The 142,686-nt window shown below is 41.3% G+C and overlaps 7 protein-coding genes, 1 long non-coding RNA gene and 1 pseudogene across 15 annotated transcripts; 6 read left to right on the top strand and 3 right to left on the bottom strand.

The window, feature by feature from the left end:
* The first annotated feature begins 18,807 nt into the window (after positions 1-18,807).
* Positions 18,808-19,512, top strand: LOC124324336 (MFS-type transporter clz9-like). Its single transcript, XM_046784374.1, has 2 exons — positions 18,808-18,945; positions 19,015-19,512. Exons 1-2 carry the CDS (start codon positions 18,808-18,810, stop codon positions 19,510-19,512), a joined length of 636 nt encoding a protein of 211 aa, XP_046640330.1.
* Positions 19,513-33,726: 14,214 nt separating this feature from the next.
* Positions 33,727-37,733, top strand: LOC124321299. Its single transcript, XM_046784220.1, has 8 exons — positions 33,727-34,679; positions 34,752-34,874; positions 34,948-35,054; positions 35,118-36,020; positions 36,083-36,348; positions 36,421-36,553; positions 36,639-36,965; positions 37,044-37,733. The coding sequence occupies exons 1-8, from the start codon at positions 34,025-34,027 to the stop codon at positions 37,323-37,325; spliced, it is 2,796 nt and encodes a 931-aa protein (XP_046640176.1). The 5' UTR covers positions 33,727-34,024; the 3' UTR covers positions 37,326-37,733.
* Positions 37,734-39,225: 1,492 nt separating this feature from the next.
* On the top strand, positions 39,226-61,947 carry LOC124338980 (regulator of G-protein signaling 7-like). 4 transcript variants are annotated; one of them, XM_046792856.1, is made up of 12 exons: positions 39,226-40,894; positions 41,009-41,125; positions 49,043-49,543; positions 53,512-53,608; positions 53,710-53,760; positions 53,881-53,990; positions 54,190-54,465; positions 55,272-55,612; positions 55,766-55,891; positions 57,277-57,463; positions 58,412-58,507; positions 60,556-61,947. In XM_046792856.1, the coding sequence occupies exons 3-12, from the start codon at positions 49,142-49,144 to the stop codon at positions 60,610-60,612; spliced, it is 1,743 nt and encodes a 580-aa protein (XP_046648812.1). In that variant the 5' UTR covers positions 39,226-40,894; positions 41,009-41,125; positions 49,043-49,141; the 3' UTR covers positions 60,613-61,947. The 4 variants fall into 4 exon arrangements, 3 of the variants coding, with proteins under 3 accessions (XP_046648812.1, XP_046648813.1, XP_046648815.1); XR_006917999.1 differs by having other exon boundaries at positions 39,226-41,125; positions 58,412-59,557; XM_046792857.1 differs by lacking the exon at positions 41,009-41,125.
* LOC124339021 (glycosylphosphatidylinositol anchor biosynthesis protein 11-like) lies at positions 61,857-63,391 on the bottom strand. Its single transcript, XM_046792860.1, has 5 exons — positions 62,819-63,391; positions 62,524-62,615; positions 62,358-62,459; positions 62,162-62,255; positions 61,857-62,036 (listed from the first exon to the last, which is right to left on the bottom strand). Exons 1-5 carry the CDS (start codon positions 63,047-63,049, stop codon positions 61,887-61,889), a joined length of 669 nt encoding a protein of 222 aa, XP_046648816.1. The 5' UTR covers positions 63,050-63,391; the 3' UTR covers positions 61,857-61,886.
* Positions 63,392-64,323: 932 nt separating this feature from the next.
* On the top strand, positions 64,324-77,058 carry LOC124338943 (putative polypeptide N-acetylgalactosaminyltransferase 9). Of its 3 annotated transcripts, none has more exons than XM_046792854.1 (12): positions 64,324-64,641; positions 68,397-68,829; positions 68,949-69,186; positions 70,195-70,364; positions 70,575-70,739; positions 72,817-72,959; positions 73,337-73,519; positions 73,609-73,794; positions 73,897-74,025; positions 74,341-74,451; positions 75,688-75,816; positions 75,902-77,058. In XM_046792854.1, exons 2-12 carry the CDS (start codon positions 68,574-68,576, stop codon positions 76,043-76,045), a joined length of 1,854 nt encoding a protein of 617 aa, XP_046648810.1. In that variant the 5' UTR covers positions 64,324-64,641; positions 68,397-68,573; the 3' UTR covers positions 76,046-77,058. The 3 variants fall into 3 exon arrangements, with proteins under 3 accessions (XP_046648810.1, XP_046648809.1, XP_046648811.1); XM_046792853.1 differs by lacking the exon at positions 72,817-72,959 and adding an exon at positions 71,391-71,536 and having other exon boundaries at positions 64,325-64,641; XM_046792855.1 differs by lacking the exons at positions 72,817-72,959; positions 74,341-74,451 and adding exons at positions 71,391-71,536; positions 75,252-75,356 and having other exon boundaries at positions 64,327-64,641.
* Positions 77,059-86,642: 9,584 nt separating this feature from the next.
* Positions 86,643-87,954, bottom strand: LOC124324352. Its single transcript, XM_046784375.1, has 4 exons — positions 87,862-87,954; positions 87,449-87,788; positions 86,826-87,386; positions 86,643-86,752 (listed from the first exon to the last, which is right to left on the bottom strand). The coding sequence occupies exons 2-4, from the start codon at positions 87,489-87,491 to the stop codon at positions 86,643-86,645; spliced, it is 714 nt and encodes a 237-aa protein (XP_046640331.1). The 5' UTR covers positions 87,492-87,788; positions 87,862-87,954.
* A 540-nt stretch (positions 87,955-88,494) lies between these two features.
* LOC124325452 lies at positions 88,495-90,777 on the top strand. 3 transcript variants are annotated; one of them, XR_006915426.1, is made up of 3 exons: positions 88,495-88,895; positions 88,957-89,130; positions 89,554-90,777. XR_006915426.1 is itself a non-coding variant. In XM_046784426.1 (2 exons), the coding sequence occupies exons 1-2, from the start codon at positions 88,568-88,570 to the stop codon at positions 89,739-89,741; spliced, it is 516 nt and encodes a 171-aa protein (XP_046640382.1). In that variant the 5' UTR covers positions 88,495-88,567; the 3' UTR covers positions 89,742-90,777. The 3 variants fall into 3 exon arrangements, 1 of the variants encoding a protein (XP_046640382.1); XR_006915425.1 differs by having other exon boundaries at positions 88,957-90,777; XM_046784426.1 differs by lacking the exon at positions 88,957-89,130.
* Positions 90,778-93,412: 2,635 nt separating this feature from the next.
* LOC124321242 lies at positions 93,413-97,153 on the top strand. Its single transcript, XR_006914225.1, has 7 exons — positions 93,413-93,668; positions 93,868-94,032; positions 94,245-94,412; positions 94,625-94,743; positions 96,466-96,588; positions 96,672-96,879; positions 96,955-97,153. It is a non-coding gene; the product is annotated as an uncharacterized LOC124321242 (long non-coding RNA).
* Positions 97,154-133,020: 35,867 nt separating this feature from the next.
* Positions 133,021-133,199, bottom strand: LOC124322352 (annotated as a pseudogene).
* Positions 133,200-142,686: the final 9,487 nt, after the last annotated feature.

Genomic DNA, 142,686 nt, shown 5'->3' on the forward strand with positions numbered 1-142,686 from the left:
AAGGGGCCTCAAAATTGCGCCAACGCACGTGTTTATCACTCCACTCCTCCACACTCCAACACTAACCAGCAACAAGACCATTCGAAATTCTTCATTCAGACATCAGCGAAGTCGACGGACGTCACTTTTTTATCATAGTCGACCAATTCAGTGGGTGTCTGGCAGTCACCACTTTTCCAGACCAACACACAACAGCGACACGCCTCATAAACTCATAACTTTTCAGGATTTCTTCTTAAGTCGTCGGAGCTAGGATAGGCAGCCAAGGGATCAGGACAAACTCGCAAAGACCATATTCTGTTTTTTAGGAATGCAATACGGTATGGAGGAGCCTCTCCTATCCAGTTATTATTCAAAAGACCTATTCGGGACAGCATACCGACCCATCGACGTTCATTCGCACCAGAGTGGCAAAGAGCAGCCAACCTCTTACAAAAACGCGTCTGACACGCACTGGAACTGTCAAGGTCCCAATACAATCAATCGACACCCACACCGGCGTCGTTTCCAGTAGGCACCCACATACTTGCTCAGCACCCAACAACAAAACGATGGGATACCCAGGCTATCGTAGTGGAACTGGGGCCTTAAAGGGATTACATCATCGGACGTTTACTTCAAATGAACAAATGACATTTCTTCGCAAGCTAGTGGCAGTTTTGCCAGCAACCAATCCGCCGGCTGCTCAGATCGCTTTGACACAGCCCATTTCATCAGTGGCCTAGCTTCAGCCTAATCCACCAGCGGAACCGGACATAAAACAAGAAACCGGCATACACAGCAAGGACGTCGGCGACGTCCCAGTGTATATGGCCAGGCGATTCTCCACTCCTGCGGGCTTGAGTCAAGCTGGAGGTATCCTCAATGCATCCGCTCTGCTTCCGCTTGCATCGGCAAAGTTAGCGGGGTATATATAAATACTAATTAAAGTCCTGAACAAGACGCAAGGAAAACGTAAGCGTATATAATTCTACTAGTAAGAATATTTGTAACTTACTCTCAAAATAAAATGTAAGAGATTGAGGAAAATCAGCAGTGCAGCAGAGAATGATCCCAAATTGAATGATGAGTCTGATTCTCAGCTTCCTGAAAAAGACAAATTAAAGGAAAAATGTAAACGTACATAACTTTACTAGTAAGAATATTTGTGACTTACTCTCAAAATAAAAGGTAATTATAAGATTAGATTAGAGAGATTAATGAAAATCAGCCCAAAAGCTGAGAACGATCTCGATAGCGACTCTGATTTTATTATTCCTGCTGAAGGTACTGGTAACAAAGTTGTGTATAATTTTAGCCGCAAGAATATTTGTATGACAAATATTGGATACACTACTAGGGAAAAAAGTTAACACAAATCAATCCCATTGTTGATAAACAAAAAACAACAAAATTTGCAGTTGTGAATTATGTGTAACTTACTTAACACTTATCGATAAGTTTTTTCTATATAATTTGTTTTTATTTGGGTCCAAAAGCATTTAACATTTGATCGAAATGAACTTAACAGGCTACAACTCAGTGTAGATGAAGAATTTCTTAAAAGTAAGATCTACCTGAGGAAAAATACAAAAACATCGCACAATGAAAGAATATCCTATAGCTTACCAAAATACGTCAGAGAATTGAAGAAGAATTTGTGGGAGAATTTTCTGCGAAATCACAAAATGTCATCTTCTGGGACCACATCGCACAGAAAAGCATTTACTAAAAAATAGTAGTTTCTTACAAATCAAGTTTAAATACCAATAATGTAAATACAAATAAATATGTACGGTAATGAAGGCGTTAGACGAAAATTTTCAAAACTAACTGGCCTAACTGCACTTAAAAATGATCTGAGAAAACAAGTTACAAAAAGTATTGGCAAGGATTTCAACAACAATCATTAAAAAATTTCAGTCATATGACTTCCTCTTCTCTGTGACAAGCGTTATCGTTTACGACTTGCGTCCATAATGGAATGCGGGTAGCTCTTAATTCAAAGCCTCTTCTAATTTTACAATGAATCTCGATAATAAAAGAAATCTTGAAAATAATCAATGTCAAAGATTTTTACTGATGAAATTTTCCATTAACTGTTGTGAAAAAAAGAAAATGGGTTTTATTCAAACTATCGAGTTTTTTGTCAAAATTGAAGAATGAAATTGTAATACCCTTAGTAAACTTAACTTTTAACTAAAGAAAGGTGCTATTGAAATTTGAAAAAATGAATCACAGTGTATTTATGACGACGAGAAATTTGATTACATTTTAAAACAAGTTGCTTTTGGCAATAAGATGACAAATGATTATGAAAAATGGGCCCATTAGATGCAATTATTAGAAGATGTAAGTAATCTGTATTAACTTAAAATCACGTTAAAATGCTAACAACTAAAATTTAAATCTAGCTAGACATTGTCATTTTACTTGAAGTTATTAAAAAAGAAAATGATGAAAAAAGCTATTTATTTATTTCAGTATGTTCTTTTTCAGAATTTTATTCAGCAGCTATCCATTTCTGCAGTTCTTCGGTGTGCGTGCATTTCGGATTAATCTAAGATAAAAAATAAAAAATTAAAAGATAATGAAATTTTCTATTTTTGTTTACCTCTATAATGGTGTCAGAATATGTGATACACTCCAATTTGTCTCCCTTCTTAACTAGCCGTACTCTTTTGAGTCCTATAATGGTCTGCATTTCTTCCAGTAGCATCTTTTGTTTGAACTGTTCTATTGCAGAGCACCCTACTTCCATCTTCATTTGAAATACAGTAAGCATTTAGAAAGTTAAAAATGCAACTAACGGCACTCACGTTTTTGCCGGTGTCGTCCAAAAGATTGTGCTTAAGTTTCCAAAAGTAGTGAACTTAAATCAATTGGAAACGAAGTATTAGAATGGGGTAGCAATTGTCTCTAAAGCGACACATTCCCTCGGTCTGACTATTGCGAACTAGTAGAGTTGACTGTTATTTTTTTTAGGGGCTCAGCTTTTCCATTCAGCTTCAGAAAACCTTGTATAACTGTTAAACGCATTCAAGTTTAAGACTTATTATTAATCATACAGTCTTTCGTGAAAGAGCATGTGCTAAAAACATCCCTTCTGTATTACTTCTTAGTGTTCTCGATGTAAAAGCTCGGTCCCGTTAGTTAATGTGTCACTTATCGTATTTTTATCTATTTTTTGTTAAGAATACAAATAAAAGGATGTAAAATTTTCCCTAGGTTATTTTCGTCCTCTACCCCTTTGAAAATTCTCAACTACTACTAGGTTTAGATGAAATTCTTCCACTTGATCTTTGGCTATCCAATAGTGGCTGATCTCCAACTGGTGGCTTATCTCCGGCTAGAATTGCCTGCTGTTGAGGGTGGCTGCGGTTGTGGTCACGTCAATTCTTTCGGGTATGGTCAAATGGCTTGCCCAAATGGCTTGTTCGTCTGTAGCCAAATAGGGCTATCCATGTTGATCCTCTGAAGCTCTACCCGTCATTTTCTCGCATTGCGTCAGAGCACAAAGGTTAAAAACAGATCCTTTCTCATTCCCTGCACCGGGAGTTTTGACCATGGATGTTACAGTGAAAATGTCTGTAGCAAAATTCTCCGATCACATTAAAGTAGAGGAAATAAAATCATTGGACGAAGGAAAAGTAATCAAGAATGCCAAGTTGCAGTTTCGATAAAGCCTGATCTACTTCAAGTTCCTTGAAAATCTTCCATACCTAAAACATTGAATTACGGACTCACTGGAAATATTTTCCGAAAGAATCAGTGATATCAGAAGGACAAAAAAAGAGGGAAATCCCATCGTCGTAAAAAGGATTTTTTATTTTACTATTGGTAGATGAGAAAATAAATCCCTGAACGTATCCCTGTTGATACATAAATAAAGAACAATTTTGTGATGTCGAGCGCCAAATATAATGGGATTTCAGCGAAATTACCTAACACTGTCGAAAAAACTTTTTGTTAAATCCTCAGCATCCCTTTGGGTAATCATGGATTTTTAAAAGGAGCTGTGAAATGGAAAAGTAACGAAATTTTACTTAAAAACTAATGGGTGAGCTAAAGGCAACAATAATTGTGAATATTCTTTAAATTTAATAAGATTTAATTTGTTGTAGCGAAAAGAAGGATTTAAACAAAGATTTAAAACATATTGATTAATCTAAAAAATTCAAAAATTTACTTGCTCTAAGGAGAAAAGTATAAAGTCTAAAGGATTGCAAAGTATCGGTTGTCACGAAACGCAGTAGTGGAATCAGAAATCAACAGGATATTTATATTTTATTAACTATTACAATGTACGACAAATGTAAAAAAAATCTTTTTTAACAAAAAATCATTTTCTGGGCAACCCAAATGTGTTACGTAACATTTCTATGGTAATTACTGCTGCAAATTGTGTAAACGTAGATGACGATAGACAACGTTGGAAACAAAGTTTTATAAAAAATGAATGGGTAGTCAGTTAAACATTTCACACCACATAGAAAAGATTAATGTGTTTCAATGACAGAAAAGGGATATCTGGGGTCCAAAAAAAATTGGGAAAAATAGGTCCAAATATCTTATTTCAAAGGATGGTCATTCTCCTCGGAATCTTTTCCTCCTTCAAATTTGAACTTAGTTCATTCCCTTTATATCTTTTTCTTTAAACTGCAACATGAGGAATGCAAGTTAATCATTCTTGACAAAATCAATAGCGGTGAAGACTTAGTATGACTCAGCAAAGGAAGATATCCCAAATGAAAATTAAATAAAAATTGTTGTTGCTGGCGGCCGGCTTCTACACAAAATCCCACGGAAAAAAATAATACTTTTTAAGTATTTATGAGCTTTATTACCAATTTTTATCAAACAAATATGGGAGAAACTACACTTAATTGTCTTTAATGGGGATATTAACGGGCCGTCCACTAAAGATGTGACACGTTATAAGCGCGGAAAAACTGTTAGCAGTGAAGTTATCTTTTCGAATTATATGAAGTTCGTCACAACCAATGAAAAATTTAATGCATAGCAAATTTCTGATCGAATTGGGAAAATACCTTCAATGGAAAGGATATACTGTATTACACAGTCAGAATGATGCTGATATATTGATATTTAAAACAATATTACACTTCGCGAAAACACAACAAACGGTTCTAGTGGGAAAAGACACTGATCTACTAGTGTTACTACTACACTACTATAATTAAAGAAAATGTACCTTAAATGTGAACCAAAAAATAGTAAAGCTGGCAAAATATGGAACATATAGAACAAATTCAACTATCGCTGGGCACTGCCTTCTGTAATGTGATACTTTTTGTCCGTGCTTTTCTCGAATGTGATACAACGTGTAAGCCTTTTAGAAAAGGTAGAATAAGTTCACTGAAGCTCTCAAATAATAATGTTGTTTACAAGACATTGTCTGTAACGTTTTTCCAGAGTAATTGTTAATAAAATGTGATTGATGTTGCTGGAGAAAATGCTATGATTATTGTATACTATGGACTACCTAGTGATACTTTAGATAGCCTACGATATCAGAATTTAAAGAAACATTTCTTAACATTTCCTTGACAACATCGATCCTGTGAATCCTGAAGATCTTGCTCCGAGATCAGCTGCTACAGAATTTCATAGTAAGACATATTTGCAAGTAAGTAACCTTGAAAAATATCGATGAGATGTCGATATGTATGTAATGATATTATATCTATAAACTTGGCTAGGTGGAAACCAGTACAAAAAGCTGACGAGTGGGTTTGGATGTTATCGGATGGAATTCACTTCCCTGTTACCACTTTGGCAGGCTACAACAAAATACCTTTTGGAAATTATTAAATTGGGCTGCAGTGGAAATTGTCATACAAGAAGATGAAGTTCCTGTCGTAAAATTGCCTATATAGAGTGCACAGTGGCATGTAAAAATTGCAAAGGAGTTAGTTTTCGTAATGCAACGAATGTGAATATTGAGGATTGTGGTAGTAAAATTATTGAATAAAACACAAATTCTTTCGGCATTGCGGAAAATTAACATTTCTTTCAACACCAATTCATTCTACCACTAATAAAACTTATATCTTGTATTGTTACTCGAGAACAGGTTATTCGACCATGGTTTAAAGCGATGACGACCTTTATATTTTATAGATAAAAGGTCTCCAGTACGATAATTTACTTCTTTAGGATAACCATTGGGTCAGTATTTTGGGTTTTTATTCTTTTACAAAAAAATGGCTTTCCAAAAATGAATTTGAATTCCCCAAAGTAAAAAAAAAACGGAATGTCCAAAGGCATCTCGCCACCCTATGAAGCATGAAGTGATCTGGGAAAACCGGGAACATATCTGGATGGTCTTTTAGATCTTTTGCCGAAGGAAAAGGCCTGGGGGACCTTGGTACTCAGAAAGGCAAATCTGAAAAAGGTGAGTCAAAAAAGGCAATCGCCTTTTTGGTCAGACCAGTTGCCTTTTTGGCATTGCGAGTTGCCTTTCTCTTTTTTCTTGGCTCTTATAAGAACCGAGTGGGCCGAAATCCAGGTGGGCCGAACTCCGAGTGGGCCGAAATCCAGGTGGGCCGAACTCCAGGTGGGCCGAACTCCAGGTGGGCCGAAATCCAGGTGGGCCGAAATCCAGGTGGGCCGAAATCCAGGTGGGCAAAAATCCAGGTGGTCCTGGCATTCAAGGCCATGTCTTGCATCTTCTTCCTGATCTTGGGCGGAGCTTTGACCAACAGACTGCCTTCGGTTGTCGCTTTGCCGAGGTCGTTAGTGGTCGTCACTTTGTAGAGACCAGCCTCGCTGTGGTCGACATCTAGTGGGTGAATAAACACATACCATGAAAATAATGAAACGGCATCAGAGTCAAATGAATTGTGTTTGCTTTTGCTCTGCACCTGCCATTACCAGCTTCTTTTTAAATCGGACTGAAGAGAGTTGCTCCACCAAGAACTGGATGTCTGCAGCTGGGTCAACATATAAGATGGGAGGGGTCGAGCTGTGGTATGTGGTAGCTAGGTGAGCATCATTACCTTCATCCAATGCGGATGCCTGAGCTTTCTGCAACCTGAAAAATTAATAAAAACAAGTTAGCTTTCCAAAAAAAGAATGAAGCACGTATGAAAAGATCAAAAATTACATTTCCTGGAAGAAGGGAACAGAGGGTGGTACGTTGACAATAGACTCAATCAGGCTTTGGTTGAAGGAGCGAACTGACAGTTAGGTTTGAACTGTGCTGGAAGTGAACTTCTGCCACAATTATTAGGGAGAATTTGACATGAAGAGGACATCCTAGGCAAAATTGCTAGCCAAACTAGCCAAGAGACTTGCCTTGCCAATCTCACAGAAGTTGCTATTTAGTGGGGTTAAAATCATTAAATTATTTAGTACCTTGGATTGCATGAAAAATATGAAATATTGTGAGACAGACGCAATCTACCTTAAAATAGGCCCTCCACGTGAAGAATTGTGAGCGTTAATTAATTCTGTAATACACTTTGACTCAGTCATCACTCATCAGCGTCTCGGAAGCGTCATCCTCAGAACGGCACTCGCGTCACCTGGTGGCTGGGGAACTTCCTCGTGGTGCTGTGGTTTTTCCCGGATTGACTCTTATGTCTCAAGACGAGCTTCTTGAGTACAATACGCACCTTCAGTACAATCTGACTCGTCTGTTAAAAGAACTAGAGGTCACTCCAGAGGTTGTGAAACCCTGGGGCCTCTTGTCCCAAAGACCAACGCGCAAGGGCTTTTTGAGGGCGTGTTTTCGTGTAACAATGACACCTTTTTAGGACTTAGATCCTGTGTGTGCAGAAGGCTTTCTGTCATTCCTTGTCGGGATGTGCATGAGGAAAGTGTTGTGATCTCTTTTGTCTTAAGATATACCCTTGAGACTTCTGGTCATCGGACCATTCTTGTGCGCCCTGATCCTATTTTGGAAAGGGGGGGGGTGCGGCTTCGAGATTCCTCCGATGTGCCTTTAAGTCGGACTTCTTTCGGAATCCTGATGCTTTTAGTCCTGGAGTGCTTTTCTAAAAACTGTTTGATTTGCTAGCCATCTCTTGGCGCTTCTGAACGATCCTTTAATTTTCCAGGGAATGAGTCATGTTTTGAAAGCCCACCTCATTCAAGCATTAGAAAACCAAGTGCTTTGGGAGATTTGTCAAAGTAAAAGGTGGGATAAGATCGTCGAACTGATTCCTGGAGAGATGCCCGAGGGGGACTTTTCAACCCTACAAAGGGCTTTGAGTCATTTTCAGGAATGCTTCCTGCCCCTCAGCCAACAGCGCCAGGAGATTTGTCTTTTCTCCCGTTGGGTTTTTCAGCATAGTCTCTCTGTGGAACGTCTTATTAGGGGAAAATCAGTCGTAGAAACTTCTGAGACTAAAGTTTTCCAGACGCTGCTGGATGATAATGATGAGAAAGCTGTGGCCTTCGGGCAGCAAAGTTTTGAGGCAAACAGAGAATTTTTTCGCGCGATTTTGGCACAAATACCATTGTTCTTCAAGAAGAAGGCCATCCACGCCTTCAGATTTTGGGGACGCTGGAATCACGTCTCATTCAAACGGAGGTCTTGATTTTAGGGGGTCTTAATGAAGGTGTTTGGCCTGAAGAGGGGAGGAGACCCGTTGCTCAGCCGTCTCGTGCGGGGGGCAGTTAACAGGCCTTCTCTTGAGCGGCGGGTTGGGTTGATGGCTCAAGATTTTTTTCAAACTTTTGCAGGTGAAAATCTTTTTCTGACCCGAAGCACCCGTCTTCAGGGGGTACCGACACTGCCTTCACGCCTCTTGCTATGCCTTGAAGCAGCTCTTGAGGCCTCTGGTCAAACGCAACGTGAATCCCTCCATTGGCGTCAGTGGGCTCATCAAATGGAAATCCCTAATATTTCTTTCTCCCGAGAGTCCGCTGGCTCCAAGTCCGCATTTAGACGCCAGGAAGGAGTCTTGGTCGGCAAGGACGGTCACCTTTGGCTCGGTCTCTGTCCGTCACACAAGTGGAATTTTGGCGCCGTGAGCCCTATGCTTCGTATGCTCGTCATTTCTTTGAAGCTGCGTCCTTTAGATCCCCTCGATCAAGAGTCTTTAGCCTCTCTTTTGGGCCTGCTGATTCATCATCATAATTAATCATTCATCATGCATATTCCGGAAGGAGGGGCTTGAAATCTTTTTGATGAAAGGCGAACGTCTTTTAGGTCCCTATCACAATCGTTTTGGCATTCTTTCCTTTTGATGGCCGTGGTTTGGTCAAATCGCTTCTTCTTTTGTGGAGACGAAGAAAAACGCCGCTTTGAAAATCGTCCCTTACAAATCTTGATGGAGGATGTGGGAAAGCTTGTGATTCCTTATGATGCAGGAGAATTTTTCCTGACGGCTCGGGCTGACAGAATTGATCTGTTTTCCTGCTCAGAAGCAAAAATCATTGATTATAAAAAGGGGCACATTCCCACAGATATTAAGATTAAAGGGAGTTTTGCACGGCATTGACAAGATATCTGACGAAGAATCTTGCATTTGCTACAACTTTCAGAATAATCCCCTTTATAGGAGGAATGGCCACTTGTTTCCACAAGAGGGGCTGCATGGGTATTGTGTCCAATTCTGGCACGGAAAGCGATGAAGAGGGCCCCGCATAAAATGAAATTAATTTAATCAGAAGAATTTCTTTTTTGTCATCTCATTCTTAATTTTGCCAAAAAAGGTAAAATTAAGTTTCCCATTTTACAAATGAAATCAAGTGTTTTATTTTTAAGAGGAAAGAGCTTCCCGAAAGAACAACTTGTTTTGATCACTATCAAATACTTGTTGCCCGAAATTAGTTTGAAACTGTTGCAAAGGAGGGGAGGGATTTTAAGCTTTCGAATATTCTAGGGGAGAGGAAGGCAGTTTCCAAATTTTTTGGAAAGAAGGTGACAGACGCCATAAAATGAACATGGCGGGAAAACACCTAAAGGCCACGAGGGTAAGGAAATAGTCCTAAGGAATTTGAAAGGGTTCCTCACATCATTGGCCAAAGGATGCGGGTACAGTATCCAAAATAAGCTTAAAAAGCGTATTGAGTGGCGATAAAAGGCGGTCTATAAAGCGTTGCGATAAAAGCGACAAAAACCGTCGTGGCAAGACCAGAGGCAAAATGTTCTTACCCTATCAAAAAAATTAGCAGCGGGATTTGGTATCCCACGTAAGCCTGCTGAGTCATCAAAAGGCAACAAAAGGATCCGAAGACTAATGGCGATGTGAAGGCTGTTCAGAAGTCCTTTTGTGACTAAAAGCTTCTGAAATTCCTCCCAAAATCATTGCGGTTTTGCCTAAATACTTTGCAATTTCTGCTATTTATGTTCTGCTATAGCCTTGGGACAGAAGAAAGGGAATCTTCATGACATGCAAGATGGTGTCTTCAAGCTCGTAAAATAAAATAAATCCTAAAATCACCCAATTCTTTTGATATTAAAAAAGACCGAGTCCAAAACAATTTTAAAAGAACTGTGAGGCCCAGGGGACAGCGGTTTTTCTTCAGCATTTGATGCTGCAGAAAATGCACTCTTTTTGGTTCAGAACTGAGTTGGTAAATTTAAGACCAGGTAAGAAAAGAAGAAAGATAGAGAGCTCCATCCCTTGAAACCAAAAGCCCTAGACAAAACCCAAAACAAATCGTAGAGGCCATAGTGCCGCGGCCCGCGGGCTTCTTTGGAAGTGATCTCGACACGATAGTCCTCAAGGACCAAGTCTTGAGCGGCAGCACTAAAAAGAAACACAAAAAGCTATCGTGGCTGTTAACCATAGATGTTGTTGTGGGTGCATCATGCCGAGTCCTAGAAGGAAGAGCATGAACTGGCGAGGGCGCAATTGCGTATTTATTCTAAGCGATTTGTGAGATAAGGAAGGTAAGACGAGTCAATCCAGGGGCTCCTAAAAAAGTTCAATGCATAAGGCAAGGTGACCAACACAAAAAGACCAATAGTGGTCCGCCACCAGTTAATCACTAAAGGTCCGTTACCATTGCTTCCATAAGCCAGGCAATTAAGGTAGTAAGGGTTAAGAGGAAAGTCAGTCCACTGGATAACTCCAGTAGGAAAAAAATAATAGATTGCTTGGATAGCCTGGGGATTTTAAAATTCCACATCAATATTGGTCTCTTTTAAGAAACGCCTCCAAAATTTCTTTATTTTACCCCTGCTTTCATTTCCCAACAATTCGATGGGAAAATAAGGGAATAAAGCTTAAAAGTGCTTGAGTATGGCACCCTAGCAAAAACCTACTCCAAAGGCCTCAAGGAGCACTCGGTTTTCGTGACTAAGGGAATCAAAGCAGAAAGTTTCATTTGTATGGATTTTCATTTTGAGAGACCCTTCCTGCCTTTGAATAATGCCATAACTCATGGAAAGTCCTAATCAGACGTCTTCTTGATTTCCTTTTCTGGAATAGAAGGGATCGAAAATTTTTCCCTGAATTTCTGAGGGAATGCCAAGCCCATTATCCAGAAAGGAAAGGACGGCTTCTCCCTCTTCTTTCAAAACTAAAATCAGCACCCACGGAATAGCTTTTGAGGCTCATTTTCTTCTTCTTTAAAAAGCGTGATCATGGCTTCAAAACTGTTACTCGCAATTTTTTTGATCTGTCATCAATTGATTATCCATGACAAGGCTTCCAAAGGGAATAGGAAAATTTTTGAGATTTTTCTTGAAGTATTAGTGTTTAAGGGTTTTATCCAAAAAATGAGGATTCACATAACTGAGGAACCAGTTATTAGTCTCTCCTCAAATAGAAAAACTGCGCCATCCCGTATTGGAACTAATTTCAAGGATTGAAAATTCGAGGTCATGAGATTTTTGGATCCAAAAAGGGTCCACCCGAGGTGGGAAATAAAACAAAGGAAAGAAAAATTGTAAATTGCGAGGCATAAAGCTAATAAAGTTAATGAAGGGAAAGAGTCTAAAAAGGAGATTCATCTTTTTAGGCATCCGTTCCATGAGTTGGGTAGTGAAAAAAGCATCCATCGTCACTGGATAGATTTTGATTAACGATCTCAAGATGTAAAAGGCCCTTACCCTTCCCTTCTTTCATTTTTTTTGGAAGAACGTCAATTGAAGCATAGTATTTGTTGGTGCTCACCAGCGGAAGTGGAAAAAAAAGTGGGTTTCAGAGTTTAGGGGCTCAGGGAAATCATTTCCAGAAAATTAATACTTTCGGAAATATCGAAGAGGGAGAAGCTTAAATGGATCGTTTGAGCTTTTAATTCTGTATAGAGTTATTGAATTTGTTTCTTTGTACTGTAGGAGCAAGATGCTTTCAAACATGAAAAGCACAGCAAAAAAAAGACTAGAAAAACAGTACTTTTGAAAATATAAGCGCGTCTAAGGTGGATCGTACAGCTTATTTTGAGAGAGGTAAATTTCATCCACAAAAAAATCTGTTTTATGAATCTTTAGAAAGGTCGGAAGGAAGTTGCTGAAAATCTCTTAGATTATCCTTAAGCTACTGAAAAGTTTTGGGAATGGTGGAAGAGGATGTTTGATAAAGGTCTTCAAAAACGAAGAGCATTTTTGATTGTCCGCTGACAGAAGCTGAGAAAGTGTTTCATCGTTTTTGGTTTGATAAAGAGCGATTGCTAAAGATTCGATTTAGTCAATATCGCTATTTTTTTCTTTCTCACAATTTTTTCCAGCAAAGGAATCACCTCTTTTCAGGTTTTATTCTCCATCAGCAAAGAGGCCCTCCGGAGAAGCTGAGAGGGGGGGGGGGGGGGTTGTGCCATCTTCAGGAATGAAGGAAAGGGCCTCGTTGAAAATACCAATTTGTTTAAGGGCCTTTGATTGGAGAAGATACACCTCTTTTTCTCCAACTTTTTCTGGAGGTATCTTGTTGTCGTATTTTTTTAAAAGATCTAAAAGTTTTTGGGGTTGCTCTTTCGCAAGAGAAGCTTCAGCAACCATTAAAATATCATCGGGAGGAGTAACTTTTTGTTGGGACAAAATTTTAAAAATTTAAAGTTTTAGAGTCTTTCAGGAGATCGTGACTTACGAGGTCGTGGGTGAGCGTTGAGAGGATCTCAAATTTATCTTGAAACTTCATAAAAAAGGCTTACTCAAAACGTCTGAAAATGGCAAACCAAGTGTAAAAAGGAAGATCAGGGGACAAGATCGCTTCATGATAAAGCGCGAGGGCTTTGAATTCAATTTCAGAGCAATCGGGATCTTCTTAAAAACGTTGGAGAAAGCGGGTGTAGCTATCTAGACCTTTGATAATTGGCCATTTTTTTCATACGGTTCTCCTATAAATTTCAGTACTTGAGATTCAAATAGGGGGCTATGCGATTCCCATTGAAGCTTTTCAATTTTTTAAATGCCTCGGGCTGGCGTAAAACGACCTACGCAAAAGCCTGATAAAAACGTCTCAAAAACCGTTTGCAACTTGGCCTTACGGCACAACCATTCACGTTATTTTTTTTCAAATCTGGCTCTTGTGTTGTGGCAGGAGGACCTGACACAAGAGGCTCAAACACCGGCTGCTGAACAAGGATTTTCGCATATTTTTGCTGTTCTGGTGTAATCCCATTGGGGAGATGACGGAAAAGTTAAAGGGCTCGTTGGTATTGTCATTCGTAAATAGATCTTTGGGCTGCCAATAAAAGGAGATGTCCTTGCAACACGGGATATAATTTAGACAGCAAAGAGATATCTTCTTTAAGGGAGACAAGGGCTTATTTTCACAAATGGGTTTTTCACCGTTTTTAAGACGTGTTGCGTTAATTAAAGGATCTATCTCTTTTATCCAGAGAGTGTTCGACAATTCATAAAAGGTGGCAGGGAGTTGATTTCTGAAGAAAAAAGAGAACCCCATTGCCATTTAGAAGAGGCGCAGTTTTTTCAAATTCAGGATGATTCTGACCCAATAGGCTTAGTTGTGCTGATGCTTCACACATTTTACTAAAGGAGAGTTGCTTTTGGAGTTGTTTCCAGAGGGTGTCGGTAATCTGCATGACGCATGACGGTATTCTGCATGAATTCATGAATGACTGCTCAAAATTTTAAAAACGATTCATGCAGATTACCATCTTGCGATAGCTACCTATTTTATGTAATAATAACTCCTATTTCACGTTATTTAATAGAAATAAATAATTTAAATGACTACCGACTACCGTGTTGACAAATTAGAATGGCCGTTTTGGGCCTATTGGCAGCACACATAACGAGCTAGTAAAGCCGGTGCAACCCATGCTTAATACACAGGTGTCACACAAGCCCCCCCCCGTCTATCTTTAGTCATTACATTAACTCCGTAAGCTTTTGAGCGAGTTTTTAAGTAAAATTTGTCAAAATTTTAATGTTTTGAATTGAGTTTTCTAACTGACTTGAACGAGATTCGAACCTCGGTCCATTTGCATGGCAGACCATTATTGCTAACCATTAGACTGCCGTTGACATGTTTAGTAAAAGGAAATCCATGAGCCGTACGGTAGCTAGCCATCGATTAATGTAGCTAGACATTGAGTAATGTAATGCAACATGTGACAGCATGATATAGAAGTGACTGGTACAGTTGTCTTTATAAAATAAAATTTCATATTTTCCAATTTCTATTTTAACTTGTCCGAGATTCGAACCTCTGACTTTTAGCATAAAAGCCCGGGCTTCTGACCATTAGACCACGGTTGATATGGTGGTAAAGGGAGAAACATGGGCCCGTATAGTATGGCCCAGGTAAACCCTCCTTTCACTCACCCCTCTCCCAAGGGTGCGCGCAGTCCCCTCTGCCCGACCATTCGTGTAAATAGAACAAAAACATTAATAACTGGCGTCGCCTTTATCAGTTATGCAAAAACTGTTATGCAGTTTATCCTGTTATTAGGGCTGTCATGCAAGCAGATTCATGCATGAATTCATGCAGAATACCGTCATGCGTCATGCATCATGCAGATTACCGACACCCGTTTCAGACCTGAAATAAAACTAACGCAGGTCGATTTTTTGAAAAAAGTCGCGTTTCCCTAGCCCTAGCCGTTCAACTGGAGAAAAAGGCCAAAGTGGCCTAATTTGCATAAGGTCCTCTCGGCTTTCCAAAGACTTTTACAACCGACCAAAAGTACTTCAGGAAATGAAAAAAAAAAATCTGAAAAAAAAAACAGAGGTGTTTTCACTACCTATGGCTATTTACATACTAAATTTGAAAGCATTGGGTTAACCACTGTAGTACTAAGAGGACTGAAGCCCGGGGAAGCCTGGAAGCCCGAGAGGACCTTATGCAAAAACAGCGTTTTTGCATAAGGTCCTCTCGGGCTTCCAAAGACTTTCGGTAGGTACTGTAAAACTGTAGGTTTATGTTTTATCTATTTCTTTTAAAAGTTTCCAATCAGACCAAACTACACATTACCACAAATGTCAGGTATTTTATTTCTCATTTGTCCCAAATCTGTTATTGTCTAACCCTCCAGATCAAACGAAAATTGAAGATGATTTAAGAAGGATCATTGGGTTCTGGAAAAGTTATGGCAAAATAAAATTCCAAGAGCCGGAGATTTCTCTCATATCCGGAAAATATAAAATTGTTGGTTTAATGTTTTCTCTCTTTCTTTTAAAAGTTTCCAATCAGACCAAACTACACATTACCACAAATGTCAGGTATTTTATTGTTCGTGCGTCCCAAATCTGTTATTGTCTAACCCTCCAGTTCAAACGGAAATTGAAGATGATTTAAGAAGGATTATTGGGTTCTGGAAAAGTTATGGCAAATCAAAATTCCAAGAGCCGGAGATTTCTCTCATATTCGGAAAATATAAAATTGTAAGTTTAATGTTTTCTCTCTTTCTTACGAGATTTAAAGGAAATTTCGGTTTATTCGTTTGCACCATTTTAGCGAATTTCAGATGCCGCCAAAGTAAAATTGATTTATTTAAGAAACTTCACGGCTGTAAAAGTACTGCATTTTCACATTTATTTTTGCGCATAAATATTTATGAGTTATGTGAGTTTATTAATAAAATTTGCATCTCTTGGCAATTATAAAAGGTTCCTCCCAATAGTAACATTTGAGCTCCAAACCCGATCCGCCTAGTCCTTCTGTTGAAGTCGCTGGCGAAGAGCTAGCGACACAATAAAAAGTGAAGTTGGCTGACCCGGGTGTAGAAGCCGCAGCTGCAGAAGTTGAAAAACATATCTGCCTGCGCTCCTGTGGCTGTGAACTCCACCCATAGGAGCATTTTACATCATTTTCAAAGAAGAACTTGCTCGGCTTATAGCAGACTGAGAGAAAAATGAACAGAAAGTAGTATGCTATTTCTTTCAAATTCACCGCTGGCTGTGTTTTCGTAGCTGTTGCTAGCGGCGCGGAGGCAGCTCCAAGAGGAAATTTTGTTTTGATTCGTCCTTTGAAAGGTATCTTTGAACTTATTTCACATAAAAATTGATTTACTGCTATATTTATGTAATGCAAATCACATTTCTTGCAAGTTAAAGTGACTCCACTCCGTGTGTAACCTATGCGGTCTGCCCGTAATCCTGTGATACATAATTCTAACAACATCGATTCCCCCAAGAAACACAAAGACCAAATTAGAAATATTGCTTTCCAAAATTAGAAATAGGAGGGGGGGGGTCAAGATGTATACATGATAGCGACGCGGATGTGGAAGCCGTAGCTGCTGATATCGGCATGGTTGCAGCTCCTTTAAAGGAATGCGAAAGAAGATTTTTTTTAAGTAGTCGTTCAAAAAGTATTGTATCTTTGAACTTATTTTACATAATTATTGGTGTACTGTTATTTAATGCAATTCACATTTCTTGCCATTAATAATACAGATTTCAGCACGCATTGTTCCACTCATACGGTGTGTTTGTCACCTTCATGCCTATCGCCATCCTGCCTGTCGCCGTTCTGCCCATCGCAGTTCTTTCCGTCGCAATCTTCCCCGTTTTGATGTTATCCTCCATTCTACCGCCATGGAATCTGCCAGGTACCCAGAATATCCTCCATTTTCCCCAGTTTTCCCCAATACTGAGAAAGATTGAAGGCGTAAGGTAACACATAGATCTATTTAATTGCTAATTAATTAGATTGGTCTAACTGGTACCTTTGTTTTCTAAACAGGATGCCATTATATGCACGGGTTTCGCACGAGCATGAGTTTCAATTTTCATTTTCAATTCAAATTTGCACTATCTTACGTTGGCTACGTTTTTGCCAGCAATTTAGGTGTGGTGATTTGTCAGGCTTTTGACAATCATCTAATCTGATCACTGGTGTAAGTTTGCTGACTTATCCCTTTATCTTCTCATAGTCATAAACATATTAACATATTTGATGTGCAATAGGACGAAGAGCCCTACGGAAATGAGGTGTCAAGTTTAGAAAAAGGACCTGGACCATCAGCAGGCAAGTAGGGGAGACCGGACCCATCTTGGACAGTCGCGGTTTTTCCCGCATATCTCCCGATCCCCTTAGGCAAAAGAGTTTTTTTTTTGCTAAGGTCATTCTTTGGCCTTGCCCCCACCCCCTTGATTTTTTTAAATGTGTAACTTTAAAATTTAAGAATTTACATTGATTGCCATTTTTCGGTGTTTTTTACCGAGCCGGGGTGAAATTAGACAGGGGCCTGTACCAAGTTAGACGGGGTCCGAAAAGGTGGAAATTAATGTCTTTAAATTATTTTAAAAACATTGTATGATAGTTCTTCTAATAATAAATAATTTAAAAACATTTCCTTGGTGATTTAAATGTAAATCAAATATTTTTGTTATATATAAAGAAAATTATGTTGGTGAATAGGGAAGATATAGGGAGAGGTGGAGCTTAACATTAAATCGATTTTTAATAATTGATATAGACAAATAAGCGATAGTTCCCCTTCACTTTTTCGTGACGTGATGGCTGCTGTAGCTAACGAAAATCTACGTGCTAATTTGATATATGGTGAAATATATTTCGTTTCATTCGATTTCATGAGAGGTATTTATTTTAATATGTTGTTGCATCATTCCTACAAAAAATTTCTGAAACTAATGTAACGATAGAAATGTATATTTTCTAACATGAAAGAATGTTTCTCCATTTCCCATGCATTGAACCATGGAAGAATTAGTTTTATTTATGACATCTAATTCTTAAATCATTCTTTTATAGGTGAATATATGTTTTGGATTGCTGATTCAGTAACAGGGAGATATTTTAGAACATAAAAAGCTGAAACTATTAGTACAGAGTGGTACAGGTGTAACATCCCGTCTTCCTTCGATGAAGAATATTTTGATTGTCCACGTCTTTGCTAATCATTAAGCACCAATGTTGTTTGGTGTTATCATATGTATTTCTCATACAAATATTTCGTTTGCAAATCTAATATTCTTTCATATTTTAGATGCCACGCAATTATGATAGAAAAACTTGGAAGGATACAGATCACGAAGAAAAATTTAGAATTGCTGTTGGTGAAGTTTTAGCTGGTAGATGTAAGATTAGAAAAGCAGCTGAAAAAACTGGTTTGCCAAAATCTAATGTTGGGTTTTACACAAAAAGACACCACGCTTGTGGTTTGTTGCATCCACTTAAAGTGAAACGCCTCCAACACTCAACTCAAATATTGCCAGCGTCTGTTGAGAGTGAACTTGCTGATTATTTGAAGGATTACTCCCTCGTCAATCATGGCTTAAGCACAAAAGAAACACGGGAAATCGCCTACTCTTTTGCAGTCACGAACAACATCAAAGTTCCAAATAATTGGAAAAAATAAGAGAGAGCGTCCGAAGATTGGTGTTCAGGGTTCATTAAGCGCAACAAAACCATTTCAATTCGAAAACCAGAAGCAACAAGCCAAGCACGAGCTGCAGGTTTCAATAAGCCAGTAGTAATGAAGTTTTATGATAATTTGGCATCTTTGATGGCTAAACACAAATTCGAAGCCCACGATATTTGGAATCTCGATGAAACTAATGACCCGACTGTTAACCAGCCTCAAAAAGTAATCGCCCCCAAAGGAACTAAACAAGTAATAGAGTAGGCTACATGGTTTTCATTCTTTCATCTCGCAAATTTAAAGATTACACTTTTTTAACAGGTGCAGCAGACAGTTTCAGCCGAGCGAGGCATTAACGTTACGATGCTTGGTTTCATAAACGCAGGTGGTGGTAGCGCCCCTCCAGTATTTATTTTTCCGAGGAAAAAAGTTGCCCCGGTGATGTTTGAAAAAGGTCCATTAGGATGCATCGGATTACCACATGAATCCGGCTGGATGACTGCGACAAACTTCTTCAAGTCACTGCAACATTTCCACTCGTTTGTCAAGTGCTCGAAGGAAAAACCCGTCCTATTAATAATGGACAACCATATTAGCCACCTTGATTTTCAAGCAGTAACATTTGCCAAAGACAACGGCATAATCCTTTTAACAATACCACCTCATTGTTCACATGCGCTGCAACCGCTGGACGTAACTGTGTACGGCCCGTTAAAAAAACGCCTAGGTGCAAGTCAAAATGACTGGATGTTCGTAAATCCTGGCGTAAGGATTTCCATTAAAGAAATCGCAGTGTTTGCTTCTCACACACCGGAATGAAACTTCAGAGTCGCAATTAACTGGAGTCGAATGTATTTCGGCTCAGGGAAAAAACGGGAACACAAAATCGGGTTTAGGCGACGGGACGATAGTTGCCAGCTATACGTCCCCACGTTAAACACAGAGAAAAAACAGAATTTGGAAAGCGAAACTGAAACGTAAAGTGTGGAGCGTCGGCACACGTGCGCTCTACACCAGAAAAACTTTAAGGGAATAATCTTCTCGGTTTGGCTCCTCCCTTCTTGCCCGATTCCCTTACTCTCCTTACAGGCGTTGCCGGATTGATTTTCTTTGATTCGAGTGGGTCCGAAAAATTGACAGCTTTGGGAATCTTAGACTTTCCAACACGCAGAGTTATCGAAGTGTCCGTACGAAAATTCGTTTACGACTAAAAAGATCATCAAGGGATTCAAGAAAACCGGCAATTTTCCATTTAACAGATTTGCCATTCCGGATATTCGCTATGCTCCTTCATCTGTGACTGAAAGACCAGGTAATTGTGGTTTTTTTGTTACGTAAAAAATACGTCAAAACTAATAAAATTCTATCGTCTGCTCGTCGTCTGCTCGCCTGCGCCCTTAGTGGCTGCGGCGATTTCGGCTCTCGACTTTTTGTCTTGTTTATACGTGGAAAAGTGCTTCTAGTTTCGTGTGCTTTACATTTCTGGCGAGGTTAATTCGTTGTGATCCTGTTTTAATCTATCTGGCTGTGCTTCTGCCCCCCATCTTGCTAAATATTTCGGTATTTTGCTGGTGTTGTTGTTCCATACCCACTGTACCTGTCACTTACCTAAAGTGCCTGAGGCATTGACTCGGAGAAGCCTCTTCTCTCTTCGACCGTCCACTTCTAGTCAGATAAAACTCGATGATGCTATACTTAATATCATCCGCAATCTTGGCATCTCGCGTGAACCGGGTATGGGCCTGGCCTCAAACGTCCGGGTAAGCGCGGTGTCAGAGCTGGCAAGGCGGCGAGGAAGGCAAGAGCGGCGAAGAAATTCGTGCCCTTTGCTCTCGTTAACGCAAGATCCCTACTCAAGAGGGTTGACGTCATCACTCATCATCTTATTACTTATGATCTGGATCTGCTTGCCGTCACTGAGACCTGGCTCAACGAGCGCCACGATGACCTGCTGAACATCTGCCCCACTGGGTTCAGCGCCGTTCACTCCGCCAGACTGGGTGGAAGGAGAGGAGGAGGAGTAGCTCTCATCTACCGTGAATCTTATCGGACCCATGTTGTCTCCTTTGGATACACTGCCACATCATTTGAGTACTTGATGGTGCTTCTCCAGTGCAATTCTACCTGCATCCGTCTCGTTATCGTCTATCGTCCCCCTTTTCAGTCTACGAAATGCAGAGACGGCCAATTCCTGTCGGATTTCTCCGGTTTTCTTCAATTGCTCTTGGTATCCAGCGGCAAGTTGCTAATTGTTGGCAATTTTAACATTCACGTCGGCGGGAAACTCCACTGCCTGTAAGTTTCTCACCCTTCTTGACTCTTTTGGCCTCTCCCAACACATCCGAGGTATCACTCATCTTGATGTCCACACTCTCGATCTCGTTATCTCGCGTCTCTCCGACAACGTCGTCTGTGAATGCATGGTATCTGCTTTAATAGAAGATCACTTTACCATTCATACGCTCATTCGTGCTCATCGGCCTGTGCGCCCACAGAAAAGAATTGCGTATCGTGAGCTAGACCGCATTGATGCCGACTGCTTCATGTCTGATTTACTCAGTCTCTCTCTTTTTACTGATCCATCTGATGACCTCAACATACTGCTTGAACAATACAACACCGACCTTTCGCTGCTACTCGACAAACATGCGCCTGAGCGTTCGAAGGTGATAACTGTCCGGCCGGCAAATCCTTGTCTACAGATATCTTGGCTATCAGAAGAAAGTGCAGAGCTTCGGAGCGTCAATGGAGAAATCGGAAGAAAAAAGGGTCTAGCACTCGAGATTGACAGGTAGATCGTCCGTAACCTGTTAAAAGAAAAACGCCATCTGCTCAAGAAAGAGAAGTCGTCGTTCCTCAACGAAAAGATCGCGGAGGCTGAGGGAAAAAAGTCACTTTTCAATATCGTCAACTCGTTTCTTCTTAAGAAGCCGGGTCTTAAGCTTCCTCGCCACGACTCCCTTCCTGATCTTGTCAGCCGTTTCAGTGATCACTTTCTGAAGAAGGTGACCGATATCAGGGCCAGCCTTGATGACGTTGCTTCTTGCTCCTCTGCCACTGCCACTGCTGATGCTGATGTGTCCAGCGACGTCCCCTCTTTCTCTTCGTTTGAACGTGTTTCGGTGTGTGAAATTGCTGCTCTCATTAAAGAATGTCCTTCCAAATCCTCCTTTCGTGATCCGATTCCCACCTCTCTTCTAAAGAAATTTGCGGATGTACTTGCTGTTCCTATTGCCTCTATTGTGAATCTGTCGCTCTCCTTCGGTATTTTTCCTGATGAAATGAAACTTGCTTTTGTCTCTCCTCTCCTGAAGAAACCGAGCCTCTGTGTGGATGATCTTAATAACTATCAACCTGTATCTCTGCTCCCTTTTCTATCAAAACTTGTCGAGCGTGTGGTTGCCAAGCAACTATCAAGTCACTTATTTGCCGGTGACCTCTACTGAAATTTACAAACGCTTGACTCCGTCCACTGAACATTTGGAATCATCTTTCGTCGTGCCGATGACTCCGCTGATTCAGTCCTCTGAACAAATAGTTTCGGATTCTACATACGCAGAGATGACTCCACTGTCCCCGTCTACGGAGATGATGGATTCAGTTTCTCCCTCCGTTGAAATGATTCCACTACCTACGTTTAACGAACAGATTCTGTCAGATTCTACCAGTTTTGTATTACGTCATGTGTCTCCAAGGGAATTAAGACCACTGCCACAAGTTTCTCAGGAAACGCCAAGTGGTCCACGGCCAAAATCTAACAATCGGCTTGGAAGGACGAGGATCTTAACAGATACCCCCGAAAAATATCTGATCGAAGAAGACCACAAAAAAAAAGAGGAGAAAGAAAATAAACGAAAAGAAAGGGAAAACAAAAAGGAAGAAAAGGAAAAGAAAAAAACCAACCGCGAACTTATTCCTGAGAAGAAAAAGGTGGCTAAGAAAAGAAAGAAGAACGAAGAGAATGTGGATCCCGACTGTGATGGTGAGAAAGCATGTCAACCGCTTGTCCCTCAAACTACTAGAACAGGCCGTCTGATAAAGAAGAAAAAAATTACTGACTTGTAGGGTGTATCATTAATTCTTGTCCATTCATAATGTCCGTTTTGATGTCCGTTCTGTCGAAACATCCCGTTGCTCAGGTAGCTTGTCAGTTTTTTTTTCACGTGCTCTCTCAAATTAATAATGAAACCAAGTCAAATAACAAAGATATCCTGCCAAAAATCAAAAATTTCTCAAATGTTGCGAATTCTGAATTCATATGTATGTTTCCCAATTTAAAAAAATAAACAAGAATTACTTGGCTGAATAGATGCAATGATGAATAAATAGATTTATTATTTCGTGAATCCTATACGTAATAAAATAGTATACTTCCTTTGTGTTGATTCACAGCTTTTTTATAAAAAATAATTTATAACCTAAAAATAATTTTCTTACACACAATTGTATTAAAGGATATAAACAGTTTTACACACTGATGTGTTTAAAAAAAATTTTACTCAAACAAATTTGGAGCAAGATCAATAATTCGGGTGAAAATTTTGCAATAATTTATCGTGTTTTTTCTTCCTCCTATAACTCCCGTTCTACTGTCGGGAAATTAATTAAACTACACAGGATCTAGCATCATCACATCTAGAACAATTCGTGTGAAATCTAGAATTTTAAAGCAATTTTTACTATATTTTAAGACACTGTCCAACTTGGAACAGTGTCCAACATGGGTCCGGTCTCCCCTATTTCAAAAATAAGTTAAATACAAAAAACAAGAATTTTATTTAAAAATGGAAAATTTGTTGTAAAAGAAAGAGATTTAACCAAATGAAAGAAAATTTGAATTTTTTGTTGGATTTGCTTATAATTGCATTGGATATCTAGAATATAGAGAACACTTTCATGGGAAGCTTCATCAATTATTTGAATTTACATTTATTTATCTTGAATTTAACATGCAGAAAAAATAGATCGACTTTTATGGTATGTGTGGTCAATATGACTACTGTTGAACAGCCCTCTTGGCTCGGTATACCCCAAGGAAGTGGTAGACGACAACTGACTTACCAGGCCCCATTTCTCCAAGTACGCCCTCCAGTGTTAAACAAGGACAATGCACTGTGACATCTAGGAGTAAAATATAAACACACGATGGGAAATATAGAAGCTGCGGGAAATGCAAGTTTCAAAAATCGGTGATCTTCAGGGTTGTTAATATCGGTAGCGGAATCGATACCTATAGTATCTACGCTAGCGATACTCAGTATCGAGACAGTATCGGCGGTACTTCTTGGTACGCAACAATGTTTTTTCGGCGGCGAGGGTGTTATGGCTGTAATTTTTCCCATACCGTGAAAAGTACCCTTTCCATCAATCGTTCTCAAGTTATGATCTGCTTTGTCAGCCACGTATTGAACAACGGAATTTGGCTGAATGTTCAATTCTGTGTTGGTAGTAATAGCTGCACATCTTTCGAACATTAGCACTTCATCATATGAAGCACAAAATCCATGTTGATGAAGAATATTGATGAGATTTTTAGAAGAATACAAGTGATGGAGTTGTACTGCAAGGCCGAGCTGAAGTCAAATTGAAATCAAAAATTAAAAATACATAAATGTTATATTTCGTTCAATCACATTTTGGAATATTAATATGATTACCTGTAAAGGACATGTAATTTTTCTAGGAAAGGCAAGCTGCATTAGTGACTGAGCTACTGAGGGAATTTTTTTATATTCGTCTGGGAAGTAAATAGCGTCGAACAGAATATTTGCAGTGAAACTGGAACAAAGCATAGAGCTTCTTCATATGAACTTAGTTTTCCAAAAATATCGTAATGGTCTTTGTTTGTTTCTATTTTTCCAATATCATTTAACAGTATTTGGATGCTGTTTTTAGTATTTCAATTTTTTTCTTCGAAGTTTGCTGGACATTGTTGAATATAAAGTGTTTCAACAATATGTCGTATGGAACTTGAAAAAGATATTAAGTCTTCCTCGCCTGCTCTTGTAGTAATTGTGATTCCATTTCCATAACGCTCCATTCGTTTTTGTTTCATGTAAACCTTTGAATATGATTCTCCACAAAATGATGTCATGATTTTGCACATTTCACTAATTTTAAATAATTTGTTTTCGTTTTCTTCGTAAAACTTAAGTGTCTTATTAAACGCCGATAATAATTCTTCATTCACTGGATGTCCAACCCTTTTTCTTTTGATTCCTTTTCCATGCTCAACACTGATTGAAGTATAAATAAGTGGTTTTTGGTTTTTTTTTTTACGGAAATTAAGACTGCAATTGATGTGGTATTTCATTCCAGTTGCAAGACAGTCTACTATTCCTTCTATTTCACTCAATACTTCTGTAGCCCATTCGTCATTCATCTCATGGCAAATCTTTACTATACTTTCTTGAAAAGCCGTTTTTCAATCCTACAAATGTTTTCTTTGTCTTTTTTTAGTCTAAGTTTGAATCCGCAAAAAATACAATGTTGATTTGAAGTTATCCTTGACCGATCACTATCACAATCTGTTGTTGTAGTTGCTAATTGTTGTTGCTTTTCAAATTGAGCGATTTTATGCTTACTTACGTAGTTTTTTCAGCAATCGGCATGAACAAAGAATTCACCACAATTATTTAATTTTAAATTTTCTCCTCTTGCTTCACCTGAACTTTTGAGAGAATCACATCCTTTCTTGGTCAACTTGGTCAAATTTTCTTCACAATCACTCAAATTGCATTTGACACATTTAAAGATATCTGCTGCCATTTTTGAAGACGTTATTTTTCTATTTGTTTAAAGTAATTAGGTTTTACACTGTTTCACACGATGTTACACTGATTATACCGATTTTTACGCGATGTTTCTTAGAGCAGAATACGTTGACTTTTGAAGTTGGATATATGTAAACAAAACAGAACGCCACAGCGCTCACTGCGGGTGTGGCGTAAAATAGAAGGTGTAGTAAGAAAATTTTGGGAAAATCGGGTTTATATTTTATGAAATAACTTGAAAAGTAAAACTAGCTCCGGGAATCATATTTATTGGGGTGGTAAAGGATAAACCGCCGATTTAAATGAGACCTTAACGGATGAGGAGTCTAGTTCACTATCCGCAACGAGTTTTGTTTTCATGATTTTTCCATAAGAGCCGTGTAAAACACGGACGCGTTTTTAAGTGGGAAAAAAAGGAGGTGACCAGCTAAAAGTGGCTGTGAATTTTAAACTTTTAAAGTTATGTAAACAAACTTTATCCTGAATATAAATAAGGGAATAAATAACAAAGTTCATTTTTCAAAATTAATATTTTCTTTTATTTTAATACCTTTAATCGAATTACAAAAACACGTATATTTTCAAAATTAAAATAAGTGCACTAAATATTAATATTTTTCGGGAGCTTTTTATCAGGGCATACAAAAAAGGCATAAAAACAAAGCTCAAGAAAAAAACAACTGATGAAAATTTTTTGGGGGTTCAACATACACTTTGGGCTAGCCTGACCGGACTAAAAGGAGAAATCACGACAACACCGCGGGGTGGGATAGAAGGGGGAAATGGGCAAAAATTACAAATCTCATTTTCAATTTGAAATTCATTATATTAAATGAAACTCAAGAAATTTGAAAATGACAAATGTCATAGAACTAACAAAGCTCTTTATTTTGCACTTTTTGGCGTCTTTATAGGGTTACTAGTAATCTTGTGCCAGTTGTAAGCTAACGTAACGGAAACATAAGAATTTGGTACGTTAATGATTTTCCAAGGCAACGTGGATTCGTGTTTTTCGTAAGCGATTTGGACTTTTACTTTTCCCGTCGTTCAAGATAACTTCAAAAATAAACCCATAACTTATCCTAACTTGACCTTTTTATCGATTTTCACGGCTTCGCCGTGCTGATCCCGAATGTGATTTTCACGGCTCCGCCGACTGATCGCAAATCTAAATTAGCTGTACTAAATTCGCAATACAAAATTTGATGTTGTGGGTTTCCTCATTGCATCCGTTCCGCTTCCGCTTGTATCGGCATAGTTAGTGGCAGTTATTTTTTTTTTACAGAGTTGTCGATGTTGCAATTTTGGAGTTGCTGAATGTTTTTTTTTTTTCATTTTGATTGAATTATTTCCCCACCCAATTTACATCTTGCCTGTGAATGTTATCGTCTCCTTGTCATTCTCCTTTTGCCAGTTAAATTTCTTTTTGCTATAGACGGGGGACAGCCAAATAGAACCCTACGAAAAAGGACTACTTTTTATAAACATTCAAAGCGGCCCTGTTTCTTCGCCCAAGAAAGCCAATTATATTAGAACTTAACGGAAAAACCGTGACTCTTTATATACTTTGGCTAGCTCAAATCAACATGAGTGAAATTCACACATTGCCATTTGGTTAATTATAAGTTAGTTGGCCGATTCCACATTTATTATTTCATGAACATATTCCTCTTGGTTTTAACCATGAAGTTCATTTTTTATAAATTTCGTTTTCACTTCACAGCTGTCGTAAAATTAAAAAATTTCCGTGCTTGCTTCGCCATTTTTTAAATATTTTTCTCCCCTGTTGACATCTTGCCCGTCAATCTCATTGTTGCCTTGTTAGTTTTCTTCTTGCTAGACCTTTTTCGTTTTTTTGTCACTTTTTTCATTTATTCTTATTTATTTTATCATCGCAATTTGAAATAATTGCGATGATTTTTTATTTGCAATTGATTTGATTGATGTTTTATTTTGATTCAGAGTGATTTAAATTTTTTCCGCCTGTTGACATCTTGCCTGTCAAACTCATTGTCGCCTTGTTGCCAGTTAATTTTCTTCTTGCTAGACCATTTTCGTTTTTTGATCACTTTTTTTCTTTTATTCGTTTTAAGTTGTAAAGACTTTTTTATTGCAATTTATTTGAATTGCGTGATATCTTGATTAGCCTGTTCATTTCTTGTCCGTAGTTTATTTATTACTCAATATTCGTTACCTGCCCGTCGATTCGTCGCCTGATATCTGTCTGCCCCTCGCTTAATATTAGTGTTAGAGCTATTCGTCTTTTCCCCGAAATGTTTGTCTGTTTTAGTCGCGGATGCGTAATCAAACACAAACAGTTTAATTTAAGACTGGTATTATTGTCTTTTGATTAGTTACCCGTCACTCACGTTTTTCCGAAAATTAACGTAAGAAAAAAAGACAGAAGAACGAATTTGATGGTCAAACACAATGCAATTGAATCAATTGCAACGTTTTATTATGAATTTTAAGACTGGTATTGTTGTCTTTTGATTTGTTACCCGTCACTAACGTTTTTCCTAGTAGCAATTGAGTCAATTTCAATGTGTTTTGCAGTGAATGAAATTTTCGTTTTCTTCTGTCTTTTAGTTCTATTATCCGTTAATTCTAGGGTTTTTATCATTATCTATAGGAACACAATTTTCGAGATTCAGTAGAATAGTAACCGTAGTGTTAGACCCCGACCAAGAAGACCCGCTATAGAATATTAAAGCGATTTTCTTTCTCCTTGAAAACGTGCCTAAGCTCCCTTTTAATTCTAAGTTCTATAAAAATCTTTGAATTAAATCCTTTAAAATAAATTGATTCAATCACAACGTTTTCTCTGTGAGGAAGCGCAATTTTACATTTTGTGAGTTTCTGCCACTCTTTATATACTTTGCCGTAGCTCAAACAGTGGTGAGTGAAATTGACATACTGCCGTATCGTTATTTTTATGTTAGTAAGCCGATTTTAGTCTTTATTATTTGGTGAACACATTTCCCTTGGTGTTAATTATGAAGTTCATATTTTACAAACGTTATTTTCGCTTAACAACTATCGTAAGTAAAAAGAACGAACGAATTTCCGTGTTTCCTTCCCCATATTTTCTCCCCCAGCTCGATCCCCCCTTCAAGTGACTCAGCCTCCCCTGTTGCAACTCGAGGATTTTCCCTTGAGGGTAAAGAACCCAAAACAGGTAGAAACTCTGGGAGCCAATCACCGCGTGAGCACAAGTTTTTTTGCTCCGCCCAAGAGGCTTATTCTTTTATAGTATAGGATTTTTTCCCTATTTAGAGAGCAGCAAAGTAGCCACTTTTTTACGCTTCTACAGCGTGTGTCCAAACTTCTACATCCGTTTGTAGTTGCCCTCCCCTTAGATATAAAAATCTGAAAAACAATCAGGAAGTAGCCAATCATTATGGCTACTTAAAAAAAATTTCAATACCCTCCGTGAAAAACCTGATTTTTGGGAACGCGGCGAAAATTGGCTTTTTACATAAGCTTCTCTCGCGCGTTTCCAAACTTCTGGTAGGTACTGTACGTGCAAATCCATACTTGTGTTAAACCTATTGCGACCTTTTGATTGATCCTTCCCCCTTTTTTGGGCCCGTGGGTGAACAGGTGCGGCGTGTGAGCGCTCACCCGCGGGACTGACACTGGGAGCTTGGCTTATTTAATTAATTAAGCAACCTTCGAGCCTCAGTACTGTTGGTGACAATTCATCTGGTTGGAGTAAAGACGACGAAGACCGCCCAGCAAAGCCATCGTTTCTGTACTCCTTATTGCTGCCCATCGCCCTATTCTGCTAGGTTTTTATATGTACACTCTGGTATGCGGTCCCACGAACCCTAGTTCAGGCCCACACATATATAGCTTCATTCCCCCGAAGCACCAACCATTACGCAGGATTGAAGGCGTAACCGGGAACGGAAACGAAGGCGTGACCGGGAACGGAAACGAAGGCGTGACCGGGAACGGAAACGAAGGCGTGACCGGGAGCATAAACGAAGGCGTGACCGTGAGCGGGAACGAAGGCGCGACCGAGAGCGGGAACGAAGGCGCGACCGAGAGCGGGAACGAAGGCGCGACCGAGAGCGGGAACGAAGGCGCGACCGAGAGCGGGAACGAAGGCGCGACCGAGAGCGGGAACGAAGGCGCGGTGTCAAGCGAAAACGCGAACGTAGACTAGATTTCGAACGAGAGTAAGACCTAATACTAACGAAGACCACGAGACTCATGATCCTCCTCCATACCAATAACACTGAAAGATAACGGCAAATAAGCGACCGACACAGCACGCGAATCCAAGGAAGAGAACCGAGGCCGTGAAGAAAATAAAGCGCGCTCACGCAAAACTGATTCACTGTAACATACATATGACGATCTCACAAGACCGGAGCGAATGTGTGTTTGACTGATCTTTCATTTTGTTTTATGGCCTTGTTTCCTTACACTTTAAACCGTTTAAAATAAAAACGGGGCGAGATGTCTCTGGAGGGGGACAAAATCTTTCATTCTGAAAAATTAGATTTTTTTTTAAAGGTCCGGTTTGCCCAAAAACTGATGTCAAAAATCGGAAAAAACACTACAATTTCTGGGGGGTCCCTTAGTTTTTATTGAATCATTTAAAAACTATGCTAGCTAGAACATTGCGGATTTCACCATTGGGTTTTCCGTAAAATTCTGCACCAAATGGAAAATACGGGGACTGGCTGCGATGCCTTCGTCACCCTTTTCCAAACATTGTAAACCCCCAAAACCCCCAGTTTTGGCCTGATTGAGTGGTGGACTCAGTGTTAAATGTCATTCTGTTGGGTGTCCTCAAGTCAACCGTATTATTGATTCAAATTGATTCATAATCTATTGATTCAAATGAATTACTTTAGTTTGTGTCAAATTAATTATTTTTTTATCATTATTTTTTGTTTAACAAAAGAACCGTACGGTTACTTTTTGATAAATATAACAATTACGTATGATTTACGAACGGAAATACGGACGTTTTCTACTCTTTGTTGTCCCTGACTTAATTTTTTATTTTGAAACTAAAGTTAAACATCGTCGTAATGCATTTCTGCTATGCATGAGCTAAAAAATATATGCAGCGGTTATAACCATCTCTGGTTATAACCTACCACTCTCATCGTTTTTACTAAATGATTAAGGAAGATTTACTTAACAATGATTAGTGCCATAATTATATATTTTAAAATGTAATATTACGATGTAAAAAATAATAATAATAATAATGAAGGTGAGGTGTAAATTTACGGGATGTTCGAGGCGTGATTGGGTTGGCCATCCCCCCCCCCCTCAACCGGATCCGAGTTTACTAGCCTATATAGTTCAAAAACCCGCCCCGAAAAAATTGGGTTTCTTTACGAACCGCAGGTTGCCTCGATCAAAATTGATCGAGCACGAGCCCGAAATTTTCTTCAAATTAAATAAATTTCTCGAGAAAAACCGAAAAAAGAGTAGAAAGTTTAAGAAGAAGAAAAGGTTAGAAAGATTGAAAAATTTTGATAATTTTGAAATCTTGAAAATGTTACGACATTTATTTGAATAGTAGAATTTGAGAAATTTTAGTGAGAAAAAAATTCTCGGTTGCACCACGAAAAAGGCTGGGCAACTCCTTGGACACTGAGCTGCGTTCATGGCTGAGACGGATTCCGCTGCAGAGCTTCCGGAATCGGTTGGCAATCTAACCTAACCTAACGTGATTTTTCATAAGTCATAACAGGGCGATGTCGACTGAACTCAATCGACGCACTGATTTTCCAGGGTAAAGCACCATATCTCTATTATTATCTCTTTCCCTCATATTCATACGTATCGATACGTATATCTCTCCTTTCCAGATGGGGTGGCGAAAAATGGCGTGGTTGGTTTGGTAGTTGACCCGAGTTGACAGCACCAATCGCCACGAAAGCTGCGCGAGCAGAGTAGCCAATGATCGTGAACAATGACTTGGTTCGTTCCGTTATCCAAAAGAAGAATATAGGCCTACCTAACGACATCAACAGTTTTTAACTAATATCTGCATTTCCTATTAGCCTAGGTAGGAAACTATAAGAAATAGAAAAGAGAAAACTCAAAACATCGAGTTAACGTAGACATTCAATAAAAATACACAATGTTTCTAGCGTAAAAAACAAAACCGAATAAAACAAAAACAACAAGTTTAACAAAGAAATATTTGTATTAATCAAATCAGGTTTTTAGCAGATTCTGCGGTAGTTATAGTTTGTATGTCTCACTGGCGTTCATCAAGGAGCGTACCCATGAGGGGACTAAATCTACGGAGCAGAAGTTATAAAAAGATCGAAAACAAGATCTCATCCAAAGAAATGAAGTCGGTGGACGGTAATCCTCGCGTCGTAAGAGGGTCCGGGCTTTGAGACATGCACGCATTCTCTGCTTGTGACGCATCTCGTTGTATCGTGCGCATATCATGGACGGGATCTATGCCAATTTAATTTGCCCAAAAATGTATAATAAACGTAACAGCAGAGCTAAAATGAAAATGTCGTAAGTATAATCGATAGGCGGTGTTCGACGGGCACAAGCTATCATTCGTCCCAGTCCGGCTGCTTGCTGAAGACTATCCAACTGTTCGAGGAGGATTTGTCCAATGTAGTGCATGCCTTTAGCTTCTGATAAAGGCTGCCGAACTATGTCGAAGATATTTCCTTGGTAACGGTTGAATAAGTTGATTGAACCGAAACATGCTATCAACCAGGTTAGTGTAGAAGATATCCAGAAATAAGATAGAGAGAATAATCAGCAAATCAACGACAAAGATGAGCGCTTTGATCCCTTTAACAATTTCTTCTGGAGATGCAATCCAGGCCGGCACCATCTGAATTTTATCTGTTTCGATGCCAAGTTGTAACGGTAGGAACCAAACTTCGTTCAATGGAGTTTCTTCGTTGACTTTATTGTGCTCCTTTTCTTGCTCTTCTTCGGGTATGTATACACATTATCAAATTCAAGTGGACCACGATTGTAGCAAAGGATGTAACCAAATGGCCAGATTATCAAAATGATTAGGCCCATGTACTTGAGAACGTATGTCGTAATAAAGTCGTAAACTAACTCAATAAAATTTGAGCTGGTGTTTATGGCTGCCTTAAACGGTGCCCATGCGTTGACAAGTTCATCCTTAACGTAGTTTGTCGATTTCATCTCAAAAAGGATACCAACTACGCCCTTTTATTCCCAACAATGATTCGGTAATCCTGTCCTCAGAAAATATCCCGCATGGGGCATTGCTCATCGTTCTCAATGACTCGCAATTGGAGTTGCCCTCAGCTATGCAATTGGGATAGGCTCCTTTTAAGATGTCTGTCGATGTCTGTGCAGGTTGAGCCCTTTTTCTCGAATCTCGAGCCAGCGAAATCCATTTTCTATACTATCACAAACTCGTCTTGGGCTTTTCTGGCTCGGTCGAAGCTATCGGCCACTTCTTTTATTCCACGGTTCATGTCGTAGACATTGGATTCGCCGAACATGGATCGTCGAATCAGCTGCATGCTGTAAACGGTTTCTTCTTTTAAGCATTCTGCCACTTCCAATGGGACGATCGTTACCTTCTGAATGTGACTCAATACACGCATTGTATCGATGAACAGCACAGCAGTGCAGTCATTTGCAGGTTAAATACAGTACATGTCCTTCCGTCATGGTGGTAATCAACGAGACGTAAAGACGCATTGGAACGGGAAGGAATGGCCAAATCACTCCGGCTACTCCTGCTGCACCGGCGCCAACTGCCATATAGCACAGGCCGATCGTTCCATTATTTCATCATCATCATTTCATGTAAGTTGGACGTTTGGTCGGCTCGACTGACGAACACAAATGCGCCCACGGTAACGCCGAAGAATGTGCAAACTAGTATTGCATAATTAAGCATATTGACTTTTGTAAAGCAAAACATGTTGAAACACTGTAATTCTTTTATGGAGAAATTACGATTGATGAACCTGCCTAATATAGCTTTTACTTACCGACTTATACCTTTCTACTTCACAAACACTATCCGCAAGCGATAAACTGCAACTTCAAAACTTTGATTCATGCTTGATTTACATTTTGTTTTCAATAATTTTTTTTTTTTTTTTAATAAATATAAATTACACACATTGTTCAGGTAATTTAAGAAAAGTATGCAACATAGTAATTTGTCAATCATTGTAGACATTCAGCAAAAAAAAATTTTAGCCTCTTTTTCGCCGGCTTTCGTCCAGTCACCACTCACCAGCGAATCAGCAAACAGCAACAGACAAACAACAGCGTTTAGTTATTTTTGAATCTTCGGATGCAATTCCTAATTCGGCAACGTTGCAAACCACAGCAGACAGACCGTCGAAGTTATCCCGAATCCCAATGACGCTCTCGCATTCGTAGACTTTTCAGAAAGCTCTTTTATTTTTATACGTTTATTATTTACGTCATTTAACTGAAGCGTTATTCAAGACATTTTCCAAGTTCAACCATACAGTTGCGATTTCTTAATAATATAGCTAGTACAAGTTGCAAGAAGCTTATTTTCCACCGTCTTTAAAAACAGTAGAATGATGGCTGCACTGGATATAAACGAATCTATGGACGAAGATTTTACCGGCTTTGACGAAGAACCTGTAGTAGTCAATACTGGTGGTACCCCTCTGATACAGGATAACAGAATAGATGAAACACCCGCTGAGACTGACAGTGACTCTGGAAATTTGGTGATAGCAGAACCTCACAAAAAGGTGGAATCAAAGAGTGTTGAGAAATCACCTAGGAAAAGGAAATCCCGTGTTGAAGATGTTACTCCTACAAGAACTCCATCAAGTCGTGTGAGAGGACAAGGGTTAGCCTATCTTTTAGCCATGGAAAAAGGTGGCAGTAAGAAGCAGTTGGCTAAAGTTCAAGCTCAATCAGATCTGCAAGATACACCAAGCTCTTCCCAATCTGTTGATCCTCCAGCCCCAGTACAGACTGAGGCAGTTGTTGAACCTGAAGTAGAAAAGAAGAAAGTTGGAAAAGAAGTGAAAGAAAATGCAAAAGTAATAAAGGAAAAAGAACCAGCAAAGATTTCAAAGGAAAAAGAAATTCCACAAGCAGCGGCTTTGCCCACCACAAATTCCCCTACTCCTGTAGTAAAATCCAGTAAAAGTAATGCAAGGAAGTCTTATTCCGCTGTCAATATTTCATCACCATTATTGAAAGAACCTTTTAAAGATGGTAGTGTGTTAAATGTGTGTAAACTTAAATTGGTTAATCTAAATGTTTGGTGTTTCTCTTCCCCTCTTCTAGGCTGGAGAAGAGAAGTTGTTTATCGAGCCACAGTTGACCCTGGAACAAAAACACTGTGTGATGTTTACTATTACACACCTGATGGGAAAAAGCTTAGATCAGGAAGAGAAGTTTCTGATTTTTGTAAGGCTTCCAACAACAATGTTCACAACCTGTAACCATTTGTATCTTACTTATTCTTTTCTACTTTTTTTAGTGGAGAAAGGAAACAGTACTTACACTGTTGAAAACTTTACATTTTTCAAGGAACCTATTGGTATGGACTCTACACAAGAAATATTGCGTTACGCCAAAACACGACGGGTAGGTCATTACTGTGAAACGAAAGGTCCTGCAAGTACTTATGTCATGACGTATTGTTTTTAGGATGATGGAGGGGGTGAGAAATTGATATCTAAGAAGGAGAAAGCTCTTAAAGCCCGCGAAGAAGAATTGCGGCGTAATCTTCAGGAACTTGGAGAAGATGTTGCAGCAATTACTGGGCACACTCCTGTTGCTGTCGAACCAGAAATTCCAGTGCCCGTTCCGGTTCCTACCCCCGCTGCTAGCAGCGCAACTGTTGCGGAATCTGTTTCCCCTCAACAGCGTAAAAAGCGTGGAGGCAAAGTGGAGAAACAGCTCAAGATTAAACTCTGGGGCAAAGGTCTAAGAAGCAAGGAGAATGCCGAACCAACGCGAAAGGAAGATACGACCGAGGGTGAGGAGGATGCCGGAGTGACCTTGCCTGCCTTGCCTGGCAAAACCTCTCCCTCCTGCAAAGTGCCGGAAGATATCAGTCATTTGTTTACTCCGCATTCTGCCGTGGGAGCCAAAGGAGGAACGCGGTCTGCAACCCGCGGACAGAAAGCCACGTCCTCCGCCGCTGCTCCCGTATCCGCAGGTGCAGGTCAGCAATTGGAGTTGATTAATGGAAAGCGCTTCATTTCGATCGGCTCCAGTCCAGAATCGGTTAGGCATTCGCCTGCAAATCACGTCACTGACGATGTTTACGGCAAAAGAGCACTGGCGTCTCCTGGCCTGGCTCCAAAGCAAAGTCCCAAAAGAATGAAGCTGGGAGCGACTCCGCTGCTACCTGCAACCGGTGCTGTGTACCCTTTTAGAGCCAAAGAAGAAGGATTCGGGTTCTTTCTCACGGAACATTTTAACAATTTCGTCAGTTACGCGTATCACGGCTTGTTGCACGTTTTTCGTTACTTGACCGTTCAGGAACTCATGGCGGCAGCGGGTGTCTGCAAATTGTGGAGAGATCTGGCCCTGCATCATTCACATGTACGGTATTAGCCTTAATTTTCCAAAAATAATCTAGTTTCAACACGATTTGATGTCTGCAGTGGAGATTGGTACGCTTGAAAAACTCGCGGATTTACGATTGGTCGCTGTTTGCCAGCCATTTGCGCCGTGCTGGCACGCAACATCTGGACATGAGGAAAATGCTATTTGTCACGTCGACAGAAGAGACGTGGACAAATCTAGAGCGAGCTGCTTCCAACCTTTCAGAGATCCTTCGCATTGATTTATGCAAATGTCCGACAGAAGTACTGGAGTCCATCGCTAAACATTGCCTCCGACTCAAACACATTGACGCTCAGTTTATCAGGTATTTTTGTTGTGGTTTTTATTGTTTTAATCCAGTTATTCATAGAAGTTATGAACTAAATTGACTTTCTAGTTCACCCAATTTACGCCTTGAATTGCTTGGGAATTTGAATCAATTGGAAGTCCTCAAGATTCGCTCCGTTTCCTGTTTAACCGTTGTCGATGGATTAGAAACATTCGCCAAACTTAAAGAGCTCAAATTCTTGGTAAGGTTTATTTTATTTTTAAAATAATCGATTAGTGCTTAGACTGAATTAATTTTTCTTGTGTTCACGGATATTTGTGACGTAGAATTTGACTACATTGTCGAATTTGAAATCGGGAGAATTACGCCATTTGGCAGAGCTGACGCATTTGGAGAGCCTAGAAATTGGCGACTGTGTCCAGTGGACAGAAGAAAGTGACTATCAAATGATTGGCCAGCTTTCCCACCTAAAACATCTTCGATTGGAGAAAGGCCCCCCTACCGGTGTTCTCCAATTTCTTGAAAGTTCTTTCAACGAAATGCCACATTTGCAGCACTTGGAACTCATCAATTTCACCATTGATGGCCCCATCGGTTCATTGCACCTCAGCAGTTTGAAGCGGTTGCTCATCATTCCTTTCTACGAAACCGAGGTAAATATAATTGAATTCACTTGGGAGTTATGGGTATGCAAATGTGTTTCATAATTAATGATCCTATTTGTTATTCAGTCTGTTGACGTCATCGTGCGCCACCTTTTCGACTGCGTCGCATCGATGCTCCATTTACAGCAATTGAGCTGGGTAGTGACAGATGAAATCCTGGACCATTTAGAAGGCAAGCTACCCCTGGAAATAAAAGAGGACGATGCAACAGAAGGGAAGGAAAACGTGACGTTGGATGAGTTGCAAGATCTCCTACGCCAGCGGCTGCCTAACACAAATGTGCAACTATCACGACTCCCAGAATATGCCACAAACCGTCACAGCCTCTCTGTATCACAAGAAGATTAACTATTTACCCAGCATCAATTCCATTTATCTCAACTTCACACACACACTATGGACGCGGCTTTCGTACTTTAGACCCCCTCCCCATATTTTGGCGTGTTTCCTGTTTGTGTATCTATTTCGGTTAACTCTTGTGTTAACTGAACCGCTGTCAAATAACTTCTAGACAGTATCCAAATTGAATTTGAAAATGCCAATAACTTTTTTTCGTTTCTTGAGTCACCGAAAAATTCACTACTACTGTGTCGACTAAGTGTGAGATAAGTTTAATTATTTAGCAATGTCATAAATTTTCAAGAATAATTCCAGTTCTGATGATTATCTGTAAAAGCTGAGGTTTAATGGTCGTATATGCTCTTAAACTAAATAAGTACACATACACATTTTTTCTAATAAAGCCGTCCACTCATTTGTATTTGTCAACTACTATTTTAAGATTATAGTCAATTATAATTATTTAAAAAAAATGGGAAGAAACAACTTAGCCGACGATTTTCACGCATCGATGCTTTCAGTTTCAGCATGACTACTGAAATTTGTGTGGGCGATGTAAGACGTCTGGACTAGAATTAATTCTGTCGACATTTGATTATATTTAAGCATATGTTCTTTATTTACTTGTAGATGGTGTCGAATTCGTGATGGATCTCAAGGTTAAGAAAGGAACCTAGAGAATGCTGAATGGAATAGATTGTACAGCCATCAGTTAGACAGGGTTTTTTTTTTCTCTCTTGTTCTGTTTCTTCTTTTCTGGCAATTTCTCTTTCTTCTCACGTTCTCCTTCTCTCGTCGGCTCCCATTTTCTGTTGTCCACCATCCCTTGCTGTTTGTTTAATGATGTGAGAAGGCGGAATAAGATGACGGCAGCAGACCAGGAGCGGTGCACAATTCGTGACAAAAGAGTTAAGGGCGCCGACTAGCGACCAGCCAGTAGTGCGCCGATCTAGAACTCGTCTAACATGCCAGTAAATAAAGTGCACATTAAACTTAATACCTCCAACACGAATGGCTGTTCTTGTGGAGCTGAATTCCGAGCTCTCCCATTTTATCTGCCGTTTTCATTCCGAGTCGCCTATAGTATATACGTATATGATCCGATCGTTATTCACGTAGTCGATTTTCTATCGATCCATAACTCGGTTGATGGCAAATGTTTTATTTTAATCAAAAAGAAAAAATAATAATAATACTAATTAACAACTAAAGGCGCTTAGAGAAAATTTGCGCCTCGACACTAAGCCATGCTGGCGAAGGAAGAAAAACAAAAGAACCCGTCATTGTAGACATGTTGTGCCGTGTGGCCTGTTTGGGGTCGATCCATATTTCATCGCTGGAATATAGTTGATTGCAAATCCGATTTCTCTCGTCGGAAAATGTGGGTTGCATACTATAATTCCGGTTGTTGTAGATACATTTGGCCGGGCCTGTCATCGCTCGTTCTTCTTCGGCCGGCAGGCCGTTCTTCCTCGGCCGGTAGGCCGTTCTTCCTCGGCCGGCAGGCCGTTATTCCTCGGCCGGCAGGCCGTTCTTCATTCATGAAAAGTTAGGCCGAGTTACGTGTAGCGTAGGCCGTGTTACGTGCCTTATTAGCGTAGGCCGGCCGGCTTTCCCTAATATTAATTACTAATGTTACGGCACGTAACACGGCCTACGTGATACGTATCACGGCCTACACTACGCGTACGCCCCTCGGCCTTCTACGCGTACCACGGCCTACACTACGCGTACCTCGGCCTTCTACGCGTACCACGGCCTACTCTACAAGAAGAGACCAGGAATAGCCGAAAGCCACTAAAAATTTAAATCAAATAATATGACCAAAAAAAAATTAGATAAATGTAGACGGCCTACCGGCCGAGGAATAACGGCCTGCCGGCCAAGGAATAACGCGACGCGGATGATACGCTCCGTGTGACAGCGGAGCGGCGAGTCCAACTTGAGCGCTTTTATTTTTTATTTTTGCATCAAGGAGTAGAACGCGGAGGATTTCTTTTTCTTTTTTCTTACTTTTTCCCCCCCAGCGTGAGCAGCAAGAGCTGACGTTGTTACAGCCTGGGAGTTGACATGGCTGCCAAAATGGCGGCCGGATGGGGCAGCAGGAGCAGCGACTGGAGCATAAGCCGAAGGGACGTCACAGCAGCAGCAGAGAGGGCGGAGGAGGAGAGGCTGGTGCGCACAAAAGCACAGCGCAGACGTCAGAAGAAAGGAGGGAAGAAAGACGGGCAGCAGACAAGTCAGTCGCGCACAGTCTCGATGCCATTGCCTTGTTGAACACAAGACGCCCGTCTATCTGTCTCATATCTGGGCGGATGGGTCGCAAGAGTTAGGAAACTGACGAGTCTCTCTCTCTCTCTCTCCTCCCTATATCCCTCGTTTCTTCCAGCCGCCGAGTGCAGCAGGAGCAGCAGAGCGCCCTGGCCGTCTCTCGTCTCCTTTGTTGTTGATCCAAAGGAGGGCGCAACACGCGCCATCACGGCCGTGTGTCCAACAGTCACACTAGAGCTCCGTCCTGCCCAGACCAGAGAGAGAGAGAGAGCTCTGCTGTGCTGCAGTCCGTGCCCGCCAGTGTGTGTCTACCACGCCTCGCCCGGCCGTCTCTCTTGTCTCTCTCTCTCTTTTTCTCTTTTAGACCTCCGCACAACGATTGTTGACTGCCGGTTGCCAAGGCTTCTCTCCCTCTCTCTCTGGCCCGTCTTCTTCTTCTTTTCGGGGTCACACACGAAAAACGGACTGTCAGGCAATTCGCCACCCTTTGAGAAAATAATTTCAACAAACCGATTCGCTCCTTGTTTCGGCTGGGCGAGAATCTGTGACCGAATCGAACGTTTCTCAAAGCATCCGCTCGCCACAGCAAGTCGGTCTCTGTCGTCTCTCTCTCTCTGTGTGTGTGTGTGTGTGTGTGTACGTTTCGGCACTGATTATTGATCCGAACGGGGGTAGTAGTGTGGTAGCATTTGATAGAAGTGAGTGTGTGTGTGTGTTGGTGTGTGTTGGTGTGTTCAACTGTTACAAGTAAAGAGAGCGGAGGGTCTCAACTGTGGACGAGATGACGTGTTAGAAGATGTCTTGGCCGCAGTCGTCGTCGTCGCAGACAGCTGAAACACTGACGACTTTGACTAAAATTAGCTCACCGCAGCAGCAGCAGCAGCAGCAGCAGCAGACCAACGGAGACGACGACAATCACAACTGGAAGACTACAACTGGTAGAGTGGCCGAGCATTCGGACCACGTCTTGGGCCACCCCACTGACTAATAGACTGGCAGCAGCCGCCCGTGCGTGTATTCTTCAACAATCGCTAGAGACTGCAACAACAACAAGACGAGCCAGATATACATCACCTTGGTCCGCCTTCATTAATATATACGGCGGGGATCGATCCTCGGATGTGCTGGATCGTGGCTTTTCCCTCCTCTTTTATTCAGACAAACATTGGCAGTGAGCAGCGCAGCAGTCAAAACATCAAAACAAAAGTACTCTCAAGTCTTTCCTACCATTAGCGGCGACAGTCCCTCCTCAATCATTAAATAACGTGTCTGGCCGGCCCAACAACCTTCCACATCCAGGCCAAGACGTACGTACGTTGTTCTCTTGTTCTTGTACGCTGGAAATCGACGAGCTCGTAACATGTGATATACTGCCCAGCCAATTCCGGTCCGTCTCTCTCTCTCTTTCTCTCTTCCAGCAGTCGACACTCCCAACGCTTGATAGCCCATCCATATACACACATAGGTCTATCCTGACAGCAGCAGTTCTCTGTGACATTCAATCCGCCGACCAGAGCTCTGTATAGATTCGCATTCCGGTAAGTTGCTTTTCATTTCATTTCCGCTTTCATAAGCCCAACACGTCGATATATATTTCTATTCCGTCGTCTCCGGGTCTAAATCTCTCCAGCATAGCAGCAGCAGCTCCGGTTCACAAAATGAATTCGGTGGCTGTTTATGTAGTCAAGTATTGTAGTACGCGGAGTTGTATATGATCAGCGTTTGTCAACCGTTATCAGCAAACCTCGCAGCCTGCAAAAAACCACTGTCGTTTTGGTTTCCGTTTTTTGCCTTATCGCATTTGCGGTTGTATCACGATCCTTTGTTTCCGGCTCTCTTCCATGCGCTGTTGTTTCCTTTTTCTAGTTTGGTTTGTTCTCCTTCTGTGTTTTGTTTTTGTTCTCCACACCAGCGGGCCCAGATTCGTCTTGATTAATCGGAGCAACTTCTTCACATGGCAACGATACATCCGTTTGGATTTGACATGGCCAAAAGTAGCCTAACTCTGGCAAAAGAACATATCGCTATTAGACAACATCTCCTGTGTAGGTAGGGAACTTGTTCACTTGTACCAAAAAATAAGCGCCAGGATTTCAACTTCACCGAGAGAGACACTGGCATTTTGATGATTTACGTTACATTCTTCTGGCCGGCCTATCGAAGCTTTTGTGGTGTAGGCCTTTCGACTCTACGTGCTGAGCGGGAGATGCCACGCCGGCACCCCTTTTCATTAGCATCCGCCATCGCGCGGGCTGCGGGCTAAATCTAAAAGAAAGGGAAAAAAGTGATCCCGACACTCGACGGTGGATTCGGTTGACTGGTTCTAGAGAGAGAGAAATAAGAGAAATGAAGGAAACGGCAGACGGACGTCATATATGGGAAAAGGGAGGGGTGGGGTATAGAATTGCCGAGCTGTTGAATGTCCAAGTTGAATAGGAGAGACGCCCGTCGTCTACGATGGGAATAAGAGCGGATGCACGGAAATTGGAATTGCGATTTCCGGCGAGTTAGACCTTCTAGTGTGGAGGAGAGACTACGACACCCCGCCCAAGGTATAACGTCAATAATAATCCCGCCAGCCCGATTTCTTCTTCTTTTTTCAGACAATATTTCGTCTTGTTGGTCTTCTCTATATACTCTATAGACTACCATTGACGGCGATCAATCGCTCGCAGTGAAATGAACCGGATGCGAGAAGAGGCAAACTGACGAAGGCCTGCCTCTCTCGCTTATATGATTGAGCCCAAACGTCTAGTTGCGTCAATCAATTCGAACAACTTGGATTTCCTACTTTTTCCCCCCTTCTTCTTCTTCCTCTCAAGTGTTGACTTTTTGTGTATATAGCCTACCTGTAGTAGTATTACACGGGTCCTGGCCTTTGTTAGACGACTTCTTCTTCTCGGTACATCTCTATGTAGGCCATCATCATATAGATAGAGAGAAAGAGCTAGGGCCGGCGCCTTTTATCTTTTATCTTCCTTTTCGCTTGATGTCTATCGTTGAAGCGCGGCAGCAGCGACTGCCAGCATTGCGAATCAAACATGTGCCGAATAGTAGAACTTTAGGGTCTAGAAGAAAGAGAGATGGGAGGGTAGGGAGGAGTAGAGGGGGGATGGGGGCAACATCTTCTTTGATGTCGAAACTGAGTTTGCCCGGCTTGCTATTGTTGTTGGACTGTGACTGCAGACTCAACTGCTGCCGCTGGAGCTATATAGATGTGTGTATTTCCCCACGGCGTTATTTGCTCCGCCCGTCAATAGAATCCTTTCGACCGCAGCAGCAGCCAAAGCCCAGCAATTCAATGCGCCAATAGGCCGTTCTATATAGCCCCTCGACTGGGGCTAGGCTGGGCTGGGCTGGGCTAGGCTCTGGCTGTGGACCAACACACAGCAGCAGATGATGTGATGAACAAATAATCCCATCGAAGTTGTTGGCTTTCAGGATGACTATACAAGTATTATATAGACGGCCGTCAGGGTTCTTTTTTCTTCTGCCCCGGCCAGCAACAGCATCAGCCGATTCAGCCCGTTTGGTCAAATGGCAAACTTGCCATAATAAATCTCGCGGGGTGTTGTGTGCGCACGTCTCAACAAACAAATACATACATCATCGTTTGCGTGTATATAGCTAGCTGCCAGCCAAAGAAACGAACTTTGTGTGTGTGTGTGTGTATTCTCTGTGTTGTGCTGTGCTTTTGCGCCGGATTCGGCCATTTCGTCGAATTCAAGTTGTTGACTCTCGTTATACTTGTTCCTTTGAAACTGCAGCTGCAGCAGACTCTTATTGTGGCCGTTCTAGCCGCTTGAGCAGGGGGGGGGGGGGCACACAAGTGAAACTGCAGTGGCGTTTCACTGTCTCACTTTGGCTGCTCATCTCCGAAATTCATGTCCGATGTTCTTTATTCGACGTTCTTTTATTTGTCCCACGTGTGCCGACGCTTTTTTTCTCCTCCCGCTATTGATCGCAATTGATTGGCGCCATTGTGGGTCTCTTCAAATTCGAGCACTTTGCTCAACATTCCCCCCCCCCCCCCTTGTCCCCTCGTGAATGAACAAGCGCTCAAAAAGGTCAAGAATCTCGTCCTGTAAGACATTCAACTGCAATAATAGAATTGAAAACGGCGCCGTGTATAGCAACACGTTGAGTGCTGAATGGGGCGCACAGCATTCGAGGCACATTTCGCACTTAAATAGTTTACCAATGCAACAATGACGCCAGCAAAGGAGTTGAATCTACTATAGTAATAGCGGTATGCACTAGTATAATAGAATGCGTCGTCGTGGCCGCCTATATAGTAGCTCTGCCGTCATCCACGAATATAGATTCAGGCTACTCTTTCTCTCTCTCTCTCTACATGGCTCCTAACTGCGCACGATGATATTCTCGTCAGGCACTGCCGCTGCTGCTGTTGCATTTTATATACTATACGTCGGCGTGAGAGAAAAAGAGAGAGAGAGAGGATTTCAGCTCATCTGAGTCATTAGAAAAGCTCTGCTGCTGCTGCTGCTGCTGCTGGGCCACCCACGCTCCCCAGCAGCCCCAGCATCGCGCGCCAGCAATTAGTTAAAATAATGATGTAACCAAAGAAGTTTCGACTCCTTCGTCTTCTTCTTCTCAGTGCTGTGCAACTGAAACCGACCGACCGGCAAGACTTCCCCTGGCCAGCGTTTTTCTTTCTTTTTTTTCTAGCCCGGTCTTGTTCCACTTGATTTTCTCACTTTGCCCACTCCCAAATGTAAAACTACAGTGTCCCTTCATTTGTTTTCCCATCCAGCAGCAGTTATTGCTGGCCGCGTATAAATTAAAATCTACTTGTATGGTCGTCATTAGCTACGAGTGTGTGACGCTCAAGTGCTAACTATTCATTCCTGCTAGATTACTACGAACACAACATATCTTTTCTTTCCTTTATATTTCTTTCTTTCTTTTTCTTCTTTCTCTCTGCAAATGCATGGGCAACTGTGTTGCTGATGTTGTATTATTACAACCTGATCTGTTAGTTATTATCACAGTCAATTTGTTGCATTTCGGCAGCGGCTAGGGTTTCCAGCCATCAGATATGAGATGCTATCTAAGGTTATGACACAACAATAATACCGTATGGGAAATAGAAAGAAAAACAAGAAAAAAAAAAAACTCGACGCATCTCGGGTTTCTTTCGCCATTCTCCTGGCTGCTGCTGCTATAGTGGTGGTGGTAGTGGTGGTGGGTACACATCCACACAACAGCCGAGATGATTATGGTCGCCATTTTGTGGCGCCCAAGTCTCTCTTGTTGTGTTGCGGCGCTTTTTTTTTCATCTTCTTTTCTTATTCGCCGGCACATAGAGCAGCAATTGCATCCGCAGCCGACAGCCGCAAATGCCAAAGTCTAATTCCATCCAGATCAACCGGCGTTATACATACAAATAGTAGCTAGGCTGCAGCCGCCTCTGCTGCCTACACAACTGTCATCTGTATTTATATTTCCATTGTGCGCCCCCACTGTGTTGTATGTAGTACATATATACATGCATAATAATAATATGTGTAATCTATACATCCGTCAGCACCCAGCAGTGCGCCGCGGGAGAGTGGTCGCTGTCGTTGTGCGCAGCAGAGCCCAAGCATCTGCAGCCTCACAAGAAGAGCAAATCACTTGATAGGAAAATCTATTAGAGATCTAAATGAAATGGGACGAAGATTGGGTAGCGGGGAATGAATATATATAGCAAGCATTGAACATTTTACAAAAAGGGCTTTCCACGTTCTCCGCTTATTCCCACGTTGCGATTGACGGACATTCGCCGTATAGACTCTAAACCGTTTTGTGTGTGTCTAGGAAGAAGAAGAAGCTTCTTGCGCAGCCATCCAAGTGTTGCTATAGACGGGCAGCAAGAAAATAAGAAGAAGAAGAAGAATTTCACTCAATCGATAGCTATAGGCTACACATCGCGTCTTCCTCTTCTTTCTTCTCTCTGTCCCTGAAATTTCCCTCCTCCTCACCAATAGAAAATAGAAAATAGAAAAGGGACAGCAGCAATATAGCGGATGGAGCGAGACTCCTAGACGAGGTTTACTAATTCCGCCGAGCTCCTCAGCACTGACGATTCCCGCACGCGGCAGCTTTCGTCCCATGTTTTGTGCGCTATTTTCTAGCTGGGGGAGGCCCTTTTCAGTATTGCTGTATATATGTAGACGGCAGACGACGAGTTGGTAAATGATTTCGAAATCGCTCTGCGAGTTGATTGATCTCTGGCACGAACAGACACGCCCATGAATGCCCCAGCAGGTTTCGGGTGACCTTAAATACATATATAGAGGCCACGTCTCCTATTCTCCTATTCTCCTATTCTGCTGCTCCGCCCGAACCCAATATGTCGTCATTCGTATATTACCGACAAGTCGCCGTCAATTGCTCACATATATGCTGTACACAGTGAGAGAGGACAAAGAAAGCAAAAGGGACTAATCAGCGCCGCTCTAGGTTTCTCCATCATCAATACGTCATCTAATGAATAGCCCCCCCAAAAAACAAAAATCGTATTTCGACCTGGGCAAGGCTAAACCAAGTTGGTTTGGCAAAGTTTGCGGATGAAGAAAAACGGCGGCGCTGATGGCGACCGGCAAATAATGGCAGTCACGAAATGAAGCTGCGGGACAGAGCAATTAAGAAAGGCCATCGGCCAGCAGTAGGGCAGCAGCAGCAGGAGCAGCAGCTATAGCCACAGTGGAGAAACTGTGAGAGTATAGTATATGTGACCGTCGAATGACGCTATGACAAAAGCTGTAAGGAGAGGAGGAGGGACGACGCCAAAGGTCTCGCTTAACGAACGACTTTTATTGATTGCCTCTGCTCAGCAGAGAGACGGGCGGTTTCTTGTCTTTTATTTCATTTTTCCGGCCGAGGATGGAGAGAGAAAAGAGAGAAGAGACGAGAGAGAAGAAAGACGAGTCTTGTGGCCCATGCGCCTACTATTGACGCCCTTGCACAGCAGCAGCATTTGCCAGCGACAAATCAAAAAGAAAAGAAAAAGCAAAAAGTGGAGCGGCTGAAATCAGAGCGAGACAAGGAGCGACGCTCTTGAGAGAAAAGACGTCGATGATGACGTCATTTTGTGGGCTACCATCCACCGCCTTAGTTTTCAAAATGGATGGACGACGCGTGGAGCGGAGCTGCTGGCGTTGAGAGTTGACTGCTGCTGCTGCTGGATCGAGTATACATATAAGCATCGCGGGATGATATCACCAGCCAGATCCATGCAGTAGCAGCATCGGAAGGAAGGAAGGAAACAAACCGGGACGGACCGACTCTTCTGTGGCGACAGCCAGCAGGCTCTGCTCGGCACACACACCACACACAAACGTCCTACGTGCTAGACATCACAGGCTGTCAGACCGGGCATCAGGGCGCATGTGACCTTCCCGACCGATGTTATTGGCCCAGTCTCATCAAAATTATATGCCTGCCCCCCTCTTGTGTACCAGAGGCATAGCATCTCGTCCACGCAATGCATTACCTCGTTATCTGTTTAGTCATCACAAGAATTCGCCCAATATATCGGACGGCCAATATCAACTGGGAAAAAGAAAGAAACTCAACGAGCACAGTCCTTTTTATTAACGGGACAAAAGAGCGCGCGGACCCAGTGACTCAAAACTGTTTTATGGAGTACGTGCTGTGCGTCGCCGTATGCCCGTATTACTTCTTCATTCTACGGACGTCAACTTAATTGAATTTTCTTTCATAAAATAGGCTATGTACATATCTGAAAAGACTCTATAAACATTTCTTTTAGATTGAATCAAAAGTCCTGTAATAAAATTGAACGCAGTTAAGTCAAAGTAGTGTCTAAAGTGTGGGGATAGCCGGCAAAAGAAAAGTCGTCGTCTATCCGATCCGGTCTGATGTCTGCTGTTTGGCTGTCTGCATGTGTAGTCGTCGTCGCAGCAGCACTTGCGTCCAATAATCCGACTTATTAAGGGCGGATTTGTAATCAACTGTGTGTTGAATAGCGGACATAAGGTCTCGCGGATCCAGATCCTATACGTACGTTGGTTCATGATCCAATTAGGTTGTTGTGACTCGCCTCTAAGGCTAGACTATACGATTCGACTGCTACTACACATCATCCATGCAGCAGCTCCGCTCTTATTTTCTTACATCTTGTGTCGATTTATCATTTTCCCTTGCGAAGAAGAAGAAGAAGACTTAAATCAGGATCTTTCAAGTAGGAACTCTGCCAGTTTCTTTTCCAATAAGAAAAGAAAAGAAAAGGAAAGGAAAAAGACTGTGGAGACGAGAGCACGAGACATATAATCGATATGCGACAACTCTTCCACTGCGCTCGCCTTGCCTTCCAGACTGAAATGACAAGTTTTCTATTGGGCTCTGCTCACGACCTGCTGCTGTGTTTACGTGTGACACTCGGTCGTCAGTCAACGAGTCATTTCAGTAAAAAAGAAAAAAAAGAAAAAAAATAATAAAAAAAGGGCCTGTAAATAACAACAACCGTCTCTCGATATTCTCCAGCCCCTTAAGGGAAAACAGACGGACGTTGTGTATTTTGACAAGTTGGGCCGGGGCGTATTGAAAAATAATGCAACCTACGCGCAGCCAGCAGATTTCCTTTTTGATTAATAGACATGATGAATAAGGCTAGGAGAAAACGATGACGTACGCCATCACTTTGTAAAGTCTGATGAAGTAAGTCGACGATCCTCATTTGTAAGGCTATACTAAAAAGCCGAGTTAACCGATAGTGTTTATGTTAATACTTTTCCAATTTGTTGGGCACAGCTATATAGCACAGGCGGGAGCAGCACACACAAGCCTTATTCATTATATGGCGGGCAACCTCAGTTGCTGCTGCTTTTGACTGGTGTTGCGCTTGGGCTCTCGTAACTTGGCGAAATATTGATTCGCTCCTCTCTCTATCTTTCTGTGTGTGTGTCTTTCTACAACCAACCCCGCCAGCCCTTCTCTCTCTCTTCTCTCCTCTCTCTCTCGTCTACAAGAGATCAATACCCTTCTACTATGTGAAACTTCCACCCACTCCCGACGACGCTGTGTGCCACCACCACATTCACTGTGTTTGCCTATACTACGTTAGATAGCTTATATAGCCCGTGTAGTCTCGTCTCTCGAGAGAGAAAGAAAGAAAGAGAGAAAGAGAAAAAGAGAAAAAGCCATAGCCATATAGCCAGTCTTTTTATAACAGGAAAACATTGTTACGTGATGCGCGGTCGATTCGGGTCTCCCCCCCCCCCTTTCTTCTCATGGCGATGACAACAAGTGAACAACTGTGAAAAGCAAAAGCAAATAAAAAAGACCATCATTTTAATCAGCCTTTCTATTTATTTTCTTGTGCCTTATAGTGCACAAGTCTACAGCAGTAGCTCAACTGAAATTTGACTTATAGTAGGTCTAGCTATTCTTTCAAAAGCCTAAAATGTCTGTCTGTTTGTTTGTCTCAGGTGACTGGAAGAATTCGACACCCAACTGAATGGTTGATTGCCTTTTCAGACCTAAGACAAAGGTTGTGAAAGGTTGCAAAGACTTGACAAACTCGAGAGATGGTCAGTATGAGTGGTGATAGACAGCGCAGCGCTTCAACCAGCGTCGTCCAGCAAGAAGTCAATGCCAACAAAGACTCGCCATCTGCATCCACGTCGTCGACTACAGCAGCAGCAGCAGCAGCCACCAACAATTCCATCAAAGATAAGAAAATGGCGAGCAACTCGAGCGCAGCGCCGACGAGTCACGCCATTTCCAACAGCTCGGCGCCCACCGCCGCCGCCGCCGCCGCCGCCTCCGCCTCCGCCTCCGCCTGTGGCAGCAACGGCATCGTTCCCGTTTCCGGCCCGGTCAACAGCTCAACAACAGCAGCACGGAGGGCGCCCGCAAATGCCGCTAATCCCGCCGAACAGGGACAGCTTCACAATGAGGAGTCACCCAATCATATCGTCTACAGAAAGGTATACAGGGCTACAGGCCTATATACGCCAATAATACCCACGGCTCCTTATATGCCACACATATAGCCTAATTCGTCCTACCGGTATCTCATTTACAAGCATCTTCCATTTTCCAATATCTAAATATATCAGCCAATCATTTACTATTTAGACTAGAGTGGAGAAGCTTTCTTTATTTAATGTAGCTCAATTAATCAAATTTGAGATAAATTATTTTCGAAGTTTCAAATCCAATCAAAAACGTCGTCGCTTAAGAAAATAAATAGACACGATTGAATAGTTGATTCAAGTTAAATTGGCAACACTAAATAAATAGGCTCTCTTATTACAATCGCTTGAAGCAGCAACACAATTGGAGTTCGAGTTATTATTGAACTTGGCACTCTTGAATATAAAGGGTCCGATTCATTTCAGCAGGAGCAGAAGGAGGGTCTTGCTCGAGTCTTTAGACCTCAACTCGTTGAAATATGTCCATTCCGGTCGAACGGACGTGTTCAAGATTGTACAGCGAATTCCAAAACGGTCGGAGGGGGATTATGGCAAGGGCCATCTTGGCCGTTTGACATGGGTTATATGCGCAAATGCGCACGATTCTCTCGCGTCTACTTGTGAAGCAAATTCCCGTGCTGAGCCATCGCCGATGCTCGACGGCTTCTCAAGTACTCCCCATCTCAAGTAGACCCCCCCGCTCTCTACTCTCTCTACTCTCTCTCTCTCCAGTACTAGTACTATACGACCCGTTTACGTTCTTTACATAACACGACATGAGACGCCAGTTTATAGGACCCCGACTGAGATTACTTTGCCCGGCATTCCGTATATACACATTACACAGTATACAACAGCATCAGCAGTTAGCGGGGCCGGGCTAGCGGCTATATTTGCTGTCGGCGCTACTCAGTTTGCCCCACCGAGTTCATATTATAATAGATCACCAAATCAGATTTGGGGAAAGAGAGAGAGAGGAAAGAAATCGAGACGAAATCGATTGTTGGAAAAGAGGACATTCACCCCGCATCTATCGCCTTATACGCTCCAGCAGCCCTCCAACCAAATAACATTAACTGAGGCATATACTATATACTTAACACTTATATACACTTTTTTTTTTGTTCCCGATTCATTTTCCCAGAAATTCACTTTGCGGAGAGAGCAATTAAGGCTGATATAACGTAGGAGGGTTGTATGGGTAGAAGAGGGAAATAACTACATTATTTAACGTGATCAATCCCTCTGGAAATAGAATCAATACAAATGCAAGCGTGGGCCTTTCTCTAACGTCTATTTCCTAATCGCTCTTTTATTAAGGAGACAATGGGCCGCCAGACCGGGTCAGACAATGGCGTATAGGCTTAGGCTAGGCTAGACTAGACACAGAACGCGGGAGGCCTCTGATATAAAGGCTGAGACAGACGTAGGCTAAGTTTCAATTCACTGCAATAGAAGAACGCGAAAATGGAATTAACCATCAGGTTCTCGTCGGTTCTCGTCTCCCGCTCTGTTTCTATGCCGGCAAACGCGGGGAATATATAGCTATAAGGAAACACACATGCTGTATTTTCCTTTCGGGATTACGTTGGAAACAAAGGTTGCGTCCACAGCGTTCACAGCTCTCGTCCCGTCGTCCACAAGACGCCGCCGATGGAACATCTTTTGTCCGAGATCCGCTGCAATGAACACGATAAGAAATTGTTTGCCTGTCTATATACAGCTGTATATAGATCGGTGAACGATTTTTCCCAATTTCCCCCTGCGACGAATATTTACACCAAAAATTGCTCGGCGCTTATTGTTCGATAAGATGACGAACGACGACAAATGACTGTTCCCTCTAATCAATAAAATTCCATTTTTTTTTTTTCAAATTTTATTTCAAAAACATCTGTGTCTTTTTTTTTAAATTGGTTGGAAACGACCTGCGCAATAAACATCAGATTACATGAGCGGAACGAAAGAACCAGGCAAAAAAAACCAGCAAAACAAAAACGAAGATATATATATTGTTATTCAAATATTCCGAAGAAACTTGCGGAAAAAAAGCTTTGTTGTTTGTTTGCCTAGCCCTATATTGCCCGCCCAAGCTCTCGCCTGCTGCGGTGTATCGATCTAAAGGGACTGGCCTGATTGAGTTACATATCCACCGGTAATTCCGACATTTTCCCGGGCCCTTCTTGACAAAGTAGCAAAAGTAGCTTGCCTTGCATTTAGATTGTCGTTTTAAAGAGAAGGAGCCCATTTTTTTGGGTTGCCGCTTGACAACATGGAAACAAGTTTTCGGTTGCGAAAGGGAAAGAACAAATTAAAAAAAAAAAGGAACATTTCTTAAGAAATAGTTATAGCGTCATCTTCTCGCAAAGAAATTTCTTTTTTTTTTATTTTGTTGGTATAGTTCGTACGAAAGACTTTCAAATGAAACCGAATAAGGCTTGGAATAAGGTGGTGGAAGGATCCAATTTCTTTTCCCCTTTCTACATTTACCACTTATACATAATTGCATAGTCATGCACGGAAAGTGACTTAACCGGGAATCCTTCATCCTTTATGCCACGTTTCCTAATGCCCTCAAGAACATGGACGAACTTGTTAAGATTCCGCACGGAACATATCCCAAGGAATTATTACACACTGGGGGAAGATTGCAGGCTTAACTCTTGATTCTTTTTTGATCGCGAATATGTATAAGTAGAGTAGACAATCCTCCGACAATCCTGTCTTATCATCCAGCAATCAACCAAGAAGAAAGAAAAGAAAAAATTATTTATGACCCAGGAAATATTTTTTTTTTTTTTTATTTTATTTTTTTAAACTGGAAAGCAATTTTTTTCCCCCTGATAATTCACTGGGAAACTAAATATTTGCTCCATGGTATTAGATGAAACATACATCTTCACCCAGCGTACATATTGATATGTTCTTTAGTTTGTTTGCTATATCCTTGCTCTGGTATTGAATTATGGGTTGAAAACTAGAAAAAAAAAATATTGGCCGGGATCTTTCAATATCTCTGCCAACGACGTGAAGCTAACAAATGAGACTGCTGATAAGATTGGCCAAAGTATTGTCGACTGTAGAACTCGGCTCCTTCTTGTCACATACATGAATGGATCAAATATGTGCCATCAACCAAGGCGCGCCGATAAGAATCCGAAAGACGTATTAAACCCCCGGAGAGACAAACAATATGCTGGTAGCCTTGTTGCGAATGTTATTCCGTGAATTTCCTAATATCAATCCGCATCGACATCCATCGAGCATCACATTTCTCCTTTGTCGCCCCGTTTTTTCTTTTCTTCTTCGTCTTTTCATTTCGTCGTGAATTGAAGAGCGAAAATAAGCCATCGGGATTGAATTTCTTTCCATCACATTGGGATTTCCACCACAAAGCACAGCAGTGACTGTGTGCAGAAGTCTAACAATCAGTTCTATGTTATACACTATGGCGATCGATGAAATAGCTATATATTTTCCCCGTCTAGCCATGCGTACGTATATAATTACGGTGCAGCCCAGTGCTAGAAATGTCTATCTAATGTGATATAACAAACACTGCTGCGTCGTGCTTTCATTCTAGACTAATACGCGTGTCCGACAAACGTTAGCGATTATTGCATGGCGATTGATCATGATTGCGTAACGGCGGCATTGCGCGACTTTGCACGCTCGTGATTGTTAAACAAGGAAAGTCGAAGGCAGCAACCAGTGCCCGTCGTAAACGACTCTAAATGGCCCATTTTGACTGCTATGTATAAAATAGTTTGAATTGGTTTCAGCAGCTACGGGATTATTTCCAATACATATTTAATCGGCAAATGCATTGATAAACGAGGTGAAATTCCATCTCCGCATGTTTGATGGAGAGATAGACGAGAGAATGTAGCCTAGTAAAAAATCTCAAAAAAGCTCATGCATATGAAAACATTCATATGGGTCTAAAGTTGTCATGTGCATTTGTGACCCTTGGTGTCTAGATGGAGCACATAATCGAGCGGATGCAGGATGACAGTGCTGGCGTAAGCGTCAAGAATGTCAAGACTTTCATGAACAAAATACCTTCCGTCTTCACAGGTGACTTTGAGCATTTCGACATCACAGTCTTTCCGAATACCTTTGTCAAATAACATTTGCCATTTTTGTTCTTTCAATTTCCATTTGGGGGGGAAAAAAAGGCACCGACTTAACCAACTGGATGATCAAGAATTTGGACGTGTCGGATCAAGGTAAGAAATATTATATAATATACAGGCCATTCGTCGTTCTATATCATACAGCATGTCCGTCGTTATACGAACTGTTAACCTCTGTATATTTATTTTTCGATGGCTCAAAAAAAAACCAAGCAGCCGAAGCACTTCACTTAGCTCACTTGATGTCTGCTCACGGTTACTTCTTCCCGGTGGAGGATCACATCCTAACCGTGAAAAACGACGGGACGCTCTACCGTTTCCAGGTCATCATTTTTTCATAGTTTCTTCCTCTATCTCTTCCACTAAAACCCCCCAAAACCAAACCAAAAAGTTACATGCACTGGGCCCTTGAGGGCTTATTCCCCGAAGTAACGCCGACGGGTTAGCAGTAGTCTTAGTCTCTATCTATAAGGTCTTATATAGACCTATATAATCCATTGTTTATGGGGCGATATTATACAGACGCCGTACTTCTGGCCGAGCAACTGCTGGGAGCCGGAGAACACGGACTACGCCGTCTACCTGTGCAAGCGGACGATGCAGAACAAGGCGAGACTGGAGCTGGCCGACTACGAGGCGGAGAACCTGGCCCGCCTTCAGAAGATGTTCTCCAGGAAGTGGGAGTTCATCTTCATGCAAGCCGAAGCCCAGTCGCGTGTCGACAAGAAACGCGATAAGCTCGAGCGCAAAGTCCTCGACAGTCAGGAGCGTGCCTTCTGGGATGTTCATCGCCCCGTGGTATGCTGCTGGCTGGCCTGTCGCCTGCTGCTCCTTATTGCAACTCCAAAACCCTCACCAGCATGTGTCCTATCTCGGCTATATCTTTTCCACGTTTTCCAAACAGCCCAACACTCTGCAGTCTGCACGCTGGGCTCTAGCATCAGGGCCCGCATCAGGGGGGAAATTCATTTCAGACTATTATGAGAGACAAGACAAAAAAACAAACAAAAAAAAATCAAGTAGAGAATAGAATCAAAAATTCAATAGGAAAAGGAATTGAACAGTTTCAAGGGTCATCGGACAAGAGATAGACAAGCAATAAGTGTTGGCCTTTGACTGAGCTCTATACTTTAATTGGACCGCTGGCGTATACATTATCAAAAGGCATCATCTGAAACTGTTCCAACACACTCGTCATGTCATGAAAAGCTCGTGGTGGAAGCGACAGCTAGTGCTGAAAATGATTGGTCAGATTGTCTTTCATTCCCTGTGTATACAGGGAACTTGCAACGACGGATAATTTGACAGCCTTATTACATTCCTTTCAAATATGTACCTTGTGCAGAATATAGTTGGGAAAGCGTCTAGCGTTTAGGTGAGGGACTGAGGGATGACGTCAATCAAAATCGTTAGAAATACATTTTTTTGTCATTTTTTTATTATTTGGCAAAATTGGAATTGACGTTAGAGGACGAGCGCAATAAGCCAAGCAATCAGAAGGTCGAAATTGAATGCTAAACTAGTATTTGTCAAACAAGCTCTGACTCTGATGTGTGTATATATTATTTGTGATTCCCCCTCTCCTCCCCCCTCTCTCCCCCTAGCCGGGCTGCGTCAACACGACCGAGATGGACATCAAAAAAGCCTGCCGGATGCATCGTCCAATCAAGAGCGCTCGCCATTTGTCGGTGGCCGTGGCGGGCGGCCGCATTTCGCCGTCGGTCTCCGAGGTGGACATCCAGTGCCCGGCCGCCACCATCCAGAAAGAAATCGAGTTCCTCCGAAAGAAACTGGCCCGCACCAACATCAAAGTCTCCAAGGTGGCCGAGTCGTACATCAGTTTCTACGAGCAGTACGTCGAATACGATCCGTTCGTCACCTGCACAGAGCCGCTCAATCCGTGGATTAGCGACACGCTCGACTTTTGGGATCAAGACAAATCCGGGTATTACTATCATCCACGGCTCATCTTCAGCTTTATGTCCATTTCTTTTTCTTTTTTTATCCCGTTGTTATCATTAGCTTCTCTTACTGTATTTGTCCCTTGATTATATTTAGCTAATTGCTTGATCATTTTGCTGGTGGTGGGGTTGAACAGGAAAGAAATCCAGTTGAAGCGAGTCCGTCGGTGGGCGTTCAGCTTGCAAGAGCTTTTAAAGGATCCCGTGGGCAAGGAGCATTTCACCAAGTTCCTGGAAAAGGAATTTAGCAGCGAGAATCTCAAGTAAGTTTCATCCGAGTTATTACGCCCGAACTGGCGCGCGCCCCTGTGTCTGATGTGCTGCCCGAGAGAGAGAGAAATATGTCGATACGTACATGGCTCGGCCGAGCGTGAATCTCGGCTAGATTGGCCGTCGGCAGCCGATCGAAATCGCCCACATGTACGATAGCTATACAATATAGATCAAAGTGCTGACGCATATTATATAGTAGACGAGACTCTCTATCATCATATAGTAGTATCGCTTGCCTTTTGCCTACCGGTAACGGTAGCGGGACTATACTATTATGGACTATACTATCAGAGACGCATGTAGTGCACTTAGACGGCGACTGGCAGTTTGCATACATCAGCAGAGACGGGGCTAGGCGGGCGGCTCTTTATGTGTCTGCCGCCGGTGCAAAGTTCGGGGAAATTGACCGAAAATGATGCCTCTAGCCTCTAATGGCTGACGGAATTGCATTTCCGTTGCGACCGCGCCGTCGACAATCAACAACTTTTTTTTATTTGCAGGAGACCCAGCAGAAAAAGGCCAAGTGAAAAGAAGAGGACACTCTATCTAACTCGTCGTGACAGCGTTCTGAGCAGAGTCGATTCACTTAGATTCAGTTCGTTAATGGCGAGATATCAAAGGCAAAGGAGGGGGGGGGGGGGGATGATGCCACGTGGAGAATCTCCACTTTTTTGGGTGGCCTTATTGAGTTTTCACAATCGCTTTCCATTTTCATCTTTTTTAAGCTCGGGAAACCCATCACTGCCCATGCACGGCCGTTTCAATCGATAATTTTGTGCCCAACGGTCCGAATGCTTATTCCATCAACACGTCAGACTTTATCGATTAATGGTCCAGTCACAGTGTAATTATTAGAATATTGGCATGAGCCATCTTATTTTAAACGCGTACTTACTTTTAATATTTATTTAAAAAAAAAAAGGAATTCTATGGTACAATATATTACCTTTATCAAAGGAGTGATTGATACACCGTATATCCATTTTTCTTCATTCTGCCTGCTGACACTATTTGTTTGAAAATGGCGCCGTCGCTATACTGGCTAGGGCAAGAGAGATCCGTGTCTGTTTCTTGGAAAAAAAAAACACTTTTATTTCGGCGATGTTTCAAATTTTGTTTAACATAAATCAAATAAGGGAAATGATCCATATAGATCATCCTGCTTCCTGCTGAGTGTATGGAATTGTTATCCAGCGGGTTCAGCACAAAAAAGAAAAGGCGATCCGGATGACGAAAGTTCTTTCCGAGTATTTCTGTGCGTCGCCGGAAGGCGGAGTTTCTAGCCGACGGGAGAAAAGAAAATGCCGACGACGATGCTCGACATGTTTGGAGAGAGCGCGGTGTGATTCAATTGGTTGTTTGCTCATTTGCTCAGGTTCTGGGAAGCGGCCCAGGATTTAAAGGCTCTGCCCTCGAGTCAAGTCGGAGCGCGGGCGATGGAAATCTGGAATGAATTTCTCGGACCGGAAGCCAAATGTCCGGTCAACGTCGACTCCAAATCTCACGAGGCCACGCGCCTGGCCATGGACAAACCTGATCGATGGACTTTCGATCGAGCAGCGGTAAGCCATTTTTTTTAAACCCGTCACATCATTCACGTTCGCCCAGTGGCGCCCCATTTCTAATAGCCTATTACAAAGAAATGGAGAGAAATAAAAAAGGAAAGATGAAGCCGAGTCTGTAAATTATTAGACTCGTGTATTAATGTATCGACAACTGGACCGGAAAAAAAGGGAGGAAAAATCAATTTAAAAGGAGGAAAAAAAAGATGATGGGAATCCGATGAGCAGCAACCACCCAAAAAATTCCAACTTGATTGTTTTAACTGTAATACTGTAAATTAGACCCAGCATAGTGAGGTATAAAAGTCTGCGTCTAACCGCGAGCATCCTGTTTATTTAAGGCATTAATCTTGTTCGTGTGGCCAGCCATATTATCACGCCCCGTCAATTCACGTCCCATCAGCAAAGGGAATGTGCCATGAGAGAGAATTTTCCTTTTTGTTTTTCTCTTTAGGAAAATACGCACACGATGTACATACTCGGCAGTATTATATCCGATATAAACCAAGTCGCGCCCATTTCCTGGTTGAAATTGTCCATCTGGAACGGCTCTTCGGGGACCGCACAGACCCGCCATCAAATAATAAAATGTCATATGTGTGCGGAACGAAAAGAAACGTACCACTATAGTCATATATTTTGGTGTCTTTTACATACGCCACTAAGTAAATGCAGATGGCCGATCAAACGCGCCCAAAGTATAATACGTGAATAGGCATTTAACTCTTATAGATACAGCCAATTATGGCGGCCGCTAATCGCTGCGTCGCTGCGATGGTTAGCGGTTAGTAGCTAATAGGAAGAGTATAGCTATACGTTGTTACAGACGGCTTAAAAGTTGAGAGCGGTTCTTAATTGATATCGGAGGTGTACATGCACTCGAGTGAGATTCGTGACTCGACTAATTAGCGATTGTTTTGTTGTTGTTGTTGTTGTGTTGTGTTGCAGGCCCATGTTTACCACTTGATGCGGAGCGACAGCTACTCACGCTATCTGCGCTCGGAAATGTACAAGGATTTTCTGAGCGGTTCCAAGAAGAAGGTCGTAAGTCACTTTTCTTTTATCCCCAAATAAACGAATCAATAGCGACACGCACACCGCCGAGAGACGGAGAGACGGAGAGAGACGAGTCAACTCAACTCGCCAACGCTCCTCCTCCGTCTAGACGTTTCCTTTTTTCCTCCTCTCTCGTGTCTCTCTCCCCTCTCTCCTCTCTTCATCCTCTTTGTAGCCGGGGACATTCACGCCGGCTGCCGAAATTTACCCACGTGAGGAAAACGTCCTGAAATTTACACACACACCTCTCATCCCGCCACCCTATCACCCCCCTAAACAAAACAAAAAAAGAACTCTTCATTTCGCTCTGCGGCGCTCGACCTGCCCCTGCCTGCCTGCCCCCCCCCCCCCCCGCACATTTGTTTTCATCTCTCTCGCTCATCCAGTTCCTCTCATCTGCCCGACTTGTTCTTCGTTCTCGACGTCTCCTTCTTTCGTCATTCGACCGTGTCGTCTCTCATTTATCCGCCCTTCCGCCCTTGTATAATCGCTCGTGCGTTCGCTTCCGTGCAGCAGCAGCAGCAGCAGCAGCAGACTTTGGGTGGTGAAGGCATTCGCACCATTGTGCCCTTTACCAGCTGAAGGAGAATGAACGAGGATGGTCAGGCATCCTACTAATATCCTGAAATTCCATATCTCTCTCCCCCTTCCCAATCCTCATCCACCCCACTACTCTCCACGATTAACAAACAAACAAACCAAAAATTCCCCCCGTTTTTTTTTTTTTTTTTAAATCTCCCGCTCGATGAATATTTGGACGCAGCGATCCTTCCTCTATTCTCTTGTGCGAGACGAAAGCTCGTGGACATTCATCGACGCTCGCCACGTACTCTACCGCAAGTCTTCTATATGATTTTGTCTTTTTCTCTCTCTGATTTCAATCAAACGATCATTTTCAAATTTTCAATCAACCCGTCGTTCTCTAACCCATTTCTTCCTGCTTTGCTGCCAGCCATCTTGAATCCGTTGATTGAGTTGTCTCTGGCTCAATCTGAAGCCTGCATGCCACCTTCAAAGAAAAACCGTCAGATGTGAAAGGTATTCCTGATCAACCGTTATTTCTCATTTTCTATACATCAGTTTCTTTTTCTGTTGGCACTCCGGTTTTTCTTTCATTTGTTCGCCTTTTTCATTACTCACACATTTCACTCCATATTCTTATTAACTAACTACTCGAGTGATTGACGTATACATTTGGTGGTTATATAACTCTTAGACTATAATATGTATATATACCAATAGTGTCAATTGGATAGAATAGATTTCTAGTGAGGAATGACCAACGGCAAATGTTTCGTCCTTTTTTTTGCTTGCTACCGTCAAATAAAGAATTTTGAAAAGAAAAGTAGCCTAATTTCGAAATTATAACACTATATAGTTCGTACCAAATTTACCCTTTATAGTGATAGGCCTGGACTGAGCAGACATACAGTAATGATGTATTATTGTGTATTGTACGTTTGAATTTAGCACCGTTCTAATACCTTATACAAGAATAGAGAATTAGAACCGGAAGTAGGTTTGACGATTTTTTACCAAAAAAAAAAATACCCCTCTTTAAACTCATTCAACGATTATTGTCCTTTTATATTCAAGTTTAGGACTCCGTAAGTATGGAGTAATAACCGGAATGTAATCCAGTATTTTGATAAAAACATCCGAACCGATTCGATTCCAATTCAGGTTGGAAAATGTTACAAACCTTTGACTAAACGCCATTCTACAATCAGATTGAACCATTATAAAACCAGTTCGTTCAGTTAGAACGGCGTACACGACTATAAAAAGACGACGTCGACATTATATTTTTTAGATAACAATGGTAGGATTAATGCTTAAGGATTTTCTTATCAACGTCAACCACCGGCTTTCCCAATAAATCCATTAATCCCGCATACGATAACAACAACAGCAGCAACAACAATAAAATTATCCCTGATGATGAAACAATTAATTCAGAATTTTGTTTATTCTTTTTTTTTCCCTTTCTTTTCTCTATGCACATGTGCTCATCTTGCTGAATGGATCGTTTGTAGACTGGCCGGAGTTTTATCGTCCCACGTCTCTCCAACTTTAACATCACGTCAAACTGACCGATGATTTTGCTATTGTACTAAATCTAATCACAATAACGAGCAAAGCATTAAAACAAAATCTTGGGGGTGAGGAGTCACGAAGAAATCAATCGACGTGTACAACGTGTGTATATGATAATGTTGGTTCAAAAGAAAAGCATGCGAATAAGATTTTATCACAGGGATAATAAGCCACAACAATAATCGTGTAGCGAACCTGCGTCACTCTGTCATCACAACTACCAATTAAGTAATTAAACAATTTTTTCCAACATTCATTTATACTATCTAATAAAGCAATGCTCGACATCATCTCTTCTAGCCGTCTCTCTTTCTCTTTGATAATGATACATATTTACTCTGTACGTTATTTCGCCAAATTTGTTTTCATCCAGTCCCAGTCCCCGCCTCCCCCTCCTCCCTTTTTGTGCGTATATTATCCAGCCAATTCTATCTGGTGCATAATTTCTTCCCTTGTGTTATTTGCCAATGATCCCATTGTTCCAAGTGCGCATCTCCAAGGAGAAGGAGGGGACCTTCAAGATAGACAATGTTGACCTGGATATGATTTTGTGACGTTTACATTTTTAAAATAGGCAAATTTCAAAACACCATCTCCACCAGGCCGGCGGCAGCAACAGCTGACGTTATAAAAATTCGTAGCTTTAAGTGTCATAACTAGACAAAATAAGGACATTGAAAAGCAATATGTGGTCTCATAATTTCCTCCATATTTCTGTTCTATAATAATGCAAAACAGTGTGTTTTTTTCCCCTCTCTCTCCAGTGAATAGATCCCTTTACCAGCGAACTTCTGTACAGCACCTCTCTCTCTCAATTCGGGACGACATGATATAAACCTAGAATGTGAAAGCAAAGCTAATCGAATAATTTTAAAAATAAAAATAAAAAAAAACGACGATGCGGACTGTGTATTGATATCATGGCAGGGAACTAATTTGAATGTGATGTGTGATCGGGATGATTTGTCCTTTTCTGTTATTGTTATCACGGAGCAGAGGGTAACAAATGTGTGTATTCTTATGTGTGTATTCTTACGCGGCCGGCAGGCCGCCCACGTTTAAGGAAGCCTAGTCCAAAGTACGTGTAAGCTTAGGCCAACGTACGTGTGTATTATGGTGTACTCCTCGGCCTAGGCTTCCTTTAAACGTGGGCAGCCTGCCGGCCGCGGAAGAGCGGCCAACCGCTATGAAAGAGCGGCCGCTACTATGAATCACGTACGTTAATGTAGTTCCACATATGCAGTTTTTCTCATCTAGTTCCATTTCGTTTTCAAACATGCCGTTCATGTACAAAAAAATTGGTAGGCCAATACATCTTATATCCAGCCCAAGTTATCGTCATTGCTGGCCTCATTAATTTCAGCAAACTACTCAAACCGCAGCCCAGGACCGCCCCGACTGCCACCGGCTCGGGCCATACCTGAGAATTACGTACATGAAACGTTTAGTGGGTACAGTTATAATATGTGAATCCTGTAACCTAGACGGCTACGCGGGATAACACCAAAGAGAAACACAATATAAAACGTCAGATTTATTGAATACCTGCCAAGAACAATCCCAGTCTAACGGAATCACGAACGCTCCCAGCCAAGCGCCAAAACAAGTAAACAATTCATTTGTCCCCATCAAATTCAAACTGTATAAAGGAAAAGGTGAGAATCATGAGTGAGCTTCCATAATAATGGCATGATGGGAACAAACATTTATGATTGTATGAAACAAATTCTTAAAAATGCACCACGAAAAGTTGAAGAAGTTCCCAAGTTTGCCACAAGCAGCAACAGATGGTAGGATAAGGGCACTTAGCAGCATGGAAAATGAAATTGTTTGATCCCAGTCTCTGTGAAACAGGAGTAAATAACAGTTAGTATTTACTTCCTAGTGTAAGCATATTTTAGACCCACTTGAGGAGAGGTGCTCCAAATAAAATCGATACAATATAGACCAGTGTTGAAGTAACAAACCCATATTTCAGGAATAACGCCACCTGAAGTTTCTGAAAAAGGTGGAACATTTTGTAACTTTGTAAAACATAACATGGTTATGAATAGAAACATGAACAGTCACGTTGAGTGTACCACTGTAAATCTGACATTTGGTTAAACTAACCCAATCAACGAAAAATTTATATCTGGCTTAAACATATACAACAACAAAAGTTAAATCAAGAGCGTATAGAAAATGCACCCCTTGACATACCTCTTTATGGCGAAAATTGGAAAGTACGTAGCAAAAAATAATATTGACTAGTAAAATCGAGAAACAAAAGGAAAACTGGAATATATTTCCTTCGTCGTCTTTCGCTCCCCTCATCCTTCTCCAAAACATAATGGAAGAACACAGAAACGCATTCCAGATGCAGGCAATGCTTTCATTAGAGATAAATGGTTCAGAGAGACGTTTTTTTGAACTCGGCCAGTCACTTTGCATTTGTTCTAGTGTTTATTTACTTCTTTCTTCTTCTTGCACAGTTGACACTACCGACCGGCAAACAGCTGTTGTCGCCCAATGCAGTGCTGCCAAAAATAATAATAAAACGCGGATCATTGAATTTTCTTAATTTTTACTAGGTTTTCTCACTAGTCACTACTTTTACAAAAGAAACGACGTAGATTCACTTAGATCTCACCATTAGTACAGCCATTATTGCTAGCTTTTAAAATAGGCCAAAATGTGTCAAAGGCACAAAGGCAAAAATCGTTAATAGGGCAGCCATAAATGACGTCACGCTGTTTTTTGGAGGGGGGCGCAGCATATTTTCGTTTTGAAATACAAAAAAAAAGAAGAAAAAGTCTAGACTAGCGGGATCAGCGATTGCCCCATTAACTGAATCTTCCTAGGGAACCTGCTTGTGTGGTATTTTCGGTAAACAAAACAATATTACTTACGTAAAAGTATACAATTCACAATTGTCAGAAAGAAAACTCTGTCTCAGCCGCTTTTTGGGTTGCATCGCAGTAGTAAATGCTGAAATAGACTCCTCGTCGATCGCCATGTGTTGTTTGATTATTCAAAACTACTTCTCATCGCTCTGCATAAACAAAACGTGGAGTGAAGGGGCTAAATAAGCGTCTTGCAAGTATTGAGAACAGAACATAGATTGATAATGCAACTTTTGAGCTAGTTCTTCACTTTATCGATTCATAATAGAAACAGCGTCCTATTTGAAGAAACAAGATTGATGAACGAAACCCATTTACGTGTCACCAAAGAGAAAAACAACAACAAAAAACTACCATAGATTCCATTAATCTTAAATATCTTATACAAAAATGATAAAATCCGTAAAATCAAAAGATTTTCAGCCTGACAGAAATAAAAGCGTGCCGAAAATTTTTTTATATAGTCTACACGCAATAATGAGTTGACAGCCTGACACTGCAAGATGATTCGTCTTGTGATTCGTCTAATGACGCTTAATGTCTAGGACTCTAGGTAACATGTTACGTAATCAGCGACATAAAAGATCGATTTTTGCAGTAAAGAAACTAGAAATATAAATATAAAGAATTGTAGTAGTAGACCTAGTTGTTCACGTTATTTGCCGGGCCGAGTCATGGCCCAGCCCAGCCCAGCTTATTAGGGTCCCGCTCGTTTCCTTCCCAAACGCCATCTTTGAGCGAACGTGGCAACTGGATGGGCATTTTGTTGAAAGTCAGTCTGCTAGGTAGAAACGTCAGATAGTGGCCACCATTCCCGAAAGGCAATTCTAGCTAGTGTGCAGTGTCTAGTGAAGGTAAGGTTGCTTCTCTTTCGGCAACCATATAGGTTTGTTGCGTTTGGCAGGTGGGCATGCATTTGACGTTTGCAGCTCGGCGTAATCGCACCTACTAACTATCTCGGGGAAACTACTAACCAAAAAAAAGTTACCTGGACCTGAGAGCTGCTCATATTAAGGCATTCCAAAAACTTGCTGTGTACAACAAACATTCTGGTGTGATGTTGACCAAAAATCTTCTCTGCATTCGTCGGTGACATTTCATTTTGTACGGGGGATTCTAACACTGCACAATCAATCTGTGGTGAGTAAAGTTATCTTTTGTTTTATTATCATTCTCCAAGTTGTAAGTGTATCAGTTTTTGTTGGTCTGGTTGTTGCCTGCAACATTGGGCAACCAGAGGTGATAAGAGGTTTTGTGGTGCCAGTTTTTATGAACTGAAAGTTCATGAATATGTCAAATGCACTGACACCAACAGATTTCAGAAAAGAATTACCCCAGAGAAGTATTTTTTTGAATGTAAGATAGTGAAAGCTGAATAATCATTAGCTAAAGGCCTAGAGGCACAATTCAGCTCATCCTTTTCACATACACATGTCAGGTTTTGTGAAAGTGTAATTGACAAAAAAACGATGGTGTTCCTTCATTTTCACCTGATGTTTCGCGCGACTCCCTTCACCTTTGCACGATCTTTCTTAAAAATCGTGACTCTTGCTTTTAACACTACCGTCAGACATCTTCTCTAAAGTTCTTGACCTCCGACGAGTCCTTATTTGTCTACACATCCTCAATCACCTTTTAAAGAGAATTTTAAAAACTCCGACCGCCGATTGGAGCTCACCAAATGTGTGTTGTCGGTGTTCGCCGTAAATTCGTTGATTTTAACATGAGAAATCCCGTTGTTATATTGAACACTATTGGTCGGAGAAATCACAGAGATTTTCCTCTTTAATGATGTACCTAAAACGTTTGATTATTCACCAAGTTGAAAGAGTCAGCCGAATTGCCATTGATGGCAGAGAATGAGAAAGAAGAAGAAAAAAGAGTCGAGTCAAAGCACAATTGCCCTTATCTTGGTGATTTGCTTTTTAGGTTGCCGAGATTCTCACCGGCATTCACCGAAGAAAGTGGGGCATCAGAGACAGAGAGAGAGAGAAAAGATGCGCTGTGCCGCATTGTCACCATCTGCAATTTTAATTGTCCTTCTCGAAACGTCATCCACTAGTAACGTTTCATTCTCTCTAGGTGGGCTGGTGGGCTAGTAAGACAAGATTCCTATTCGAGCCGTTGCGTACCTATCGTCCGGAACGCGAACGTTATTTTTTCGTCATACTACCCCCCATTTCATATGTGGGTACACTTGAATTAGTCAATGCACTTCTTTCTTTTTTGTTTGCTTCATTCTTCTGATTAAAAAAACATGTTTCGATGAAGCTATTAATGTGACCCAATCTGGCGGTGAAAGTGAAATGGGAGCCGCCGAACGCATGGAAAATGTGCCCGCATGACAAAGGGAAAACGGTCAGTGTGCCAATGCCTACATGATGACGAAGTAGAAATCGCACAAAAGGTTACACGGGGAAGATGCGCCGTTCTCTCAGTCGGAGACTTACTTCTTTTTGATGGGAGTTGTGAAAAATAAAAAAGAAAGAAAGAAGGCATGAACGTCGGCCATTTTGTAAGTTCGTCGAACCCGGCCTTGCCGAGCTTAGAGCTCCGCCGCCGTATCGTTACCACACACACACACAATACTCCACCTTCTCTCCTCTAGGCGATGGTTTTTCTTCCTTTTTTTCTTTCTTTCTTTGTTCTTCTTTGATTCCACGAGCGGATTCTTCCTTTAGTCCGATGCGGTCGTCCTAAGGACTTGGTACGACTCACCTTGGACACATCCGTTGAGTTTTCCTTTTTTCTTTTTATTTTTTGTCTTCTCTTTCTTAGATTCTTATTACGCGCCCTTCTATTCTGTTAGGGGGGAAAAAGAAATGCAGCGAACGAACGAATGAAAGTCGATGTGAAAATGTGGTTGTCCTTGGCTAACTATTTGTGGCTTTGCTTACCTTCTCCATGGCCCGTTTCGTCATCTTGCCTATGTCGAAACCCGCGAGGATGACAGGAAATCACTCACGACAGTCCGGTGCAATTATTTGCTGAGGCCATTAGACGATGAGGAAATCGAACGGACAGACAGAGAGACAGAGAGACCGAGTACTGCTGAATACTCGATCGGATTCACACGCCATCATTCCGATTGCGGTGCAGGAAGTGAATCAAATTCACAAGTAATTGAAATTGCCCTGAGAAAAGTAACCGTCGGACGAAAAGTAGACAGGTGACGTGACGCCGGACTTTTCTTTGCATTATTCGACGACATCCAAACCGATGGTCTCCCGCATTCATCGGTCATTGTACAGAATGTACAATTTGATACTCACGTAATGCACTCGCGGTTCACGATTTGGCGTTTTGGCGCCGCTTTTTCGACTCATCGGCCCCGTAAAACCCCAAAATTGTCCATCACACACACACACACACCTTAGTAGAAGTCTTAGCTTGTCTTTGGCACACAATGGCCCGAATGGCCGCAGTGCATGTGCGTCTGACAGGAAATCTATCGATGCAAAACCGGTTTCCCCCCTTCGGCTTTTCCTCCCGCATCCCTATCTCTCCGTCTGCCCCCCTCTGGCGCATCGTGCCTGCAACATCGGCGGCAGTCGACGTCCACATCGCAATCGCCTTTTTCCCCTCTGACCACACGAAATGGCGGAAGAATTTAAAAATAATAATAAAATAAAAATCTCCCAGTGACTGGAGGCATTCCTCTGTTTGCCACCTCCCATCATGGAAATCGATACAAAAATTCGAGGAAAAAAACAAACCAGACCAGAACCTTATCCGACAAATGCATAGCAGGTGTGTGTGTGTGTGTGTGGACGTCTATTTTATTTTATTTTTTTATTTTTTTTTTACCTTGAGAGAATGGTAACACGGCTGTGTTGTTACAGTGACTACGGTTTGCCAGTGTTTGTATTTGTGTGGTTTACTGAATATCTCTTCCCCCCCCCCCTTTCTCCTTTTTCTATTTGGCGTGTGTGTTCCGTTTCATTCCATACCGGATATAACACAGACGCAGAGAGAAATGAGGAGCGGTTCGCAGCTGCGGCCGAAAGACTGGCGAACGCAGATGGGTGTGCGTCGATCTATAGTCTCGTTGCCACAAACTGTTTCCTCCTGTCCAATCCCCCCATGCCCGCTCTGTATGGAATCTAACGCTCACGAACGGCTCGTTCCGCTCGTTAATGGAGAATTCTGTCATGTTCCATATCCCACGCCAATCCTTTTCAGGCCTTTTGTCCGCGCACTTTTTTCTTTGTCGTGTTTTTATTTTTAATTAAAAAGCCGACTAGGCGCTGCATGTCCAAAAACTGCGCCTTCACCCGTCAAAACCACACACAGACAGAGACACAGCAGGGGGGCAGAGCAAACGATGGATGTCATTCGTAATAAAGGCCCCCCTCCTCTTCTCTGCACTGGCGCAATCGATACCGAGCGTAATCCTTGCCCCGAAAGCATCCATCCGGCGTGTCTGGTGAATAATAATGACATGTCGCATCAGTGTGTATGTGTATATAGTCTTATCGAACGCATGGGGGCAGGGCAACCGATATAGCCGACAACAGCTAGGGATTCGATCCCATTTCGTGTCCATGTGTCAGCCTTTGTTTTGGGTTTCCCCCAAGTCTTCTTTTTTTGACGGGGAAAATTCCCTTTGTGTGTGACCGCATTCCCATCCGACGGATGATGAACCTTCTGATTTCCCGCACACATCTTGCTTGCCCACTTCATTATTTTTCTCTCTCTCTCTGCGAAGACTCGGTTGACTGATGCACCGTGGGTTTCGGTAAACGAAGCGGACAGAACCCAAGGAGGTTATTTGCGAGAGAGAGAGAGAGGCGTCGCTAATCAAGATATGCTGGCCAATGTTTTTTTTTTTTTGCTCCATTTCTTTCACTAAAGTAAATGATGACCAGAACATTTTTTTTCTCTCTCCTTCGTAGGTTTTCCCCTTCGGCCAAGAAAGAAGATTGATTAGATTGATTCTAGACATCTGCCGCCATCGTTCCTCTCTCTTGCCACTGCCGTGCGTGTGTGTGTGTGTGTGTGTGTAACTTCATTAAACGAGAAGGCGGAGTCCATATCGAACGTTTGTTGCTTGCCAGACATCGGCCGGAATCATGTTCAGTCTACGGCGGAACCGGGCCTTCCTGGTGAAAATTTTGCTGCTGACGCCGCTGACTTGGCTCTGCGTCGTCCTCTACATGAACAGTTCCACCAAAATCATTCAGCAACAGCAACAGGGCCACCAAGAGCAAATTGTCTACGTCAACGAAAACAAGGCGGAAGATAACCTGATCCCGCAAGAGCAGGTGGAAATCAAAGGACCCCCGCTCAAGGATAATCTGCTCAGAAAGAAGAAGCCGACGCCCTCGGGTTTGTTTTCAGATGCCGCCCACCCGTTGTGGGTCGGAGTGACTAACCTATTTTGTGACGTTGGCATTTTATTTTTCGTTTTTCGTTTTTTTTTTTTTTTGTCTCGTGCCATCTCTCAGGTGGAGACCGAGGAGGAGCCGGCATCTCTGGCGACCAAATGGCCGGCCAAGGCGTCCTGGTGGCCCCGCACGAGCCCGACGGCCCCGGTGAAATGGGGAAGGCCGTCGTCCTGCCCAAGGACCTGACTCCCGAACAAAAGAAGCTGGTCGACGAAGGCTGGCAGAAGAACGCGTTTAATCAATACGTCAGCGACATGATCAGCGTTCACCGGACACTACCCGACCCCCGGGACGACAGGTCAGATAGTTTTTCCTTTTCCTTTTTCTTCTTGCAACTGCTGCTCCAATATTTGGGGTTGGCGTTGCTGCTGCTGCTGGTGGTGGTCTCAATTGAACAACATCCTTGCAGAGTTGATTGGCCGCGTAACTCGACTCGGATCACTTCACGGAAGTCGTGTAGGATCTTTTGTGACGAGGAAAAAAGCTTTTTCGTTTTCATCCAGTGAAAGCCGAGCCGAAATTTGGTTGTTTTGGGGGTTCCAAGTGCTGTGTGGTGACCGCGTCGTTCGCGCACCGCCGTCCCCGAATTCCCCGTAAATAGTTGTTACTTCTAAATGCTGGGATGGTTGTTGTTTTGGCGACGAGGAAGACTCTCTTTCACCTCGTTTGGATCAACTTACTTTACACAACCACCAAATCGATTTATGGAGCTCGTCCATAACATCTTTGTGGGTGCTATATAACTTTATATGCTACTTTGATTCAAGAAAATAAGGGAAGAAGGGAGAAAAGACGAAAAAAAAAAGCAGCCGGGGAAAGAAAAGATTAATCGATATCGAGAACCGTGATCGATGTAACGAGTACGCGTCATGTGAATCACGCAGACAAAAAAAAGGGGGAAAAAAAGAACGCGATTCGTTCGAGAGAGTGATTTTTCCAGCATTTCCGATGGATGATGTCGTGGATGATAGGCTTGGTTTCTGGTAGGCTGCCCTTGTATCGAGTGCGCTGCAAGATATTGTCGTGATATTAAATAGTAATGCCTCTCACTAATGATTTTTCCACCAAGAGCTTGGTATCGCGCGTTTAATACTTGTCATTACTAACCGTATCGTTTGTGTGAGGGCATTAAGCGCTCTACATAGGATTTATAGTGTCGTTCTTCATCAGGTGCGCTTTTTCTTTTTTCTTTAAAGAGAGAAATATTTGCCGGACAAATGTTGAACGCCAATGACCCAAGAAGAATTGATGGAAATGTCTTTGCTCTTGTCCACGTAATAAGTGTTTTTGAATGGTGGAATTGCAGGTGTAAAGAGCCCGATCGATACTTGACGACGCTGCCGGCCACGGACGTTATCGTCTGCTTCCACAACGAAGCTTGGTCAGTCCTCCTGCGTACTGTACACTCCATTTTGGATCGATCGCCGGCCCACCTTATCAAGGAAATCATCCTCGTCGACGACTTTTCCGATATGGGTACCAAATTCCACACAATTTATTCCCAATTCCTTTGTGTTTCTTATTCTGTACTCATTCAAGCTTATCAGCTCCTTCTTTCACCTTTTTAATTGTTTGATTGGTTTATTGCGCCATTGTCTCAAATGATGTGATTCATCATCAGAATTTCTTTTTTTTTTGTCTCGTTTCTTTGACTATTGGACAACGGTTGTAAACCGACGAATGTAGAGCACGTCAAGGCCCCATTGGAGAACTACATGGCGCAGTACCCAAAGGTGAAGATAGTGCGGCTACCCAAGCGCGAAGGATTGATCCGGGCGCGGCTCTTGGGCTTGGAACGCGCCACCGCTCCCGTCGTCACCTACCTCGACTCTCACTGCGAGTGCACCGAAGGTCAGTCACGTACTTTGGCCCCCTCCTCTTCCTCCTCTTGCGACCAACAAAAAAAGAAAGACAAAAAAAGTCCCATGGCATTCAATCGACCCGAACTCTCTTTCTTTTTGTTCTCTTCATTTTTCGTTATTATTATTATTATTTTTTTTAATGTTTTATTTTATCCGTCTGCACGGCACAGATCTAATCTCTAAGGCTCTTTCTGTCGGAGCGCGTCCGACTGCTTGTCCCATGAAAAAAGACCGCAGTCAAAGCCGTTAGGGTTCCGTAGGGATGAATAATACCGAAAGAAAAAGAGCGAAGAGACTTGAAAGGGAAGACCTTTCAAGAAAAGTGAAATCCTTGCCCGCAAAACGAGTCTTGCCAATTCCTTGTATTATCTGGTCCCTTAAAAAAAATGTTTTATCTCGTCTTCCGAAATGATCAAGAAACACAAAAAGGGGGTGGTCGCTCGGTGCTCTTGATGTTTTAAAAAGGAGTCTTCGGAATTCTTACCGCCATTGAATCAATTATTCCTGAAAAAAGTGGTGCGGGGAATCAAATTGCGTTGAATTGCGGTATTATCGAATAGGATTTATTGTTTGAAACATGTATGAAATTGATGAAAATGAGAACCAAATCCAAACGATACGAAAACCTTTTTGCGTCAAGGGTGGCTGGAGCCTCTTCTGGACCGGATAGCCCGTAATTCGACCACAGTTGTATGCCCCGTGATCGACGTCATTGACGAGGATTCCTTGGCGATTCATTTCGATAAAAAATCTGTCCAAGTCGGAGGATTCGACTGGGGATTGCAGGTAAAACTGAGAATATCCTCCTTGCAGTGCTTGCCCTAATCATCGAGGTGGAGGTGAACTAACACTACCCAACATTCGAAATCTCTTGACTGATAAAAAAACCCCAAAAAACTAAGCTTCTTTTTTCTTTCTTTATCTCTTTTTATTGCTTCGGATACCTTTCCTACTAGAGAAGAACAACACATTTTGCAATCCTATTTTGAAATTTTTCGAAAACGTTTTTTCGACCGGGAATCCTTCTATATCGGTCGCGTATCGATTTCTTCTCAATTTTATTTCCAAATCTGTCTCATTTTACGCCCAGCCAATTCATTTTCTCTTTATTTCTTCTTATTCATTCCATTTAATGATCAAAAAAAAAGAAGAAGAAGAAAAAGAAGAAAAGTAAGTTGGGGTGTGATTGGCCGAGTGTCAGGTGTCCAGGACGTGCGTCAGGTCTTGACAGATTCGAATTACTTCATTTGGTTTTGGGGATTGGAAACTGGTGTGGTGAAATGGATCGGTTCACTTTAGACAGAAACGCCCGTTTTCAATCTGACATAGGCAATCATGAAATTTTCGGTTTTATGTAGCCACACTACGTGAATACGGGAACGACTGGCACGTGCCTAAAGTCGCCTATAATATCTCAATTTCTGGAGGAACCGAGATAGCTAGTTACCGGAATGACTTTTGGGATCCCTTTCTATATTTGTCGGGTACTTGGTCATGGGTCGAATTCTTCCTTTATCAATGAAAAGCATAGATCATTCGTATATTACGACTACATTTTCTTCTTTTTGCGGGCTTCTTCCTGTCTTGTGCCTCGTTGGCTTTTTATTGTCCGAATGCCACTCGTAGAGACGTCGTAGAGTGTGGAATCGATTATCGGTCTTTCTTTCAGACGGATTTTCTTAGTCGTTAAAAGCCTAGGTGGCTTTTTTGCGCTCCAAATTGCGAGTGTACCACCTAGCGGAAACGTCGCTTACTAGTTTACAACGCGTCGTCCTTCGCAGACGTTCCGATCTCTGATTAACTCATTTGAATTTGTTTTATCATTTACTGGATCTATTCGCCTATGTTAAAAAAAAAAAAAAAAATTGTCATACATATTGCTTTGGGATTAAGGGTTTTTGTATGAACTAATAATGAAATTGTTGAGCTTTTATCTTTCTCTCAATTCCTCTTTTTATTAACTGGTGGCTATCGGTATCTTTTGGCATTTAATTTTTTTCTTGGTGTGGCGACCTGGCTGAAAATTGGTAAATCCTCAACCATCTTCCCTGCACTAACTTCCTCAGGGTGGCTGGAACCTCTACTGGATCGGATCGCTCGCAACGTCACCTATGTGGTGACACCGATCATCGATGTGATTGACGACTCGACGTTCCAATACCATTACGGTCCCGGTGTGGCTGTTGGAGGGTTCGATTGGAACCTTCAGGTAGCCTTTCTCGCTTTCTGTCTTTGAAACACCAACTTGTTGTCTCTATTCTCTTTTGGGCTAAAAATAGAATAAATCAATCGCCCGTGGAATGTTCAAGGGCCAATTGCATGGGTAACTGATTTTATGGCGTGATTATTACCGTTTTTTCTTGGCCGGGTTCTGGCTTTCCACACTTAATTGGCACATACTCTATGTATTTGTTGGTTATAACGAGTGAACATATCGGGCTCTTCTGTGGATCCTTTTCATCTCACATATGGATTTTTTTTGCACATGCTTAGTCTATTTAACGCTTGAATACTGAATACCGGTATCGTCTTTTTTTTAAAAATTAACTGTTCGGTTTATTTTTGGCACCCGCTCGCTGCCCGCAGTTTAATTGGCATGCCATCCCTGAACATGAAAAAAAACGACGCCAACACTCGGCCGATCCTGCCTACAGCCCAACCATGGCCGGAGGGTTATTTTCCATCGACAGGGCCTTTTTCCAGAAGTTGGGCACGTACGACGACGGATTTGACATTTGGGGAGGCGAAAATTTGGAACTCTCTTTCAAGGTAAGCTTTTCTCTATCACTCTTTTCGACACTTTTATTCCACGAATTTGGCATTCATGCGCATTCATGTTTCTCCTGAATACCTTGAAGACGTGGATGTGCGGTGGGACGTTGGAAATCATTCCGTGTAGCCACGTAGGCCACATCTTCCGCAAACGATCGCCTTACAAATGGCGCAGCGGAGTTAATGTCCTTAAACGTAACAACGTTCGATTGGCCGAGGTCTGGCTGGACGAATATTCCGAGTACTACTACCAACGTATAGGTCACGACCGGGTAAGTTGACGTTACTCAAAAGATTGATCATTAATGTTTTATTATGCATGTTCAAATTGATTCCGTCTCATCACAAATAATATAAATTTTAATTTTCGATAGGGAGATTATGGAGACGTCTCGTCCAGAAAAAGCCTACGCAAAAACCTTGGTTGCAAGTCTTTCAAATGGTACCTAGACAACATCTTCCCAGAGTTGTTCATCCCTGGTGATGCGGTCGCATCCGGCGAGGTAATTTGTTCAAGACACGATTTTAGATGAATGGTGTTAATGACAATCATCGTGATTGAACGAGATTTAAAAAACCCACCATTGTTAAGATCCATTCCGTGGATTCAAAGTACAGCTAGCTATTTACAATTTGTCTTTAAACATTTGACGCATAATGTCGTTCAAAGTCACGTCGGCAGGTGAAGCGGATCGGATGTGTCTATCGACCACAAAAAATGCCCCATGTTATTGAAATTGACAATTCATTACCACTGTTTTGATCATTCCCCAAAACTTTCGAAATCCGTGTCGTTACACGTGATTCGACGATGTTAGGTTCGAAATTTAGGATTTTCACCAGCCTATTGTTTGGACGGTGCCGCTCGCAAAGCCAATCTCCACAAGCCAGTTGGCTTATGGCCTTGCCATGGCCAGTCCGGAAACCAGGTACGGTACCGTACAAACCAACAACGCTTAACAAAGGCTTTTTTTTAAAGCTGCTGCTTTTTGTTTGCCGATCATCTCTAACACTTTCATTCATTTCACAAAACATCTCTTACATTTCCGTCGTGGTGAATTTGGGGAACTACTATTTTCTCGGTCCCTATATCATGCCCATTTTAAAAACATTTCCTTGTCAGAGTCATCACTTGTCTTCTGTTACACATTGCTTGGCATTCTGTTTGGTGTTGCGAACAATTGTCCCGAATTTTCTTCCCTCCGTCTGTCCAATCTTTTTTTTCAATGGTAACTCATCCAACACAGAATTGAGTCAATTGGAATGGCAGTTTGAACAGGTCAGTGTCAATTTACTTTTTGTCTCAGGACTTTTGTCGCTTAACTAGGTGGTGCGAATCCGTATTACGCAGTGCTGACGGCTTATATAGTATCGTCCTATATTTCTTCATAAGAAATCCACGATCTTTAATTTTTAGTGTTTCGCCGCCGTTCAACAGCGCTAAGGAGAAAATCTTATTGTGTTTTCAATAAGTTGAAACGTCGAATTTTGATTAAATGACTGTACATCTAGTCGAACTTGGCACTATGTTCAGGAAAATCAGGTCTTTTGGGATAATCCGGGTTGGGGTGGAGTTCAAGCAGTTGAAAAATAATTTTTTTTTCGGATTTATTTTCAATGGTTGACGTACTAAGCGAATAGTGTTGCGGGATGTACGTTTGTAATATGTAATGTCAACACTCAAGCACTAGCAACAAAAGCCTAGCCTTGCTTTTATGTAACACCATAGATTCGAAACGAGTGGTCGAACCAGTGCGTGGATTCTGCTGCTGGGCCTAACGATCTGCACAAACCTGTCGGACTTTGGCCGTGTCACAAACAAGGAGGCAATCAGGTAAGATTTTGAATAATTTCTCCCTTAGTCTTTCTGTCCTTGTTTTTTACGGGATTTTTTTTTCAACCCGAGTCTACATGATTTTGACTCTGCGTCTTCAGTCTTCACAATCTTAAAGTTTTACCCTCTCGGTCACCTAACTCTTCTCATTATATCTTTCTTCTTTTTTTACTGTCGGTCCTTTTCCTTTAATTTCTTGCATTGGCTTCATTGATCGAATGCGTTTTTGCACATGTTATCGACATCGTCTAAATCTCCGCAATCTCCTTTTTTTCTTTCTTTGAAATCTGTATGGTGTCTGCTGTTGTTTCTGCGTTATTGGTGCGCGCAGTTTTGGCTGTACAGTAAAACGGGAGAGATCCGCCGTGATGAGGCTTGTTTAGATTACGCTGGATCAGACGTGATTCTATATCCATGCCATGGTGCCAAAGGCAATCAATTCTGGGAGTACGATCCCGAGGTAAATCAAAGTTTTTCATTAGATTGATGTCTTTTTATTTTCCAGAATAGTACCGTTAGTAAACTTTCGTTGTTTTTGTTCCCAGACCAATTTTGTCCAGCACGGAAGCAGCAAAAATTGCTTGGCAATCAGCGAGGACAAGAAGAAAATCACGGTGGAGAAGTGCTCCCAGGACAACCCTAGAGCCAAATGGAAATTCGAGAAATATGAAGCATCGAAGAAGCTATAAATATCAACAGACTCCTTGGTCGTCAACCCGGCCGGCTCAAATTGGCAAGCTCAAGATCTGTTTTGCCCAGTTTTAGATGCTGCGTTGGCGTTTATTTAAACCTCAACATGAAGTCAAAAATTAATGTAACTATGTAGGAAATATTTCGTGTGTACGGTGAAACGTGGTGTTAAAGGCTTGTAGATGAAACAGTTCTTGATAACCACAATGTCCTCCTATGCTTTCCATAACTTATCCATATCGACAGCAACACATTCCGGATTCAAGGTTTATTCTATAGTTATTCCCTCTCATTTTCTCTGGTGCGTTACGGTGAACTTTCTAAAAAATTCGGCTACAAAATTTATTTCCATTTTTAATCCGCTTTGGTTAGATTTATAGTTTGTTCTCCTCTTTAAACGCTCAAAATCAAGTCTGCTCTATTCACACATTTGTTTTGTTTTGTTTGGTTGATTTTGATTATGATGATCGAGTATATTCTATTTAAGCAAATTCAAGCACAATCCATTTTACATCGTACTTGACATTGCAGGCGTACAGGTGTTGATGGTTTGTGTTCTGCCTCCTATTCTCCCAATTTAATTCGATTTGAGAAGGATTTCCTTCATTCAAAGAAAAGTAGCGACAATGTCAGACAAGTTAAATTTCAAAGATAACGGGTCTGTGTACACCTTTTCCAACTTCCAACAGTAAAACAAGATTTAGAGCATCAAGCCTTCAATTGACTTACGGAATGTAAAGCTTGGAGTAAAGCATGCATTGTATAGATGGTCGATAGACTTGGTTCTTTTCCTTTCTTTCTTTTTTTGTTATGTGATTGTCGTTTTACGTTGAAAATTTGTTTACATCTAATCTAAAACATTTCACATGATTGAAAATATGTCCCGATTCTAAGGGATAGTCTACATTTATATTTCTATACAGTGCCTTAAAGAAAATGCGTGCATAAAGAATTTGGATTTTTTTCAGTTCGTGTGTCTGTGTAAGTGGAATACATCAGTTGAGAAAAAGGAGTTGAAATATCTTAAAACATTTCAAAGATATAAAAAAGCAATTCACGACTCAAGTGGACAAAATTATGGACCACCGTTTTCTCTTATGGTATCTAATCTAAAAATAATCGATAATCCAACCCCGAATTATCGCATCAAAGGGGGAGTTTTTCCCCTGCGCAGCTCCATAAATTTTGGCGAAGATGACAGTAAATCATTAGATGCTCATCAGTTTCTGGATCCTTTTTGCAGAATTGGCAATTTCTATGCATGTTGAAGGCTAACCAGGCTGCAGTCTCCACCCAGATTGCATGTAAATCGCTCGAACTTAACTTAGTGTTGACACTTTATATCCTAGCCCTTTCAACGCAAAAAAGCAAAACAAAAGAATAACGAGATGGTCCGCCTCAGGACCTCAACGCCCCCTTTACCCTCAGACGTTTTCGGCTCTTACGCAAAACTGTCATGCCGTCAGACAGTTCAAGTTCGTCATCTTCGGAAAGTGATTCTTCAGTCTCTCGCCGTTCTGGTCGTTCAAGTCGGGAGCGTCGTCCAACCCAAGATCGGTCGGATCGTTCTCGCAGCCCACGTCGAAACGATCGGCGCAGCGGATTTCGAGCTCCAGACGAGGCAGAACACGAGAGGTTGGAGCGTGAACGGAGAGAACGGTCTAGAGAAAGGTTGCAGCGAATCGTGGAAGAAAATCGCTTAAGGAGAGAGCAGTCAGAAGAACGGCGGGCTCAACAAAATCAGCCAAGAGATGGACAGCCTGCAGATGCGCAGCAAGCAGATGATCAACCAGAAAATAGGCAGCCAGCAGTGCTCAGGAATCGAAGCAGTTGAAATTCACGGTGGCCAGGAGGAGAATGAAGGTCTTCAGGGACTGGATGACAACCTCTTTAAGCGCTACGGAAGCCAGAAGTCTTCGTGATAGTTTCATTCCAAGTTTCCCTAACTCTGGTTTTGATTTAGTTTGTCCCCAGGTAAACTTTTCTTTTTCTCGCCGCTTCAAAGACATTAAAACTCCAGAGATGTCCAGAGCGGAAGCTACGGAAAGGTGCCTGAAAGCTGAACAGTACAAAATTTTTGATGTGGCGCGACCGCTTTTATTTCTGAGAGAAAAAATTGCGGAATCCCCAGATTTGAAAGATTCTCCGTTGGCAGAAGCAGCAGATGGGACCACACGTTTCACAATGTGACCGTCAGCCAACGGGAAAACTTGCTGAAAGTTTCGGACCCGAAATTTCTCTCTTCGTTGAAGAAGCCCCATCGTTTCAAGCCATGGGAGTCGGCTTCGCTTTTTGGTCGACACTTCATCAAGAACATGGTAAAGGAGGCAACAACGACCAAACTCTTAGAAGCATTAGTAGCAGCCATGGCTCCTCATCAAGGCCTAGAGCAGGCAGCAGCGGATATCGTGGCACCCCAAGATCTCATCGTGGAGGAAATTTTGGTCAAGGATGTTATAGCAACGGATATAACGGGGGATCATCCAGCACCTTTAACAGGAGCAGAGGAAACTACTCAATCAGGTTGTAAATTTTATCTTTATTGCATAATTATTCCTTAGATTCTCCGCCCATTGTGGGAGGTAGATTAAGACATTTTGTTGATTCCTGGAAAGGTCTGTCAAAAGATCCCTGGATCTTACAAAGCATCAGTCAGGGTGTAAAGTTAGAGTTTTTGGCGAGCCCGTTTCAGGCTCGTAGCCAAAGCAACATGGAATTGGGGATCAAAATAAATTCAGGATCTTGTAGGAATAGAAGCTATTGAGCCGATTGATGAATCGAAGCGATGTTTTGTCAGTGGGGTGTTTATTATTCCCAAAAAATCGGGTGAGTTTAGGCCGATAGTAAACTTGAAAGTTTTAAATAAATTTGTCTGTTCCCCTTATTTTAAGATGGAAGGTGTTAGTTCTTTACAAGAGATCATTCGTCCAGACGATTGTTTTACAAATATTGATCTGAAGAACGCATATCTTACCATGCCTCTTCACCGAGAAGACAGAAATTTTATTCAAATCCGGTGGGGGGGGGGGGCAACTTTTCCAATTCAAAATGCTAGCTTTCGGTCTGGCATCCGCCCCCCTTTTATTTACTAAAATTCTTAAACCTATTGTGACCTTCCTACGGTCCCAAGCGCTGCGTCGTCTGCTAGATCGCACGTAAAACTTATGTAAAAATTTGTTTAGATCTCACTTATTGATTCCGGTGATCCGTTGTGATCAATACTAATTGTGATTCAATACTTGATACGCCCAGTTAACTATTGAAGGAGTGAACCTATACGGTGGTTCAGTCTCTCAGCCTCTTTCAGTTTCAAAAGATATCTCGGAGGAGATTTCATCTTGGATGAACATGGTCATATCGATCGATACCTCGAAGTCCATTTCCAGAGAATTTCCTCTAGAGTTCGTTGACGCCGATTTTCTCTAAAAACACTCAAACTAGATGGCTGGATTTTACGCACAGCGCTTTTGAAAGCTAGATTGATTAATTGATTGAAAGTTAGATTGATTGCTGGTTCCCAGACAGTGCGAAAGACAATATCGTTTCGCAATAGTCAAATAAGTAGGAGTAATCAAACCTTTGGTAGAAACCTGACCTCGACCGATCTACCGAAGGCTTCTTCACTCTATACCTCTTTCTGGGGAGCCCTTAAAGCTAGCGCAGAAAAAAACCTTTTGTTCAAACCAAGCGCAAGAGAGTTTCCTCATTATTTTCTGGGAATATGGTCAAATAACCCCGCAGCTAGATAGCAATATCTCCCCCCTTCCGTGCAAACTGCAACCCAACTACAAAGAACAAAATTTGAATAGGCCACGAATCTGGGTTTTCTTACGCTAGGTTTAGACATCTAGCGCAAAATTTTATAGTCCCTACCTAAAGTTTGGAAACGCGCGAGAAAACCTTGCATGGTAAAAGGCGTTTTTCTTACCGTTCCCAATCCAATTTTCGTCGGAATGCGACGAATTTTTTTTGGAGGTAGACATTGGGGTAAGGAATAAGCATTTTTTTTTAATCTTTCCATTCACGGGAAGGGTAGGTTTTTTGTAGGATCATCTTGGTCAAGCCGATTCGAATGGCAGGGGCTCATTTTTCCCTCTCTGCCTGGCAGCCATTTGTTTGTACTCTCCGCCGCGCCCCTTGCGGAAGCCAGCTTGGTTCCACTAAATATTAAGGCCGATATGACTTCTTTTGGTCTAAAATTAAGGGCAACAGATAAAACCTTCGGCGTGCTTCAATTTGGAAAAACCGGCAACTACGGGAGGGGGGATCAAAGGGAAAATATCAGAGAAATGAAAACTTTACATTTTCACATCGAAATTAAAGTGATTTCTCAAATGGCATGGGGGTCAAAATTATAAATGAGGTTATAGAGCTAACGATGCTCTTTTTTTTTAAGCCCTGATGAACATTCCTAGCCCTATTTTCCGTTCCGTAAATAAAAGCCAAAGTAGTACGATTTACTACTGGCCCTCTCGACTGAGCGGAAAATTTTACATCTAATTAAAAAGGGACCTTCCCATGAACGAAAAAATCCCCAAAATATATATGTTATAAATCTTAAGTATAAGAACCCCCTGTCCAAAAATCGTTTTCGTCCGACGAAAACCTGATTTTTGGCGAATTTTCAAAAAACCCGTTTTCCCATAAGCTTCTCTCAGCTGTGCGGAAACTTTAGGTAGTTACTGTATATCCATTCTCAACACTGTGATGTTGACACCAGTGAGGTATAAATCCCAACACGGCGATGTCGAGAAAATAACAAGATAAATCCCCGATGCACCGACTTGACCAGTATAAAACCCCCCGTGTTTCCCTCTCAAAACCAGTCTCCTTCGAGCGGGCCCACACTGGCCAACCCTCTCTTGACTTGTATTCTTCTATCGTTCTGTATTGTGTCATAAGATTTTGCTTTATTGAAATACATAAGCGTCTTCCTCTGATGAAGACTTGTGTCTTCATTTCACAAAAGTAAAGTAAGGCTGGAACGAGCCTTACCAATTCCTTCTGTTTCTTTTTTCAATCACCATTCTTTAAAGGTTAAAATATTTTGCCACGAAACGCCTATAGTTTCCCTAAAGTCTCTCATGTCAAGGCAATAACATGATTTTTCGCTATTGCCATGAAATGCCATTTTATAAACCTCGACATTAAAGTACATTAGGTTTGGTTAGGTTTGGTTATGTTATAATCGTCAGACTACAGAAACCGCTACTAGATGGTGCAGTCTTCTTGTCATCCCCCCCTTTCTTGTCAGCAGAAGAAATGTCTTGCCTTCTTATTTTTACACTTTCCTGCCAAGCCAAGTGTGTAATTCTTTCCGGCGCCATTTAAATCCTAAGTAACACATGTTGTCGATCCGATATCGGACCATGTTGGCATTTTTACCTAGCCGATATCACGTGCCAACCTAAACCAATATCGGCTGGAGCTAAGTTTGGCGCACCGATCTGAGGAGGCCCGATATCTCGACCGAAATCGAACCGATAGGGAACCCATGCACTTTATCCTACCAATTTCTGTATTTTCTTTTTTTATTTGATTTCAATCGTTAATTATTACACAAAAGCTAAGGCATGGGTTAAAGATCAGTATGCTGTAGAGATAAGTATGTTAACATACTTATTTCCAAAATTAAAGATAAGACTGCTATAGTTTATGAAACCGGGACAACCGGCTTGTAATCGGATGCTAATCCACTCTATCATACTAGTTTGATTGTAAGTTCTTAACAATCATATGCTATTAGACGATGGGCTTGGGACTTCGAAATTTTTCCGAAAGTCCAGCCATCACTTCCAATTCGCTTCCTACCAACCAACACACACACACTAAAAAACTGAATTAAATGAACATGATTTGAGCTATTTGGCGACCCCCTCTCCAGTGATTGCAATAGCGACCAATAATCGATTTCAATTTTGGGCAGTTGGAATGACAGTGGAGTGACTGCGTAGTTAATAACCGATTTTCGTTATATCATAGATTTAGACAATTAAATGCCTAACTTTTGATGCGTTAAATCTGAATAACTTGCTAGACAGGTTTTCTAATATCGCCGTAGAGTTCGTCCCGCTGTTCATTTTTAATATAGCGCTTAGGGTGTGCAAATGAGTAGGATTGCTTGAAAACGTGTTCAAAGTTATGAGTTGAACGAGGCAGAAAACTTTGTTCCGCTTTCTGTCAATATCACCGTTGGTGCCACTCAGACTTACGATGTAAATATCCATGAAATGGCTACCAATTAAACTGCAGTCTAATTCAAGTGCTTCCCCCCCTCTACACACTTTTGTTCGATCCCTAAAGAAAACGTTTGTCGTCCGTCCGTCTACACTGTTTTCTTCCGATTCGGATGTAGATTGTTTAGAAAAACACTACTCCGACCTTTTCGCGTTTGGCCGTGGTGGTTTTGGAAAAAACAAAATACCGCATATCCCATAGACCTACAGTACCTACCGAAAGTCTTTGGAAGCCCGAGAGGACCTTATGCAAAAACGCTGTTTTTGCAGTCCTCTAATTAGTACAGTTTTTAACCAAATTCTTTGAAATTTGGTGTGGAGATAGCTAGAGGTTGCTAGAGGTTAGCTAGAGGACGAACTCAAATATGGTTAACAGTCAGCCCTAACGACACGAAATCATAAAAAATTGTCTGTTATGCCCTCGGTCTAGAAAATTCACTGGCTCATGAAACAGTTACTTCACCAGGAGAATTCCGTTTCAAGCTTCTAGCAGATTTAACCTTCAACAAAGATTTTTTCAATGCTGAACTAACTTAGCTTGTATCCAAAGAAAGTGAGGCTACTGTACGTTCATCATCAATTGATGAACGGCTGACTGCTGCAAATAAATCAGAACAATCCCTCTTAACCATCTGCCACTCAAACAGACCTTTTGGGATTTTGTTTATTTTGCAAAAATCATCTCTAAGGGTAATAAAAATTAAGTAATACATGGGTTTTATGCGAAGTCGATTGGTGAAAACCGCAATCGCTTAGCTATTGTAGTTTGGGAGATATAAAAAAAAATCCGGGGACCTAGCCGAAATTTTGCAGCAGTTTTCTCGTCAACTGCTGCACCTAAAAAAATCAAATTGTTTTAAAATGATGAAAAAACCCACCTCTTCAAACTGTTTACATATTTTTTAAATACTTGGCTTAGAACCCGAGATATTAACAATTAAAATTTTAGAAAAAATTCCAGAAACATTCTTCGTTTTTTTGCCATGGCCTTCATCATATAAGCCAAATAGCGTTCACAATAACAAAATTTACCCCCCTTTGTGGTCTTCATCGGAACGTCAGCCTACACCAGCGAGAAGGGACAAATGATCCTGTGACTAAACTTCAAAAAACAATTAATATGCGCATCTGACTACGGTGTCACTACGTCGGCTTACGATTCGGATGCTATAGGAGGCCTGTCCAACTGCGATAGTGATTAAATTCCGATTTTGATGTGGAGTCTTCAGAGTGCTGTGAGTCGGAATCCGACATAGATGATTTTGGATACGGACAGTGAAGAAGAGTTTCTGGGGGCAGTTACCCCTACAATAACAGAAATAGAAAACAACAGCATATACTGCGGTTACAGTAAAAGACAAGAAACAAAGCCAAAGACAAGATACAGAAAAGGGTCCAGGAATTATAAAATTCTATTAATGGGATTACTTTACCCGAACTAAATGTTGAATGAATGAAGAAGATCAAGTCAGGATGTACAGAAGTGGATCCCTTGAGCTGCTTTATGACGGACCGGATGAAAAACAGATTGAAAAAAGCAAGACTGGATACAGATGGAGTGATGAAGTGATTTGACATTGCATTATACTTCATGCTAGAAGTCCAGGGGCCTATGAGTACTTAAGAAGGTCAGGAATGGTAAACTTACCATTGTCGAAAACGCTCCGGAGCTATGTGGGCACATCAGCTCTTGTTGTTCGATTCACAGATGCACGCGCTTGCAGATGCAGAACGTGGATAAATTAGTTGGTCATGTGGACATGGCCGGAATAGTTGAACCTAAAAATGGAGAACAGTTCGCAAATAAATTGCTAACCTTCTCAATAAATGGCCTGGCTAATTCTTTCTGCATCGTAGTTGGCTATTTCCTAGTTATAAAATGACAGCAGAAGAGCTGAGCAAATTTATCCTACACATCATTGAAGAAGTAGAAAAGATCGGATTTTAGGTGCCGTTGCCAACAACGCCTCTATAAATACTAAAATGTTTAAGTTAATAAATCCAGAAGGGACCAAAAAAGTAAGCTTTACAAAAGCTTTTATACTTCTCACATAATACAAAATGTGAGGAACAAATTCATTGCATGATCGCTCTTTATAGAGAAAAGAGAAATCCATACTATGTGCTTTTATAACCAGGCTTTGGGACAAGCAGAAAAAAGCAATCATGAAACTGGTGAAGTAACTGACCCAAAGATATTTGGAGCCTATACCACTATTGAGCGACAGAACGTTAAGAAGGCTATCGATATTTTTAGCAGGCCAACGCTGGCTGCTCTTGAAGCTCTACTCCGAAGACAAATTTCAGGATTCATGGGATCTGAGGAAATTATTGCGTTTATGCTCAAGTTCATCAAATGGTTTGAAATCCATGATGTAAGCAACCTAACTCAAGCCACATTGAAGCGTCTTCCAAATAAAGCTTTCAATTCCACCTCCGACGAAAGGCTTCAGAGATTGAAAGGATTTTTTAATTTGGCCAAAGGATTGGAAAAACTTGGTCACGGGAAAAGATGATTTTCTAACCTCGGAGACGTATGAGGCAATCAGTATCACCACGAAATCTACCATAGCTAAAATTAAGTTTCTACTGGATGAAGCTGGGTTTCAATTTGTACTAACGCGGAAATTCAATAGCGACAATCTCGAGAGAAAATTTAGTGCTTTACGACAAGCAAACGGCGGGAACTATAATAATATGGACGCGAAGGCTGCAATTTACGGAATTGAGAAACTGCTCAGAACGGGAATCACTTACAGCGCAGTAGGCTGTAACGTGCCAATCTCACGAGAGAAACAGCAAAGAAGAAAAAAAAATTATTATGTGTTACTGACGTGAAGCTCTCGACGTCCTGATGTCCCTTAATACAGAAGGTCTTGCAGTGTTGGACGAATTAAAACGACCGCCAGGTACGTATATATCACAAACCTAAAAATACATAAGTATAACTATTTAAACGCTAAATGACATTTTTTTTGTATAGCTTACGGATTTGGGATGGAATGTGACAACAAATTAGCAACTGCTGTGACCGCGGGCTTTCTTCTCTTGGCTATCGGTGAACGGTAGATTTGCGTTGAGTGCTTAGAAGGCCTGAGGCACATAGACTTCCAAGCAAATGCTGTGAACACTTTAAAAAACTGTCTACCCTAGCAAATATCTTGCGGGGCAAAACCAGTTTTTCCCGGGTATTTTTCACCAGTTTTAAGATATAACCCCGTGTTTTTCCCCTGGTGAATAACCGCTTGTTTGCGTGCGGAAAACGGTTTAAAACTAGTATTTATAACCGTTTTAGAACACACCTTCCATATAATACTGAGAGGTAGTACAGTGAGCAAAAAGGTGAAGAAAATCGGTATTTTACTGGTGGTAACTACGATTTATAAACCAACCTTCCGTAAGAAAAAAAGAGGTAACACAGCGAGCAATAAGGTGAGAAAAACCGGTAATTTTCTGGTAGTAACTACGACTTATGAACTAGAATTCAAAAATGGTTCCAGGTACCCTACTTTTTAAAACTACTGAGCTTCCCCTTCTTTTTTTTCAGATAGTTTACTATTAAGTTAAAAAGACGAAAATGGAATTGAGAAACCATCAGCGTTTATTGCGTTTTGTCTTTGCATATGAAACAACCTTAAATAAAACCAAAGTACGAGTAACTGCGAAAGGCAATAAATTATAAAATGAAAATTTTCTGACTTTAGAACGACACTGGCAAAGAATAAACGTCAATTCAAGAGGTTTGAAACGGTGTTGAATCTTCAATTACAAAGATCTGGTGCTTGAGCAAAAGCAGGCGGAGGTCTAAAATTAACAACTTCTTTTTCTAGAATAGTCATGTAGTTGTAGAGAATAACCGCGTCATTGTCATCATTTGCATTTGGAAGCTGAGGAGCATCTGCTGACGCATCCGTCTCCAAGGCACCTCGCACATTATTCTTCTTCCTGTAGTTTTTGGCATTGTATTTCCGGCAGTTTTTAATAATTTCAATTAGCCTCCGATGATCAACATTTGCAGTGTTCCGCGAAAGATTAAAAATGTCGAGAGCAACTAAAATAGAAAAAAATAGAAGGAAATAATAGTATGTAAGCGCAAACAAAAGATGCTTACCTCCTATAACTGAAAGCATATTCATCAGACCAGAGAGTCCGGGCCTTAAGTCATTGACCCGACCAACACTACGCCACTGCATTTTCTGACTAGTTTCGTCACATAAAAACAAACGATACGCCTGGTTTACAAAAGCGCCTATTGATTTGGACGCCTTATATCGCTCAGATATGAAGAAAACCTGTGGAGAAAATAAGATACAAATATAATTTCGAAATTTAAAAGAAAATGAACAGCTTCTAACCATGCTTATTGCAATTGTTTTGTCCGAGAGAGCTGTGTTGGAACCAGTTGGAACCCGTTGGAACCCTGAATATAATTATTATTCCGATTCTGCTCTTCTTCATCTTGTACGTGGCCTGTTTGCAAATTGAGACGACATATAAACATGAACATCATATATACATTCAATTAAATGAAAAAAATAATCACTTGTAGACGGTAAAGGTGCTCCATTGTTGACCATTCCACTTGCTTTGTTAATAGCTCCACATAATGCTGCTTCAGTTCTTGTGCCAACATCATGCGGTTGTGGACTAGGAATAACGGACGGACGAATAATACTGCTGCCGCCACCACTGCTACCATGGGGCGCCGGTACAGCTGCATTCGGAACTGGCATGGATGAGTTGTTCAATGAAACCAACTCAGAGTTGGTGGTGATGTTGCCCACACAAGCTCCAACATTTAAGTTCGTTGGGAAATTTTCGAAATCAAACGGGGTGTTCGACTGACAAGATCTTAAGCTTTGAGTCCTGATGGAAACAGCTGGATTGAGGTTGGAGCTGGACGATGGTGTCTCTATTAGAGAATTATTATTCGTTCTTCTCTCCTTGCCTTTTCCGGAAACCTTCTCTTCCCATGGACGCTTTTGAGCTGCCTTCCTTAATCCTCTGCCCAAAATACGATCAGTGTCGGAAATAAAAGCGTCTGACAGTATGGGTTGACCATTAGCTGCAGCTTTGGCGGCCTTTATTGCTTTCGTAAATTTAACTGCATAAATAAACATTACGGTACAATCAGGTGTGTAGAAACAAATACATTAATTAACTTACCAGCCTTGGTTTGGTTTGAAATGGCATGAATATCATATTCCATCCACGACTCGAATGGTATTTAGAATCTTCTGAATGTCTTCTCTCCCCAGTCAATCGGACTTTTACCCCCAACTGTGAATCTGGGTTGAGGATAAAGTAGATATTCCATGTTGCTCGAAATCCATCCAGTTGGGATAATACTGTGCACTTGTCGCTCTATGCGGTCTTCTCCACATTCCACTGTGGTAACAATGAAAAACTTCACTTCACTCGATGAGTTACCTCCAAGTGGATGACTACCAACTTCAGGCAAAATTTCATTGTACGTTCCCTTCCAGAATTGCTGAATTCTTCCAACCTGAGATAGAAATCATTAGTTACAGTAAAGTGAACAAAAGTATTATGTTTCATAAAATTTCAAAGAAAAAGACCTGAAATGTTTCTTCGTCAGATGAAAACGAATCATCTTGTGGTTCATCACTGTCACCAGAGTATGCCATCTTCAATATAAAACGCTGTATTATTCTGAAAAAGAACCATTAAGAAGTTAATTAACTGATTAGTTTTGCAACCACGTGTGAAACATGTGATTACCACGTGAGAAATTCACAAAAATCGAATGACGGAAAAAAGTAAAAATCAAACATGAAATATGTCATCTCACAATCAATTTAAATTTTGAAACGTGAAGTTTAAAGCACAAATCACATATTTCGGTGAAGTTTTACCTGAAAAATCGTCGAATTAGGTACTTAGAAAAATCACGAAATTTGAAATCGAAAGCAGGCTTAGGAACACATAAGTTTGCCACTACGTCACAAAATGGAGTTTCTGCACGCCACCGTTACTGAGAGATCTGGCATCTTCTTTATTATTTAAATCGGATATGAAATCCATTAAGTCTTGATGAATAAATTTTTAATAAATTACTGCATTTTAGTTCGATATAAGAATAGGAAATATGAATTGAAACAGATAAATCCAATCTGTTGGTCAAACGTAAGTGGCAACAATGATCTCTAGGAATGTAGCAGACGCTTTTCATTTTGTGGAGCGCATGACAGTCACGTTTTTCTTACTTCCTACTCTGTGCTAAGTTAGGTTTTTTGCAGTTTTGAACTAGAATAGTTTTGAAAAATGTCCGAGTTGTTACCGTTCAGTGATGTTCAAACTAATCAAATACTGTTGATTGCTGGATACTTTAAACGTGAGCCCAAGAAGAAGGCTGGTAACGTAACAGCGGAATATTCAAGAATCTTACAAAGAAAAGCACGAAAGTACATCGACGAGTGGCTTATGAAAGGTGTCCCACCAGTTACGTTTGATAAATTAGCAAGATCAGCTCCATGGATTTTTGAAAAGTTTGAGTTGACAAAGTCAGTAGTTCAAGAAAACATATCCACCCAGCCATGTCAATCGACATCAAAGTCAACACCTGTTCCAGGAAACACAACTACACTTAATGGTAACCCAATCTAGTACCGTTTCCTTACATTATTTATTATTAACAACATATACTTCATTAGGCTACCATACATATACCATACATACCATACATAAGGAAACAGATTAGGTCCTCGCGAATTTTTCTTGAATTGTTCAGTGTTTTCATTGCAGATTCAACAAATTTTTGAATGGTAAATCCACATCCTTTCCACAAATTCCTTTGAAGGAATGTTCAGTCCTCCACGATCTAGTAGGTCAGACTTTGCTAATTATTTTGTAAACATTAAATAACATTTTATATTGCTATCTATTTACCACCCGACTAGCTTTAACACTTCGAGATAGGGGAAGAGTCCCATCCTTTAGTTAGAGTATAGTCCATGCCTCATGTTAGTTTTTTTTGTAAGTAAGAAGGGTTTGCATGTGCCATTGAATAAGCCACAAAAGCTGGATTAAGTGCAATTTCATTAAAAGGTTTCACATTATAAAGTAAGAATAAGAGGAAAAATCGGAATTTCAACGGGTTACCTTGTGAAAGGCAAGAAATTATCGGTTTACCAACGGAATAAAATTATGTCTTTTACCAATCGTTTTTACCGTTTAACGTTTTTTTTGTTTGTTACCTTCTCTATTCATCCACTCCTGCAATCGTCAATTGAATACCTCCACTTAAAAAGAGCAACACGTTCCAGAAAATTTGGCAATAGAACCGATGGATGAAGATTTCTATCTACAAGATCCATCTCAAGAAGACACTTCATACAATAAAGACGAAATTGCGGTGCATCAACTGACTGCTCCACAACTCAATGCTGCTGAAAACCCTCGTCGAACGACCCATCAACACAATTATAGTGCGAGGTAAAAGAGATCTCTTGACACCACCGCAATAATAAACTAGTTCAAAATGGTCAATCTCATCGTTGCTCACCAATCATTCGAGCCCCAAAGCTACAAGGAGGCGTAAGCCATGCCTTACAGAGGCATTAAAATAGATTTGGAAGCGACTGGAGACAAAAGGCTGTGTATGCGCATTTTCTAATCTTATAAACTTGAACCCACTAATTCGATTGAATTACTTATGTGCAGACGATCATCCACGAAATCTATTCACACGACGACTGTCCCATTTTTCATTATAGGGAGATGTTATAAGAGAATTTGTTGGTGATAGAAAATTAGGGAAATTAAGAATTTTAGTTAGTTTTAGACCACGGCCGAACGAGAAATCAACGAAAATGTTTTGTTCTGAAAGACGCACTTCGGACCGCGTAACTTAAATTTTAAATAATTTATTGTCTTCAATAATTATCCCGTCTGACAACGTTGGCAACATGTACTTGAATCTTTCAATCATTCTGTTCCTTAACTGCTCCACAGGCAAATTTCCAGATAAAATCGCGTTACGGAAAAAACCTTGGAAATTTTCAAATGCATCTGCGCTGTTCCAAAAATCCACCCAACAGCAGTACGGAATACTGCAGTAGCATAGCGTTGCAAAGATGGTCTAGTTTTGGTCGTCTCGTAAAATGCCATCAATAATAATAGCTGGATAAAGATCTTCATGAAATCTCTTAGCTTGTGATGTTTTTACTTTGAAAAACAGTTAGATAGCAATCTCAAATATCTATCAAATTATGAAGGTTTACAAAGCTTAAACAACGCAATCCTATGGTCTACTGCGATAAGTTGAATAGTCTGTAGTTTACCCTCTCTTTTTTTAACGGATGCAATAACAGTCTATCTCCTACCAATGGCACCCGCTGTAAATGTAAGCATTAGGTTAATCACAACACCCAAAACCATGGGAAACTCAATGTCGTCAAATGGGGTAACGCCCTCTCCTTAACTCTATGATCATCAATGGAATCTGCTACTAAAAAGCAATAGGAATTAGTGGTGGCAACCTAGTTATCTAGTTTTCGACAAATTAAGATAGCAGCGGCATTTTTCTTTTGAGTAGCCTCCCTCTTAAAAGCACTTTTATTTTCAAAGTATAGTTCAATTTGGTCAAACAAAACAAAAGAGGAATAAAAGGGGGTGTTTTTTAAAATAGAAAAATGCCGCTGCTATCTTAATTTGTCGAAAACTAGGTAGTAATTACTAACTAGGTTGCCACCACTAATAGGAATGAAAGTCTTCATCTGTTCTTGGTGGGACATTCAACTCCAAAAACTGTATCGATTTCTTCTCTTTTCCATCTTTTCCAGCTAATTATCTTCTCTCTCCTTTCTGAATGCACCTCTCACAACTCCAATACCCGCTGTGGTATTTTATACTTTTTTACATATGTACGCATTGGTGTGTCAGCCAAAATGCAACGCAGTGAAGCAGTAAATTCTCTTCCCAGTGTTTCATTGACGTTGTCGTTGGTGGGAGAAAGACGACGGAGTTCATCGAAACAAGGCTTCAAACATTGTTAAGATCTGGTTTGGTTTTCCTGTGAAAGAAGCCAATGAAAAACGGATAGGGAGTCTTAAGAACTGTAGCCTTTTCTTCAGAAAGAGCTAAAATTTCGACAAAAAATACTAACCCAAGGATGGGAATAACTTTCGCTTACTCCGAGTTGTTGAATGCCAAAACTCAGTCGATGTTTGTAATGAGGAAGTAATGAGGGAGTTCTGAGTTTGCATCTACTTCGTCTGCTGTATCAGTATCGCCCCTAAAGATCCGCCGTTTTGTCGGGTAGTTACTTCATATATCTGAGATATATCAATATCTGAGATATAAATTTATGAATCACGTCCGGGAAAGAGATGGGAATTACAAATGGGGATTGTAAACTTTTTGCGAATGGAAACCAGAAGAAATTTGGGTGATTTCTGGTAGAAGTACATGTTGTAGAAGGTTTTCATTTTGAAAAACCTGACAAGGAGATTCTCCGGCCAAAGCAGCTTCGAATCCGAAATGCATGTAATTATTGCCTCCATTTTCGAATAACATAGTTCGAGACAATGGCATCGGTTTCCGTCTCTTTCTTTTCTGCAATGATTGTGTTTTACTTGGGGATGCTGGTTCTGTAGTATTTTGCCACTCTGATGTAGTATTTGTATGCATTCTGCCTCATACTCCAGCTCCTGGGCACCGGTTACTGTTTGAGATGGATAAAATTGCGTCATCGAATATTAGTTTGGGTTTCTTGGGACAACAATGCTTTTCTAATGAAAATATTACCAGTAGAATCCATCGAGGGAATCGGAAATGTTGGAACATCTAGGCCGTCAATGTACAGCCACCTATCAATATTTCGGGTAGTGGTGGCAACCTAGTTATCTAGTTTTCGACAAATTAAGATAGCAGCGGCATTTTTCTTTTGAGTAGCCTCCCCCTTAAAAGCACTTTTATTTTCAAAGTATAGTTCAATTTGGTCAAACAAAACAAAAGAGGAATAAAAGGGGGCGTTTTTTAAAATAGAAAAATGCCGCTGCTATCTTAATTTGTCGAAAACTAGGTAGTAATTACTAACTAGGTTTCCACCACTATTTCGGGGAACTGTGTTTGGCTTTTAGCCCGAATTTGGGGGATGGGGGGCAAGCGAAAGATCATTAAAAGGGCATCATCGAATGGACCAAGATTTTTCACAGAAAGATACTAAATGTATTATTACAAAAATATCCTGCAGTGGAGGGGAGTAGGGGACATCTTTATCCATGCTTTGAAATGTTAGAGTAAGTTTAAATGGGTGAGATGTACAACTACAGGTAACAAAATCATAAGATTTAGTTTATTGTTCCTGTTGAGTTTAATATTTTTTATAAATAAGACCCAGTAATCATGCGCGCTGACAGAGATGCTGTTTAATATCTCATGTCAGTCTTCGTGGACTTTCATTCGTCAGCTGTTCGGTTTCTCTGTGTCCAACTGTCATCTGGTAAAGAGGTAAAGTTTATCGCTTGTAAAATAATTGTAAGAAATTATCTGGTGTGTATTATTTCACTATATTACTTAATTTACGTCCCAGCAGTGAAAACCTCTCAGGTTGTAATACAGTATTATATTACTGAGACTAACTCTGTGTGTGAACTTGTTTATTTCATCTCAACAGTCCCGAACAATCAACACAGCTTACCCCATATAGCGCAGAATGTCCAAAGGACGTCCATTTTAAGTCCCCACATCGCAATCGTATCCCAATACGTAACGGATTTAAAATGGACATCCGTCGGATTTGTGATATGGGGAGAGAAATCGACATGGAAAGGTTACATCCAATTAACATCCAACAATGGACTTGAAAAAGACTCTGTGGGATGCAAAGCGTTTATTATAAATATTATATTCTGCTATAAATATTTATAAGAAATATTTGCTTTCTATAGATTTTTTATCTTGTCACTATTCAGTTTTTGGACTTAGAACAATTGCATGCCCTCATTGGACGATTCAGTGTGATTCCAACATTCGATATCGATCAATCATATTGATCGATACTTTATGTCACTCATTAAACAAAGGGAAAATATTGATTATATTTTCATAAAAAAATATTTTTTATTAGTTTACTAAATAACAATTTTTGATGTAGATAATTCGACTTTTTTTATATTTTGGAAAATATTAAAAATTAATACGAATTTTTGGCAACATGTTTCTGCATGCTTCGTCGAAATCCATACCCGCCATTACTTGTCGTCTTTTCTTCGAGTGGGAGTGCGGTACAGTCACATACTATCTTTGTTGAAATTTTTTAGACTTTTTGTGTTGATTTTGAAGTGAATTTTCTTAAAATAAGTGACTATTTTCTCGGATAATTACACTGCGATTTTTTCTACGATATTTCAAAGAGTCCATGGTATGTAGAATTCTTTATAATTGTAAATAAACAAAATTCTCTTTTTTTCGCCAGCATGTTAAACGTGGTGGCCATGTGCTTGCCTCGTGTTCGGCAATTTTTTTGATTTTAAATTTTTTGGTTAACTTGGCCTTATTGCTTTTTTCAAATTTTATTCCAAAACGCATGCAGTTATTCATTTATTTTTTTTTAACTTTAGTGAATAAGTCGTGGTTAGTTTCACCACTTACGTGTTCGAGCCAACTATCGCCAACTATCGAGCTGTGTACCTGCGCCATTATTCGTTATCTTTTTGGTGGAGCCAAGCATCATCACGTTGTCTCTGGAAAGAATCCACCACATTTTTGGATATTTTAAGTCCAAGGTACGTGGAATCTTACAATTATACAATTGTATAATTGTACAAAATTAATTTGATTTGCCAATATTTTAAACGTGGTGGCCATGTGCTTACCTCGTGTTGGGAAATTTCGTGAATTAGTAAGTAGTAGTAGTTTTGTTGGTTGCCTTCTTAAAGCTTTTTTCATCTCATTTCAAAACGCCTTTCATTGCTAATTTTAAATTTCTTTACTATAGTGAAGAAGTCGCATCTAGTTTCGCGTTCGCGCCAAATGTCTTATTTGTCCTGAGCTTTGCACCTGCGTCATTCGTATATTTTTGGTGAAAGTGTGTACGGAAACTAAGCATTTTCAGAGTTTCTGTGGAAAAAACAAACCACCTTTTTTGGATAATTTGCATTCCAAGGTATGAAAGATTTTTTAGAATTGCAGTTTTGCACATTCAAATTTTTTCGTCAGCATAAAACTTGTTGGCCTGTGGTCATGTGCTTGCCTCGTGTTACCAATTTATGAATTCCTATAATGTTGATTAACTTAGCCTAATTGCTACTTTTTTTTTGGTAAACTTCAAAACGCATTCCATTACTCATTTTAATGTAGTTCTATTTTTTTATTTAGATTTTCTCATGATGGCGGGTGACTTTGATATATCTTTTAATTCATCGTCGAATTCTTCATCTTCATCTCGTTCCCCTGCAGCATCAACGTCATCATCACAATCAGTGATAACCAAAAAAGTAAAAACACAAATTATACATAGGCCTTACAGTGCTAGATATAAGCGTAAAAGGGTTCAAAAAGAACTGATTTGGAAAGGAAATTTTTGACGACAACAATGATGTTGGAAATGATGAGCGTCCTACATTTAGGCAGTTGTTCTCTGTTTGGGTAACTGTTTGGGGAATTTGTCAAAATGCTGTCGATGATCTACTGTCTCTATTTAGAAGTCAGCCTTGGGGATTAGATTTACGTGAAAACGTGTCGGTCCCTTTAAAAAAAAAAACTCCGCGTTCTGTCAATGTAAAAGATATACCGCCGGGGAAATATCATCATTTCGGAATTCTGAATGGAATAATACACATACTAAATTTAATTTCAGAATCAGACATTCCATTTGAGATCTTCCTTTTTGTCAACGTAGACGGCCTTCCAATCGCAAAAAGTAGTGGGAGCCAATTGTGGCCAATCCTAGCTATGATTTCAAATATTCACTTTCGACAAGTGTTTTGCGTTGGGCTTTTTCATGGTAGTAAAAAACCACATTTCTTGTGTGAATATCTTACCGATTTCATATCTGAATCACTTAATCTATGTAATAATGGTTTTACGTACAAAGGTAACCCTCATATTTTAAAAATTGATGGTTTCATATGCGATGCTCCTGCTCAGTCTTTCAATTTGGGGATTAAAAGTCATTCTGGTTACTTTGGTTGCACGAAATGCATACAACAGGGAGAATATCTTGGCAGGGTTGTCTTTTTAGAGCGTGACTCTCCTGCGAGAATGGATCAATCGTTTCGGAATCGCCAACATGAAGATCATCATGTCGGCAATTCCATTCTGGAAAGACTTGATATCGCCATGGTAAAAGATATCCCCCTTGACCCTATGCACTTAGTAAAACTTGGTGTTAGTAGAAAATTACTCTTGACTTGGATTCGTGGCCAATTACAGCACAGACTGCTCAAGTCACAAGTTTGTGTTGTCATCTCGATTAGAGGATTTACGAGATTATGTCCCAAAAGAATATCCGAGAAATACCAGGTCGTTAAAATTTGTTGATCGAATGAAGGCAACGGAACATGGATTTGTTCATTTTTGTGTCGGTCCCGTAATTTTTATAGATATTTTGCCCCCTCGCGTTTTTAATAATTTCTTGGTTTTTCATGTGGCTATTCTTTCATATCCAGAATTTTGCCATACCCAGAATGATTACGCACGGGATTTATTAAAATTTTTCTTGGAAGAAGCTGAAGAATTCTACGGGTCAGAATTTTTGTCTTATAATGTACACAGCCTCATACACCTTCCCGATGACGTTTTGCGTTACGGCTCACTCCCAAATTTTTCTGCATTTCCATTTGAGAATTATATGCAGACTTTGAAAAAAACTAATAAGAAAGAGTGACAAGCCCTTACAACAGATAGCGATGCGTTTGGTAGAGTTGGAAAATTTTGTTTTTGCCAAAAACAAGAAGGAAGTGTCAGTTCACAATCGTGTTTTCCGTTTTGAGCATGACAAAGGCCTCTTACTGCCCAGTCTCCACTTCCGTTCAATAATCCAGTACAGGGAATTGAGGGTGGGTCCATGGCATTTGACTTGTAAAATTCCGAATTCATGTATCTATCTGAAGGATGACTGTCATTTGCATAGAAAACATTATTAAGACAGAGAACAACTCTTTATTTATTGGTCGGCAATTCAATCAAACAAGTGATCTCTACTCTTATCCTTTTAGATCTTCTTGTTACCATATCTATTCTGTAAGTCTTCTATCTGATCGCTTAGAGGCCTGGCCAATCGATTTGTTTCAAGTAAAGCTGTTCAACTCCCCATTCCTTCACGAAATGGATCTTTTGCAGTATTTCCTTTGCATTTTGAAAATCACAATTAAGTTTAATGAATTAATGAAGTATTTTGTAAATTTTTTGAAACCTTTTTTAGCCTAAATTTGCAATTGTCGAGGAAATCACTGAAGATGTTGATGATGTTGACAAGTGGGTGGAAGTTGTATGTGAGAGTTGGTTTGATGGTGAATACTGTTTATTTCCTCCGAAAAGCAAAGAAAAATATATTACGACTTATGTAAAAACATTTCATCAGCCAGACTCAAGTTGGGTAAAATATCCTGCAAAATTAATCAAAACATATGGTGAGAGAGTAAGTCCTTAATTTTTTCATTGTCCTGTGTTTAAATCTTGTATTCATTTATCATCTTACGATGAAGCAAGAAAAAAACTCAATAAATCAGTTAAGGGGGATGATCTGTGTACAACCGACGCAGATGAAAGGAAAAAACCAGAAAATCGCGATGTCAGGAAATCCCGAGAAGATTTAAATGAAGAAGATGACATGGCAATCAATCGTTCAAAGAAAACATCTTTAAAAAGAATTTGGCAATACCCGGCTAGTGGTAGCGAAGAAGAAATGGCAAATTCTCCTGTTCCGCCAAAACCACCAGCAATATTGATAAAAATGTTTTTTTGATATACCAACGACCTTTGTGGTCTTTCTACTTTCCCCATCCGGCTAAATAATTCCGGCTCAATATTAAATAATGCATGTAGTTCATGACCACTGACAAGATTTGTCAGCCATCTGGCTATTACACTGAAGAATTTGGGATATGTATACAGTTCTGGAGAGAGCCTTCGTCTTAATAAAATTCACCCTCTGGTAGAGAGTGAATCGACGAGAAGCACTCTCTTGCAGAATGCCATGAAGATAACCGAAGGCATCCTTACAAACCCTATCAGCAGTCTCTACCATGGACGGAGAAAACTTGATACCTAACAGGGACAATGTCGATGGTGATTCAAGCCATGGCAGTGGCCACTGTGATCGGTGTTTCCAGTTCCCAAGTCCTAGGGCTATCGTTTTCTTTTTGTTCATCATTGCCCTTGTCCATTGACAGACTTGACAACGTCATGATCGCAAGACAAAAACAATGTGACGTCATCGACAAAGGCTCTGACAGTAAGTTTTTGATCAAATACCCTTATTCCCATGAGAAAATGCGACAATCGAACAAGCAAAGGCTCGATGTACAAAACAAAAAGATGGATGGACAAGGGACATCCCTGTCGGATTGACTGAATGTCACAGAATGTACACGCCACCTCCAAGCCGTTGAGAATTGAAATATCTGCTACCGAGTACATAGTTTGTAGCCAACGGACGAAGATAGCAGGATAACCCATGACATCCAGGATCTTCCAGCGGACATCCCTATTAACCAGGTAGTAGGCTTTTTCAAAATCGACTGCTACTATAGCACCCCCCATCCCTGTAGTTGGAGGGTCAGAATCATGCCATCCCCGGTCATCAACGAATTGAATGACGTCCTTGAATAAGCAAAGATTGTCAAAAATAAGTCTACCAGGTACCCCACCATTTTTATGAGGCCCTATAGTAGCTGGCAGGGACTGCCTCAACCGTCTCTCTAAGATAGATGCCATGATTTTGTAATCACACTTGAGAAGAGAAATTGATCGAAATTCCGAAATTCTACTGGTATCAGAAGACTTGGGGATGAGTCTAATTGCCGCTTGTCCCTGTGATGGTGTAAGGGAATCCCTTTCCAGAATATGGTTTAACATATCTAGGAAATGGGCAATCACGTCCCAAAAAGTCAAGTAAAATTCGTAGGTAATGCCATCGATACCAGGTGACTTGTTCTTATTTGTTTCTAAAAGGGCAGATTTAATTTTAAGGATGGAAATCGGTGCGGTAAGGTTTGGAGCAGGTTTACAGCAATCTTTTACTCCCTCAAGAAACTTAGTCCCTGCTAGCATGTCAGAAGAAGGTTAGTTCTTGAAGATTGACGTAAAATGTGAAATAATGTCTCTTGAAACATCCTCTTTGGAAGTAAGAACTCTGCCCTCGGGGGCAATGATCTTCTCAAAGCTACACTTACGAAAGTTATCTTTGGCACGGTTAACATGGAATATGTTTGCTTCTTCTGTTTCTGGGTCATCAAAACAGCGAGAATGGATTCCAAAACCCCTGAGTGTGCTCTCCTCCCACGACTTTGAGTATTTCCTCAACTCTTGGAAGGCAACCCAGTCAAAAGGATCTGATTGTGAAATCTCCTGGATGCAAGTTTGATAGAAAGACCTTGTCTCCCTGATCATTCTTGCTCTTTGCCTGCAATAAGCAATCGAAATGCGCTTGATATCTGGTTTCAGGACACTCTCCCACCAATTGCTACATTCTTTTCCCTAAGAGGATGCCTTAAGGAAGTAAAAAAGCAAACTAGTAGCGATTTGGTTTTTGCTACTAATAGTAGAGGAGGGTATAAGGGTATTTAATTTAGATTATTATTATTATTATTATATTTGTATTTGTATAGCGCACTTTCCATATTATAGATCAAATGACGCTTGGGTTTTGGGTACCGAATCACAGATAGTCAAATTAAAAATTATGGATTGAGCGCGACATCGAGTAAATGTTTTCTGAGTCTAAATTTAAAAGTTCTGAGATCGGTGGTAATCTTGATGTCCTGTGGCAATCCGTTCCAGAGAACCGGTGCAGCATGAGAGAATGCACGAGAACCGTACGTTGTTCTAGCAGGGGGTTGAACTAGCCTACCCGATGTAGATGAACGGAGGTTTCTGGTCGGTATGGAACGTTCGATGTGTCGAGAGAGATAGGCAGGGGTCAGACCATTCAGGCAACGGAAAGTAAGGACACACAGCTTGAAATGGACTCTTAATTTAATAGGCAACCAGCGTAGGCGACTGATGATCGGCTTAGCATGGTCGAATTTGCGGGCGCCGACGACCAGTTTAGCAGCAGCATTCTGTAGTCGTTGAAGACGAGCGATCAGCTTCTCTGGTAGATTGACGAGCAGGGAGTTGGCATAGTCGACATGCGATAAAACCAATGCATTAACAAGGCATTTCGCAGCTGAGGTGGTCAGGAACTTCCGAATTTTGCAAATCGTCCGTAGTTGGAAGAAGCCGATCTTGCACACCCGACCAATTTGGGCCACCATGGAGAGGGAGCTATCAAGAATAACACCCATGTTTTTAACTGAGTCGGACGGCGGGATGACGGTGTCACCGAGGGCGAGAGAAATTGGCGCTATCTTGGTCGCAGCGTGAGGAGAAGATGTGTAGAGAAGAAGGTTCTTACTTGAGTTAGGCTTTACTTTATTCCTTGTGAACCAGTCAGTCGTCGACGAAGCACAGTTGGCCAGGACAGTAAAAGCATTCACTTGGCCAAGAAAGTCAGGCAGAATTGGAAAGCTTAGGTATTCTTGAGTATCGTCGGAGAACTGATTCATCTTCACACCAAAGGGAGTAGCCAACGATCGTACCGGATTCACATAGGTGGTAAAAAGGACTGGGTCTAACACTGAACCTTGCGGCACCCCCGTCGTAAGCGCTACGTCAGGTGAGCAACCACCGTTGATCGCTACACACTGTTTTCTTCCGCTGAGGTAGGAACGAAACCAATTGAGAGCCATCCCACGAATACCGAAAGATACAGAGAGACGATCGACTAATGTCGCATGATCAATTGTGTCGAAAGTGGCACTGAGGTCAAGCAGCAATAGAGCGTTTCCACATCCACCGTCGATAGCTCGGAGATGGTCATCAACAACCGACAGGAGGGCCGTCTCAGTCGAATGGTGTGCTCTATAGGCGGATTGGCAAGAAGAGATAAGGTCGAATGCAGCGATGTGGTCGTTGAGTTGGGAGAGGACAAGCCGCTCCAACGTCTTAGACAGGAACGATAAGCCAGAAACGGGTCGGTAGTTGGCTAAAACGTCACGATCGAGAGAGTCGTCCCTTAGCAAAGGAGTGATCAAGCCCCGCTTCATGGTATCTGGGAATTTGCCAGATGAAATAGAAAGTTGAGCGATTTTGGCAATCGAAGGAGCTAGGGCACTAAGCACTTTCTTCAGGATCGATGTTGGAATCGGGTCGAGGGGACACGATTTTGCTGGGGACACGCGGATAATGTCGTTCACCATAGCAGTAGTCACCGGCAAGAAACCATTCATAAGGTCCCCCTCACTATGAAGAGTAGAGAAAAGACATTCTGGCGGAGGAGGACTATCAGGCGGCAAACGGTCGGCTAATTTGTCAAGCCCCTCTCGTAATTTGGAAATATTCGATGAGAAAAACTCGTTGAAGGTCACAGCTAGGTCAGAGGAAGAAGTGTGCTTCGGTAGCGACAATTGTTTCGGTCTACCCATCAGACTGTAGACTAGTTGATAGAGTAGCTTCTGGTTACTACCACACTCGAAGACCTTAGCAAGCAAGAAGGAGGCTTTGGTAGACTTCAAAAGAGCAACCATATCCATCTTGATCTGATTGTAAATCTCCAAGTGAACTGTTAGTCCACAACAGCGCCAAACCCGTTCAGCTTTCCTCAATACGCGTTTAGAGCCGCGTATTTCATCCATCATCCAGGGAGCGAGTGGGCGGAGAACGATGGTTTTCTCCTTCCAAGGTGCGTGCTTGTCTAAAACCACCGCGAGACCATCGTTGTACTGTTGAACTAGTTCGTCAAGTGAATCTGCCGGGTTCGTAATAAGCGGCAATGTCAGCAGGTCGGCCTTAAAGCTGTCCAGATCGATCGACTTCAGTTGGCGGAATCGAACCTTCTTAGTTGGAATTAGAGGACGTTTAATATTTAGCTTACACGAAACTACATTTTGATCACTGATAAGATCAGAAAAAAATGTGTGGAACGTCCGGGTATTAAATTCGGGTCTCCCGCATTCTAATCCGAGCTTCTTCCATACGGCTATTCTGACTGTATCAATAATCTGTATTATCGATAAAGTTTTTTATATTTTTTGATACTTTTGGAATTGGGACTTTGTTGGGACGGACAAATTTTCAATCTGAAAATTCAAAAAAGTGTGCTGGGAGGCAACTTGATACACCAACGCCAGTGTGCAAATGAAACATTCGCCCACACAGATATTCTATTCGAATACGGGGTAAGGTATTCGAGTCTTCGAATACTAGGGTATTCGAAGGGTAATCGAATTCGCATAGGCTTCTGCTATGGGTATTCGATGCTTTCGAATAGGGTTGAACCTATTCTAGACCTATTCTAAGCAAAGGAATTCTAAGCTGGAATATCCGTCGTAGAGTGTTAGAATATCCACTGAAAACTGAGAGTGTAATAAAAAAATAAAGAATTTAAAGATAATTCAAAACATTGGCAACGGTAATTTTTTTCGGGAATAAAGGCATCAGTAGTAGTCGTCAGTTTGTCTTGAAACACTGTCAAGTGCATTTCATTCACATTTTTCGCAAGTTTTGAATACCTTCTATTAGTCATGGCTGCGGTATCTTTGTATTGCTTCAAGTGCAATAAAGAATTTGCTGCTGCCAGAAATCCCCAACCTGTTGCTTGTTGCGATTGCAACAGGTTGGTCCATCGTTCTTGTTTGCCTACGAGGCTAACTCCTGCTGAATACTCCTGACTGAATGTCGCGGGCCTGAACGTCACGGGCCTGAACGTCCATGACTCTTTTTATCGTCCGAGTTCTGGACATGTTTGATATGGCATATCATTTTGGATTGTTAAGTTTATTTTATGTGTTACCCATGGTGAATTTTCATTTACATTACACGACATCACTGCAATGTATTGATATGCTGCATGATCGATAAAATTGTGTACAACACGTTATTGCTGGCGGCCATTTGCAGACGAATTTCATTACGATTAGTTGAGACTGTAAAGCCGCGTGTTACACCTACTATTCGTTAGATATTGAAGTGAAGATTAAGTTTCAAATCATTTTGCGTATAGTTGTCAGTTACTTTGTGAGATTTTGTTTGACATTACAATGACGTCTCAGAGAGCGAAGAAAAACCGTAAGAAAGTTCACAATGAATTGGATGCTTTTGCAGGTGGAAGAGTCCAAGAGCATTTGTTATCCGAGTATGAACATCTGGATGACGTATCAAACGAAAAACATAAACTTGGTGACAAAACATTTTTCTGTGTTGTGAGAACTCTTCAATCAACCGAAGATGGTAAAATTCAAGTGTTCAGTGCTATACTCAAACCATGGCTGTCCCCTGATTTCAAATAAATGCTCCAAAAAGTAACTTGTCGATAAATAACCCTGAACTATGGAGTGAGAAACATTTCTCTATAAATATGTGGCTGAAGACACCATGGATGGCGTACGATGTAGATACCGTTAGACTTTGCGTAAGTTACCCCTTTGTTTATTTATTTGATCATCAGATTTCATCAAATGAATTTATTTTATTATGTTTCTCATTTCGCAGTGGGATTAGTAAAAGCTTCCAAGAAAGACATATCTATGTGGGTTGACTCAGATATTAATCTGGGACGAGCCAAAGAAGGAACCACGAGAAGCCCTCGGACAATTAACCAGCAACACAAACGAGCCTTATCAGGTACCATTTTTTATCTCGTCACTTTTAATACTGTCCCGAATATTTTTTTATTCCGCATAACGAACAATCATTAACGAGCTAAACTTTTTTTAGCAATGACAATAACCGTGCCAGTAACGACGAAAAGACACAAAAACATGCCTCTTAAAGACAGGCCCTGCCTCCAAGGCGATTACTCCGTAGCAAGTGATGCTGACACTTAGAAAACTTCTCCACAACCATTTACTATCCATCACGCCCAAGCCAACACTCTGCGGCAATAAATGATCTTTCTGCACACATAAATGAAGATAATAGGTCTCTTTCATCTCTTACACAACTAGAATCAGGATAGGATGACTCATCATGTGAGGGCCATCGCAATTCGAGTGAGAGCGATGAGGACCGTTCTGAGATGTGTGCCACCGCTACAAGTGTTGTGAAAGTAGCTGCAACACCAGTACCAAACGAGGTTATTAGCGTTGTCGACTTGGTAACTTTGTGTGACTTCGTGAATGTAGGTAGGAAAACGTATAATTATCGGAGTAAACTTTGAATTGTTGGTTGATGAGTATTAATTGCATACAGACCCCCACCAAAAAATTACGTTGATGTGCAAAAGATGGAGGAAGTCATTGGACGTGCCATTCAGCAACAACTAGCCCCTTTCAGGCAAAATTTTGATAGCAAGTTTGTAAAATTAAACCGTCGGTTTGATGAAGTTGAACACTGTAACGTAGTCGACTATGCAAAATGACACATTTCTGCCCACACAGAAGGCTTTGAAAAAGCTTTTTCCCTACTGTCGTGCAAAACCAGTCTTTGCTGAATCATTGATTTTTTTATTTATGAATCAAAATCATAAATTAATTTCCAGAAATTCTAGGCAAATAAAAAATAAAACCAAATATAAAGAAAAACGTAAATCAAAATCAAAATTTAATCAAATTTATTTTTTTCACTGGAGACAATAAAAATTTAAAAGAGGAAATCGTCTAATTTAAGATTAATTTTCAAAAGTAACAGAGTTTCAAATCGATTGTCAGTTAGCTGGGTACGTTTAGATGGTAAATACAAGTGCAGCAATACTAAAAAGTCGTTCCACTGGTGCACTGGATGGAAAGGTTGTGATTCAATATTTGGATATTTATCAAGGCATTTAAAATCTCGAGATTCATTACTAAGGAAATGGTCGACTTCTGTTTTGCAGAAAAACATTGCTAGAAATCGAAGCCTTTAACACCGTTCTTGGCTGCACGACCTCAGCAGTGAATGCGTATGTAACTTGCATCACTGCTTTTTAGTTACAAAAGTAACGTTTTCTTTCATTTTCAGGTTTGCCACTTCTTCCTGAAGTACAAGTCGGCCACACTTGACAACAAATTCATGAAACTCATATTTCGAGTGTTCGTCTCTGATCAGCTGTGCGATACCAATCAATGGCGAGGATTTGTTGATGGGAAAACTGTGAAGGAAGTTGGCCTTAGCCAATTACAGAATTTGGTTGCTGCGATTGTAGGTAAGTGTAATATGGCAGAACGATCCCCGCCGACGGATCCTTCTACCATCTCCTTCAGACATTATCTCAAGGATCCGCGAATGCAGATGTCTTTGGCCTACAAAAATAAAAATAAAATGCAGGCTGTATTGAAAGTTATTATTAAGTGCCGGAAATCATCCGACGCAGAGGAAACTTATGTCGTGATTGATGACAAAGTTTCGGAAATTTATTCAGGTATTATCGCTTTCAAACCCGCAACGGAGAAGTATTTTCAATACATTCATGACCTCCAGGACTTTTCGACTTTTATTCTTTATTCCTGTTGTAGTATAAACTTCAATTTAGAGTTTGGAAAACCTTGCCAACACCTCCATGGCAATTTGTGTTTAAAGGTAAAACTTACGAAAAGAAAACCGTACTAGTCCGTTAGGTTTACGACCAATAGGGGTTATTTTACCAGTTAATCCCGAATTTTTCAGACGCGTAAAAAACAGTTTTATTACAGAACTTCGCCGTTCGGTTTTATAAGACCTGGGTTAATTTACGGTAAAAATCGGCAAATAATACCGATTAAATCCATTTATCGGATTTGCACCAGTAAATTATCAGTTTTCAACCAAAAAAACGCCAATAGGGATGAAGATTTTTCGGCTGCTTCAAATTAAGTTAAAGCGTGCGAAGAAAAATGTACTGTCGTTTTAAACCTGGCCTAAATTATTCCTTTTTTTTGCGTCACGTGTAATTGCCACGGTATAATGTTTTCGGTGATCCGCCTTTCATAAATAGAGTTTGTTAAAGATAGATCACCAGGGTCATCTGAAGACCTCATGTGTAACTTCTTTGGACATATGGTTATCTTAGTAAGATGTGTCCAGAGAAAAAAAAATGAACAAACATCATTCATTGGACCTTGTTATTGTAGTATTTTGGGGGCCAATTTCTTTGAGAAACGACAAGAGAAAAAGATTTAAGACCCAAATTCTCGAAGTTGTCGCAGGGAGCAATCCGCATCTGCATAGGCTATTACGGAACTAAGTACTAACGCTACTATCCATTTGAAGATGAAAGCCTCGAACTAACAAGACCAAGTAAACAACAGCGTCATTTTATGACAGACAGGAGTCCGGCAGCTGCTGTTGCCAGTAAAAACTTATTTTTGCGATGCTACCAGAGTCGATCAGTAACCAAATGAGTTCGATTTTCTAGTCTCTGGTTATTTTGATTCCGAATGTTGATCAAAGGTTGATCATTCTTATTCTGAGTAAACGAATTATTTTCATTACGAGTAAAGGCTTTTAAAATTAAATTGAAGGTGTATGTACCTTAAAATTTTGATGCCTAAGATTTCTTCGATGAGCTTATTTGAGATTAATTATCACTTTCATTGCTGCTAATATCTTCTTCAATTGGGTTGTCGTCAAAAAGGTCTCCTGATTCCTCATGCATTTATGTATACTGTTTTGCTGGAACCGTTAGTGTTTAACAATTAGTGCATAAGTTTTACATTTTATAAAGAAACACAAATTGGAAATCCAAAAAAGTTATACTAATCAAATCATTTGAAGAGTGCTGATAAGATATTGTCACGCTCGAAATCGCATATGACCACTTTACACTTGAAACGAGGTCATTTTAAGCGAAATTAATCACTCTTCCGACTCCCTTTAACACAAAATAAGAGACGGCACGAAATGATAAATCGTCCCTGTTTTTGCCTACCTAATTTATTTCTACATCAAACAGTGTCCGCTAGCTACACTAGTAGTACACTACTACTACAGGGTAAGATACACTAGAGGTAAAATAAAAAGCTTTGGGTAACAACCCAAGCGTCACTAACTGAAATCGAAAAGGGAAAACAAGGTTAAACGGGGGAAAAGAAAGGTCACTCAAGGTGACGCACTATATTAGGCAACCTAGGGTAAAGAAATCACACCAGAAATCCCAATACAAATGGAGGGTAAAAATGATCGTTACGATATCCTATAAATAATGTCGGTGCTACACTATATTACACAGCATGTGCATGTGGGTATATGCATGGTGCCTTTTTATTTAGCACTGTTGAATATCTCAACTGAAAATATAACTCAAACTTAAAGACTAAAAGATGTTATGGAGACGAAAATGTATCCATTGCAACGATATCAAGAGGATCACTGATCGCACTTGCAGTTTTCGATTCATTGCCAAACAGCAGTGGAGTGACTATAATAACTTGATCCGTTTCAAGAAAAATGTGTCAGAGAATAAAAGGTGTACATCAGTAGTTGTCTTCTGCTGTATACAATACTAGCTAGCGTTTATTCACATTGAACATAATCAGAGTATATTCCTGAGACCATGTAAGTGTAGCAGTGTGTGGTTAATTTTTGGTATACATCAGAATAGAAGTATACAACTTGTACCTAAATGCAGAGAAAATGAGAAGTGACAAGGATGTACCTTTACACTGACAGCTTGTATGCTGACGCTGGTTCGCAGCAGTGATTTTCGCAAATGAGTTTCGGCAACACTATTTGTAAGATTGTCAAAACTGTTATTCCTTTACAAGTTGTCTTCTAATGAATGAACATAAATGTTTGGCATCAGGACACAGCGTAGTCTGACCCACTTTGAGGTTTTTCTACGGCCTTTGGAATTGGATTGTGTTTTCTAAAAACAAATCGAAATCAAAAGTATGAAAGAAAAACATTTGTACATACCCCACCACTTGAAAAACCTTTTTTTTTGGATTCAAAAATTTCTTTTAAAAATCATTAATAAGAAAATATTCTGTAACTTTTTTTTTGCCTTTTTACTGAATGTGTAGTTAAGTGTTCCCATAAACTATACACAATTTCAATGAAATCGGACAAAAACTAAATCCCACTCGCGGTTTTTTTGGCACCTTCCATGGAAACGGGGGAGGGAAAACTTAAGGTTAAGTCAGTAGGGTGTGAGCCTCCCTGCGAGAATGGATTTAGGTTAAGCCCAGGCAATTTATGTGAGGTTACTTATTGATAGTGCTGTATTGGCCTTGTATTTAAGGCATTTTAAATATTCATTGTGTTTGTGTTTTTTAGTCTTTTTAATGATTCCCAAGAATCGTTTTATTGCTACCCCTTCGAGTTACCGTGCAAGTTTTGCATTTGCTGACGTAATTAATTTTATCGTGGATGAAATATGCAAGAACGAAACTTGTTTTATTGCTGTTTTTATTCAGAAGAGATAATCTTCTTAATCCCAAATTTTGCCTCTTACCATTTTATTCAACTTTTATGAATTTTTTATGACAAAAAGAAGATAAATTTAGATGGCTTCCTGTCACGCTTTTTTTGAAAATCAATGCTAATGAAAAATCGGATAAAGACATAATTCCTCACTAGGGAACTTATTCACAATTGCTTGCTAAGTCACTAGGGATTCATCGAAATTACTCGACTGGGGATTACAAAGTGTTTGCTAGTGGACAAGAATTTGGATTCTCTGTGGGTTTTTTTCCAAAAATATAGGTAGAAAACACCGAAAAAAAATTTGGTTCGTTTCGTTTTCGTTAATGAAAACAATAGTATTTTCTAAAAATATCGATAACAAGACTCGATAATACGATTATTTTTTGCGTTTTTTAAACGAGAACAACACTGGAATCAAAATATTACAATTATTGATGGCTTGATTTTAGGAGTCCTGTTTCATGAAACATCATGTTGATGAGGTGCCTGAACTAAGCTTGAAATCAGCATGGTTCATTCAATACTCCTGGGATAATTTATGCAATACCTCTGCTAGAGAAATCCAGAAGGTGCGGGTTAGTTAAGGAGGAGCACATTGGGGTCAGGAGAGAAACCTAGCAGTCAAAAGTTCCCAGTGTTCGGCAGTAGTAGGTCCGTGCCATAGTGAGTTGGCGTTATGCCACAGCATTAACGAAATAATCAAATCTACCTATCTTTTTCGTGAAACCACCGAGCTCAAACAAACATGTGATCTACTGAATATGCTAACATAAATCCCAGCAATACTTGGACTCTGACTAGTACGTTACTTTCATTTTCAAAAAATGCCAAAAGAATCATTTTCCAAGTCTCACCTATCTTGGGAAGTTTTTCCATGCAGATAGCATTCTTTTTTCAAATATATAAAAAAGTTTTATTTCATTATGACTCAGCTAACAAAAACATAGTTCATTGTAAGGAGCACACGACATAAAACTTAAAAAAAAATTATACAAATGATAGCTATAGTGGAAATGTCAAAATGAAATAAAAAAATAATATAAAAAATAAAACAGTGCTAATTTTCCGGATTTAGGACACGAGGTCAAAGGGAAACCCATTATTTTTCTACCTTTTTTTCTGTGGATTCGTTGATGGCTCCTCTCCATCCGTGTCGTGAAGATAATTGTTGCTACGATAATGAAGATTATCCGGAGTTTTTCTGTTGGCCCAATGTGACCACGGATTATTTCTTCTGGGTTAGTTCTGCAGCCAAGGCTTCCTTCCAATTAGCTAGAAAATGGTTATTGTCGAAGATGGCAATGAATAATCAGATGCTTATCGGTAAAACAAGACGCTAACTTGAGTAAAAGAAACCTCCTCTATCTAAATTGTTTTTATAATTGCCTGTTTCAAACACCAATTAAAAAATTTTTATCTTCTGCCGAATGGTTTCATTGATTGTTTCCAGTTTTTCAATGCAATTTAGGCATTGCTGTCTTTCATAACGAGAAATCTTAATATAAATTCCCCAATCGCACAAAAGCTGCCGTTTCCGTTCCTTTTAATGGATAATATAGTAAACACAGTTTGGTATTGTAAAGTGAGGTGAAGTAAGGATATTTTTTTTTGGGGGGGGGGTCTCACATGTGATTTTAGTTAGCCTTGCACACCAAGAATCGTTAGTGTAGAATTCTCCAATTTATTTAAACATAACAATTTCCGTACAAACATTTATAGTTATTACGTTTAGGGGGGATTTTCCAATCGTCAAGGTCATTCAGTAAATTAGCCGTTGTCTCTTTGTCGATTTTGATTGGGACGTTGCTATGACTTGAACTGTGACAAATGTTCATGCGTAGAATTTTGTTGATTGTGTAAGGGGCAAAATTGACGCCATTTTATTATCCCCCTCCTAGTGATCAAAGAATCTTTCAATGTTCTCAGTGGAAAATGTTCTGGTCAAAATAAATTTATAATAAAAAAATAAATAAATAAATGGGGAAATCATTGCTTCATATGTCTCTTAACTCATCCTTCCGTTGTTTCAATTAATTTTACAGAGTTTCTACAATACATTTCAGCCGCGGATCATCACCTCTTGTAAAATGTTTTTTAAAATAGCTTATTGATTGCAGATAGATAGCGTCGTGTTGTTCACTTCACGAATAAAAAAAAACGTGTTTTACATACTTAATGAATATGATCGTTGCATTTACATTTGCTTCATTTGTAAAACCCTCCAAACCGTATTTCTTGAACATTTTGAATGTTGCAATGAGTTCGTCACTAAGCACATCATAATCAAGTCTATTAAATTTAATTCTTTCAAAATTGTTTGGATTTGTGTGTTTGTCAGTAAGATTGTTTTCCCTGTTTTCATAAAGGGTGCCTAATAAAAACCGCGAGTGAGGTATTTAGTTTTTACCCGATTTCATTGAAATTTGGTATAGTTTATAAGAACATAAAACTACACATAGCTACTGTCAAAAGGTCAAAAAGAAATATACAGTAGTTAATTTTACATGATTTTTTTTGGCAAATTTTGGGGTCCAAAAAACAGGTTTTTCAAGTGGTGGGGTATGTACAATTTTTTTTTCATTCATGATTTTGATTTTTATTTGTTTTTAGGAAAAAAATCCAATTCCAAAGGCCGTCAAAAAAGAAAAAAAACCTAAAAGCTGGACAGATAAGTTGGCTAGAATAGGTTTTCTATCGACACCATCACTATTAAATTTGCCTGACAATTCTGTCACATTGGCTGATTTTCTTTATTTTTGGATCTAGTGGCTTGTCATCAACTTCTATACTTACTTCTTTTTTCTGTTCGCTTAGGTTGATATGCAACAATGTCAGTCTTTTTTCGGAATTCGGAGTAAAGCCGACATCTCCAGTAGATTTGCCTATACAGCTACTTTAAGTGAAGACACTCGAGAGAAGCATAAGTTTACTCCAGTTGATGTATTTGTATGTCTCTGGTGATCTAGCATGAAAAATAAAAAATATACTATTACCTCGGGCTCCCAGGTGAATTTTGATTTAAGCCCCTCAGCGGGTGTCTTGATGACTAAAACTGAAATTGACGATTGGGGGGTCTATAAAAACATGAATAACTTACAGAAAAATCGGTCCCACCTTAAAAAAATTAATATAAACTTGAAGTAGAAGAAACAATGAATTAACAGGACTAAGATTGTATTTTTAGGTCGTTTAGGTTACGAATAGGAAAGATTTTAAAACTTTTCGTTTCCCCATAAGCGCCATGTTAAAACGCACAAAGAAATTTTCGACGGCTCACCGATTTTTCAATAGATTTAAATTTTTTTTAAATACTAAATTACATTGAAATTAAACAAAAATTTAAACTTAAGTTAATCTTGCAATTCTCTTTAACCCTGTACTTTTAAAATAGAAAATGTTTCATAAAAAGACACCATTTAGCAAAAATTTAATTTTTAAACACATTTTTTAATATGATCCCTTTATTTTTTCTTGGACGGGTTTTACACAGAGTAAGAAAACATTGTTATAAAGAAAACTCATTAAACAAAATCGCATTTGACAATTTGTTTTGGGTGAAAATACTAAAATGACCATACATCCGCTGCTCCTTTCGGTGAGCTCCGGAAGCATTTCCCAGTAGTACTTCTCCTTCACGTTTTGATCCATACCACCCGTACCGCCAAGTAAAGCAATTCTTTCGGAGCTCGCCGAAAATAGCAGCACAGTCAAATTTACCTGCCAGGGAGGGGGGGGGGGTTAGGGTCTCGACTGCTGGACTCTACACAGAGTAAGCCTTCTTGTTAACTCAATGAAAAGAAAATTCAATTTCATTAAAATTGTCTCCGTCATAGCAGAGGGTGAGCCGATCCTGGAGGTACTGCAATACCGCAAGCACTGTATTCCCCCCGTATGCCAAATATCAGTTTAATATTCTGGGGTCCATTTGAACTCGTATCACATATTTAGCTCATAAGAACAGATTAAATAGTTTTGACAATGAAATGTTAACACGCACAGGGATTGCTTTGCCAAAGAAAATGAGTCACCAAATGACTGAACATTTGGTGAAGAATGAAATTGACAGTTTAGGCGAGATCAGGGGGCACAAGAGCTAAACATGTCTACGCAAAAAGAGTAATAAGAAAAAAGTAAATTTTATCGTATAGTTGTAAAGTTTAAGAATAGTATTGAGAGGCAAAAATATTTTCTCCGCAATGTTACAATCATGTCACTAAAATCAAGCATACGCGTAAAGATATATCAAATGTACGATAGAGAGACAATGGACATTAAGCGACAAGAAGCCATCAGAGTAAAGATTAGTCATGGTGGTACAGCTGGTGATGGTTTTAGGAACTTTTTAACGCGCCGGTGTAGTAGGGACAACCAATAAAAAAACTAATCAAGATAAAAAAAAGAGCCACTTGGTTATTTGTGGTACGAAGTAGACGTCATGGTGCGTTTTCCAATGTTAGTGTTGGGTATAAGTAATCACCTTGATATAGAAGGAACACTTCCATTTCTAGGTAAGGAGTGAGAATAGTCCTCAAAATCCCAGGTGTACCGCAGCATTATCAGAAGTGGATCCTAGGGACGGCCAACAGGACATCGAGTGATGAGGAGAAGTTGTAGTTCAGTGTGGCGAATTAGTCATGGTGGTACATCCGGTGGAAATTAGGGACCTAGGAATCGCGTACTAGTGTAGAAGGAACACTAAAATTACTCACGGTATAGACCAGAGGTTCCAAAATCACCAGAGTAGAGCATCAATCGGTTGGTAAAAATTATCTTTCGGTACAAAATACATCACAATAGGGGTTTAGAAAGAGAGAAAAAGTTGATCGCTTCAAATATATGACACTAGAGGTTAAAAGATCAAGCTTAGGAAAATAACTGATAAAAAAGTTTAATGCATTGTATTTTCCAAAGGACTAGGAATAAACATACATAAAATGATTAATATTGATTTAGTTGCAAGGGAATAAGTTCACATGATGATGGAAAACCAAGCGCACAACCGGGTTGCAGAAACACTTAACTGGTTGCCTAACCCAAAAAACAGAAGCAGACGTAAGAATAGTTTTTTTTGCTCTGTGTTCTTTTTTATCAGTGTTCTTTCACATAAATTCTGTTCAAACCACAGGTTGTATTTTTTGTACAAGCAAAATTTACCCTTACTCAGTTGACTAGAATAAATTTTCTGTGTGAACCGAAGGTAAATTTTTCCTATTTGAAACAAAAGTAATAAACCTGTTCTTTGACTGAAACACTCGTGCCATCTTGACGTTTTCTAATTTGTAATTCACAACACAAGACGACATCTCAACGTTGTGTAAAACACCTTAGTTTGAGGAATGGAAAAGACTGGCGCTCTTTTCAGGTTCTTCGGGTTCGGGATCGCTTGCTTCGGTCTGGAATGCCAGGTATTTGGCATGATGGTTGATGATTTGGGTTGTTAATTGGATGGCCATTAGTTTCATCATTTTCTTGTGGCTCCGCCATTTTCTTCCCGAGAATCCCAGGGTGAGGCCTAACTCATCGTTTGAAACCAGGATCCAAGTGAACGAACCACGAGAAGGAGTACCGCACCCAGGTGTTTGTACTTTTTAATTTTCCTTGTAAAACTTCTCGAGTCCATCCCTGCTGCTGGGTTGAACCGTGTCGTCGATGATGATATAATTGTGTGGATTAATAGAAAGAGGAGAGTTTACCAGGATTCGCCGGATTCGTCACTTGGCGGATTGGATTCAGAAAATGGACTCAGGATGCGTTCTGCAAAAAAAGCGTTCTAGATCTAGGTCAGCTCTTCCACCCTATGTGAAACTTCTCTTACTTTTATGGACTATAGGCAACCAAGACAGTTTCAGAGCAATTGGACATCGCTTCGGAATGTTAAAAGGTGAGAAGTGTTTGTCGAGAGGTTAACCAATAAGCTTTGGATGGACGAATATGTGCGCTAATTTCTTACTGGTGCACCCCTCGATGTTAGATATCATTGCTCTCTTCTCCTTGTTAACCAATAACATCATTAATCCAGGTTATGTTCCCATTACATTTTTATGTCTACATGCAAAGAAATAATGGATAATGCTATGGATTTATTTTCTTTTTGGCCCGAAGAGAATGAATATCGTTGTATAATCGAAGAATTTTGTCTTCCATACACCATAGGTAGGGGTGTTCACGAAAACACCTGCAATTAGTAAACAACAGTTCTTAAAAGTTGCTGTTTTTCATGCGTTCATTCTAGGTGTGCTAGACGGAACTCTAATACGAATAGCACAACTCTGTAAAAAATTATTCTGCCTATACTTGTCGGAAAAGTTATTGTGCAGTAATCCCACAAACGACCTGCAGAAAAAATCGTTCATTTACATCAGTAAGTATTGACTGGCCAGGATTTATGCGTGACGACCTTGTATATGAGAATGGCGAGATAGGGCAGACGCTTCGTGACAAACTTGCGGGAACCGATTATCTTATAATCGCCGATCTTACGTATCCTCTGTCCAACTATTTGCTGAAATCATACCCACAAGAAGGTGCAAATAAGGTAAATATTATGTTGTACAGTATGCTGTAAAATCATCTCTTAATACGCCAATGTTTCCAGGAACAACTATACTGTTTAACCGCACGCTAAATGGTGACAGATCAACAATAGAGCGTTCATTTGGCCACCTAAAAACGAAATTTCGTCGTTTAAAATTTCTTTAAATGGTAAGACTAGATTTGATACCAAGTATCGTCATTGCTAGCTTTTACGTGCAAAATTTCATAATACAAGTTGACGGCGTTGACAAGGATGACAACGATGATGCTGACGTAAGTGACGAAGACGATAACTTTTCCACTTTTCGTTGGATCAGGAGCCCCATATCGGTCATATAAAAAAACCCGCAGTGCATCTATGTTGTAACCATTATCACTTTGTAAAAAATCGAAATTTTCACTCTAAATTGATCATGCATATATTGAAGAGAGACTCTTTTTTAATGTTTAAAGGTATAACTGGAACTATATCGCCAACACCAAACGTTAGTCTACTAAAAACTTTGGTTATCCATATTCGACACCTACCCCGTCAAAGTCATCACTGGCTTCAGGGGTTTAAAATTTTCTAAAAGAAATAAGGCCAGTTTTTATAATTCACTGTTGTTATATAGCTTCAATCAAGGAAAGAAAAAGAAAATCAATCAAGGAATAAAAATAATGCCACTTGTTAAAATTGTAGTCCTTCAAAGCATCAGGTAATCAGTTAAGTGAGTTTTGAACATTAATACGTATTTATTTAGAGCACCACAACATTGAAACCTATATTTGAGATGAAAAGAAATTGAGCTGCTGCGGTCGTAAGGTCGTACCATTTTGTGATACAAACTGAAATATTACAGCAAGAAATATGTGCCACGGTGACAATTTAACTAGGTACTATGACTTAACTCAATTGCAAACATGATGATCAAGTTTATGTTAAGCCAGCAATGGTAGTAAATTAAATTAAAAGATGGCTATCCTTGAAAATACAGTCGTTGATATGGAAAAAGTGATGCTCAATAAAACGACAGATGATGCACGCGAAACCGCACTACAAATACTTCAAGTACAATTAGAATCGCCATTTGCATTATTGAGTCTATTACATTCAAATTATATACCATTCACACAAGGAAATGTTGAAATCTTCAGTGAGCCGTCAGCACGGCCCCAACCACAGATCGGTGACATGAAAATACCCTGAAACGTTTTACGCGTATGAAATGCAGTATTCCAATTTTTCTCAGAGAACGCCACGCTTTCCTATTTGCTTAGTGACTTATACGCTTGAAATAGTTTACCAAAATCAATAATATATTATTTACTTGTGGAGTTTGCATCCAATGGCAAAGATGCCGTGATTTTCTGGACAGCTGAAATAACGGAAACCTTGTACTGATCCGCTGTTGCCTGAGTTGATCCGATCTTGCATAGAGAGAGATGAAATGGGGTGAGAAGGAGAAAGAATGGGCCGACAAGGCGAAGGAATGGGCTGAGCAGGAAAATGAATGGGCCAAGAATAAGCGGCATTCGACAGACTGGGATGAGAATGACGACGAGGTAGTGTTGGACGGAAGCAACGAAGAGACTCAAAAAGAAGTTGTAATTACCGACAGTGATTCTTCCGCCGGTCAAACATGCAGCAGGAAAACTTGAGCAGCTTCCTGAGTTGCAGTCCGAGGAAAAGAGTTCGAGGAGGTCGTTGTATCAAAACATGTGGCGAAGAGGGGTGTAAAAAGGAAGCCGCAGGCTGGTACAAGCCATTCAGATAAGTAGAGTCCAACTGCAACAGATTCTGCTGAAGAGGAGGAAAAAGCAACTACACTAGGAAATTTGTCGAAGAAAAAGAAATAGTAAGAAAGCTAACCACACCGAGTTAGGACAAGAACGCAATTGGACTGAAGCGGAGACAGAGTGTTTCCTTTCCATCATGGGAACATTGATTGATAATTTTGAAAAATCAACCGCACCGAAAAGACATTTTTGGAAAAAGGTAATATGTCATAGGTCTTCTAACTTTTCATGATAATCAATAACAATTCGCTATCCAACTGGTTGAAAAGCAGATTAAGAAAGAGGGATTCAGAAGTCGGTCTGACATCGATTGCTCGGTGAAATGGAAAGACTTCAAACGACACTTTTTTTGAAATTGTGGACGGATCCCTCGACGAAAAAGGAGGGACATGCCTGGCTATACATAAAAAGTATGAGGCAAATTCTTTAAGATAATCCTATGGTGACCCTAGAAAATATCCCTGAGGATGTGGACTCAGTAAAGATATGAAGGTAACTCATATTCCAACTAGTGAAATCTAATGTCGAAAATCAATCGAAAGGAAAAAAAGCGGATTAAAAAAAAAAACACGATGCTTGACATCGAAGAGAAACGAGCGCAATCCCTTGCAATTATTGCAGAATCTCAGCGTGGGAAGAACGAGGGAATGAACAAGATGGCAATGGCTATCGAATCTTTGGCTGTCATTTAATGAAACGTAATGCTCTAGAACATTTGGAATAAATGAAACAATCAAAGTAATCTCACCTTTACCTCCTGACTGGACATTTTTGTTATGGAGATTCCATAGTTGAGTGGATCATCGTAGTGTCTGTTAAAAAAAAAATTCACAAATATATAATATAATTCATTGAAATAAAAATCAGGTTTTGTATTTCAATTAAGAAATTTAAGGATTACTTTGTTGGTGGTAGTAGTAGAGCTGTTGACTTCTTACCCCGTCAATTAAGTGTTTAATAACAACACATCGATCCAAAGTTGTTGGGGCTCGTAATACATGCATGTTTTTGTGTAAAAGCTGTGGAAATATAAATGGTAACGAAAACTTTGGTTAACTTATTTATTTTTGGTTAACAGAATTTAGAAAGGGACTGACATTACACGTTTTCTAGCACTATATTGATCGTTTGATTATTGAATCGCTGTGAAAGTTTCCTCCACCATGATTGCCCATTGCCGGGCCATTGTCTGAAACGTTCCCTCACAATGGAAACAAGGATTAATAAATGCATTTCTAAATAGGTGAAATAAAAATACTTTACATTTTCTATACAAATTTATCAACTCAAGCAAAGAAGACGCCTCCAGCGAAGGCCCAGCCAGCACTTACAATATTTACACAACAAATTCCTGCATGGATAGGCAAAACAATCAATATATTTAACTTAATGAAACAAACAGGTAAATTAAGACAACTATACCTATCACGAAAACGTCTCAATCTAAAGAAACACTATGACTTATAGCTTGATCAGTTCGTAAACAAACAACAAATACTTCGCTGTAGCATGGACTGCAGTGAGATAGCTCGGATTTATTCAAATCCCTCTACGAGCAATCCATCCAAAATAAATTTCCTGTATTAGCTTATGGGAGATGATTCTTCACTTGACACGTCCCAGGCCCACAGACAACATAGTCGGTTTGTTTTTAAACCTGGTTTCCGCCTTTCCTCGTTGGGTAACCGGAATCTATTTTTCCACCTTAGTCTCATCGCGGTTTGGAGTCCTCTAACTGCTTTAATGGAGATGGTTGAGATGACATTGGCGATTACTTTTCTGTATTCTTCACCGGATACATCAATCCTTATTCTCTTCAAACAGCCCGAGGCTTTCCTTGCTCGAGTCCAAATATCCATTTCTGATTGCTTCAAGTCCTTTTTTCATGGAACTTGCCAAGTACTCGTTGACGGGAATTTGAAAGGGGACTTCATTTCTCCCGTATCCCAATTTTATGGTTTCTTCCAGTTGAGCCATAGCCACTTCGCTGGCGTTCTGATCTCTACTGTCTAGGAGTTACAGTGCTCTGGCCAGGGTCCAAGCACTGGCCAGAGCAATGTTCGCCTCGTCTGTAAGAGAGATAACTAAAAGTCCTCCCGCGCAGCAATTTGCGTGAAAAAAAGCAGTGTTTGCGGACATGGGGACACAGGCTACCTTGCGAAGGAAATCTCTGCAGATGACGTCCAGGTCGTAGAGGAACCTTTTATCGACTCTCCCGTATGCTAGGTGGTAGAAAAATGATGGAAGCAGCGTGATTCTGTACACTTCCAGCTTTTGCCATGGAGCCAAGCTGGAGTCGCCAATATTCATAAAGTTTCAGAGAAGAGACGTGGTGGGTCGGAAGGAAAATCATGAGCCCAGTTGAGTCCCGAGATAGCTTTCCTGTTTGCGGTCGGATAGGGCCCTTATGTGGGAGTATCCAAGTTTCAAAGCGATATCTAAAGAAGATTTGCCATTCATGAGTGTTTCCGTTTTATCGTTGACATTGGGAGTTCCCTGGATTTCGTGGACTGAAGATCCTATGATTGTAATGTCGTCTGCGTAGGACTTGGTGGGCACACTCGACTGGTGGACTGCGAATCTTTTGTTGTTGTATTTTGCTGTCCTGATAATCGTTTCTACCACCAGACAGATTGAAGATGACACTGCTTAATGCATCGAATTCCGCCTGTTGGATGGATCTGAACTAAGTATTTTCAGATGGCAAAGTAGATGATGTTGTCTGATAAGATGTCTATCAAAACGCGGTGAAGGTCGTCTAGTATAGTGAGGCTTTCAAACATGCTGTTTAGTACTGGATGTGGTATTGATCCGAATGCGTTGGTGAGATCTACCCAAGTAATCACTATCTCCCTTTTTGACTGTTTCTCCTTCTCGATCACTGTTGAGTATGTGAGTGTCCTTCTTTCTTGAAGATGGGAACGCAACGAGAGGTTTTCCAACAGGTTGGTATACCCAGAGATCATACCACCCTATAAATGGTGGCTAAGAGCTCACCAATACCGTCAAAAACCGGGGATGACGATTTTCAAGCCCGTACACTCAATGCGTGGTGTTTGAAGCTTTACTTAGTACTAGTTCAAGCTTGATTTTGCTAATACTGGGGGTGCTGAGAATAGCCTGATGTCATCATAGGAGGTCTGCTTCTAGTCGCAGCGGTCAAATCGTCTACGGGCTGACTCTACTTGCTCTTGAAAAGGAGCTGGCTGACGGTAGGTTTTTTTCAGAAATGTAGTCGCTGTTTCTTAAGTTCCAGAGTATCCAGTGGATTCTTCTTCGAGAATTTTTTCTGACAGCCCTGAGGGGAAACATAGAAAAAAAACGTTGCATTTTACTATTTTGTTCATTTTCGGTTTATTTGGATCGTCTGGTTCTTTATTGCTGACGGTTTTGGTTTCGCTTTCGATGGGTGTCTGTTGGCTTCTTAGGAGGGGGCGGTCGTTTCGGTGAAGACGTCAAGTCTTTCGGAGTGACAGACAGTTTAAGCTACTCAGCACTGCACTTAGTGAGGGTGGAGTCAAGATACTCTACCGTATTGTTCCTCGTGCCACAAACCCCTCTAAACGTCCTTCGTGGACACACTGCGTCTCGTGGAGCTACCAATGTGTAAAGCTGGCTGGTAGATGAGGCTTTAGATTCATAAGAGGAACTATTTCTGTTTGAGGAGTGTGATGAAGATGGAGAATTGAAAGAGGAAATTGATAAGCCAGAAGATGGTTGAGGTTTGAGTATCGTGATTGGGATGGTTTGAGAATCGTTGTGTTCTGACTTCTGAGTGTCTGTTTGGAGTAAAAAGATTCGAATGTGGATTATTAGACAAGTCATTGGAGATGTTTATGCAGAAGAGAAAGATGAAGCTGAAGAGGAAGATAAGAGGACGGGTGAGGTCCCTCTCCTTCTGTGTTTTTTGGAGCATTGCGTCTCGAGGTAACAGATGTGTGTGACAAGAGTTGGTTGACAATTCAAGATGATAATTCTTAATAATTCTATTGGAAATGTTTGCTTACATGGGGAGGAGAGGAACAGTTGGAGGATACGTTTTTGGCTTTTCTATTATTAGATGAATTTTGTAATGTGTTTTAATGAAGTATCATATCTTCATTATCTATATCCATCTCAATCATGTACCCTGAACAGATGATATTCAATGGACTGAAAAGCGACTGTTTCCTTTGTGTGCGATTTGCACAAAGAACATGGTGATGGGCCACCTGGATACATGAGTTTGACGTCATTACCCTGAATTGTGGTGCCTTCCACAGTGATACTCCTATCTAGTGTTCCAAAACCTTTTGTATGCCTTCTAGCAACAACAGTGTCATTAGTTTCGTGATCGCAAGATTTTTTCTGTACTTGGGAGTTACCTTCGTATTATGTTTAATGAATATGTGCGTGACTGAATCTTGGAGTCCGGGTTCTTGGCGAGTATTTTCCAATTTTACAAAGAGAGCATTTAATCGTTTCAGGGACAGGCCAGAGTAAAAATAGAGTTGCATCACAAGCCTGGAACTCAAAGAAGTCCATTAATTCCCCTGTCATTGCAAATTTGGATAAGAGTAAGAACAAATTTAGACAATCATACGTCTGAAATGGTTCAAGGTTATTGTGAGGGTGGAAGTAGGCCCCCGATTCGATTTAAAGAGTACTAATATGGGATTGAAATGAAGTGAGTTTACGGCAAATTTACTACTGCAAAAATGTTTTTGTTGTTTAGAAATTTAGTGCATGAATAATTACATAGGGAGATCTTCAGGGGATTTAACTCCCAGCGAACGAGACACTATTGTTAATGCGTGGACCTAACCCGGACGCAGTGTGAGGAATATGAAACATGAGAAGGGAGTTGCTGGTCGGATTTGATACTGGAAGACCGATGTCTGTAGAAACGTCAGCACGCAGTTTACAATAAAAACACCCTATCGCCAGTTGCAGGGCTAAGCGATTACCTAATTGTCAAGAATGGAGAGCAGAGGAAATGTTAGTAGAAGTTGAAAACCAAAAGAAGACCCGAATCATATTCATATATTAAGCTGATAGAACTGTAGAATAGATTAAACTGTTTATTGAAAATAAATTTTCATCTTGTACAAATGTGGCTACGCCAAATGGGAAATTTCCATCAAATGACTAGACATAGGGTGTAGAGAAGCAAAATCGGCTGACAATTCAATAAGAAGACAACATATATAAGAAAATCACGCTGTGATAAAAGAAGATAAATGACCTCTTCAAAATGCAGGTAAGAAAAGAGCAAATACGATTATATGGATATTCCTATGATTAGGGAACAGGTACGGTGGTAGCTCAGGGAGTTGACTTTAAAGGGGCCAACTAGAGGGATTTAGATGAAGTTGAATGTGCCTGGATTGGATTTTATTGATTGCAAGATGATGATGAAGGTTGGATGACAATCGATGAAGAGAGTATTAATGAATTAAATGTGGAGAGATCTGGGTTTGTGTGGTACCTAGTAAGTACCAATGAGAGAATTATGATTGATAGGGGAAAACGCAATGCTTTAAAGCTTACCTAAGAAGCTAGAAAACCCCAATCGGGTGATTGTTTAACACACACACAGATATAGCTTAAAATAGGTAGCCGAAGCCTGCTAGAGAGAAAGGAATATAAGACTAAGTGGTAACATACGACTATAAAAGATAGATACCACCTGAACAGAGATATTTTCTCACATAAATCAATCTTAGAGAGGGAGAGTGTACAGGCATAGACCTGTTTAGACTGTGGACACGAATATAGTTAGAATTGGGAACATGATAAACTATACAATAAACGAACCTTTAAAAGAAAAAGATGAGACACAGAATCAAAATCGCACTCACGACAGTAGAACTCCAGATAGAGCAGGGTTACATTAATGGTAGTGGAATAACTGACACGACGAATGTCGCACAGAAGACAGAAGCTAGTAACATTAACGAAGGTGAATTGGTGGGAAGCATGATAGGAGAGGTAGTCGTGGTTGCCAGTTTATAAATGAATAAAGAATGGTTTTTGTCGTAACAACGGAGGAAAATTAAAAGAGAGAGAGGGAAAGGCAGTTCAATATGGCGTACGCCTATCGGGAAAGCGAATAATAATTGGGAGGTTTTTTTAGGTTGCTTCAGGATTATCCGGTTCTGTGGATAGTTGCGGGTGCACAGGAGGCTGTTTCAATGGGTTGGGTTCCCGATATTGCTGTTTTCCACCGATGAATTATGCATAGTTGTCACGGGACCACCGTATTGTGTCACTGATGATATTTTTTTTCATAAGTTTGGCATAACTAATGATGCCAACAATACAATGTTGCTGATCCACAGTTGAGCGGCAACAATATAAGCGTTTAAATGAATTTCCCACCCTTGGGAAAGTTTTTCCGCCAGGACTTAAATTTTTTTTATCTTTTAAGCTTGGGCGAGATGAAGTGCTTCAAATTGGTTTTCAAAGACAATGGTGACATCAATTATGGAAATTCAACGGGCCAATGTATTTGTGAGGACGAGTTCTGGTCAAAGTTGACCGCTAGATTCTAGGGATTTTGTTATCTTCACTGGTTGTTCCAGCAATCGCAATCAAGGTGTACCCCTTTCCAGACGATGGACAAAATCATGATGGTGGAGAGCCAGAGGACGACTAGCTTATTTTCAGTGACTGAAGAAATGTGACAGGGTTTCAAGGATATCGTTGCAACGGTGGCATCTCTTAAAGCCCTCTTCAAATCGACGCATTCCATTGAAGGGCAAAGTATCGAGTCAGGCTATTTGGAGAAAGCGCCAGTCAGCAATACGGGTAAAAAAACTGGTTTTTATCATATTATTAGCACTGCGAAGGCTGGTGCCCAAATACACTTTTCCCTGGTAGAGTTTCTTGAGAAGGCGGTGAAGATAGGAGGCAAGCATTGCTGTTTTTATTCTTTAACACACCTGCTGGTGGATTGCCGTGTGGGCTTGCGCTTTGTCCGCCTCTTGTCCTGGACTGTAATTGTGCATTTGTTCGAATCTTGGTGAGGAACAATTAATAAACAAGCGATGGCAAACAAAAAATGAAGATCCGCGAATACTGATGAGGAACAAGGAACAATACTAGATTGTTCCTCACCAAGGTTCGAACAATTGTACAATTGTATTGGAAAATCGTTCGACATTACCTGTGTATTAAAAGCACAGATTAACGCAATAACATAAGGAACCAATAAAGAAGCCATGTAGAGAGGCCGGATAAAATCAGACTCGCAGGACTGAACTACCAACCGGGTTTGATGATCCAACGACCCTTTCCCGGTGGTAAAACTGGGCGAAAGTAGACTCTCTGGCCCAATGGCCATGGTATAAAATCGTCTGGATCGGGAGCCCACTCTTGGCCGCTTTGGAAGCGGCGGCGCCTCTAGTAGAGTGTGCCGTAAAGGAAGAAGTGTCTTTTCCATCCAGCTCCAGCTGGTCTTTGATACAGCGACCGACAGTGGAGTGGGAAACAGCACTGTGTGGTTTCGTTGAACTTATAAAAAGGGAGGAAGAATTGCGTCTAGCTCGTAATTCGGCCGTGCGTTCCATGTATGAGTTGACGCAATATACCGGGCAAATAGCAATATTAGCGGGCCAAGAATCGATTAAAAATTATTTGAGGGGACCTGAGTGTTGTGCTTTCCTTGGTCGTCCAAGCGTGAACGAAAGTTTTGAGTCGGATATAGAAACGGAATCAAGAAGGATCGAAGCGATTTCACACGTTCTAAGAAGCAAAAAGAGAGCGATAAGTGTGACACATTTGCGGCTTAGTTCGAGGAGAGAAAGGTCTGCGGCGGCCTGAACATAAAAAAAGGAGAAAACTGTGTCGGGGTTCCAAGTAGTAATATACTTGGTGTTATACTAAGCTGTTCACACTACCCGGTTTCAAAGAAAGAGTAGAAGAGAGCATAGAGCGGGCTACATTGACCGAGCTATAACTCCTCTCAAACACTAAAATCAGCTAGAAAGTTGGCTACGACTGTGGGGCTAGAAAACAGGGGTCCTGATTCCTTGGAATGCACCGACTTCGCCAAGCGTTCCAGGCGGACTGGTAGGCAGCGACAGTATTTTTACGAGATTACGCAAGAACGAGGTTGATATCGCTTTCCGAAAGTCCGCGTTTTTTTAAAGAAACACCTGATGGTCGCCACGCGATAAGCCGAATCGAATTGTTCTGTATCAGAGGGTGGCTCTCCCCCAGTGAGGAGGTCAGCAAGTTTGGGCGGGATTGTAGCAGCCGAGGGGCGTCGCAAGAGAGTTCCATGGCCGTCGGGAACCAGGGTTGGCTCGGCCAAAATGGAGTTAACAGTACTAGGTCGGCCTCCTCCTTCAACAGTTCGACAGAACGAAGTGTATAAAATTGAACGGGGGGAGCAAAATCCGTCCAGGCCTTTCCATTTGAAGCTGAACGCGTCCACTCTCCATGCTTGTGGTTTTGAACCAGCGTGGTTTGTGGTTTTGAAACCAGCTCACGAAACGGGGGAGCTGTCGGTTCCATTCTGACGCGAAAAGGTCCACTTGGACTTCCCAAATTGATTGGATGCTCTTGAACGCACGAGGAGACAACATCCAGTCGCCTGAGGAGGGGGCCCGACTCGATTCTGCGTCTGCTAACGTATTTAATATACCGGGGACTAAAACAGCGCTCAAATATAAGTTTCTTTCTTCGCACCAATGAGCAATACGAAGAGCGATTGAGCATAGAGAGCTTTCGATTTAAAACCACCCAGTTTGTTAATATAACTGGCAGCTGTAGTATTATCAACTTCAATCACTACTGAACAGTCCTTGACTGATGAAGTGAAGCATTCGAGTACTTTCAACGCAGCGAGAAGCTCTAGAGAATTGATATGCATATCAGGTTCAGATGAAGTCCAGGGCCCACTTGTTCTCCTGTCGAGGCAAACAGCACCCATCCGGTGCGGCAGGCGTCGGAGGACAAATACACATCGGGGCGGGAAGAAAGCAGGCCCTTGCTTTCAGAGAAATTGGCCTCATTGACCCACCAAGCCAAATCAGATAATGCTGCGTTGTCTAGGGAAACGATTACGTCCAAGTCATCGTTGTTAATTTTGGACGCTGAAATAAGAAGGGCCTGAGACGATATTGCGCGGGAGGGAAGCGGACTGCATAAGTGGCCCAATTCAAATTCCCTAAAATCTTTGCGAGTGCTCGAAGGGAACATTTACCCTTCTTGATAGCTTCTTTACATAACCGAGAAATACAAGCTATTTTCTTGTCGTTTAAGCGGAATTACATCGCGACAGAGTCGGTGATCAACCCAATATATTCTATGCATTGCGATGGGGTTGTTACAGATTTCATGAAGTTGATCAAGAAACCAAGAGATTCGAGAGTGGAAATGACTTTCTTGACCGAAGCTATACATTCTTGAAAGGTAGCTTCAACGACGAGAATATCGTCTAAATAAATGACTAATCTAATCCCGATTCTGCGAAGAAAAGCCACCGGAACCCTTAGGAGCTTGGTTAAGACCCAGGGTGTTGAAGAGAGACCGAAAGGGAGGCAGGTATACTCAAAGGTCTTATTCTTCCTACGAAAACGAAAGAACTTACGATGCTCCTTAAAAACTGGGATGGTAAAATAGGCGTCAGTTAAGTCTTTTTTGGCCATAAAGTCACCCTGTCGTACTGTGTGACGGACAGTCACAATACCTCCATCTTGAAATGTCTTTATCTGAGGAATTGATTCAGCGGTTTTAGGTTAATTATTGGACGCCACTCATTGGGGCCTTTTTTTGCAACCAAAAAATACCGGCTTATATAACCTGCTACCTCTCCTGCTTCGACCACTGCGCCTTTCGTGATTAGAGTGTCAACTTCCTCATCACAGAGAGAGGATTGAACCGCGTCTATCGTAGCGTTCGATGGCGCATGGCGTTGAAAAGGAGGGTTGCCAAAAAAGTCGAGCTTTGAGGGTTCTCTCGACAATTTCTCTAGTTCTATAGAGAAATTGTCGAGAGAACCCAGGGGTCCCGCGAAAGCTGTGTCCAACCGTCAACAAAATGTGTTGTCCTACAAGCTATGCGAAAGTATAAAAGGCGGGGACAGACAAAACGGTTGTTATCGTAATTCCGTCAAGAAAAACTAGGATTGCTGGGACCTGCTGGTGGCTGGGGCCTGGGTTTGGCAGGAGTGGATGTAGCCGAATGAGCGACGGAGATGTTAACCAGTGCATCAGTCTGAACTTGGGCCAACAGTTCCCTGATGAAACCGTCGCCAAAGAGATCTTCACCGCCAATGGGGAGCGTCTCAGCAGAGCAGGAAAGAAGGCCGACGTGGTTAGGGTGAACCTGTGACAAGATGTTGAGCCATCGGGCGGTGGAGATATCTTTGAAGAGATGACACAATAACATCGTCAGTGATTTTAGGGCCAAAGCGTCGGAAGATTTCTTCTTGAATTTCTTCTTGTTAACAAGAAACAAGAGTGGTTTGGCCATGTCCAAAATCAAGTCAGTCTGCCTTCTATACACTTTTTCCTGCGGGTCGATATTAGCAACGGCGGCCGAGGAATTGTTTACCGATTTGAGGGCCGCGTAAAGTGTCTCGTTCAATCTAGGGTTGGTGAAAAGGTTGAAAACGTCGTATCTTTTGTTCAGCTTCTCAACCGAAGGCTTAAATTCTTCTCTAGCCGCTTTCACTTGCTTCTCGAGGATTCCCTTTACCACCCACTTAGCGAGACGGCCAGAATTCCGTTTTTTGAACACAGTTAATGTCGAACGATTTTGCAATACAATTAGCATCTTACCAAGGGTTGCGCGCCACCAAAACTCAACAGCAACGGTATGACGAAGTGCACGGGTGCAGATTGAAACGCGGGAGCATAATTAGGGGACATCGCTATTGGTTTGGCCCATTTTCCGTCAGTAGAGCCATAGAGGTAGTCAGGAACATCATCCATATCTGGCACCCGTCGAGTTTGGAGATGCACTGCTGTTTTGAGTGAATCCCATGTGGTTTCACGCACCTCATCATTAGGGCAGGTAAGTAGGCGATATCCATTAGCGCATACATTACGCATGCCACTCAATCGTAGGATGCCAGCAGCACCTACCTCACCGGGCACGAGAAAGGTGATGACGGCATTGATTTTTTGCCACGAGGCCAGTAGACTGTCGAAAACAGGTCTAAGTCTTTCGAGATGTTGGCCAGATTTTCCTCTGGCGTCTGTTAAGGAATCCGGTAGGATTTTCCAGATGTCGGTAGTGCTGCCCTTCACAAAAGATTGCCAAAGGGTTTTCGTCAATTGGGGAGGAGTGGAATTACAAGCACTAAGAATAGACACTGTTGAAGTCATCGCTGTTGTCAATGGAAAAGACGTCGATGGTAAACTACGAGAAGTACTACATGTTCTAGGAATTGGAGTAAGTTTTTTTTCCATTGGCTCTGCAACATCAGCGTAAATGGACGTTTGGTTTTCCGACACCAAAGTCTACTTCTCCAAGGACCAAACAACAGTAATTGTCGGTCAAAGAGTTGGTGAAACCCTGTACCATCTGCATATGACTACTATCAACAGGAGTGAGCAAAATGAAGATTATGCAGGTGCAGCCAAATCTAACCTCCGAACAGTACACCAAAGATTCGCAAATCTCAATTGTAGTGACATTATCCGAATGAAGAAAGAGAATGCTGTCAAAGGCCTCAGAATCAACGGTAGTTACTCTACTATCTCCTGTTAGGCGAGCATTTTTGGGAAATGCATAAAATTTCTTTCCCGACCGAAGGTGGTGAAAAACAAGTAGTTGACCTCATTCATGCTGATGTAGTTGAACCAATTCACGTACTTCCGTTTGATGACTACAAAGATTTACTCCCTTCTTTAAGATTGTTAGAGATATGACATGATTGAGTACAGGGCAATTACATGAATCGTCTATATGACGTATGGCCTAAATGGCGGAACTAATGAATAAGGAAACTTACCCGTTAACGAGAACGTTGACACTTAAGGTTAATATAAAATAAAACACACAAAGATTGACACTTTTTTTCAGAAAGCTGTAATCTATTTCCAACACGAGGTGATGAGAGATAACCTGATGAGAGGAAGGCAGACGACAGAAATTTACAAATGTAAAGGGGAGGGCAGTAAAAAGTTGCCACACGGAAACAATTGTCATATCACGCATCTGTAATTTCAAACAAAGATGGCAGCAGTAACTACACTAATATAAAACTAATTAAGACAAAGAATGGAGTAGTGGACCATTTCATCGAATTCTACGAAAGAATGAAAACCCAGACTGTCAAACACGTTAAAACTCTACGAACAGACCAAGGACGGGAGTACGAAGGCGAGGTAATGGAAAGTTGGAAGAAACAAAAAGGTATTGTTCATAAAAAAACGAACCGGTACACCTTGAACGGAGTGTTGGAGAGAACGAATCGATAACTGATGGATGGCTTTCGCAGCTCAATCTACAAGAATAACTCCAGAAATAAACCCTCAAACAACACTAGTAGTAACCTGATGGAACAGTGGGGTGAGTTTATGTGCGCCACTGTGTACGCAAGGAACCGGTCAGTAAACTCGCACTCCAACATCACTCCGTACGAGAAAGTATTTGGCAAAAAATCATCCGTGGGGCATCTGCGCATACTAGGCTGTCGAGCCTAAAAACATGTACCGGATCCTTTACGCCGAAAACTGGAGCATAAGCCTGTGGCATGCTGGTTGGTAGGGTACTGTGAATACTTCAAAGGATGGCGGCTTTGGAACTCAAATACCAGAAAAATTTTCATCTCTCGAGATGTAACCTTCGACGAAACGATCCTCATTGACGACACACCAAATGCTCCCGAAAAAGAGTTTAATCCTTGTGAACCTTTCCAGATTGTTATGGATATTCTTAAGCTGAATCCAAACGTTCAAAATGAAGAAAATCAAATTCAAGTGGCGCTGGACGAGAAAGAAGTCGTCAAACAAACTCCTAAATGATGTGTACAACCTAAATAACCCTGCTTACCCAGCCATCCCACTACAACTGGGGCAACCGACGGTGATGGAGATCGATGCAACTGAACCAGTAACAACACATCAAGAAGTGAACACGAACTTCGTAAATGGTCAACATAACTATAGAAGATCAGAAAGAATAAAGTTGAAGAGAGCGTCCAGGAAAGCGCTTAAAAGAGTGAGAGCTGGAACCTGTCCAAATTGGAAGTAGATGAGCCACAGAATTACCAGGAAACAGTACAATTCAAATATGTGAAGCAGTGGATGAAGGCTTTCGAAGAAGAATTCAAGTAACAGATTGAGAAAAAAAAACATGGGAGCTCTTGCCACGGTCCAAAATCCCCCCAAGCAGCAACATAATTTGACAAAAGTGGATCGGAATATTTAAACCAGGATACGGTGAGTTCCAAAATCGCTTCAAAAGTGGACTGACAACAGACAAGATGTTCGTCAACGCTATGGAATCGACTTCGACGAAACATTTGCTCCGGTTCCACGCTAAAAACTGTCCGTGCTACTCTATCGCTAATGGCAACACTCAATATGGACATAATTCAAATCAACATCAACACGTCGTTTCTGAATGCAACTCTTGACAAACCCGTCTATATGACCCAACCCGAAGGATTTATTGAACCCGGAAAAGAAGATCATGTCTGTCGTCTTATATTAAAGCATTCTACGGAACAAAGCAGGCGCCCTATTTTTGGAGTAAAAGACACGAAGAAGCCATCCGAAAATTTGGTCTCAAGCCCATCTTAGCCGACACGTGCATTTTCGTCCGCATCACCGGAGAGAAGAAGCGAGAAGAACGCATCAAGAGAAGTCCATACTCATCAAATTCGTGGAAGACTAGGCCAATGGAAGTTCACTCAACAATTCGCTGGAGAAATTTGCTAAGTTTATTAGTTCCGAATTCGAATTCCACTTTCTACCTCTGAAAAGATTTATCGGGCTCAACGAGACACAGAATACCATCAAATATTCATCTCTCGGACTCATCAGATCTTGAAAATCTTTGCTGAGCATGGTATGAGCAATTGCAACCCAAAGGCCAACCCAGCAGACGCTATCACTTCATCAGGGACAACCACGAGTCGAAGAAGAATGACGTGCAATATGTCGAGTCATCCAACCAACTCGCCGACATATTTACCCCTAGCCACACCTGTCTTTACTGAGCTAAGGCATAGAATGGGCGTCAGAACTCTAGCTAGGGAGTAAGCGAGCAGTTGATGATGCACACGAGTTGGAGGTTTTGGCGCTAAATCCTGCCGTTCAGCAGCAGCAGTTGAAATAGCCAATGATAGAGCCGAGAGTCCATCGAGATCTGCAGGGAGGAGTGAGTTTAACGGATTCAACCCACTAACGCTGAAGATCTGTTAGCTTGGGTGGGGGATGTCAGGAGCCTCTTCGTTTAGCCGGGTGGGGTCAATTGTAGAGGAATGACACCGAGGAGAGACAGCAGGTCGCTGGAAATGGTGCAGTGGCTGGAAATAGGTGGCGAGTGAGGAGCTCGCAAACGGAATCGTCTTTCACGCCGAGCACTAGATGGCTCGTACTGCTGTGCAAGACATAGAGGAGGAGATGAAATTGGTGGATTTGGTTGCGGAGAAACTGGTATGAGAAGCGAATACACTCGCTCACTCATTTAGGAAGAAGGAACATATTCAGCACCATCCAGACGTCCATCACCAGAAGCGTCAGATGATTGAGAAGAGCCGTTAGATAGTGTGAAGGTAGTATTTTGAAGGCTTGGTGTAGTGGCTACCATTGGATGAGGAGTCACCACAGGGGTTTGCTGCCGAGCAGTTAGATGGAATAGGTCGATTTCTGCGAACGAGATAGACAGAGGTGGAGAGACCAACTCAGAAAGAGTAGGTGAGAGAATTTGCTGATAAGGATAGAATTCTGCCTGATGAGCAGCATAGTTTTTCATGCCAGGTTATTCAAATCGGCAAATGGCGCACTGAAATAGTAAATATTGGAAACGCAATAACAGTGGGTTTTTACAAAAAAAGACAGAAGAAAGTGTTCACTTTAAAGAAATGACTACAGAATCTAAAAGATCAAGCATAGGAGAAATACTGATAAGAACATATTTTATGCATTGTATATTCCAAAGGACTGGGAATAAAAATACAAACAATAATTTATTTTAATTTAATTTTAAGGGAAAAATTTCGCGAAATGACGTCTGAGGAAAAGGGCTTGCACCCTCTTCTATTGCTTCTTCGGGTTCGGGATCACTTGCTTCGATTTGGAATGCCAGTTGTTTTGCTATGATTTGGGTTGTTCCTTGGATGGCCAGTAGTTTCATCTTCTTCTTGAGGCTCTACCATTTTCTACCAAACAATCCCAGGGCAAGACTCATCCCATCGTTGCTTGAGAGCGTGAGAGGGAGTACCACACCAACGTGTTGTGTACTTTCCCATTTTCCTTGCCTGTGCCTTCTCGAGTCCATTCACGCTGCTGAGTGGAACCGTGACGTCGATTATGATGGAAGGGTTATTGGAATTGACCACCAGGTCTCTTCTGAGTCCGTAGTTGTCTACGGCGAGGTTGACGGAGACAGTGTGGCAAAGTTTCTCCGTTTATTCTGCCATGAACCCTAAGATAGAATTATGACGATAAATAGAAAGAACAAAGTTTACCTGGCACCCACAACATGGTCTGTTGTTTCAAGCTTTGTGCAAACTAGGTGGAAGGGTTTGACTGTCGACTTTGATCCTGATCCACCTTGGACTGGCAGTATCCCTAGTCTAGCCTTGTGGAGAAAGTGCCATTCCTGGAAGGTCAGTGGTGTTCGGCATGATCTGCATGACCTGCGTTCTTCTTGGCCACATCAAGAACTAATCCTGAACTAGTCTGTTAGACCACCTTTTTGCCTCATCGCGGTGCTGAGTCCTCTGACTGCCTTGATGTAGATTGTGGAGATGTCTTCGGTGATGACTTTGCTGTATAATTCGCCGGATATCATACATCGTTATCCTCTTCAAACATCCCGAGGCCTTACTTGCTTTTGTCTAAAGGATCATCGATGCTCCTCCATGTCGGATTGCTCCAAGTCCTTTTTCCATGGAACCTGCGAAGTACTCGTTGATGGGAAGTGGAAAGGAGACTTCGTTCCTGCCGTATCCCAATTTGATGGTTTTTTCCTGAGCCATTGCCACTTCGCTGACGATCTTCTTCTCTGTCTAGAAGTTGAATTGCTCTGGCAAGGATCCAAATGTCTGCGTCGTCTGTAAGAGGGAGAATTCTTAGTTCTCGCACGCGGCGATCTTTGTACACAAAAAGTAGTGTTAGCGAACATAGCGAGACAAGCTACCTGGCGAAGGAAATCTCTGTAGTTTACGTCCAGGTCGTAGAGGGACCTTTTCTTGACCCTTCCCTATACTAGGTGGTGGGAAAGCGATGGAAGCAGTACATTTCAGTTCACCTCTAGCTTTTTCCAGGGTGCCAAGCAGGGGTCGCCAATCTTAATCAATTTTCCGAGAAGCGACGTGGTGGGTCGGAAGGGTAGTCGTGAGACTAGTGGATTCCCGAGATAGCTTTCCTGTTCGTCGTTGGCTAGGGCCCTTATTTGGGAGTCTCCAAGTTTCAGAGGGTTATCTACAGAAGATTTGCCATTAATGATAGTAAGTGACGTGCATTTGTTGGGATAAAATTTCAAGCCAAGTGAGGTTGCTGTGTTCTCGGTTGCATTTTGAGTTCCCTGGATTCCGCGTACTGAAGAATCTGCGATGGAAATGTTGTCAACGTAGGACGTGGTGAACAATCTTGACTGGTAGACTGCGAACCCGTTTTTCTTTGATGTTACTGTCCTGGTTATTGGATCTGGCGCCAGATTGAAGACGACGCTGCTTAATGGACCTCCTACTCCCCAATTTCCTCCCTCAAAGAGGGTTAGCCGATCTCGGAAGTGCTGCAATACCGAGTCAACCCGTGGCGGGATCAGAATAAGCAATGAATTCCCACCGTATGCCGAAAATTGGTTTAATTTTCTGGGGTCCATTTGAAGCCGTATCAGATATTAAGCTGCTAAGATTAAATTAAACGTTTATTAAAAATTAAGGTTTAGCATATACATAGCTGGTTATTACAGTTTGAAAAATCACCAAACAATGAATATTCGGAAGAGAAAAGAGGTAAAATATTTCTAATTATAGAGGGAGTTGTGAGAGGAGTTATGACTTATCAATATTGCGTGTTAGATGCTGCTCAGAATAGTAAGAGAAAACAAACGAACATTAGGGGGAGTTTAAGACGGGGAAAACCAATTAGAATAAATAAGAGGTTGGAGGTAAATTTAAGAAAGAACAGACGAATAATACAACATTGGGGGTGAAGTTACAACGTAAGAAGTTTTTTAGAGGAGCAGGGAAAACAAAATAAGGAGCAAGTGTTGGGAGATAATTTTTTTTGTTATGGTAAGATTAGCGAGAAGAAAATGACAAAATAACAATACAAAAAAAGATTAATTTTTTGGAAAAAATAAGGAATAATTCATCATATGGTTGATCAATGCGAGCACGGTCGCAATGCGGATGTGCGGTATTGGGTTGATTGGAGCAACTTCATGGTGTTGTCGCTTGCCGCTGATAAAGTCAACTTGGATGTCCCACGACCAATAGATTGTGTTGTTGATGATGAGTTTCTTCATAAGCTTGATATAACTTTTACTGATCCGAAGCTGGCGGATGACCGTTTCATTATAAGGGTCCCATCCACCGAGGTCCCAAACGATGAACGCGTTGAGGTACACATCCCAGCCTTGAGAACGGAGCTCATCAGCCAAAACGGAATACTTAATTTCGTCAATTTCCTTTGAATTTTGCCTGATCTGGCCAGTTAAAAGGCTTCGTATTTGTTTTTAAATAAAACAGCTACGTCGATCATTGACATGGATTGGGTAATTGCATTAGTCACTACAAGGTCAGGGCGGAGCTGACAGCTAGTTCCAGGGATTTTCCGATCCTCACTGGTCGTGCCGGCAATGACCGGCGTGACTTGCAGTGGACAGTAGCATGATACCGAAGGACTCGTGGTCGGCGGAAAGATTTGCAGTAACTTAAGACGTGTAGAAAGGATTCCAGGATGTTGTTGCAACGACGGCAGCGTTTTCTGCCATTGTCGAACTGATGCGTTCCGTTGAGGGGCATGGTGTCCAGTTGAACACGAAGAAGGAAACGCCAATCAGCGAAGTGAGTGTAGAGGCCAGATTTCATCATGTGGTTAGATTCATTTCGGTGACTGGTCACTGAATAAACTTTTCCCTGGTCGGGTTTTCTAAGTAGGCGCTGCAGATAGGCAGCTTGGAGGGCCGTTTAAACTCTTTTTGGCCACGAACTAAAAAAAGTTTTCCGATTCTAGACTCCGCGTAAACATGGTTTCAGAGAGGATTACCTATATGGATTTCTCGCGACGGGAAAAAAAAGGTTCCAAGCCAATGTGTCTAGGATGTCACAACGGTAAAAAAAATGTTAAGAAGGCTGCATACTTGGCGACGGGCAGCTGGGTGGGGTCGTGCTTGATTTGGTTCTTTGTCTGGGCGGGGAACGATGAGTTGCATTTCGGCATTTCACCACGAGTGGTGCACAACCACTACTTGATGTCGGCGGTGTGTGGAAGAGCACGAGAACAGACCTGAACCCGTGACCATAAAGACGGAACATCCCCGTTAGTGTTGGCCATTTCACCTTCAGTGGAACCATTAAGAAATGACAAGAGATCGTCCATAGTCGGCACATGGCGTAGTTTTAGAGTGTCCCATGCCGTTTCATGGACGGATTCATCTGGGCAGGTGAGTAGTCTATTTACGTGAGTGACGGCTCAGACGTTGCGCAAATCACTGAAGGGCAAAATGCCCTGATCTTCTGCACTGGCCCGTTGCGGAAGGTACATTGATTTTCTTACGCAATTCTTCATGGTGGTTTTGTCTAACTTTACGACAGTGGTTTCACTCTCACATCAGCACAGCGATGAATGAAGTCGAGGCGGGGCACTTTTTTTCCAAGGGGCGAGTAGACTGTCATCTAGAAGATTAAGATTGGTCCCAATTCTAGCAAGAGATTCATCCGGAGTTTGTTTGTTGCGGAACCCAGTAGAAACACCTAATAGGTAGCGGTAAGTTGGCCTTCTCCAAGCACTGCCAAAGGGTTTTCATCGATGGTTAAAACAGAATCAACCGTTTCACGGTTGAGTATATGAAGAGTGGAACATTTCGAATGCTTGAAAGTGAGGCCACCCCAGTCCGCTTTTTCGGACGCAACGTAGAGTTGTTGCTGGTGAACGACATCATTTTTGGCCGTGAGAGAAAGCAAAAGTCGACTGTTTAATTAGGCCGAGATTAAAAAAGAGGGATTAAAGCGCCACCACTGCTCGAATAATGGTCTCCATTGCAAGATCGAGGCAGGGCAGGGCTCAGCATGCAACCCTGTTTGACTCCAGCAGGTAGAGGAATGGGGGCAGTCAGACCAGTCGATTTCATCCCCCGTGTGCTGTATCCTTGTGGAGATCCCGAATGGCAGCGATCAATTCAGCAGGTAGTAGAAAAGTAAGCGCTCCAAAAATGTAATTATGTGGTACTGATGGTAAGGCGTTGGCCAAATCCAACCACGCCACACAAAGTTCTTGGCCAGTGTGTCGGGCTTGGTTGATTGCAGATTTAAGAATACAGTTGTTGTCAAGGCGAGTAAAGTCTTTTTTTGGTGGGGGGAAATCCGTATTCCGTCTTCTGCCAACATGATTGGCTAAAACTCCAAAATAAAGTTTGGCAATCGTATTTCCGAGTGATAATCAGTTGTTTAAATTTTCCGCATCGTCTGCTTTGTAAATGAGAACCCTAGTGGATTTTTTCCATGCCACAGGAACTTGGGCCTGGGCAAGGCAGCAGGAATCGATGAGGGCCAGTGTATGGCAGTCTGGGTTAGCCCGTCAGAGGCCAACATAGCGGGCAACGTCTGGCCAGGGGTGCGTCCAAAGTCCGAAAAATTTGGTTGGGCTATCTAAGGTGATCGTTTAGACAGCCTTGATATCCTGATTTCTTGAATTGCTATTGGTCCAACGTAAAGAATCGATTATTTGTGGTTTTTTAACTTAGCATCCAATATTTTTGTCTAGATTGCCAAACATCAAAATATGCAGCAGTGAAAGTCAGTGTTGCTGTGTTTGAGTTCACCCCGTCACCCGTCATTTTGAAAGAAAAACACAGTGAAAATGGACGGCCTCATGAATTTTCTTGCAATTGATGACAACGACGCTGATGTTGCTTCGTTGGTTATTCAATTGTGGCTTCGCAGAAAATCTCCATTACAAGTGTGGTTAAAAGAAAAAAGAAGAACTCTGCAACGCATTTTGAGAAACACTCGAATCGGTATGTTGAATTTCATCCAACAAACTCTGACTAGATATCCCGACATACAGTTTTTTGAAAACTTTAGAATGTCACGAACTACTTTCCAGGTACTTACATGTAATGTTTTACGCTATGTGTCTCACATAATAATCAATGTTTATCTTATTATTAACAGGATATTTTGACAGAATTTGGGGAAAGTGTAGATGTTAGACATCGTGGAGAACACAACGAAGTTCCCTTTTCTCTCAAATTCCTAGTAACCATATGGTGGCTAGGGAATCAGGAAACTTTCCGCCAAATTGCTGATAGGTTTGGAACTACCAGAGGTAATTTTACTTCAGATTGAAATTGTTGCTGCCAAACTTAGATGTTAACTATTCCCTTCACCTTATTCCAGGGAACGCCCATCATATTGTAAAAACAACTCTAATAGTTATTGGAGAACGAGCTGTTGATTACATTAAATGACCAACTGGAGCAGAGATGGAGGAAGTGGTATCAAAACATACTTTCCCGAACACAATAGGTACTAGCAAAATCGGATCTGTACCCCATCTTATTTGTTCATAGTTTTCACTGCTTCGTTACTGATTTTAGGGATGATTGACACAACGGAGATATTAATAAAACAACCTTTAAGGCATTTGGCAGCCTATACCAATCGGAAATCCACGACATCAGTAAAAATACAGGGTGTATGTGACTCTAGGAAATGTTTCTTGGACATAAGTGCAGGCTGGCCTGGTTCTATGCACGATGCCAGGATTTATGGCATGTCATCACTTTCTGGTGCTATAAATGAAAAATTAGCTGGCACAAATTTCTACATACTAGGAGACTCTGCATATCCTCTGAGTGCACGACTGATGAAACCATACAGAAATGATGGTTTCCTAAACCAGGTATAAAAGTATGAAAAAGATATTTGAGAAGCAAAAGCGGTAATATTTTGTTATTGGACAGGCACAGATCAACTACAACCACCAGCATAGCCAGCAACGATCTACAATTGAATGTACGTTCGCGTTGCTTAAGGGGAAATGGCGGAAACTTAAATATTTAGACGTTACCAATTTGTCTATTATTCCCCATATTCTTGTTGCCACTTGTGTATTGCACAATTATGTGGTGGATGTTGAAGGTGATGAATGGTACGATGACGATTTTGATAATAACAGTGACGACGAATTTCAATTTAATGAAAACGTGTCTGATGAAGATGAGGAAGATATCGCTACAGCATTACGAAATAGAATTGCGGCCTCTTTATAATTGTTTTTGTGATATTGTGGTCACGTTTTTTAAATTAACACACACGTCTAATGTAGTATGCAAAAAATGACGACTAAATACACACTTTCAAGAAATCTATTCCATTTCCCATAGCCTACATTAGAATGAATGTTACTTAGATTCTTGAAGAACCACTAGTCTTTCTAGTAAATTGTTTTTTTGTTGACCCTGTTGACGCAAATCCGCCATGATCTCCAAAAAAGTTGTATTCGATTTTTCACGTTCAGCTTCGTTAAAAGCAAGAATATTGATGATATCGCTTGGTGCTACTCGGGAGGTCAACAAGGCTTCATTGAAAAAAAAGGGTTTTAGCGCCATGATAGCGTGGACTATTGGTTCCATTGCCAAATCAAATACGACAGGGCTCAAGAGGAAGCCTTGCTTGACTCCTGATGAATTGGAATAGGTGCTGTCGTGCCATTGGACGTCATCCCGCGCGTGTTTGTGTCAGTGTAGAGGTCTTGAATAACGGAAATTAATTCCACAGGTAGCACTAGTAAATTTAGGTTGCCAAAGATATGGGTATGGGGAACGGAAGGAAAGACGTTGGCCAGGTCAAGCCATGCTACACATAGTTCCTGAGCGGTTCGACGGGCTTGATTAATTGCGGACCGGAGAAGAATGTTGTGTTGAAGGCAGCGGTGGTGCCGGGTGAACCCTTTCTGATGGGGAAAAATCATGTGGCCGACTTCCGCCCAGCGGGAAATTCTGTCGGCGATGACGCCAGAGAAAAGCTTGATAGCAATTGTGTTTCCAAGGGTGAGTGGGCGCCAATTACCGAGATTCTCTCTGTCACCGGCTTTAAAAATAAGGACCGTCGTCGACTCTTTCCAGGCGGCTAGCACATTGGCAGTGCGGAAACATTACGAGTGAATGAAGGCCAGGGTGTGGCAGCCAGGATCACAGCGGCGCAGGCCAGAGTAGCATGCGCAATCAGGTCGGGGAGCCGTGTTTTTCATTCGCCGAAAGCGAGACGACACATCCAGTGGAGTTATCGGGGCAGTAAGAAAGGCAAATTAATCCGGCGTGGTAGGCTGGCCAAAGGCAGGTACATAAGGGGGCGGGTCAGACCATGGGTGCTCTTCATCTGCGAAAATTGTAGCCAAGTATGTTTCGATTGCTTCAGGTTCAGCCGCACAATACGAAGAAGGTTCTGCTAAGATGTGGGTCATGGCTTTATTCCGATCCAACCCATAAAGTTTCTGGATGGCGGAAGCATCCTGGGGATCAAAATCCTGGGCGCCTTTTTGGGGCTCGGTTGAGGGTGGTTAATATCGCAAAAAATAAGTATTTCCGATTGCGATAGCAATACTGTTTTTTTTTTATTGCCGACTATCGAACGATGAAGTTTCAAAAAAGTATCGGTGCGATAATCGCCGATAGTCGCCGATACTTTTTACAACGTTGCAAAATAAAAAAAAAATTTCAAAAAATTTTTTCTTGCATATTTTTTTTCAAAAGCAGAAAAACTTTATTAACAATATCCCTTGTTTTCCAGCTTGGCCGTGGAATTTAAAAAAAATGGATGGGCGAATACACCACTGTAGTGCTCATCCATTTTCAACTGTAACTTAATGCTACTTTTAAGCAGTGTGCAGTTAAAAAAACTATCGCAATCGCGTCATCGGCGATGAAAACGCGATTATCAATCGATACTGATATTGAAATCTATCGCGCCATAATCGCTCAAACAAAAAAAATTTATTCCCGATGACGATTTCATCGTTCATCGCGGCAATATTAACAAACCTGGACCTTGGGTAGGAGGAGCCGGAGCACGGGTAGGGGAATCCGGAGCAAGGGTAGGAGGCAGTGGTGCGCTATCCTGACCATCAGCATTAGCAGTGGAAATAGCAAGCAAGAGGCAATCAATATCTTCAGGGCGGATTATTTTGAATGTATCAACCCACTGGCACTGGAGATCTGTTAGCTTCGGTGGGGGGAATGTCAGGAGCTTCCTCCTCTTCGTTTATTCGGGTGGGGTCAATTGTAGGGACACGACGTCGAGGAAAGATAGCAGGTCACCCATTATCGCTACGGTGGAGAATGAGGAGTTTGCCGACGAGATCGTCTTTCACGTCGAACACCAGATGGCTCGTACTGCTGTACAAGACCTGGGGGCTGAGCAGAAAGTGAAGAAGTAGACAGCCTAAGATCTTGCCTTCGTGGAAGGTCAAAGTGACCAGCATAACGGTTCCACCGCGGAACAACTGGCATGGGAGGCGAATCGCTCAATCACTGGGAAGAAGGAGCATTTTCGGCACAATCCAGACCTCGAGCACCTGAAGCGCCAGATGCTTGAAGAGAGCCGTTAGGTGGCGTGGGGGTTGTATTTCGGAGGTTTGGTGTAGCTATCGGCGAAAGGGGTCGAATCAACACTGGAGACACACTGTTTTGCGGTTTTTCCGGGGATGGGACAGACACTACATTGGCGAGAAGAAGCTGCTGGGCAATGAGCATTTCTTCAGTCACCAATGATGGATTGGAGCGTGGGCGATAACAGCGGCAACCGCCACCATTCTCCCAGCAACAACTCAAAACTGGATGTTAACGATAATAATACAGAACATTTGTATGACCAGTCCACGACGACAGAGAGCCGTTTCCGTCGGGAGTATCCAGCTCTGGAAGCAGCAAAGGAAAGTCACTTGGCACATCACTGAGAGGGGAAGCACTAAAGGGCGGGAGTAGCTCACGAGGCCTGAAGTTATTGAGGAGGCCAGGCGGATGGGGCAGCACCAGCCCGGTACCTAGAAAAGGGAGTAAGTTAGTGGGGTTACCGTCAGAAGGATGGTCGCTACAGTAGATTTGTTAGGAGGCAGCGGCTCCGAGGAGGACTGGTGTCGAGCTGCAGAAAGGAAAATATCGATGTCTTCGGAAAAATGGGAAGTACAGGAAGTGTACCTGTCGTAGTAGTGGGTGGAGACACAGACCGACGGGAATGGGTTTCAGCATGGAGCTTTTCACACTTGGCAACTCAAACTGGCAGATGTGGCACTCAAATCGGACGACAACGGTGGGTAGATCAGAAGTGTTTTTTCAGGCTATTATGAGTCACTAGCTTCTGTCCAACGGTATTGCAGATGTAGCAGGAGAAGGTGGCAGAGAAGGGGATGGGTAGACAGATGTACACCACATCGGTAATATTCTCCGTCAGCCCACTCCCGCTAGACGGCGTAAAATTAGAAATTTTATTGTCACTCATAATAAAGCAAAATCAACATATGTAAATTTAAAACAGTTAATATAAGAGGGGTAGAAGTAGAGAGAAGAATGCGATCACATCAAAGATTTGGACAAAAGCAAAAGATCAAGCCAATGGCATCTTGGGACAACTGATAAGGAAAATTTGTATGCATTGTATTTTCCAAAGGACTGGGAATAAACATATATAGAATGATTTATATTAATTGAGTTTTAAGGGAAAAAGTTCTTGAGACAACGTGTCAACGCTACTTTAAAAACCCCCTAGTTTGAGGAAGAGGGAGGACTTGCGCCCTCTTCTGCTTCTTCTTCTTCGGGTTCGAGATCGCTTGCTTCGGTCTGGTATGCAAGGTGTTTGGCTATGATTTGGGTTGTTCTTTGGATAGCTTAGCGAGTAGTTTCATCTTCTTCTTGAGGCTTTGCCATTTTCTACCCGAGAATCCCAGGGAAAGAAATATCTCATCGTTGCTTGGAAGCCAGGACCCTAGTGTACCAACAACGAGAGGGAGTATCACACCAAGGTGTTTGTACTTTTAAATTTTTCTTGCCTGTGCCTTCTCGAGTCCATCCGCGCTGCTGAGTGGAACCGTGACGTCGATGATGATTGAAGGGTTGGTGGAAAACCCCACCACGTCTGGTCTGAGTCCGGTGTTTTCCACGGCGAGGTTGACGGAGAAGTGTGGCCAAGTTTCTCCGTTTCTTCCGTCATAAGCCCTAAGATAGAATTATGGCGATTAATAGAAAGAGCAGAGTTTACCCAGCACCCACAAAAAACATGGTCTGTGGTTTCCAGCTTCGTACAACCTAGTGGACAGGTTTTGACTGTCGACTTTGATCCTGGGCCACCTCGGACTGGCAGTATCCCTAGTAAAGCCTTGTGGAGAAAGTGCCATTCCTGGAAGGACAGTGGTGTTCAGCATTATAAGAGATTTGCGTTCTCCTTGGCCACATCAAGAGCTTATCCGGTTGCCATCTTTACTAGTTGAGCTGACAGGAGTATCCTGGTCCACGTTTGCCTCATCACGGTCCAGAGTCCTCTGACTGCCTTGATGGAGATTGTGGAGATGTCATCGGTGATAACTTTGCTATATTCTTCGCCGGATACATCAATCCTTATCCTCTTCAAACAGCCCGAGGCCTTTCTTGCGCGGGTCCAAAGGTTCATTGATGCTCCTCCATGTCAGATTGCTCCAAGTCCCTTTTCCATGAAACCTGCCAAGTACTCGTTAATGGGAAGTGGAAAGGGAACTTCGTTCCTGCCGTATCCAAATTTGATGGTGTCTTCCTGAGCCATTGCCACTTCGCTGAAGATCTTCTTCTCTGTCTAGGAGTTGAATTGCTCTGGCAAGGGTCCAAATGTCTGCGTCGTCTGTAAGAGGGAGAATTCCAAGTTCTCGCACGCGGTGATCTTTGTACACAAAATGTAGTGTTAGCGAACATAGCGAGACAAGCTACCTGGCGAAGGAAATCTCTGCACTTTACGTCCAGGTCTTAGAGAGACCTTTTCTTGACCCTTCCCTATACTAGGTGGTGGAAAAGCGATGGAAGCAGTACATTTCGGTTCACCTCCAGCTTTTTCCAGGGTGCCAAGCAGGGGTCGCCAATCTTAATCAAGTTTCCGAGAAGCGACGTGGTGGGTCGGAAGGTTAGTCGTGAGAATAGTGGATTCCCGAGATAACTTTCCTGTTCGTCGTTGGCTAGGGCACTTT

This window comes from Daphnia pulicaria, chromosome 1 (assembly GCF_021234035.1).
Source record: "Daphnia pulicaria isolate SC F1-1A chromosome 1, SC_F0-13Bv2, whole genome shotgun sequence".
Classification (NCBI taxonomy): Eukaryota; Metazoa; Arthropoda; class Branchiopoda; order Diplostraca; family Daphniidae; genus Daphnia; species Daphnia pulicaria.

What these genes read in the sequence shown, in the direction of transcription:
- LOC124324336 (XM_046784374.1), top strand. Translation starts at nt 18,808, where the DNA reads ATGAAGTTTTATGATAATTTGGCATCTTTGATGGCTAAACACAAATTC. An exon ending in CCCCCAAAGGAACTAAACAA is followed by an intron (nt 18,946 to 19,014) that starts GTAATAGAGTAG and finishes CTTTTTTAACAG; the next exon opens with GTGCAGCAGACAGTTTCAGC.
- LOC124321299 (XM_046784220.1), top strand. Translation starts at nt 34,025, where the DNA reads ATGATGGCTGCACTGGATATAAACGAATCTATGGACGAAGATTTTACC. An exon ending in GTTACGCCAAAACACGACGG is followed by an intron (nt 35,055 to 35,117) that starts GTAGGTCATTAC and finishes TATTGTTTTTAG; the next exon opens with GATGATGGAGGGGGTGAGAA. An exon ending in TTCCTTTCTACGAAACCGAG is followed by an intron (nt 36,966 to 37,043) that starts GTAAATATAATT and finishes TTTGTTATTCAG; the next exon opens with TCTGTTGACGTCATCGTGCG.
- LOC124338980 (XM_046792856.1), top strand. Translation starts at nt 49,142, where the DNA reads ATGGTCAGTATGAGTGGTGATAGACAGCGCAGCGCTTCAACCAGCGTC. An exon ending in TTTGGACGTGTCGGATCAAG is followed by an intron (nt 53,761 to 53,880) that starts GTAAGAAATATT and finishes AAAAAAACCAAG; the next exon opens with CAGCCGAAGCACTTCACTTA. An exon ending in TTTAGCAGCGAGAATCTCAA is followed by an intron (nt 55,892 to 57,276) that starts GTAAGTTTCATC and finishes TCATTTGCTCAG; the next exon opens with GTTCTGGGAAGCGGCCCAGG.
- LOC124339021 (XM_046792860.1), bottom strand. Translation starts at nt 63,049, where the DNA reads ATGCAAAGTGACTGGCCGAGTTCAAAAAAACGTCTCTCTGAACCATTT. An exon ending in CCAATTTTCGCCATAAAGAG is followed by an intron (nt 62,616 to 62,818) that starts GTATGTCAAGGG and finishes CACCTTTTTCAG; the next exon opens with AAACTTCAGGTGGCGTTATT. An exon ending in AACTTCTTCAACTTTTCGTG is followed by an intron (nt 62,256 to 62,357) that starts GTGCATTTTTAA and finishes TCCTTTATACAG; the next exon opens with TTTGAATTTGATGGGGACAA.
- LOC124338943 (XM_046792853.1), top strand. Translation starts at nt 68,574, where the DNA reads ATGTTCAGTCTACGGCGGAACCGGGCCTTCCTGGTGAAAATTTTGCTG. An exon ending in CGACGACTTTTCCGATATGG is followed by an intron (nt 70,365 to 70,574) that starts GTACCAAATTCC and finishes CGACGAATGTAG; the next exon opens with AGCACGTCAAGGCCCCATTG. An exon ending in AACGTATAGGTCACGACCGG is followed by an intron (nt 73,795 to 73,896) that starts GTAAGTTGACGT and finishes AATTTTCGATAG; the next exon opens with GGAGATTATGGAGACGTCTC.
- LOC124324352 (XM_046784375.1), bottom strand. Translation starts at nt 87,491, where the DNA reads ATGGAATATGATATTCATGCCATTTCAAACCAAACCAAGGCTG. An exon ending in TTCAAACCAAACCAAGGCTG is followed by an intron (nt 87,387 to 87,448) that starts GTAAGTTAATTA and finishes TTATTTATGCAG; the next exon opens with TTAAATTTACGAAAGCAATA. An exon ending in AGCACCTTTACCGTCTACAA is followed by an intron (nt 86,753 to 86,825) that starts GTGATTATTTTT and finishes ATTTGCAAACAG; the next exon opens with GCCACGTACAAGATGAAGAA.
- LOC124325452 (XM_046784426.1), top strand. Translation starts at nt 88,568, where the DNA reads ATGTCCGAGTTGTTACCGTTCAGTGATGTTCAAACTAATCAAATACTG. An exon ending in AAACACAACTACACTTAATG is followed by an intron (nt 88,896 to 89,553) that starts GTAACCCAATCT and finishes CCACTTAAAAAG; the next exon opens with AGCAACACGTTCCAGAAAAT.